Below are 144,179 nucleotides of genomic sequence, written 5' to 3' on the forward strand. Positions count from 1 at the left end.
TTTTTCCTTCAAAAAGGACAGTTTGTTTGTGAGGATTCAGGTACATTTCTAAAGTACAATGTGAAATCAACATGGTACACCAACACCAAACAATCTCCTTGAGTTTAAATAATATAAGATATCAATGGTGTGTGGTAACTTGACACACAAAACACACACAAAAATATTATGGAGTAAAACTAAAAATAAAATAAAACAAAGATCAGCCTTGAAAAAAATACAAACCTAAAAAAACCCCAAAAAACCCAAAAAAACAGCCCCTTTAAAAAAAAAAAGAAAACAACCCAAAAATAATTTTGTCAGATGTGACAAATCCAAATATATTGAGGGAGTCCCGATAAATAATAAAGAAAGAAGTTTGTGAGAAGTCTGTGTGAATATGAGCAGCAAAACTACTTCATTATTCTCACATTATAAAGAAGAAGAGAGTGCGCTGTATTAAACCATTTTTTACATTGCACCGTGACGAAAGTGCTGTATCCATTGCGAACGCTAATTTTACCAGACCGAGCTGTTCTGTCTCAGAATTTCTTCTGAGCATGCGTGGCACTTTGTGCGTCGGAACTGGCCACACACGGTCGGAATTGACGCGTTCGGATTTTGTTGTCGGAAAATTTTATAGCCTGCTCTCAAACTTTGTGTGTCGGAAAATCCGATGGAAAATGTCCGATGGAGCACACACACGGTCGGAATGTCCGACAACACGCTCCGATCGGACATTCTCCATCGGAAAATCCGACCGTGTGTACGGGACATAAGAGTTAATATGGGAAAAACGTGTCTCCTCTTCACTGATGCTTTATCACCAATCCCTGTTTCACTAAAAACCCAAAATTTTCAAAAAACATTTGTCATTGGGACAGAAAGTGAGGTGAAATCTTCTGAAGAGGTGCACAGACAGCAAAACAAATGTTACAGGGGTAATAACCCTTCCCTATGTTTTCCAAAAAGCTTAAAAATAGATTTTTTGGCTGGAGCTACACTTTAAAAATGTACCAGTTCAAAATTACAAACAGATTCTACTTAACAACAAACCTACAGTCCCTGTCTTGTTTGCACTGCCTGTATACTGCTGTTCAGAGTATATAGGGCCTGGGGGCCCCACGTCTTTCCTTTTTTTAATTTGGGTGCGGGGTTCCCCTTAATGACCATACAAGACCCAAAGGGTCTGGTAATGTACTGGGGGGGGGGATACCCATGCCGTTTGTCTCACGGATTTTCATCCATATTGCCGGGACCTGACATTACATTAAAGCCGCAAGCAGTTTTAAATGACTTTTATTCCTTTAAAAATGTCATTTTGTGCAGGGACTGTTCTAAGCACAGGAAACACATGCCACTTTTGAACGTTCGAATCCCATAGACTTTAATGGGGTTCTAAATAGGGATGAGCTTCGAGTTCGAGTCAAACTCATGTTCGACTCGAACATCGGCTGTTCGCCAGTTCGCCGAACAGCGAACAATTTGGGGTGTTCGCGGCAAATTCGAACTTTAAAAGTCTATGGGAGAAATGAAAAGTGCTAATTTTAAAGGCTTATATTCATGGTATTGTCATTAAAAAAGTGTTTGGGGACCTGGGTCCTGCCCCAGGGGACATGGATCAATGCAAAAAAAGTTTTAAAAACGGACGTTTTTTGGGAGCAGTGATTTTAATAATGCTTAAAGTGAAACAATAAAAGTGTAATATCCCTTTAAATTTCATACCTGGGGTGTGTATAGTATGCCTGTAAAGGGGCGCATGTTTCCCGTGTTTAGAACTGTCTGACAGCAAAATGACATTTCAAAGGAAAAAAGTCATTTAAACTACTCGCGGCTATTAATGAATTGCCGGTCCGACAATACACATAAAAGTTCATTGATAAAAATGGCATGGGATTTCCCCACAGGGGAACCCTGAACCAAAATGTAAAAAAAAAAATGACGTGGGGGGTCCCCCTAAATTTCATACCAGGCCTTCAGGTCTGGTATGGATATTAAGGGGAACACCGGCCAAATTTAAAAAAAAAAATGGCGTGGGGTCTCCCCAAAAATCCATACCAGACCCTTATCCGAGCATCCAACCTGGCAGGCCACAGGAAAAGAGGGGGGACGAGAGAGCGCCCCCCCTCCTGAACCGTACCAGGCCACATGCCCTCAACATTGGGAGGGTGCTTTGGGGTAGCCCCCCAAAACACCTTGCCCCCATGTTGATGGGGACAAGGGCCTCATCCCCACAACCCTTGGTTGTGGGGGTCTGTGGGCGGGGGGCTTATCGGAATCTGGAAGCCCCCTTTAACAAGGGGACCCCCAGATCCCGGCCCTCCCCCCTGTGTGAAATGGTAAGGGGGTACAAAAGTACACTAAAAAAGTGTCAAAAATGTTAAAAATGAGACAGTTTTTGACAATTCCTTTATTTAAATGCTTCTTCTTTCTTCTATCTTCTTTCTTCTTTCTTCTATCTTCTATCTTCCTTCGCTTTCTTCCTCCATCTTCTTCTGGTTCTTCTGGTTCTTCCTCCGGTGTTCTCATCCGGCATCTTCCTCCGCGGCGTCGGCGTCTTCTTATCTTCTTCTCCTTGGGCCGCTCCGCATCCATGATTAATAGCCGCGAGTAGTTTTAAATGACTTTTTTCTTTTGAAATGTCATTTTGCTGTCAGACTGTTCTAAAAATGGGAAACATGCGCCCCTTTCCATTCATACTATAGACCCCCCCAGGTACGAAATTTAAAGGGAATATTACACTTTTATTGTTTCACTTTAAGCATTATTAAAATCACTGCTCCCGAAAAAACGTCCGTTTTTAAAACTTTTTTTTGCATTGATCCATGTCCCCTGGGGCAGGACCCAGGTCCCCAAACACTTTTTATGACAATAACTTGCATATAAGCCTTTGAAATTAGCAATTTTGATTATTCATGTTCGTGTCCCATAGACTTTAACGGTGTTCGCATGTTCGAACAAATTTTTTGCCTGTTCGCAAGTTCTGGTGTGAACCGAACAGGGGGGTGTTCGGCTCATCCCTAGACAGGAGTAGTTGTTGGGTCGGCCGCAAGTTCCTGCTGGAAAAACAACATAATGTTGAAACGGGACAGCGCATCAGCTGTGCTTTTGCATTTGCCTGGAATATGTCTACAGAAGATATTAAACTGGAGACGGAGTGACAGCTGCATGAGCCTGCGCAGGAAAGACATGATGGAGAGTGACTTGGATCTACCTTTATTGATAATGTTGGCCATGGCCTGATTGTCCGTCATGAAGAGCACCATCTGTCCCGTCCAAGTGTAGCCCCAGACCTGGGCAGCTGCCACGATGGGATACAGCTCGAAGAGTGATGAAAACTGGGTGAAAGCAGAAATTTAAGATAATTTCTGGGGGCCAAGATTAGGCGAACCAGTGGAGGCCAAAAAATGGGCGCGAAGCCTGTGGAGGCTGTGGCATCGGTGACCACCCATGTTGGCTTGGCTGACACTGCTGGAATGAACATTGAAATGCCATTCCAGCTGGTGAGGAACTTGTCCCACATAGCTAAGTCTGCTACTGCTGCTTGGTCTAGTTTGAGAACTTGGTCTGGATCTTGCACTGGTGTGAGAAAGACTAAAAGCTGTGATATAAGGGACATTCCTTGAGGAATAATCCTCATCGAGAAGTTCAGCATCCCTAGTAAGGATTGGAACTGCCTCATGGTGCATCCTTTTGACCGGGTGGAGTCGTGGATAACTGTCCTGCTATGGGCTAGTTTGTCGGGGGGCAGGTTAACACCAATCTCAACCTGTCCAGATCTGCCAGTGGCGTGCCAGGTTGTTCGATGAGTAGGAAGTCATCGAGGTGGTGGATAACCGTCTGACGGTGGGCCTGGTGTGACTTTACCTGAAATTAACTGGCTCACCCCTGTCATGTGATTCACCCTGGTGAAGATGCAAACTGTACATTCTTCCCCTCCTATTTTTTTCTTTCTGGGGAGATAAAGTCTAATCTGGTGCCGGATTGAAACCTGAACTAACCTCAGGGAGAAAGACAGAGAAAAGATGAGGGGCCCACCTGTCACTGGAGATGAGTGGCAAACTGGGTTCCGCTGCGTGTTTGTGTGGTTGATTGTTTGCCACTGAGGTGAGTTTGGAAGTTAGTTTGTATCCAAGTTTGCATGTAGGTGTGTGTTGCAAAGTGTTTTATACTACTGGAGACGACATTGCATGGTTGCAAGGGTGTCAGTGAGTGTCAGGTTGCGGGGACAATATTGCGTGGTTGCAGAGTATAGGAGAAAACTATCACCGCTCCAGGAGCGTTTAGCAGACCAAAAGTGAATCGATCTTGGTTCGGAGGTCGTAGGTGCTTGCTAATGCTGATAGTGTTGGACATGAATGAATTTCTGGACAGCCGCACTCATAGATAGCCTTGTTTATTTAGAAGGTGCACATCAAATACAAAAATCACAGCAGACGGGGAAGAGCTGACGTTTCGCACTAGCGTTAGTGCTTATTCATAGCTGTTTTATACTACTGGAGATGGCATTGCATGGATGCAAGGGTGTCAGTGAGTGTCAGGTTGCGGGGTCTATATTGTGTGGTTCAGGGGTCTCGATGAGTATGAAGGTTTGTTTTTGAGATGACATTGCGTGGTTGCAAGGGTCTCAGTCTGGTTTGCTGAGACAATTTTGCATGGTCGCAATGGTCTCAGGTATCAGGTTGCTGGGCTGAGATTGCGTGGTGGCAAAGGATTTTCTTTTTGTTTTTTTGATGAGTGAGGGGTAGCTGAGATGATATTGCATTTTGCAGGGGTCTCAACAAGAGTGACAGGCTGCTGAGACGGTTTTGCATGGCTGCAAGGGTCTCAACGAATGAGAATTGGCTTACCATACCCTTAAGCGAGCAGTATAAGGGATATGGACAACTTCCATTTATATTATAGGTTCCGTAGGGGGAACTAACAAATGATATGGGAGACAACGAATGGTAATGAATTGATAGGACATAAAGAATGTGGTAAAAAATCTTACTTGTGACAGTGAGCCATGAGAGTGAGTTTGTGGCGAAGTGTGGCTGGAGTGCAACATATCGGGAAGGTGTGGCGTGATGCCGTACATGGGGCAAATCAAACAAGGTTTGGTGTAAAAAATAGAACGCGAGAAGTGCTTACAAATGGTTCATTAGTTCTACTGCGGGAACCAAACACATGGTACGGGCGACACAGCGAGTTTCCACAAATTTTGACATGACAAAACATGGTAACGAATCCTACCTGCAACACTGACCATGTGGCTGGGTTCGCATTGGACTGGAGCGGGTGTGCAATACATCTGAAGTGTGTGGTGCGGCACCCTGCTTTACGCACAGAAAATAACTTTGGTTTGGTAAATAAATGAGAGAAGAACGTGTACAAATGATTTGTAAGTTCCGCTGCAGGAACTAAAGCACACGGTATGGGGGATACAACGAATGGCAATGGTAGAAAGTATGCAATGAATCTGATAGGAATCGGTAGTAAGGAGTATTAAATTAATCTAATACGAATTTGTGGTAGAGTGTTGGCCACCCCTTAGGCTCGATTCACATCTATGCGTGTGGCTTTTGAGCGTTTCTGCAGTGCTTTTTGTGGTGCTTGCCGCGTTTTTGAACATGCGTTTTTGCCACGATTTTGCCTTGATTTGCGTTTTGCGGTTTTCATTTTGCGTTTTTTAAAGGACCAATTGGAAAACATCACTGTTTTTTTATCACAGAATGTCAGGTGACATTTGTACTTCCTGCTTCCTCCCTAGTCTTGGTGTGTTTTGGTACTTCGATTATCCTGGCTTCAATGTCCTTTTTTTAGCAGTAGCCACAGCTACTGCTGAAGTTTTGCTTGAAGAGGAAGCCAAAGAAGAGGAACAAAGGAGAAAACGTAGATTTTGGGTGCATCCAGTGATTGCCAATAGGGAGCAGAGAGGGCAATTCTGGATAATTTACAATGACCTCCGAGCCCATGAAGACAAGTTTATAGATTACACATGGATGTCTATTAAAAGGTGAGTTCTTGATTTTGTACCATTACCTACCCCTACTCTGGTTTAGAGTTAGATTAGGGTTAAAAGTCGGGTTAGGGTTAAAAGTCGGGTTAGGTTTAAAAGTCGGTTTAGGTTTAAAAGTCGGGTAAGGGTTAAAAGTCGGGTTAGGTTTAAAAGTTAGGTTAGGGTTCAAAGTCGGGTTAGGGTAAGGGTTAAAAGTCGGGTTAGGTTTAAAAGTTGGGTTAGGGTTAAAAGTCGAGTTAGGGTTAAAAGTCGGGTTATGTTTAAAAGTCAGGTTAGGGTTAGGGTTAAAATTGGGGTTAGGGTTAGGGTTAAAAGTCGGGTTGGGTTTAAAAGTTGGGTTAGGGTTAAAAGCCGGGTTAGGTTTAAAAGTTGGGTTAGGGTTAAAAGTCGGGTTAGGTTTAAAAGTTGGGTTAGGGTTAGGGTTAAAAGTCAGGTTAGGGTTAAAAGTCAGATTAGGGTTATACTATTCAATACCACTACTCCCGACTGTCACCGTAGATACCCCGCCAACAGTCGAATGTCTAGCTGCATGGAGACAGTCCGAGGAGGATTCAGCTGTCCTGCATGGTTTGAGACGGTCTGAGAAGGACCAAAGTGTCCTGTATGCCTGCTACATACCGGAGTCTGCGGAGTGGTGAGACTGTATCTGCCTATTGCCCTCAAGGGACTGTTGTATCTATACCTAACAAGTGTATGTCTCCCTCCCCGAACTAGCATGTATGCTGTGACTGACCTTAAGGATACACTCAGGCACACTCCTGTCTCTAACCACCAACAGCTCTCCATATAGGACATTAACCCCACACCATCGGCCACCTTATTGCATCTTTTGCTGTCAATTATTACTGTGACCTCGGCTGTGGGACATTGGTTCACTCTGATGCTAGCATTCCACGGGCAGACCCCCAATACTTATGGCTGAACACACCTACCCCAGTGTCAAAATACAGCAATTATTTGCATTCACTGAGAAGATTGGTTTCTTTATCTCCAATTAGTAGCAGTGTGTATGTGTGTGTCAGTGGTGGCCATCTGTGTTCTGTTTTTAGACAACGTTCGACAGACGCACCCTGCGGCTACCCATCGGTACTGGCAGGACTGGCTCTCCTGGTTGTATTGCTGACATCCCTTTTATAGATTCTTGCCTTGCAACTGTGCGGTCCAGTTCTCCTGTTGGCATTATCCTGTTGGGACCTGGCACCCATGGGTACTATGCTCCAGTTGGTACATTAGATGACGTTTGGCAATGGTGGTGGTTGCTCTGCTCTTTAGACCTGTACTAGTAGTTAAAATGAATTAGTGATGTTGTTTATGCCCTGATGAAGCGAAAACTTTTTGCGAAACATGTTGGCTGACTAATCACAAACAAATTCTGTATATACTACTTGATGGTCATATTGATGTTCTTACATGTTATGTCTGTAATGCATATACATATATTTTTAATTATTCCTTAATAAAATGTATATATTTTTTATTAACCCGTGTGGTACTGGCCTACTACTAACTGACGCACCATCTCCCTTCAAAAATCCCACTTTCCCTGAAAGATTAACATCTTTCTTTTTATTCTAATGTAAAACTGACATATAATCACACACATAGGTTGGACTTGATGAACTTGTGTCTTTTTTCAACCTCACCTACTATGTAACTATGTAACTCTTCTGGGAAGGCTCTCCATAAGGTTTAGCAGTGTGTCTATGGGAATGTTTGATCATTCTTCCAGAAGCTCATTTGTGAGGTCAGGCACTGATGTTGGACAAGAAGACCTGGCTCGCATTCTTCATTTGAATTGATACCAAAGGTGTTCTATCGGGTTGAGGTCAGGACTCTGTGCAGGCCAGCCAAGTTCCTACACCTTCCAATTTCCTCCTTGCTTTGTGCACTGGTGCGCAGTCATGTGGGAACAGGAAGAGACCATTCCAAACTGTTCCCACAAAGTAGGGAGCATGAAATTGTCCAAAATGTCTTGGTATGCTGACGCCTTAAAGGGGTTATAAAGGTTTTTTTAAGTAACAAATATGGTATACTTACCTGCTCTGTGTAAGGGGTTTGCACAGAGCACCCCCGATCCTCCTCTTCTGGGGTGCCCCGTCAGAGCTCCTGGCTCCGCCCCTTCATCGGGTGCCCCCATGGAGACCCATGGGGGCAAATGTGCGGGCACTTTTACCGAGTCTTGCTGCTGTGTCCATTGACATGCCCCACCCACCATTCCCATGTCACTGGATTTGATGGAAAGAGACAGGGGCTGGAGCCACTGGGCTTATGCACATCACTGGAATGGATGGGCTCAGGTAAGAAAAGGGGGGGTGCTCTGGGGGCAGCTGCAGCAAAGAAGGATTTTCACCTTAATGCACAGAATGCAATAAGGTGAAAAACCATTAGACTCTACAATCCCTTTGAGAATTCCCTTTCACTGGAACTAAGGGGCCAAGCCCAACCCCTGAAAAACAACCATACACCAGGATCCCCCCCTCTATCAAAATGATTTGGATCCACAGGGCTGTTGTTTACAGTGATGAGGATCCTGTCATTTAGTGACAGTAGTGTGGTGGGAGGTTTTACTGTCCCCTTTTTTACAAGGTACCACCACAATGCTAAAAAGCATCTGGCCTTATAGGGGTTGAATGCTCATTGTCCTCTGTCAGGTCACCTTGAGGCTAGGGGACAGATGCACACCATTGGGATCAGGAGTGCACCGCAAGGCAGTGGACCCTACGGCTGACTGCTGCGGATGGGAGTCTGGGTATAAGGAAGGCAGGGCCGCTGGAACACCAACACGGATCCAACCGGGGTTAGAGCGTAGGATTCCCTGGGGCGCGGAGTCTAAGAGCCAGCAGATGTTCACCAGAGCCTCTAGTGGTGAGGATGGACTAGGCTGCAACTGGCTCCAGGTCGCGACCCCCAGGGTCCCCCAGCTCACACCCACAGTAGGCAACAGAAGGATAGGCATAGTAAAGAAATAAGCCAAGGTCAGGGCCACAAGCAGACAAGGACAACAGAGTACACACCAAGGTTCAGGGTCACAGGCAAACAGGGATAGTCGGGGACACGCTAAAGGTCAGGGTCATGAGCAGACAAGAATAGTATAGAACATGCCAAGGTCGGTAACAGAAATAAACGTAGAGCACACGGCAGGCAGGAACAGGAAGCCAAACACACAAAGGTTGATCAGCAGGGCTGACCTGCAGTGCAGAGGTTAATATAGAGTTCTCTGATAGGAGCTGGGGTGGAGCCATGCTAGAGGAGAGTTAATAAAAGCAGTCAGGTGAGAGACAGCTGGTCTTTGGAGATGAACACATGGAGACAGGTAAGCTGACAAACAAACTCTATTGCATAACCATGACAGTACCCCCCTCTTACGAGGCCTCCCCCTTCCCCACCTGGGACCTGGTTTAGAGGGGTACTTCAGATGAAACTTCCTCAACAGACGAGGTGCAAAGACCTCAGAAGCCTTGATCCACGACCTCTCCTCAGGACCAAACCCCTTCCAATGCACGAGGTACTGGAGAATGCCTCTACAGAGTCGGGAATCCAAAATTTGGCTAACCTTGTACTCCTGATTATCCTCAGAGACTGACGCTGCGGTAGAGAGAGGACGAGAGAACTTATTGAGGACTAAAGGCTTCAGAAGGGCAACATGGAAGGAGTTAGAGATTTTGAGGCTTTTGGGAATCTGGCGCTTGAAACAAACCGGATTCAGTTTAGAAGTTATGGTGTACGGACCAATGAATCTTGGGGCAAATTTGAGAAAACCCAGAGTTCGATGTTCCTGGTGGAGAGCCAGATTTTGTCTCCTGGCTGAAGAGAAGGCAGCTTACGCCTGCGACGGTCGGCAAAACTCTTGAAATTGTTGGCAGCTTTCTGGAGGGAATCATGAACGTCAGTCCACATGGAATTGAATGATTCCTGAACAGTAGCCAAGGCTGGAATGTCGGAAGAACAGGTCATAGAAAGAGGGAGTTGAGGATGTCTTCCACAAACAGTGATAAAGGGTGTTTTCTGAGAACTGACGTTGACATGATTATTGTGGGAGAACTCTGCCCACGGAAGTAGTGATGCCCAATCATCGTGATGAGCCGAGACCAAGGTACGGAGAAAGACCTCCAACTCCTGATTAACCCTCTCAGTCTGGCCATTGGATTGGGGATGGTAAGAAGAGGTAAAATCCAAAGTAATGTTGAGGGATTTGCAAAAGGCTCTTCAAAAACGGGACGTAAACTGTACACCCCTGTCCAAAATGACATGGGATGGAACACCATGAAGGCGGAAAATCTCTCGTACAAAAATGGGAACCAAGGCAGAGGCAGAAGGGAGACCAGGAAGAGGAACAAAATGAGCCATCTTGGAGAACCGATCGAAGAGACTCCACCTGGCCTGTCTGGGGTTCAGACGTTTAGCATTCTGTAGGTATTGTAAATTCTTGTGATCAGTAAAGATCGTAATGGAGTGAGGGGAACCCTCCAAGAGATGACGCCACTCTTCCAACGCCAATTTAATTGCGAGAAGTTCCCGATCACCAATGGAATAATTTCTCTCTGCCTGAGAAAATATTTTGGAGAAGAACGCACATGGTTGACGTCTCTTCTCAAAGAACTGAAGAAGCACAGCTCCCACCCCCATCAAAGAAGCGTCTACTTCAATAAAAAATAGGTCCCCAGGATTTGGTCTCCTCAAGAGAGGTCCAGAAACGAAGGCCTATTTCAGATCGTGAAACGCAGAGACAGCCTCGGGAGGCCAGTCTTTGGCATTCGCACCCTTCTTGGTTAAAGCGATAATAGGCGCGGCAATGGAAGAGTTATTCCTTATGAACTGCCTATAATAATTTGTGAAGCCAAGAAAGCGCTGTGTGGCCTTGAGGCTAGCAGGAAGGGGCCAGTTGGAAATGGCCGAGGCCTTTCCGGGATCCATGCGAAGACCCAAAATAGAAACAAAACATCCCAGAAACAGGACCTCAGGACATTCAAAGGAACATTTCTCCAGCTTGGAATAGAGATTATTCTCTCTAAGGCGCTGAAGAATGGTGCGGACATGGTTTCTGTGAGCAACCAGATCTTCGGAAAAGAGGAGAATGTCATCCAGATAGATGACAACAAACTGGTACAGTAGATCCCTGAAGATTTCATTGACAAAGTTCTGGAACACAGCTGGAGCATTACATAAACCAAAAGGCATAACCAGGTATTCGTAATGCCCATCCCTAGTGCTAAACGCAGTCTTCCATTCATCACCTTCCCGTATTCTAATGAGATTGTATGCACCTCTGAGATCCAACTTGGTGAAAATGGAAGCCCCCTTCAACCTGTCGAATAGCTCAGATATTAGAGGTAAGGGGTATCGGTTTTTGATGGTCACTGTATTTAACCCTCGATAGTCGATACAGGGTCTGAGGGTACCATTTTTTAGCAATGAAAAAGAACCCTGCTCCTGCAGGCGACAGGGATTTCCGGATGAAACCTCTCTCCAGATTCTCTGCGACATACTCAGACATGGCCTGGGTCTCTGGAATGGACAGAGGGTAGGTACGACCCCTGGGCAGAGTTGCTCCAGGGACAAGGTCAATGGCACAGTCAAAAGATCTGTGGGGAGGAAGCACCTCAGCAGACTTCTTACAGAACACATCCCAGTACTCGCTGTATGCCGCGGGAAGATCAGAAGATATTGATGTGGTAGCAATGGGAAGTCTCTCCTTGGGGACCACCTTGAGAAGACAGGACCAGAAACACGAAGGACCCCAAGCCAGGATCTGCCCAGAGACCCAGTCCACATGTGGAGAGTGGAGCTGTAGCCAAGGAAGGCCCAAAACAATGGGGGTAGAGGCCTTGGGTAAAATGAGGAAGGAAATCCACTCCTGGTGGAGTATCCCTACCGACACCTTAATAGGTAGCGTCTGGAAATGTATAGAACCCCCTGGGAGCACAGTGCCATCAATTGCCAAGACTACCAGTGGTGTAGCGAGGGGAGAAAGGGTAAGCTTCTTAGAAGAAGCAGTTCTCCAGTCCATAAAATTGCCGGCAGCCCCGGAGTCCAGATATGCTAGGACCGATTGGGGAGAAGGGCCTACATGGAGAAGGTGATGTTTCTGGGTCCAATACTCCACCTTCCAAATATATTAGACCCGAGCGTTTCCCGGACGAAGTGAACAGGAGTCATGAAAATGACCCTTGCCCCCACAATAAAGACACAAGCCTAGAATTCTGCATCTAGCACGTTCTTCGTGGGTTAGTCTAGTCCGGCCCAGCTGCATAGGTTCCTCAGCAGGCAGAGGATGCTCCACAGAGCAACGGGGGACGAGTTCTGGCTGACTAGGACCTAGAAGGTGCTGGTGTCTTTTTTCTAGGGACCTCTCCTGGAAACGAATGTCAACCTTATTGCACAAGGAAATGACATCGTCCAGACCAGCGGGGATGGCTCTTCCTGCTAATTTGTTCTTCACTCGGTCAGAGAGGCCATGTAAAAAGGTTGCGACCAGGGCCTCATTGTTCCAGCTCAATTCAGCTGTGAGGATACGGAACTGAAGCGCATATTGTCCCACTGAACAAGATTCTTGGCAAAGGCATAAAAGGGCACTAGCCACTGAAGAAACCCGAGCTGGCTCCTCGAAGATATTACGAAAAAGCTTCAAGAAGTCGGATAGGCTGGAAACCACCGGGTCATTCTTCTCCCACAGGGGGGAAGCCCAAGCTAAAGCTTCACCAGAGAGGAGGGAAATTATATAGGCTACCTTAGCCCGGTCAGACAGAAAGTTTTGAGGCTGGAGCTCAAAATGAATGGTACATTGGCTAAGGAAGCCCCTGCAGGCCTTGGAGTCCCCAGAGAAACGGGACGGAACTGGCAGTAAATATGAATTTGTGGCTGCGACTGGTGCAATAGGTGCAGCTGCTAATTGTACTTGAGGCTTTAGGTTCGGGTTTCCCAAGTAGGCCTGGAGCTGCTCGAAGCGGGAAGCCAGATCCTTAAGGAATAGCATCACCTGAGTCTGATTAGATTCCTGGGTCTCGAGTCTGCGAACTATGCCCTGCAATGGATCGGCTGCAGGAAGCGGCACGTCAGCCGGGTCCATGGCTGATCAAACTGACAGGTCACCTTGAGGCTAGGTGACAGATGCACACTGTTGGGATCGGGAGTGCACCGCAAGGCAGTGGACCCTACGGCTGACTGCTGCGGATGGGAGTCTGGGTATAAGGAAGGCAGGGCCGCTGGAACACCAACACGGATCCAACCGGGGTAAGAGCGTAGGATTCCCTGGGGCGCGGAGTCTAAGAGCCAGCAAGTGTTCACCAGAGCCTCTAGTGGTGAGGATGGACTGGGCTGCAACTGGCTCCAGGTCGCGATCCCCAGGGTCCCCCAGCTCAAACCCACAGTAGGCAACAGAAGGATAGGGATAGTAAAGAAATAAACCAAGGTCAGAGCCACAAGCAGACAAGGACAACAAAGTACACGCCAAGGTTCAGGGTCACAGGCAAACAGGGATAGTCGGGGACACACCAAAGGTCAGGGTCATGAGCAGACAAGAATAGTATAGAACACGCCAAGGTCGGTAACAGAAATAACTGTAGAGCACACGGCAGGCAGGAACAGGAAGCCAAACACACAAAGGTTGATCAGCAGGGCTGACCTGCAGTGCAGAGGTTAATATAGAGTTCTCTGATAGGAGCTGGGGTGGAGCCATGCTAGAGGAGAGTTAATAAAAGCAGTCAGGTGAGAGACAGCTGGTCTTTGGAGATGAACACATGGAGACAGGTAAGCTGACAAACAAACTCTATTGCATAACCATGACATCCTCCCTGTAATGACCACCCAGCCTGCTTAAGTATTTGGTTTAAACTTTTTTCTTTTAAATATCATTTTAAAGGACTACATCATAATATTTTTCAAATTCACTTGCAGCTTTAAGTCATTCCCCAAGCATGTTATCTAAAAGATTTGCGTATTTTCAATGTTTACCTTTAAGCTACATGAAAATAGACTCTTTTCCTTCTAAGTGTTTTTTTTTCCTTTTTTTTTCCATGTTATTTTCCCCCATGGCAGTGCCCAGTTTCCCTTACCATTTTTTTTAAAAATAGCTTGCAAATTAGCCTTGAAAAAGCCCAGAAAATATATAGCAAGATTAGGCTATATAGGTTTTGGCGTTATGTTCAGGGTTATTGGACTTCCCACTGGGTTTGCTGAACCTCCTGCAAATAGAATATTTCATGGTTTGCTTATCTCTATTAGGTGCCAGTATGACTTTCAAAAATGTCAATAACTTAGGTTCACATTATATAAAGATATCTAAAAACAGAGCAGCAGAAAGAACATCATAAGAATTTTACAATATTTATTTATATAAAACTGCAAAACACTAGCTACAGCTAGTGAGATTTTTGCTGCTGTTTTGTAAAATCAAAACATAGAATCGAAGTACAGTTACTGAAAGTGTAACTAGCATGTCATCTGACACATTAACTTCAATTTTCTACCTTGATTTCAGGTTTAATAACCAAAGAGATCCTGTCTCAATTTCTTTTTTCATATTCAGAGATCCAATCCCAAATCCTTAACCGCTCACATACCCTCACCTTAGGTAAGAAGTCCTGCACTAAAACAAAGATTCACCACACACACACGGTCAATCACAAGCATCCTTGTTTATTGTAAAAAATGTCCATGCACATGGCAGTTACAGTCCTGCTCTAGGACCACTCCTGCTAACATGTTTCACATAATCAGGGTTTAGTCATAGAGATTCTCTATGACTAAGCCTTGGTTTGGTGAAACCCATCAGAGTGTAGACACTTCTATGTTTGTGGACAGTTTGTACAATAAACAAGGATGCTTGTGATCAACCCCATGTGTGGTGGGTCTGCTTTTTACTCCTGCATGGCTTTGTCTGCCCCATATACAGTACCTGGTGTTCAGCTGTTAAATGTATTTAACAACAAAGTCATTGTTAGGATGGGGTAAATTCAGTATTTATATCTGCTGTATGGGAGTATGGAACGTGAATGAGAAAATATATTACGCTGATTTAGAGAGCTTGTACTATCAACTGTCTAACTGTCAAAACAGATAGAATAATTCCTCCAGAGAGGGTCTAAATGTCCACCGTGGTAGTCATCATGGTATGATAACACCAGCAGTTGGGCAGGTAGTCCTCCAAAGTGGTATCAATTGATAGAGAAGCTCTAGCCTCAGACAGCCAAGGTACATACCAGCATAGAATGCATGAGCATAAATGCATTACCAGGCTGTCACATAGAGGAAAGTAGCACAAACATGTGCATATCAATAATACAAATATAAAGTATATACCTCTTTATGGGAGGCTATAACCATTAAATATATATCAAACAAAACAGTCCCATAAATGTGCACATAAAAGCTAATAACAGCAGCTATGCAAAAGGTAGTGACTGCATACTAACCTTTTATAGATTAAAAAGATATCCGGCGGGGCCCCACAATACAAGACCGTTTTTCCCATCATATAGGTAGAAGCAGAGTGGGGGCATGGGGATTCCTTCCTTTATTTCTACAAAGACGCACGCACATGCGCACTGATTTGTGCATCAATCATTGTACAGCGTGGTGTGTGACGTCGGCTGGAGGCGTGGTTACCCCCGGGTCATATGATGCAGGGATCGGGAGGCAGCAAATGCGATGGAGGAGATGGAACGACACCTCCACCTGGCCAATAGCCCCACAGCCACCCACTTGCGCCAGACACTCACCCCCAGTGTACGCAAACTCGCAGAGCGGAAGGGAAGGGGCTGTAAGGTGGCAGACAAATGGGGGCCGCACCTAACGACGGTCTCTAAGTCAGAATGCACACATAGGCCTCCCATATTGCTCAGCTCCTCCCTCCAAACCCACAAAGGGAGAGAGGGAAAGCCCACAGGACCAGCATTCAGAGAAACAGAGTCTGCGATCCGAAAAAGGGACCAGATGCGCAGATAACCATCAGATAATCACACATAAGGAAGAGAGGCATCATTGAAGCCAACATAACCACCTCCTGTGAAAAATGGATTGAATTAAAGATAATCCAGGTGCTTGAGTCACACGCTGTGCTAAGTGTTCCCTAAATGATAGGGGACAGAATTAAACCATACAGTTGTGAATAGTGGTAAGCTGGGAGGGAATGAATAGCAACTGTGCACTAAGACACAGACTTGCTGGGATGGCCACAGAGATCAAGGGGCACAATATAAGATATAAGACACCCGATAGTATGTGATATCCATAGATTTAAAGGAGGTGATCATAACAGTTCCTACAGCATAGTAGTACCTAGAGAAGGAGACCTATGCAGAAAAGTAATAAAGAAAGATTGGTCGTCTGTTTCCAGGCTTTGCTTCAAGGGATTATAAGACGACCACATAAGCAGACAGAAAGCAATTTTCATATAAACAGAGTTACAGCTGTTGAATAAAAAGGTCTAGAAGGCAAAAATACGTAACAGATATATTAAATTCAAATGTAAAAAATAGGCAACATAGTAGGATCTAATGTAATGAATAACGATCATGCCTAACCCGAGACCCCTCAATCAGAGATCCTTTTCACAAACCCCTGATTCGAACCCTTCCAAAAATGGCCTATAGCTAAGTTGGGTTTTGAAACCAGGTAAGTGGGTAGCATTAAGATCCATGATCCTGCGGGCTTCCCACTGCAGGAGGAGTTTGTTCCAATCTCTTCCTCCTTGTATTGGGGTGAATATGATCAAGAATTAGCAATTGAAAATTGGGACATATTCCAGCATGATAACAACCAACATGCCTCCCTAAGGGGAGCTCAGGGTTGGCTGTCATCATGCTGATAACATGGCGTCTTGCACGTTTGCGAAATTCCTACTTGGTCTTGCCAATGTAAAAACTCCCACACTGACAGGTAAGTAAATATACCACCCCCACCGTTTTGCAATTCATAAAATGTTGAGGTTTGAACTATAAGCCGTTGGGAAGTATAGTGTCTGATTGGGTATTCATATATCGGCAGATGGTATAACCACCACATGTGAATGTGCCTAAGTAGACATGTGCAGTATGAAAAAATTTGTTTTGTTTCGATTCGCTATTCAACTAAATTCGTTTAGTTAAATTTGTTGCATTCGTTACATTCGTTTTCGGGATTCGTTTAGTTTCGTATTCGAATTAGAAAAAATTCGACTGCATTAGAAAAAAACCCTATCAGATTCGAAAAAATTCTACAGCATTTGAAAAAAACTATCAAATTCCAAAAAAATCGACCGAATTTGAAAAAGTAAACTATATATAACCATTTTGCGAAATTCGTATAGAATGAAACTGAATTTGAATAGAAAAGATTAGAATAGAATAGAAAATAATAGAAAAGAATAGCATAGATAAACAATAGAACAGAATAGAAAAAAATATAATATATTCTATTCTAATCTTTTCTATTCAAATTCGAATTCATTCTGTACCAAATTCCAATATCTATATATATATATATAATATTTTTTTCTATTCTGTTCTATTGTTTTTTTCTATTCTAGTCTTTTCTATTAGAATTCCATTTCATTCTATTTCTATATAACTATTTTCTGAAATTCGAATTTGAATGAATTCACATTCAAATAGAAAAGATTAGAATAGAAAATAATGGAAAAGAATAGAATAGGAAAACAATAGACCAGCATAGAAAAAATTATATATATATATATATATATATATATATATATATATATATATATATATATATATATATATTCGAACTCAAATAGAAAAGATTGGAATATAAAATAATATAAAAACAATGGAACAGAATAGAAAAAAATATAATTAATAATTGGAATAATAATTGGAATAGAATAGAAAAAAATAGCACAGACAAATAGAATAGAAAATAATAGCACAGAATAGCATAGAGAAACAATAGAACAGAATAGAATAAAATACAATATATATATATTATATTTTATTCTATTCTGTTCTATTGTTTTTCTAGTCTATTCTTTTTTTATTCTTTTCTATTCAAATTCAAATTCATTATATACGAAATTCGAATTTCAGAAGCCATATTCCGAAATTCGAATTTCGTATAGAAAGAATTCAAAATGGAGTAGAAAAGTTTAGAATAGAATAGAAAAGAATAGCATAGAAAAACAATGGAACAGAATAGAAAAAAATATAGAAAACACACATATATATATATATATATATATATATATAAAATATTTTTTCTATTCTGTTTTGAAAAGAAAAGAATAGACTAGAAAAACAATAGAACAGAATAGAATAAAATATAATATATATATTATATTTTATTCTATTCTGTTCTATTGTTTTCCTATGTTATTCTGTTCTATTATTTTCTATTCTATTCTAATCTTTTCTATTCAAATTTGATTTCAGTCTACATGAAATTCGAATTTCGGAAGATGTTTTATATATATATATATATATATATATATATATATATATATATATATATATATGTGTGTATAATATTTTTTTCTATTCTGTTCCATTGTTTTTCTATGTTATTCTTTTCTATTCTATTCTAAACGTTTCTACTCGAATTTGAATTCATTCTATACGAAATTCGAATTTCGGAAGATGGCTTCTGAAATTCAAATTTCGTATAGAATTAATTTGAATAGAAAAGATTAGAATAGAAAATAATAGAAAAGAATAGACTAGAAAAACAATAGAACAGAATAAAATATAATATATATATTATATTTTATTCTGTTCTATTGTTTTTCTAGTCTATTCTTCTCTACTCTATTCTAATCTTTTCTATTCAAATTCAAATTCATTTTATACTATGAAATTCAAATTTTGGAAGATGGTTTTATGTATATATTATATATATTCTATTCTGTTCTATTGTTTTTCTATTCTATTCTTATTATTTTCTACTTTATTCTAATCTTTTCTATTTGAATGCAAATTCATTCTATATGAAATTCGAATTTCGGAAAATGGTTATATAGAAATAGAATGAAATAGAATTCTAATAGAAAAGACTAGAATAGAAAAAAACAATAGAACAGAATAGAAAAAAATATATATAATATATTGGAAAATAATAGGAAATTGGAATTTGGTACAGAATGATTTCGAATTCAAATAGTAAAGCTTAGAATATATATAGATCTATATATATATAGATCTATATATATATAGATCTATATATATAGATATAGATCTATATATATAGATCTATATCTATATATATCTATATAAATATAGATATAGATATATATATATAGATATATATATATATATATATATCTATATATATAGATATATAGATAGATATACATCTATCTATATATCTATATATATAGATATATAGATAGCTATATATCTATATATATATATTTTTTCTATTCTGTTCTATTGTTTTTTTCTATTCTAGTCTTCTTTTAGAATTCTATTTTATTCTATTTCATTCTATTTCTATATAACCATTTCCCGAAATTCGAATTTCGTATAGAATGAATTTGCATTCAAATAGAAAATAATAGAAAAGAATAGAAAAGTATAGCATAGAAAAACAATAGACCATCATAGAAAAAATATTATATATATATATATATATATATATATATATATATATATATATATATATATATATATATATATATATATATAGAAACATCCTCCAAAATTTGAATTTCGTATAGAATGAATTTGAATTCAAATAGAAAAGATTAGAATAAAATAGAAAAACAATAGAACAGAAAAAAATATTTTTTCTATTCTAATCTTTTCTATTCAAATTCAAATTCATTCTATACGAAATTCGCATGAATTCAAATTCATTTCAAAAATCAAATTAGAAAAGTTTAGAATAGAATAGAAAAGAATAGCATAGAAAAATAATGGAACAGAATAGAAAAAAATTTCCAAGTGTCCCCGAGATACGGGGGCCCAAAGTCGGTTCGGAAAATATCAAGCACTTTTCTGCAGCAGAGAATGACATTTTCCGAACCGATTTTGGGGCCCCGTATCTCGGGACCACTTGGTGATATGATGTTGTAGTGCTAGTCCCACTGGGTTTGCACACCAATTTTGGGGTTCCTAGTATGAGATACGGGGCCCCAAAGTCGGTTCGGAAAATGTAATTCTCTGCTACAGAAAAGTGCTTGACTCGAGGGGGGTCATTTTCAGCACAAAAAAATGTGCTGAAAAACTCAGCTTATACTCGAGTATATATGGTATTTTCTATTCTAATCTTTTCTATTCAAATTAAAATTCATTCTATACGAAATTCGAATAGAAAAGCCATCTTCTGAAATTCGAATTTCGTATAGGATGAATTCAAATTCGAATAGAAAAGTTTAGAATAGAATTGAAAATATAGATATTCTATTCTAATGTTTTCTATTCAAATTCATTCTGTACCAAATTTTAATTTCAGAAGGTGGTTTTATATATCTATATATTATATATTTTTTTCTATTCTGTTCTATTGTTTTTTCTATTCTAGTCTTTTCTTTTAGAATTCAATTTCATTCTATTTCTATATAACCATTTTCCGAAATTCGAATTTCGTATAGAATGAATTTGCATTCAAATAGAAAAGATTAGAATAAAATAGAAAATAATAGAGAATAATAGCATAGAAAAACAATAGACCAGCATAGAAAAAATATAATACATATATATGTAACATCTTCCAAAATTCGAATTTTGAATAGAATGGAATTCAAATAGAAAAGATTAGAATAGAATAGAAAAACAATAGAACAGAAAAAAAAAAATATATATACATATAAATATATATATATATATATATATATATATATATATATATATATATATAAATACACACACATCTTCCAAAATTTGAATTTCATATAAAATGAATTCGAATTTGAATAGAAAACTTTAGAATAGTGTAGAAAAGATTAGACTAGAAAAACAATAGAACAGAATAGAATAATATATATATATTATTCTATTCTGTTCTATTGTTTTTCTAGTATATTCTTTTCTATTATTTTCTATTCTAATCTTTTCTATTCAAATTCGAATTCATTCTATACGTTTAGAATAGAATAGAAAAGAATAGCGTAGAAAAACAATGGAACAGAATAGAAAAAAAATATTATATATATATTATATTTTATTCTGTTCTATTGTTTTTCTAGTCTATTATTTTCTATTCTAATTTTTTCTATTCAAATTCAAATTCATTCTATATGAAATTCGAACTTCAGAAGCCATGTTCCGAAATTCGAATTTCATATAGAATGAATTCGAATTTGAATAGAAAAGACTTATAGAATAGAAAATAGAAAATAAAAACATAGAAAAACAATAGAACAGAATAATAAAAAAAAAAAAAAAATATATATATATATATATATATATATATATATATATATATATATATATATATATATATATATATAGACTGAATATATATTCTATTGCTTTATTATTTTATATTCTACTATAAAAACGTTTTTTATTTTTTTCGAATTCGATTAGAATTTGTTTTCGAATTCGAATGGAATTTGTTTTCGAATTCGAATGGAATTTGTTTTCGAATTCGTTCATTTTTTTCGGATTCGTTTAAATTCATTACTTTTGTATTTCGGAAATTCGGATGCATACGAATTTCCGAATAATGAAAAATTCGTCCGAATTTCGATTCGGAAGTAAACTAAATGCACATGTCTATGCCTAAGCTTTTACCATTTTAAATGGCCTACGAACTCACTTTGAACTAGCTGGTCTTTAATGGATTTTGTTCTACGGAAGGTGATGAACCACACTATTTATACTAATAAATATATTTCTATTTTCTGATATTGTGTTACTGTTTAGTTGCCCTTAAAGTCACACAGTATTCTTTTGGGGGATTCTCTCTTTACATGATTCTATATATTGGGATGTTGGCAACCCTTGGGTCTACTTGGGTGGATTTGTACAATTATATTGGTAGTTGAGGTCCCTAACAGATCTAATATGCTGGGCTTGGCGTTGGAGTTGCATAACCTAACAAGATTTAGTTGAAGTCACGTTTAAACCATAAAAACAATTAGTGCGTCGCTGAAAACAACCAGTGAATAAATAAATAAAATATACTAAGTAGATGACCCTTAATTAAATATGCAAAGTGTGATATCCTTATACACAAATACTATAATTAAAAAATATCCACTCTTGTGCAAATGATCTGAAACGTGCAAATAGCATTCAAAATATATAACATCCCCAATATAAGGTTCAAGTGCTGCGTGTTCTGCACACTGTCCTTAATATATCCAATAAATAACATAACATGACAGTCTATCATATGTGGATGGGTAAATATAATGCCGGTGTCTTCATGCAATGTGCACAAAATCTTGGTGATATATATATATATATATATATATATATATATATATATATATATATATATATATATATATATATGCTTAGATATTCCTCCTGTGGTTCCTCCTTCCTGTAGTAAACCTCTAGCACAGATGCCCGGTCAGAAATTACTCCTTCCTGATGGTTATCAGTAACCTCCACTCACATAAGCCACATGTAGAAAAAACAGAAGCTTGCAATAGTATAATATCCTTTTTAAAGATGTATTTATTCCAAACCTCACACTGCATAAATGCACTCATATTTCATAACATCAAACAAGCCTTGGTGAACTCATATGTGCTAGGGTGATGGTGTCACCTCAAACCGGATCTGCAGCCCCGGTCAGCGGTGTTCCCTCTGTCCGTAGCTTTAATCCAAAGCACTTCCTTGTTCCTTGTACGTCAGCCTCTCAAGCTACTCCTATCGGTTTCGTGACTTCCTCGTGACTTCCTTGGGGAATTGTGATTGGCTGACGTACTTCCCATGTTATTCATAGCGGCGATTTTCCTGTAGCTGGCGGTCACATATGGATAGTGCCCATTTTCTAGTAGTTTGTTTATGCTCATATTAATCATAGTGCAGTAACTGTCTTTATCCTAGCACAATTTCTACACTTATTTATAAACTCCTTAATAATATATACAAATAATGGTTTCTAAATTCCTACCCTACTGTGTAAGCCTATTTTGCCAAAGTTCCTGACAGACTTGAACAGTGGCCAATATGTCATTCATTAATCGTCACAATTTTCTTTTAGCCCACAGTAAAACATGAATAGTAGCGGTTTTCTTGTAGTTTTATTTGTGCTCATATTATCCCTGTGCAGTGCCTGTCTATTCATATACTCTTTAGTAATGTATACAACTTGTGGTTCCTAGATTGCTATCCTAGTTGTGTGCCTATTTTACCATAGAACCAGAGCCACCAGATCAGTGACTGGCATCAATCTGATATGATAGTGTACTTAAATGGAGTAAATAATATATTATTAAATCCGTATACTACTATATTCATTAAACACTACATTCATTTTGAGTAAGCCAGACCCACATTTATTTTAAATAAGGAATACATAGGATTAATAATCATATTTAAATATAATTGTAAAAGTTTAAAATAAAATAGATATAATAAAATTATTAAAAATAGTATTTAAGTTTAAAAATTAGCCAAAAAACAGTTACGGTCAAATTCCTTATTTAAACCTTGAGGCGCTAATAAACCCAATTCATATACCCACCAGGATTCCCTTTGACTGAGGGTCCTAATAAAATGGCTGCCCCTCCAATGTTTTTTTATATTTTTCTAATCCACAAAACTTCATCCCTGATACTTTTCTATTATGTTGTGTTCTTAAATGTTGGTACAGGTAATGCTCCTTTTTTCCTTTAGTTATTTGGTATATATGTTCCTTTATTCTTATATGCATAGCCCTCTTGGCTCTCCCTATATAAATCATACCACATGGGCATTCCAAAGCATACACTACCCCCTCTGTGTTGCACGATATAAAGTCCTTAAGTGTATATTGTTTCCCAATTTGACTATTGGTGAATTTATCAAGTTTTTTGATATTACTCATAGCTGCCTTGCAACTATAGCATCTGCCGCAGGCAGATCCTTTTCCATCGAATATAGTGATGGTATTGTATTGTATGTATCCACTACATTTTTAACCAATCGGTCCCTTAGATTGGTGGCTCTTTTGTATATGAACCTTGGTTTTTCTGGGATGAGGGATTTTAGAATATCATCATGTTTTAATATATCCCAATATTTTTCAATATCCTCTCTACTTGTTTATGTTGGAGATTATAATCCATTACCAATGCTAGAGGCAATTCCTGCCTTTCCTGTACAGGTTTGTTTTTTTATTGTACATTTCTTTCTATTTTACCCACATCCTGCCTTTTCTTTTCAATAAAAGCTTGATCATAACCTTTCCTGATAAATTATCTAACTCCGTTGACTGTTCCTCACAGTCACTTACATTAGTGCAATTTCTCTTAATCCTGAAGAACTGTCCTCTTGGTACATTAACCAGCCAAGATTTATAGTGACAACAATTTTGGGGTATATACAAATTCCTATCTGTGACTTTAAAGTGGGTTTTTGTAATTATCTAGTTATCTTCATTAGTGATTTCCAAATCCAGGAAATGGATTTTCGTACGACTGGATTCCCATGAAAGTACAATGTTTTTCCTTTTTTTATTCATTCCCATCAGAAATGTGTTTAACTCCTCCTCATTGCTATCCAAGAAAATAATCAAATCATCTATAAACCTACTGTATAATCTCAAATTATAAGGTGAGTTATACAGTACCTCTTCTTCTTCCCATTTGACCATATACAAATTCGCTATGCTCGGGGAAAACCTAGCCCTGATAGCAACCCCCTTGATTTGTAAATAATATTGATCCTGGTACCAAAAATAATTATGCTTTAGGCAGAAATCAAGGCAATCCACTATAAACTTTTTTTGTTGTCTATCCATATCTCTGTTTTTCACCAAGGCCCATTTGGCCGCATTGATAGCCCCTTTGTGGTTGATATTAGTATATAAGGATGCCACGTCCGCAGTGGCCATGATGGTCTTTCAGAAATCCTGGTATCTTTCATGATTTGCAGTATGAGTTTTGTGTCCTTCAAATACGCCTTATGCCGTGTACACACGATAGGATTTTCCAATGGAAAATGTGTGATAGGACCTTGTTGTCTGAAATTCCGACCGTGTGTAGGTTCCATCACACATTTTCCATAGGAATTTCCGACACACAAAGTTTGAGAGCTTACCATAAAATTTTCTGACAACAAAATCTGTTGTCGGAAATTCTGATCGTGTGTACACGAATCCGACGCACAAAGTGCCACGCATGGTCAGAATAAATTAAGAGATGAAAGCTATTGGCTACTGCCCCATTTATAGTCCTGACGTACGTGTTTTACGTCACCGCGTTCAGAACGATCAGATTTTCTGACAACTTTGTGTGACCGTGTGTATGCAAGACAAGTTTGAGCCAACATCCGTCGGAAAAAGTCCATGGATTTTGTTGTTGGAATGTCTGATCAATGTACGACCGTGTGTACAGGGCATTAGTGTTTTGGACTAGAGGCTGGAGGTAGCAATCCATGTACTGTCCCAATCTTGAAGATAGAGTGTCAATTCCATTTATAATTGGACAACTCGATGCGTTTGTGCTATTCTTGTGAATCTTGGGGATTGCGTATATAATAGGGATCCTACAGGTTTCAGGTATGACGTACCTTTCCTCTTTCTCATTGATTATGCCTTTACTTTTTTCTTCTTTTACCACCATGCTTGACTGTAGGCAAGACATACTTATACTCCTCACCTGGATGCCGCCACACACGCTTCACACCATCTGAACCAAATACGCTTATCTTGGTCTCATCAGACCACAGGACATGGTTCCAGTAATCCATGTCCTTAGTCTGCTTGTCTTCAGCAAACTGTTTGCGGGCTTTCTTGTGCATCATCTTTAGAAGAGGCTCCCTTCTGGGATGACAGCCATGCAGACCAATTTGATGCAGTGTGCGGCAAATGGTCTGAGCACTGACAGGCTGACCCCCCCCCTTCAACCTCTGCAGCAATGCTGGCAGCACTCATACATCTATTTCCCAAAGATAACCTCTGGATATGACGCTGAGCACGTGCACTCAGCCTCTTTGGTCGACCATGGCGAGGCCTGTTCTGAGTGGAACCCAGGCATGTACTGGCCATCAGGACTACCGGGAGTTTCCCAGGTGGCCGATGGCTCAGTTGGCCAGTTTCAGTAACAGCCTGTCAAAGTAATTTGAGCACTGCCAGGGATCAGGAAGGTGTCTGTACATGGACACTGGTGTCCGTGAGCAGTCCTTGCAGTGTCCGCAGCCAATCCAAGTGCAGACTGCAGAGTCCTTCCTGAGTCCTCTCCCTCCTCCTCCTCCTCTTGTGTATGACACAGACATGTCATGGAGTTTGCATTTGAATTCTTTGGTGGCACTGTAACAGAGTCCCCCCTCCTACACCAGCTCCTCCTGTAATAGAAGAAAGTTCCGTCTATCACAGGAGGAGACGGTGTAGGGGCGGGACCCTGTTACAGCGCCGCCAAAGAATTCAGACGCAAGCTCCATGACACAGCGGGAGATACCCACTGTGTGAACCAGGCACTGGTGAGGCTGCATTGTGCACAGACTGAGGGGCTTAGTGTCAACACTGATGGGCACAGACTGAGGGGCTCAGGGTCCGCATTGATGGGCACAGACTGAGGATGCATTTGATGGGCACTGATGAGGCTGCATTTGATGGGCACAGTGAGGCTGCGTTGATGGACACTGACTGATGGACTGCATTTTGTGGGCACATATATATATATATATATATATATATATATATATATATATATATATATATATATATATATATATATATATATACAGTATCTCACAAAAGTGAGTACACTCCTCACATTTTTGTAAATATTTATTATAGCTTTTTCATGTGACAACACTGAAGAAATGACACTTTGCTACAATGTATAGTGAGTGTACAGCTTGTATAACAGTGTAAATTTTGCTTTCCTACAAAATAACTCAACACACAGCCATTAATGTCTAAACAGCTGGCAAAAAAGTGAGTACACCCTAAGTAAAAATGTCTAAATTGGGCCCAATTAGCCATTTTCCCTCCCCGGTGTCATGTGACTCGTTAGTGTTACAAGGTCTCGAGTTTAAATAGGGAGCAGGTGTGTTAAATCTGGTGTTATCGCTCTCCCTCTCTCATACTGGTAACTGGAAGTTCAACATGGCACCTCATGGTAAAGAACTCTCTGAGGATCTGAAAAAAGAATTCTTGCTCTACATAAAGATGGCCTAGGCTATAAGAAGATTGCCAAGACTCTGAAACTGAGCTGCAGCATGGTGGCCATACAGTGGTTTAACAGGACAGGTTCCACTCAGAACAGGGATCGCCATGGTCAACCAAAGATGTTGAGTGCACATGCTCAGCTATATATCCAGAGGTTGTCTTTGGGAAACAGATGTATGCCAGCAATGATACAGAGGTTGAAGGGGTGGGGGTCAGCCTGTCAGTGCTCAGAGCATACGCTGCACACTGCATCTAAATTGGTCTGCATGGCTTTCATCCCAGAAGGAAGCCTCTTCTAAAGACGATGCACAAGAAAGCCCGCAAACAGTTTGCTGAAGACAAGCAGACTAAGGACGTGGATACTGGAATCATGTCCTGTGGTCTGATGAGACCAAGATAAACGTATTTGGTTCAGATGGTGTGAAGCGTGTGTGGTGGCATCCAGGTGAAGAGTACAAAGACAAGTGTGTCTTGCCTACAGTCAAGCATAGTGGTGAAAGAAGGGAAAAGTAAAGGCATAATCAATGAGAAAGAGGAAAGGTACTTCATACAGCCAAGCATGGTGGTGGGAGTGTCATGGTCTGGGGCTGCATGAGTGCTGCCGGCACTGGGGAGCTACAGTACATTGAAGGAACCATGAATGCCAACATGTACTGTGACAAACTGAAGCAGAGGATGATCCCCTCTCTTCAGAGACAGGGCTGCAGGGCAGTGTTCCAACATGATAATGACCTCAAACACAACTCCAAGATGACCACTGCCTTGCTAAATAAGCTGAGGGTAAAGGTGATGGACTGGCCAAGCATGTCTCCAGACCTAAACCCTATTGAGTATCTGTGGAGCATCCTCAAACGGAAGGTGGAGGAGCGCAAGGTCTCTAACATCCACCAGCTCTGTCGTCATGGAGGAGTGGAAGAGAACTCCAGTGGCAACCTGTGAAGCTCTGGTGAACTCCATGCCCAAGAGGGTTAGGGCAGTGCTGAAAATTAATGGTGGCCACACAAAATATTGACACTTTGGGGATTATTTACTAAAGGCAAATCCACTTTGCACTGCAAGTGCACTTGAAAGTGCACTGAAAGTGCACTTGGAAGTAAAGTCACTGTAGATCCGAGGGGGATATGCAAGGAAAATAAAAAACAGCATTTAGCTTGCACATGATTGGATGATAAAATCAGCAGAGCTTCCACTCATTTCAGATCTACCCCTTAGATTTAGAGCGACTGCACTTCCAAGTGCACTTTCAGTGAACTTGAAAGTGCACTTGCACTGCAAAGTGGATTTACCTTTCCTAAATAACCTCTTTTGGGCCCAATATGGATATTTTCACTTAGGAGAGTACTGACTTTTGTTGCCAGCGGTTTAGACATTAATGGCTGTATGTTGAGTTACTTTGAGGGGACAGCAAATTTACACTGTTATACAAGCTATACACTCACTACTTTACATTGTAGCAAAGTGTCATTTCTTCAGTGTTGTCACATGAAAAGGTATAATAAAATATTTACAAAAATGTAAGGGGTGTACTCACTTTTGTGAGATATTGTATATATATATATATATATATATATATATGTATATATATATATATATATATATATATATATATATATAATATAATATATATATATATATATATATATATATATATATATATATATACATACCACAAGCAGTCTTTATATAAATATTTATATTATTTGTACTTGTAGAACAAGGCCAGAGAGTAGACAAAGTGTTTTTTAAAGGTTTTAATTTGAAATGTACCTTGGTATCCTTCACTAAGGTCTGTACTTTGGAAATTGTCCACCACAGCATTGGTGCGTGCCTATCCCTGAGCACACTGTACTGCCTATAAGAGAAATAAAGTAGAACGGCTAGTGGCCAGTAAAGGGGGGGCTTGGGTGGCCACTGGGGTTGGCCAGCCGGGGGGGGCGGGTTTGTCCAGCCAGCCGGTATGTGAGAGACCCATCATCCGCACTGCCCATCACCTCTCTTCATAGTACACAACCAGACTCAGCCTCAGTGCCACTGCATTGCTGAAAGGCAGCCAGTGGCTGTGCAGCAATACTGGTTTCTGAAATTCCAGCCAATGAGGTAGCAATGTTCCCGTACGACGTTAGCCCTCCTACTTCACGCAGTGATGTGAGAAGGAAGTAGGAGAAATAAGTGAATAAGTGAAATAATAAAAGAGGTGAGTGAGGACGGAGTTAGAGTATATTTTCAGTTAACATATTTTCATACGGAAAAATAAATGTTGTAAAACTTGGAGGAAAGATATATGTTCTGTCCTATACCCAATACCTTTTATACAACTTACACATGTCATTATAAAGGCATCTGTAATGTTGGAATGCATATTTTTCTTTTTTTTTTTTTTTTTTTTTTTAAAAGCCGTTTATACTTACAGTGGAATGTTTTTACTTATTTTTTTTTTTTTTTGCACAATTGCATATAATTTAAATACTATTTTTGTGCATGTTTGCAAAATGAAAGCGGGCCGGTCTGGATGAAGTCCAGGGCCAAATTTTTGTCCCAGTCCAGCCCTGATGGAACCTGTCCTGTAAAACCACTGTATGGTCTTGACCACTGTGCTGCAGCTCAGTTTCAGGGTCTTGGCAATCCTCTTATAGCCTAGGCCATTTTTATGTAGCGCAACAATTCTTTTTTTAGATCCTCAGAGAGTTCTTTGCCATGAGGTCCCATGCTGAACTTCCATTGACCAGTATGAGAGAGTGAGAGCAATAACACCAAATTAAACATACCTGCTCCCCATTCACACCTGAGACCTTGTAACACTAATGAGTCACATGGCACCGGGGTGGGAAAATGGCTAATTGGACCCAATTTGGACATTTTCACTTAGAGGTTTACTCGCTTTTGTTGCCAGCAGTTTAGACATCAATGGCTGTGTGTTGAGTTATTTTGAGGGGACAGGAAATGTACACTGTTATACAAGCTGTACACTCACTAGTTTACTTTGTAGCAAAGTGAAATTTCTTCAGTGTTGTTACATGAAAAGATATAATAAAATATTTACAAAAATGTGAGCTGTGTACTTACTTTTGTGAGATACTGTATATATATATATATATATATATATATATATATATATATATATATATATATATATATATACACTTGATTTATTATGTACAGTATATCTGAACATTTTCTTCTCTCTTCACAGGTAAACCTGCGTTTATACCTCCACATACCTTTTAAAGTGAACATTGACTGACTGCCCAAATGCATATTTGGTAAACCTGCGTTTATACCTCCACATACCTTTTAAAGTGAACATTGACTGACTGCTCAAATGCATATTTGGTAAACCTGCGTTTATACCTCCACATACCTTTTAAACTGAACATTGACTGACTGCTCAAATGCATATTTGGTAAACCTGCATTTAAACCTCCACATACCTTTTAAACTGACAATTGACTGACTGCTCAAATGCATATTTGGTAAATCTGTTTGTCACCACTGTTTCAACTCCATCTGTAGCCATGCTCACATTATTTCAATGTTTATTTAGCCATTAAGTCTTACCTAAATTATGGGTTCCCTTATCTTTACAATTTTGGCCTTTTAGTCCCCTTGCAGTTTGATTGTGGTGTGAAAGTTATGCCCTGCTAGCTGTGTTCCTAATATGCCATTTTAATTGATTAATTGCCAGATTCTATCCACACCCAACACACAGTATAAAAACAAGGCCTTCTTTACGGGGGAACACATACAGGGGGCTGCACATACAGGGGTTCTTTAAATAAATGGCACTTCTGCTCTTGCACTTCAGCGATTTGCACAAAGCAAACTACTACAGACAGCAGATGATCTTTATTCCAAATTATCTCACCTTCCTCTCTGAAACATGCTCTCTTTACCTCTCCTGCTTTTCACAATTGCTGCCTCTCTCCTCAAACTCTCTTTTCTTCACCCCCTCTGCTCCACCCCACAATTTGTACATATCACCCTCACTTCTCCCCTCCCCCTATTACTGCACTCATCACCTCCTTCTAACTCTAAGCCCACTTGCTAACAAACCCCCCAGGATATTGAAGCATGTCCCCTCATACAAATCATATTCTCATATTACCTCCCTCACTCTTCTGCTTCTCCTAACCGCTGGAGCTATTTCCCCAAACCCTGGGCCTCCCTCATTTAACTGTGCCCAACACACCCATCACCCTACACCCTCTGGCAGTAGTCGCGATCTACACAATTTAGTCTCCATTCCTCTTCTTCCCAACACCAGCCTCCCTCTCTCCTGCTCCCTCTGTAACGCCCGCTCTGTCTGCAACAAACTCACTGCTGTTCATGACCTCTTTGTCACTAATTCCTTCAGTCTACTTGCTCTCACCGAAACCTGGCTCCACGAACATGACACCCCTTCTCCTGCTTCCCTATCCCAGGGTGGCCTTCACTGGACTCACTCCCCTAGGCCTAATGGATGCAAGGGAGGTGGAGTGGGATTCCTCCTATCCCCCAATGCACCTTCCAGGTTATTCACTCTCCTCCCTCTTTTTCTCTCTCATCATTTGAAGCCCACTGTATATGTCTATTCTCTCCTACTTCCCTAAGAATTGCTGTGATCTACCGGCCCCCTGGGCCATTATCAGCTTTCCTTGATGAGTTTTCTGCCTGGCTACCCTACTTCCTCTCTTCAGAAATTCCCACAATCCTTCTTGGTGATTTCAACATCCCTGCTAATACAAACAATCCTGCTACTTCTAAACTTCTTAGTCTAACCTCTTCATTTGACCTAAAACAATGGGTACAGGCTTCTACTCACTCTGATGGCAACACCCTTGACCTTATATTCTCCTACCTATGCACTCCATGCAACTTCTCAAACAATCATTTTCCTCTCTCCGACAATCGCCTAACCATCACCCGTAGAAATTTTCGCAACTTCAACTCCTCTCTCCTCTATTCTGCTACTGACCACCTCTATGACAAAATCTCTCCTCTGTCCTGCCCCAACCAAGCCACGTCCATCTACAATAAATCCCTGTCCTCCACCCTGGTCAAGCTCGCTCCCCTCACTACACACAGAATCAGGCCTTGACCCCTACAACCCTGGCAAACAGATGACACTAAAATTCTCAAAAAACGTAGTCACGCTCTTGAGCATCTGTGGCACAAGACTAAGTCTCTCAAAGACTTCAACCAATACAAATCTGCCCTCCAAAAATACTATTCTTTCCTCCACACTGCCAAGCAAACCTATTTTACAGCTCTTATTAACACCTTCTCATCTAGTCCCCGTAAACTCTTCTTTACCTTCAACTCTCTACTTTGTCCTCCACCGCCTCCACCCACTGACTCACTCACTGCCCAGGAGATCGCTAATCACTTCAAAAACAAGATTGATACAATCCGCGATGAAATCTCCGCTCTACAGGTATCTCCCCCAGCTAAGACCCTATGTCAACAGGTACAACTGACACTCCCCCTATTCAAATCTGCTACTACAGACGAAGTTGCTAAACTCCTTTCTATCGCCCACCTAACCACCTGTCCCATGGACCCTATTCCCTTTCACATGCTACGGTCGCCCTCTGACTCCATCCTACACTCTCTAACCAACATCTTCAATCTCTCCCTCACCTCTGGCGTCTTCCCCAATGCTCTAAAACATGCACTGGTCACCCCCATACTTAAAAAGCCATCCTTGGACCCTACCAATCTTAACAACCTATGCCCTATCTCCTTGCTCCCCTTTTCCTCTAAACTCCTTGAACGCCTGGTTTACAACCAACTGAGTGACCACCTCATTAAAAACAACCTTCTTGATCCCCTTCAATCTGGATTTCGCCCTCAACACTTCACAGAAACTGCTCTTTTAAAACTCACAAATGACCTACTAACTGCAAAAACCAACGGACACTATTCTGTACTCCTACTTCTGGATCTTTCAGCTGCCTTTGACACGGATGACCACCCCCTCCTCCTCAAAAAACTTTACTCCCTCGGTCTCCGTGACTGTGCTCTTCAGTGGCTCCCATCCTACCTATCCCAACGCAAATTCAGTGTCACTTACAATTCTACTTCCTCCACTCCTCATTCCCTTCTCTGTCTGGGTCCCCCAAGGTTCTGTTCTTGGACCTCTTTTATTTTCAATCTACACCTCTTCCCTGGGTCAGCTGATAGCCTCTCACGGCTTTCAATATCATTTCTACGCTGAGGACACACAAATCTATCTCTCCACCCCTCAACTCACTCCATCAGTCTCCTCACGCATCACTAACTTACTAACTGACATATCTGTATGGATGTCACACCACTTCCTCAAACTCAACTTGTCCAAAACCGAGCTTATAATATTTCCTCCCTCATGTGCCTCTTCCCCTGACTTGTCTGTCAAGAGCAATGGCACAACCATCCACCCGTCCCCACATGTCAGGGTACTAGGTGTGATCCTGGATTCTGAACTCTCCTTTCGGCCCCACATCCAATCACTTTCCAAAGCTTGCCGCCTCAACCTCCGCAACATCTCTAAACTACATCCCTTTCTAACCAACAAAACCACAAAGCTCCTGATTCACTCCCTGGTTATCTCTCGCCTCGACTACTGCAACTCCCTCCTCATTGGCTTACCTTTAAATAGACTATCCCCTTTCAGTCCTTCATGAATGCTGCTGCCAGACTCATCCACCTTACAAATCGCTCAGTGTCTGCTACCCCCCTCTGCTAATCCCCCCATTGGCTGTCACTCGCCCAACAAATTAAATTCAAAATACTAACAATAAGTTACAAAGCCATCCACAACTCTGCCCCCAGCTATATCACTAGCCTAGTCTCAAAATACCAACCTAATCGCCCTCTCCGTTCCTCCCAGGACCTCCTGCTCTCTAGCTCCCTCATCACCTCCTCCCATATCCGCCTCCAGGACTTCTCCAGAGCCTCGCCCATCCTCTGGAATTCCCTACCCCAATCTGTCAGACTGTCTCCAAATTTATCCACATTTAGGCGATCCCTGAAAACTTTCCTCTTCAGAGAAGCCTTTCCTGCCTTCATCTAACAACTGCACTATTTTCTCCATTAGCTCATCCCCCACAGCTATTACCCTTTTGTATAACTTGACCCTCCCTCCTAGATTGTAAGCTTTAACGAGCAGGGCCCTCTGATTCCTCCTGTATTGAATTGTATTGTACTTGTACTGTCCTCCCTAATGTTGTAAAGCGCTGCGTAAACTGTTGGCGCTATATAAATCCTGTATAATAATATAATAATAATAACATATTTGTTTTACAAACAAAGATTAATTACAGTGCACACTCATAACATATGATTCATACTGTTACAGTACAGGTTTTTGAAAGAGAGATGACAACTATTTTCTTTCAGACTTTGTCTAAAGCTGTCCATGTACTGATCAAAGCTTGGCTGGTTCAGCAGTAATCGGCTAAAATTTGACTGGTGTGTGGTAGTACCTGCTTGAGACCCCTTTCACACTGGAGGCATTTTTCAGGCGCTAAAGGGCCAAAAAATAGCATCTGTAAAGCACCTAAATAATGCCTCCTGAGTGCTTTCGCACTGGGGCGCTGCGCTGGCAGGACGTTAAAAAAAGTCCTGCAAGCAGCATCTTTGGGGCGGTGGAGGAGCAGTGTATATACCGCTCCTTCATCACCTCTGCCCATTGAAATCAATGGGCACTGCTGCCAAAGCGCCTGCAAAGCACTTTGGCAGCAGGGATTTTAGGACGCATTTAACCCTTTCTTCAGCCGCAAGCGGGGGTTAAAAGCGCCCCCGCTAATGGCCGAACAGCGCCGCTAAAACTAGCGGCACTATAGTGCTAACGTGGCCCGTGGCTCAGTGTGAAAGGGCTCTGACAGAAATAATTGATAGTTTGATTGAATTCCGTGGAAGGGACATGCTTGAATTTTTTTCTTGATTAGCAGATGTAGCATACCGGTCAGCACAGCTGGTGTCGCTGTCCGAATAGAATGTCCCTATTAGGTGGATGCAGGAATCTGTTAGTATTTTTTTCACTCAGCCTGCTGGCTGTATGAAGAAAAAAAAACTAACAGCGTATGGCCAGCTTTATGTGGAATTCCAGCTTAACCCTAACTACTCCTAGTCCTTATGCTACTAACCTGTGTAAGAAAGATGTATATACTTATCTATTTTCAGCTTGCTTTAATCAGTCACACGATCTGCCATGTGTCAGCCAGCAGTGCTGCTGCAGGGGAGAGGAGAGTGTTCTGACAATGACTAGTGAAGCCTGTAACAGTGACACTATCCATAGGCTTCAATGGCCCATCTGTTGTCGACATTCCCTCCTCTTGCAACCACGCTGGCTAACATAAGCGGGATCACGTGAATTAATCAGAGCATCCTGAAAATAGGTAAGTACAATATATACGTCTTTCTTACACAGGCTACTAAGCATAGGTGTTAGGAGGGGTGTGGGAGACAGTTTTAGGAGTAGTTAAGGTTAAAGCTGGAATTCCACTTTAAGTGAAATCTTCTGAAAAAACAGGCAAACATGGGAAGGGAAGAGTCATAAGTTACCATTTTACCTTACTTCGCTTTTAGAATAAACTAGAATATGAGTTATTGATCTCTTTAAGCAAAAAGCTTTTTATTTAAAGTGTTACTAAACCCACAACAGTATATGCAGTAAAGCATGCTTATTATACTCACTGTGGAACCTACGGTGTCCCCAGTCTATCTCCTGATAAGACTTTGGAGGCTTTGGAGTCACTCTGCACATGCTTACTTTGGTGTGTAATGCTAGAGAGGTTTTTTTTCTTGGGAGGGTGCATGTGATCGGCACAGGGCCAATCAGCACTCTCCATACAGAGGGTCAGGGGTCCTGCAGCCTCATAGGACAGTTAGAGTAGAATGAAATGGAAGTAAAAAAGTATATAGGGCGCACAGGACTAACGTAGTCCAGATAATGTCTCTATTTAAAGGTCGGCAGTCCACAATAAAAAGAAGAATGTTGGTAAAGATGATGAGGATGAAGGGATGGTAATCTTCAGCAAAAAGGGCAGCGACTTTTAAAAGACTGAAGCAAGGTCTATAATGACATAAAAAACAAACAAAGGCGCCTCTAAGTGCAGAAGATAAATAATTTTAATGCCCCAACTGGGTTAAAAACACTTACAAAATAGGAGTTGTAAACAGGCACATCGTGGGTATGGCTGCATTGGAAGGGGTCACGGTCAGAGGAAGCCTTCAGAGGGGATGGATGTGGTCACTAACAGCAGCAGTGTGGAACGCAGGGAGCTGCTGTGAAGCCGGCGTCATCAGCGTGTGGAGACGGCGGACCCGGAAGTGATATCATCCGCTGAGCGGCTCTGTAACCAGCTTGAACCGCAAACAAACAGCCAAAGAAGGGATGTGATGTCATCAATGATGTCATCCACTGAGCGGCTCTGTAACCAGCTTGAACCGCAAACAAACAGCCAAAGAAGGGATGTGATGTCATCAATCACATCCCTTCTTTGGCTGTTTGTTTGCGGTTCAAGCTGGTTACAGAGCCGCTCAGCGGATGACATCACTTCCGGGTCCGCCGTCTCCACACACTGACGACGCCGGCTTCACAGCAGCTCCCTGCGTTCCACACTGCCGCTGTTAGTGACCACATCCATCCCCTCTGAAGGCTTCCTCTGACCGTGACCCCTTCCAATGCAGCCATACCCACGATGTGCCTGTTTACAACTCCTATTTTGTAAGTGTTTTTAACCCAGTTGGGGCATTAAAATTATTTATCTTCTGCACTTAGAGGCGCCTTTGTTTGTTTTTTAGAGTAGAATGAAAACTCCTCCTACAACCTTTGCCAGGAACTGATAGAAGTCACAAGACTGCTATATATTGTTGATGAGAAAAGGTATCTAGCAGTTTATATTTACTAAAACAATTGCATTTCCATGTTCTGTGTACTGTGAGAGACCAGGTATAGTGAATGCAGGCTCCTGGGTTTAATTACAGTTTAAATAAAGCAGCAAATAATAGCCTGGACAATGTGTGAGAAGGAACCTAGAAGTACACCAACTGGCCTACATAAATATGAAACATTAATGTGCAATATTTCATATTTACCTAACCTATTTATATATTTTTTATTTTTTAGTTGCAAATACATTAAAACAATTGTAAAGGCAGAAGGTTTTTTTATCTTAATGCACTTTATGCATTAAGATAAAAAACCTTCAATGTGCAGCAGCCCCCCTCAGCCCCCCTAATACTTACCTGAGCCCTGTCTCAATACATCGATGTGCATGAGTGCCTCTGCCACCTGGGACTCTCCCTCCTTATTGGCTGAGACACAGCAGAGGCACCACTGGTTCCTGCTGCTGTCAATCACAGTCAGTTAGCCAATCACGAGACAGAGGGGCATGGCCAAACCACGGCTCCTTGTCTGAATGGACACACAGAGCTGCGGCTCGGCTTGGGTGCCCCCATAGCAAGCTGCTTGCTGTGGGGGCACTCAACAGGAAGGAGGGGCCAAGAGAGTCAGCGAGGGACTCGAGAAGAGGAGGATCCAGGCTGCTCTGTGCAAAACTACTGCACAGAGCAGGTAAGTACTACATGTTTGTTATTTTTAAAGAAAAAAAAGAGACTTTAGAATTACTTTAAATCAAGAGAGGCAAATATGGACAAAAAGTATACATTCTCTTTAAACACTTGCTAACAGAGTATACAAGATGACTGTATGAGCCTGTTGAGATATGCTCTCTAGCCTATTCTGCTAACACCAAGGCATCACCTTCTGATATTATCCTGTAGTTCGTAGTCCTTCGAGTCTAGTAACAAAAAGCAAGAAGCATGGTTAGAAGGAAGTCTTTTTAAAAGATCTCCATTGGTTTTATATGCAGTCCACTTGGGAAAAATGATGATAGTAGGAGGGTCAAAGGGCTCTGAATAGTGTCTACTAAGGCTTATGAGGTTCAGATTCTGATGCTACCAATGTATTTCACAGAAAACCTCAGATGAGCAGAGGTCCAGAAAAGTCCCAGTTGTGTCACTTAATGTGCATGCTGAGATCAGTGTAAAGAAAAGTTCATCCCATGGCTTGCAAAAAAGACACATAAAAGGTTATATGTGGCCCCAGTTGTCTTGTTGGAAATTAAATGCCTTCACAAAGTTCACTCCCTTTCATCATGTGTGAATTTTCTGGTGCACAGCTATATTGATGTATATCACAACAATACCCTATATATAAAATACAGAAGTATATAAGAGAAGGAAGAGAGGGATACAGTGGAAGATGCTTTTTATGTAGCAAGAACATTGGCTATCTGCAATTATTTCTAGGTACCAAAATCCTGGTTCCAATATATTTATCAAAAAGATACATTATACATCACGATCATAAATATTGCTTTCTTCTGACATATAAAATGCTGAGCAGCATACAACAACAGGGAGATAGCACGTTATTTATGAAGAAGTGCTAGTTATCTTAATAAATAACCTCAATAAATTAGGCTGTATTAAAGGCACACAGCCTTACAACTGCCATCATTTTTCATTCAGGGGCTCAACGGAGAGATAACAGAATATGTGAAATCTGAGATACTGAAAGAGAAATATCAGGACAATTCAGAAGTCTCTTTTGGTAACGTGTGGAAAATATCTGTAATTGAAAGTAATAACATAACACAATACTGAAAATAAATCATGGACAGTAAGATTTTGGAAAAGATATAACAGACTAAGAGAAACCTGAACACATTTTATCTTAAACGAGAAGTATCATTTTTCTGTACTTTGCATTCTAATGGTTAGCTAGCGTAGTTTCCAAAATGCAATCCTTTGACTTTTGCATTGTCAGGTAATGATACAGACAGTATAAAAACACCTTTAGTAACATATGCTGTGGCACAAGAGATCACCCTGTATTGGACAACACATTTTTTTTGGTCTGAAAAGCAAGTCTCCCTAGTACTAACATTGCATTGAATTGAAAGGATTTATTGTTGTGCGGTTTTGTGATATTTTATTAAAGATGAACTCCATGCAGATATAAAATACAAACAGATAAATGCTTCTCTGAATAAAGCTTTAAATGTTTTTTTTTTCTTAAATGCACGCATTGTATATATTAAACTGAAATCTAAAAATGTAGTATATTGCAGCTTACCAATCAGTGGATGCGGTAGCTGCATTCATTTTCACTTTTCAAGCTTTCTTCATGTTTTCACCAGGTGATCTGGCCAGTAACACACCTCCTGTATTAGGGCTCAAGCGCACTGCAGCTCAAAGGCTACAGGCTTTTGAGCTCTTATTTTTTCTGCCTGGAAACTCCCCTCCATGTTAGCCATTGGGATTTATTTACTAAAGGCAAATCCACTGTGCGCTTCCAAGTACACCTGGAAGTGCACTGCAAGTGCACTTGGAAGTGCATTCACCGTAGATCTGAGGGGAAGATCTGAAATGAGGGGAAGCTCTGCTGATTTTATCATCCAATCATGTGCAAGCAAAATGCTTTTTGTTTTATTTCCTTGCATGTCCCCCTCAGATCTACAGCAACTGCACTTTCAAGTGCACTTGCAGTGCACTTCCAGGTGCACTTGTAGTGCACAGTGGATTTGCCTGTAGTAAATTAACCCCAATGTGTTCATGCACACTATGGGCTTGATTTACTAAAGGCAACTAGGCTGTGCACTTTTCAAAGTACAGTTGCACTCTGCAAGAGCAGTAGTCCCAGAGCTTAGTAAATGAGGTAAAGATTCACTTTGTAAAGAATACCCAATCATGTTCAAGGAAAATTAAAAAAAACAGCATTTTTGCTGGCACATTAATGGATGATGGACAGACATGTGCAATCTGTTACATATATAGTTACATATAAAGTAGGTGGGGTTGAAAAAAGACACAAATCCATCAAGTTCAACAATGTGTGTGATTATATGTCAATATTACATTGTATATCCCTGTATGTTATGGTAATTCAGGTGCTTATCTAATCGTTTTTTGAAACTATTGATGCCCCCGCTGAAACCACCGCCTGTGGAAGGGAATTTCACATCCTTGACGCTCTTACAGTAAAGAACCCTCTACACCGTTTAAGATTAAATCTCATTTCTTCTCATTTTAATGAGTGGCCACGTGTCTTATTAAAAAGTTTTATCCCTATTGTGGGGTCTCCAGTACGGTATTTAAAAATTTAAATCATATCCCCTCTCAAGCGTCTCTTCTCCAGAGAGAATAAGTTCAGTGCTCGCAACCTTTCTTCATAACTAATACCCTCCAGTCCCTTTATTAGCTTTGTTGCCCTTCTTTGTACTCGCTCCATTTCCAGTACATCCTTCCTGAGGACTGGAGCCCAGAACTGGACAGCATACTCCAGGTGAGGCCGGACCAGAGTCTTGCAGAGTGGGAGAATTACCGCTTTATCTCTTGCGTTAATCCCCTTTTTAATACATGCCAATATTCTGTTTGCTTTGTTAGCATTTTCGTTTCATTCCTTTTTTTTTACCATTTTTCGGGTCATTCGTTATTCAAAAATTCTAAAATCTGGAAATTCGTAAATTCAAAAAATTTTAAAAATTCGATAATTCAAAAATCCGAAAATAGGAAAGAAAATCTGAAAATTTGAAAGAACGAAAAACCAAAAATTCGAAATAATAACTAACTAACTAATAATAGCTACTAAATTATAGGTATTGGAATTTCCTTTCAAATTTGGCTGTTAGTCAACGTAATGAATACAAATTTATCCAAAGTTACAAATGATCCGGAATAACGAATGCCGCATCTAAACAAATGGAACGTAATGAATTATTAAAAATAATAATAATAATAATAATAAAACGTTTTTATAACTATCATTATTGTTATTTATTATTATTAAGTCAATACGTTCCATTCATTTAGATACAGCATTAGCTATTTCGGATGATTTGTAACTTCGGATACATTCGTATTTGTTACGTTCAACAGCCAAAGTTGAAAGGAAATTCCAATACCTATAATTTAATAGTTAGTATTAGTTAAGTTATAACTGAAGACAACTACAACAACTGAAAACAACTACAACAACTAGTGAAACAACAACAACAACTGAAACAACAACTGAAAACATCAACAACTGAAAACAACAATTACACCTGAAACAACAACAACTGAGAACAACTACTGAAACAACAGCTACTTAAACAACAACAGAAACAACAGAAACAACAACAACAAGTGAAAACAACAACAACAGTTTATTTGCATTTAGTAAATCAACCCATATGGCTTTTTCAGGTGTTTTCAGGCATATGCTTGCTTCTACAGGCAGAAAACCCCCACCAAACTCATGTTTTTGAGAGGAGCCACTGACCCAAAGTGCCTCCAAAAGCTCAAAATCGCTAAAAAAAAGCTCAAAGAAGCTTAAAAAGTCACAAAAACGTTTGTTCCAGCCTTTTGTTTTGTTTATACAGTGGTTAAGAAAATACTATCTAGGAGTGTTTGTGGAAAAAAAAAACACTTATGCTCAAAAAAGCTCAAATAAGCTCAAAGGAGCTTGAAGAAGCCTGAAGAAGCCCAATAAAAACATGTACAAGAGTACAAAAAAGCACAAGCTTCTTCAAGCTGAAATAAAAGTTAAAATGCCTGTAAAAGCAGCTTTTTTTTCAGCTGCAGTGTGCACGAACCCTTAGAGTGCCCCCACTCTGAATGAAGAGGCAACAGAGATGCCTATTGACAGCATCAGTGTCAGTCTGGGGGGAGGGAAGAGTTAGATGTACTAGCAGATTTAGATGCACTAACAAATTGAAGCCAAATTCAGCTAACATTTTTTTAGCAGCTACAACAACAATCTTGTTCCTTTTGGATTAAAGGTTTTACATAAATAATGTATAGGCGGGTCTCACTATGATAATGTAGATTGTGGTAGATATATTCAGGAATAGAGAGACACGTAATTAAAGACTATGTGAAAAACTGCATCTGTGTTAATATTAAAGCAAAACTCCAATAAAAAAAAAAAAAGGTTTTACAAAAATAAAAGCTGACCTTTGTAAGCACCCCTGTCAGTGTTAAATGACTTGTCTCAACTCTCTAACGGCTACTTCTACAGGACAGGTTGCTCTGTTGAAAAACAGACTCACTGGCTGGTTCACCAGTTGGGAAAAAAAAGAAAGAAAGCATAAAAAAAAAATGAATGCAGCCACCACAACTAGGAATTTGTAAGCTGCAGGATCATACATGTTTGCTTTTGGATTTAATACCCCTTTAAAATGTACTCCAAGGCAGCCTATGCAGCATATCTCAGACTGGGTGTGGGAGATGCAGCAAATAGCCAATTCACTGCGCCACAGGAAAGAGTAGAGTGACAGAGAGGTAAGCCCATCGGTGTGCTTCGGTTCCTTTCACTGTCCAGTCACAAACTGTGGGTGGAGAGAAGATCAATATGTGTTACCGAACTCTAGAAAAGAGAACTGGAGTGACAAAACTTAATTGACAGGAATACAAATTCTTCTTCAAACATCTCCCATCAATATATATTATCAGCATATTCAGCTGTTTCCCTGGAATTCAGGTTTGAGCAGAAAAAGCAGATCATGTTTTATTTTTTAAAGGGTAACTCCACTTTCGTGAGAAAAAAATTAGCAAATAAAAAAAAAATAATAATAATAAAACAATATAGCTTATACAATTGTGACATAAGTGATATTGTAAATGAATGTTAAAAATTACCTTTCTTTTTCTATCTGCAGCGCTGTAGTTTTCTGTAAAACACAATGTGATATGGCTACCTGGGGGTTTCTTTTACACAGTTTGTGTACAGAACACATACACTAGGTATACAAACATGTGTGTTCACATGCACAATGTAGATTAGCATTCTTTAGTGCCACATCTACTTTAGTTCACATCTACATGGCTTCAAAGTCGCGTGACTTTGACATTCGACATCCTGTGCAACTTTATTGCGATTCGCTTGCGACTTTATTAAAAGAAGTCAATGCAAGTCCTGATGAAGTCAACCAAAAGTAGTGCATGAACCTTCTAGAACGATTCCATTGCCGTTAATGGGGTGAGACTTGTCATGTGACTTGGAACTCTCAAATCACATGACAAGTCACTGCAGTGTGAACTGGCACTTAAAGCCTCGTACACGCTAGTAGTTTTCTTCCGTTCAACCTAGCAGGGCTGAACGAAAAATAAACCTGACAGCTCAGGAGGAGCCGCTGTACTAACTATCCAACGTTAGTAAAGCGATATCCCCTACTGTTCTATTTTGTTCTGACAGGGGGAAGGCCCTCCGCCAGAACACTGCAGTCAGCACTGTCAGCTATTGGCTAAGAGCGCTGGTCAGGAGCCGATCAGCAGACCTTTTTCGATAATGCCCCTTTGACAGAAGCCAGACAAATGGTCAGCTTCTATCTGATCAACTCCAGTACACACGGGCCGAATGACAGCCATTTTCTGACATTCAGCCCGTGTGTACTAGGCTTAAGCATGGGAGACTGTGTCTGTAAAGGTTAACCTGCAGACTGTGGTTGGCAAAGGGTTAATGGTGAACTCTGCTTTCTAAAACCTCTTTACATAATTGCTACACGTCACTTTCATTTTTAATCATATCAAAGATTACTTATTAAATCAGTCTGCAACCATCTTTGTTTTTTTAAATCTCCCAAAAAACCTTGTTCCTTTGCAAGCATGGCAACCATATTTTATCCAGCAGACTTTAAAGCCTGGTCCACACTATATTTTTTTTTTTTCAGTTCAACCCAGCGGGTTTGACCAAAAAAAAAATTGTCAGCTCTGGTCAGAGCTGCTGTACTCACTATGCAAATACTCCCATGTAAAATATATCTGCTAGTGAAGAATAGTGTATATGTATAGTGTTGTGGCTGGCACTAGAAAAGTATTCTCACCTACACCTGTGTATCTAAATAATATTATAGGGAAGTGCCGCACAATACATAAGCCCACTGCAATATCCACTTATTTCATGAACACCATAATTTGAGAAAATGAATCTCCTATAATGCCTATATATTAAATAAATGCATGGACATCAATAAAGTGGTTGCATAGAAATCAATAAAAAATCCCTAATTGTGCAAATAGATCTCCTATAAAACGAATGTATCAAATAAACGCATGAAAATCAAAAGCAGTGCAAATCAATAAAATATATAATCCATCAATTAGGTGCTTGCATTTATACCAAGATAACGTCTAGACTAATATCAAATAAGTGCATCATGCAAACATAAAAATAAATAATGCAAGGAAAATTTTAGTTCACGTTAAGTGTCCATCCACTGTGTTGCACTTAGTTATATTAACTTACTTCCCATCAAGTGTGGATATATTTTCTTCAATAATGCAAAAAATGGCTCTCTGGTGTGTTTAAGTACTGCGTTTATATTCACTGTGCTCCCACCACCAGTACAATACCACTCTCACCTTCTTGATTGGACCCAATATCAATTAGGTCACTAGCGCTTTTCCCCTTTTAAATATAGGGTTTATATATTCCTCCGGGTGCCTCCTTTCTCATCACTGGAAATTCTGGAAAGTGCACTGCCACCCACTGCCATCCTGGCGAATATTCTCATGTGGTACCCAAAAAAGAATAGTACTAATAGTGCTCACTGTATACTAAGCTTTATTTGGGGTAAATATGATAATCCACTCGCATTGTATTTAAAGTAAAACTGCCTGTAAATATCTTTTTAAGAATGCAGCCTTTGTGTACCTCTCCAAAATGGTATTCTGCCCACTTCCTGTTGAGGGGTGACTTCACTGTCTCCTCCTCACTACACGTTATGTCATCACATCACATGACTTTGTTAGGGAATGAGCTGCCATGATGCCAGGCCGCTTATATAGGGATCTTAATACAGTCCCATGCTAACCAAATGTGTACTGCTTAATGGGCGCCATCTTATTATAGACCAATGAAGATACCTAGTGGTTGCAATTTTATTGTGGCCTGATTATGATATTGATGATGCTAGAGAATGTTATTGCACCTTTTACACCATTTTTACCATCCTGTCGTTTACTTCAGGGAGCTATTATCTATTAATATAGACAAACATATCATACCAGCGCTAATGTCCAAAAGATCTTTGGGGGGCAAGTAAAGTCACAAACAAAAAAGTCCCACTGAAGGGTAACTCCTTTGAGCCTAATTGTCCCTAGAATCCACCAAAGGAAGGGGTTAACACAGTGAGATGCGCACCACACCATGCAGCTCCATATACCAGCGGTAAACTGCAAAAACAAAAGAAAAAACAGAGCTCACCGGCTCCTAGTGCAACACTGTTTAATAAAACAATTAAAAGATACAAAGTAACACTATGCACTCACATGCCAGTGTGTACAAGAATCGTCAAGCTGTAGTTCCGCTTCAGTGGTCTAATGCTCTTGGCTGGATCCCGGGGAGACTGGGGGATGGATGTTCTGCCAGTCAGGTCTGAAGAAGGAGGCCACGCACTCTGAAATGCATTGTCTTGGCAACCCACAGCGCTCTTTGTCAGCTGTTACTGTTCGAGCATCACGTGATCGCAAACGCGAGCCGGGCTCCCTGTCATCGGAAGATCTATGTTGAGAGCGGGTGGCTCACATCCACCTTGTCGGCAGCTACACGCTGACACACTGGGAACATCCACCGCTCCTGGGATACAGCCAGGAGCCTAGACCACTGAAGCGAAACTACAGCATGCTCAGATACACATTTTTATTCAGCCCCCATTACTCTGATGCCCCTAACTAAAATCTAGTGGAACCAATTGCCTTCAGAAGTCACTTAATTAGTAAATGGAGTCCACCTGTGTTTAATTTAATCTCAATATAAATATAGCTGTTCTGTGAAGCCCTCAGAGGTTTGTTGGAGAACCTTAGTTAACAAACAGAATCACGAAGGCCAAGGAACACACCAGAAAGGTCAGAGATAAAGTTGTGGAGAAGTTTAAAGCAGGGTTAGGTTATAGATAAATATCCCAAGCTTTGAACATCTCACGGAGCACTGTTCAATCCATCATCCGAAAATGGAAAGAGTATGGCACAACTGCAAACCTACCAAGACATGACCATCCATCTAAACTGACAGGCCGGGCAAGGAGAGCATTAATCAGAGAAGCAGCCAAGAGGCCCATGATAACTCTGGAGGAGCTGCAAAGATCCACATCTCAGGTGGAAAAATCTGTCCACAGGACAAGTATTAGTCATGCATTCCACAAATCTGGCCCTTACAGAAGAGTGGTAAGAAGAAAGTCATTGAAAGAAAGCCATAAGAAGTCCCATTTGCAGTTTGTGAGAAGCCATGTGGGGGATACAGAAAACAGTTGGATGAAGGTGCTCAGGTCAGATGAGACCAAAAGTGAACTTTTGGCCTAAAAGCAAAACGCTATGTGTGGCGGAAAACTAACATTGCACATACCCTGAACACACCATCCCCACTGTGAAACATTGTGGTGGCAGCATCATGTTGTGGGGATGCTTTTCTTTAGCAGGGACAGGGAAGCTAGTCAGAGTTGGTGTGAAGATGAATGGAGCCAAATACAGGGCAATATTAGAAGAAAACCCATCCACAAGGTTTAGGAGTGTGTCTATGGGAATGTTTGACTATTGATGCGCATTTGTGAGGTCAGTCACTGATGTTGGATGAGAAAGTCTGGCTCGCAGTCTCCGGTCTAATTCATCCCAAAGGTGTTTAAAGAGGTCAGGACTCTGTGCAGGCCAGTCAAGTTCCTCCACCCCAAACTCACTCATCCATGTTTTTATGGACCTTGCTTTGTGCACTGGTCCAAATCAGAACACCTATGGAATGAATTAAAGCAGGGACTGCAAGCCAGGCTTTCTCATCCACATCAGTGTCTGACCTCACAAATGTGCTTCTAGAAGAATGGTCAAACATTCCCATAGACACACTCTTAAACCTTGTGGACAGCCTTCTCTGAAGAGTTGAAGCTGTTATAGCTGCAAAGGGTGGGCCAACTCAATATTGAACCCTATGGACTAAGACTGGGATGCCATTAAAGTTCATGTGCGTGTAAAGGCAGGCGTCACAATACTTTTGACAATACAGTATATCTTAAAACACTTTAAAGAGGAGTTTATGTAATGCCTTTCGAGACTCTGGTAGGTTACAGTCTCATGGAAAAACTAGCTTTGAGGCTTCTGTTGGTCAAAGGATGAGCGGTGGAGAAGGGGTTGCCTCAGTGATGCATTTCAAAATGTTATTAGTCCTCCACGCCCAGGGCTGTCAGCTTCCACTTCCTATGGCAGCATCTGTGTGATATGGTGGAAGATTATTTAGGGGCAAAAACAGATAAGTCGACGATCCACTGAGTTACTGGGCCATGAGAATAGACCACAGGCCAGAACTTGCCCAGTATGCAATTGAGCTGCTGGGCTGCCTTGCATCCAGCGTGCTTTCCAAACAGGCATTCAGTGTTACCAGAGGTTTTGTGACAGATAAAAGAGCACGTCTGTCCACAGAGTCTGTTGACTGGCTTACATTTATCAAAACAGATCATTCCTTGATTAGCAGCAGCTATCATGCCCCTGATCCGGATTTTGACGATTAAGTGTTTTTGGGATGTGGAATCTCTGCATAACTGTCTAGGCTGCCTAGCTTTTTGGGTGTTGATTTTATCTGGAAACATTTTTTTTGTATATGTTTCATGGGCACAATTACCGTATGCGTGGAACTTTGTGCGTTGGAATTGTGTACACACGATCAGAATTTACTACAACGGATTTTGTTGTTGTAAAATTTGAGATCTAGTTCTCAAATTTAGTGTGACAGAAATTACGATGGAAAATGTCCGATGGAGCCTACACGCGGTAGGAATTTCCGAAAACAAGCTACCATCGAACATTTTCCGTCGGAAAATCCGACCGTGTGTATGGGGCATTACTCTGCAAAATTCAAACTGAATGTAATCAGCTATGCAAAAGAGCATGGAAATAAAGCCGCAGAGAGACAGTTTGGACCTGCTCCCACTGAGTGATCAGCAATGCCATGGATGGAACTGAGGATAATCTCACATATATAGACAATGACTCAGAAGACAGCAGTGATGCAATAGAAGTTGAAGAAATTGTTACTAATAGTGATGAAGAAGAGAGCAGTGATGCAATAGAGGCTGAATAAAGTGATATGCTGAAAAATCATAGTACTGGTACGTAAATGTTACCTGCGGTAATTACTAATTAAAAATGTGTCCTGTTTTATGTTTAAAATATTGATTTCCTAATTTTGGGTTGGAAAAGTGGGGGTTGTCTTATACATGGGGGCATCTTATATATGGAAAATACGGTAACACCCAAGGACCAAATTTCATTTTTTTCTTGATAAATGTCATTTTTGCTTCAGCAGGTTCCATACATGGTACAGATGCGCCATTTTACAGGCAGACTAAGGAGACCCTCTAGGGACTACATTTAAAGAAATTTTTGTTGTTGTCAGAGCTGACAGATGATCTCTGCCTTTGCCTTGGTCACATCTCTAGAGATGCTTTCCTTTGTTCCTGTTAAAGACTTGTTTGGCTGACATTCCTTCTGGCTCCAGATCCTGCTTGCTGTTCTACTTTGCTCATCTCTGGATCCCTGACGTTTTGGCTTGTCTGACTATCCATTCCGGTTCCTGAACTCTGGCTATGTTTTGACTACGTTTACTCTGTTTACCTTTTTTTATTATTATTAAATAAGTGAGATTTAACTGTACTTCTGTTTCAGTCTGATTAATGGTTTCTGACAGTTGTTTCACTTAAAGCATCATTAAATCACTGCTCATTTAAAAATTATCTTTTGAAAAAATTATATGCATTGATAAATGTCCCCCAGGGCAGTACCCGCACCCCTGTACCCTTTGCATGCCCACTAACTTGCATATAAGCCTTCAAAATGGGCACTTTTGATTTTTCCAGATCGGGTCCCATAGACTTTAATGGGGTTCGCTGTATGGGTCCGAACTTTTGCGATGTTTGAAAGTTCTGGCGTGAACCAAACCGGGGGTGTGTTCGGCCCATCTTTACTAGTGACTATACCATATATATATTTTATAACTATAGGAACATCATTTTCCTGTTATGGCCATATCAGGAATGAGTGTCTTTTACTATGAACTAAACGAGACGAAGTCTTGGACATTAAGTTTGGTGACTAACTCACTCTTTGGGATGACCCCCTGGCACTTTCTCTATATTCCAGGAACGATGGCGCTTTCTCCTCTCCCCCCCTTCTTCCTTTTTCCTCACCCCCCCCTCCCCCCCCCTTTCCCTCCCCCTTCCTCTCCCCCTTCCTCTTTTCCTCCTCTTGCTATACATTCTGCTATACATTTTTTTAATTTTAGCTGTTGTGCGGTGTACTGATCCACACGCTTGCTACATGCCCCCATGTCTGTCGTGGGGGGGGACTTTTTGATGCACCTGCCTTGACCCCCCTCCAGTGTTGGTCCTTCTTTGTAAGCAACTTTGTAACCATTACCCCATTCTTACCTTGTCATTATATGCATCGTTATTTGTGCACTTTCAATTTACTGTCATCTTGTACTAGGTTTTTGTTACAGATGTTATCAAATATTAGTCCTCCAGAATCAGCAGTGTTGTCCGCAAAACATATAGAGGAGCCTTCTATACACTAAGTAGAGTTGGGCGAATGGTTCGGACCAAGCAAAAGTTCAGCTCGATTATTGCATGTTCGCCCATACGGTGAACACCAAAATTTGCAGGGCGCTTGGCGGGATGTTCACTCGCCGAGTGCCCCACAAGGCACTTCTCACTGCACAGTGCATTCTAAGCCCTAATTGGGCAAAGCTTTGCAGAAGCAAGGCATAGTGAATAGCTGGTTGTTACAGAGCTGACAGCTGAATGAAAAAAAGAATACATTGCTGGGAATAGAAAAATGTGAAAAAAACAGTGTGGGGGTCCCCACCTATCCAAACCAGGCCCTGTAGGTCTGATATGGATTTTAAGGGGAACCCCACACCAAAATTTTAAAATAAACCATGTGGAGACCCCCCAAATTCCATACCAGATCCTTATAGGAAAGGGGGGGAGCAAGCAGCCCCCCCTGAACCATACCAGGCCACATGCCCTCAACATATACAGGGGTGCTTTGGGGCAGGGGCCCTGACCCCCCACCCTAATGCACCGTGTCCCCATGTAAAAAATTACAGTAGGCAGTTTTTGACAAGTCCTTTATTAAAAAAACAAAAAAACAATGTCCCCCGATCCATCGTCAATCACGATACCTGCCGCCACTGCCGACCCAAAAAAAGAAAGGAAGAAAAAAAACGTCCACTCCCACTAAAGGCTCTCGCCGTCTGCCAGCTCTGCCTTCTGAAAGTTCTTAAATAACTAAGGGGCAGGGTCACCAGCTGACGTCACTGGGTGGACCTGCCCCCTTGTGTCATCGCCGGCTAGGGGCAAGAGGAAATTTTTCTTGAATCCATCAACTTTTCGTATCAGCTTTCTTTTTTCTCCTTTTCACATCTTGACTCTTCCCTGCCTAATCTGGCAGGCTGTGTGTGTATTAATGTGTTTATCAAGCCATGTAATAAAAAAAAACATGCAATGAAGCTGGCAGAAAAATCGCAAATTGGCACATTTTTATTTTGCTTTGTTTTCCTGCTCTCTATTTGTGGCAAACAGCCTGATGCCTAGGTCAGGAATTATAGCTGGTGAGTGTTTCTTCTGCCTTTAGCAGCCCCCATCATCTTAAGGCATGCAGACCTTCTGGTACTTGGTTGGTCTTAGAACACATTGCTATGGTTCCTGGCCAGACATTACCAGAATTGAAAAAATGAAATAGGGAACAGTATCTGTAGTCTTCCATCTTGTCAGGCAAAAGACAGTGGCTGGAAGCAAAGACAGTCCAAGGTCAGAACGAGCAGTGGGCAAGCCCAATCTGGTATACAATTAGGTCAGGGAAGGTAGTGGGCAAATGTAATCCAGTAAACAATTTGAGGTCAAGTCAGAAGTCAGGCAGCAATCCAAATGAGAAGTACAAGTTTAAGGCAGGGGGCAGCAATGAAGAATTCAAGTGACAAGTAATACAACAGGCAAGGTACAATAAGAAGGGAGCTAGGTAGCAGACACTACCACAAAACCAGGGCCTGGGCTTATGATACTTAAATGCATTTCCTGCATTCCTGCATTAAAGTAAAAAATATCCCGGTAGTAGTAATGCCTCCCTCCCCTATGTCTATGCACACATAGGCATTTAGGTATAAGAAGAGGATCCTTTACAAGCGGAAAAAATCCCACCAAAAGTGCATTCAAGCAGCTTAAGAACAAAATGCTAAGCATGTATAAATGCGTCTAAATGCTAGACGCATGAAGCATATCTGTGTTAATGCTTTCCAATGGCGTATAGGTAAATGATGGACAGGTGGGAGCCTGTCTTCCCATTCTTGCCACGCATACGCGACCAGCTATCTGTGGTGCGTTGTGTCCCTCAGACATAGCGCATCACTGATCATGGTAAAGAGCCTATGATGTAGGCTACCAGTGCTGCCGATCAGTGTCTATCCGTGCCTCCTCATCAGTGCCACCTATCAGTATGATCTATCAGTGCCCATCAGTGCTAACTATTAGTTGCCCATCGGTTCCGCTTATCTGTGCCACCTATCAGTGCCCATCAGTGCCGTTGCCTATCAGTGCCCATCGGTGCCATCTATCAGTTGCCCATCAGTGCTGCATATCAGTTCAACCTATCAGTGCCCATCAGTGCTGCATGTTAGTGCCTCCTCATCAGTACCCATCAGTGCTGCATATCAGTGCAACCTATCAGTGCCCAACAATAATGCATATTAGTGCCTCCTCATTAGTAGCCATCAGTGCCACCTCATCAGTGCCGCCTTATTAGTGCAGCCTCGTCAGTACCCATCTGTGCACACTCATCAGCGCACATCAGTAAAGGAGAAAAATTACTTATTTACAACATTTTATAACAGAAGCTAAGAAAAGCTTTTTTTCCCAACATTTTAGTCTTTTTTCGTTTGTATAGAAAAAAATAAAAAAAACCTAGTGGTGATTAAATACCACCCAAAGAAAACACTATCTGTCTCAAAAAAATTAATAAAAAATTGTTTGGCTACAGTGTTACATGACCACGCAATTTTCATTCAAAGGGTGATAGCTCTGAGAACTGAAAATTGGTCTGGAAAGGAAGGGGGTGAAAGTGCTCTGTAGGCAAGTGGTTAAACAGATGCCCTGTGTGCGTGAGGTCTTAATGACTGTTATAATGCTGCATTCTGCTTTCCAAAAACACAAAAGTTTGCATGGATTCTGGTGACCCTATAGTTTCTTTATCAGTGGTTGTCCACCTATTTCGTTTGGATCACTAGAATGAGTAGTTTATATAACCCAGGCCTTTAGAAAACTTTTTTCATGGGGTAAAAAAATATCTAAAAAAAATTAACGTTTTAGAATATTATAATCGCATACATTTAAGAAATACTCTTAAAAAGAAAATGGATTCTGTTTTACTGGAATGAAAAAAAAAAACATCACAGCAGTTTACTGTTCTGCAAAGGTCAGTAGCTATAATGGAATGTAAACTTTTAAAAATATTATGGTTTGATTTTATACTTACAAATAAATAAATATATAAATGCAGAAAACACAGGGCAGAGGGGACTACATTTTTAGTTAAAAATAGAAGCAACTGCCTTTAGCAGCTGAGAAGGATTCATTATTTCAGGTGGCTTACTCTAGGCAAGCAGTGAAGGAAAGCAGTGGGAGACATCAGCATGGTACAATGTTGGACTTGTACAGTGAGAGTTATTAGTAGCAGAGTGATAGTGTTAGTAGGGCAAGATTAAAAAGCAATAAAGCCTCACTTAGTGTGGCGCACACATCACAATAAGCACTCAGCATCCCTTGAGGCAGAATAAAGAAAAAAGCTGCCACAATGTTCCATAGGAGTTTATGTATATATATTTGGGATAATGTACCCTGTATTGAAAAGTATAGGGATATCAGAAGCCACATAGCACTTTTATGATCCCGTAAAACTAAAAGCAAACAGGTTACCGCTATAAGTCTGTTCTGATGTTGGCAGTAGATTATTCCTCAGAACTAACAAATTTAATTCTACCAATTCAGTTTCACAATGAAACAGGCATGCATCTAGGGATGAGCCGAACACCCCCGGTTTGGTTTGCAGCAGAACATGCAAACAGGCAAAAAATGTGTTCGAGCACGCAAACATCGTTAAAGTTTATGGGACACGAACATGAAAAATCTAAAGTGCTTAATTTATAGGGCTTATATGCCATTAAAAATTGTTTGGGTGGGGGGGAGAGGGGCGGGTCCTGCCCCAGGGGACATGTATTGATGCAAAAAAAGTTTTAAAAACTGAAGTTTTTTTTCGGGAGCAGTGATTTTAATAATGCTTATAGTGAAACAATAAAAATGAAATATTCTTTTAAATGTCGTGCCTGGGGGGTGTCCTTTGTATGCCTGTAAAGTAGCACATCTTTCCCATGTTTATAACAGTGCCACAGCAAAATGATATTTCTTGTTCATATATCATGGGACACAGAGCTCTATTCATTACATCATGGGTTAGATAGCCACCTTCAGGTGTTGGACACTGGCAACCCTAATTGTAAGGAGAGTTCCTCCCCTATATAACCCCCTCCATATGGAGAGTACCTCAGTTTTTCGCCAGTGTCTGAAGGTGTTTGGTCACAATGCAAGATGTGCTTAGAAGAAAGCTCTGTTTGAAGGTCCCTGCGGGGTTCTAGGAGCTACATAACCAGATCCATACCTCGGGCCAATTTATATTGCCTAAGATGGATGGTACTCGGGCCTCCTAAAAGAGGAAACAAGGTTTGCCTGTAATGTCTTTCTCTGAGGACTGGGCTCTGGGATCCAGTACTTTTGAGCATATATATTAAATGCGCAAAGTTTTTTCTGGCAGAGCCTTCTACATATTCAGGTAAGAGGCTCCTGTAAGTAGGAACCCAGATCCCTGAAGGTTGGCACAACACAATACTACCCGCTGTGATGGGTGAAGGTTGGGTCTGTTCTCAGCAGTATCCTGCGGTGGGGATAAGGTAAGTAAAGTAATCCTAGGTAAATACCTTAAGGATTAGCTTTTTTGAGTTGTTGCATGTCTTACCTGTTTTCTGCCACTAGAGGGAGTAAAAGGCATACCTGGTGTTACTTACATGCTTCCAGGAAATACAGCTCAGTGAAGCCGCTCTGTCAGTCGCTCACCTCCTCCGCTTTTATGGCGAAAACGGCGGGGAAGGAGGGGGAGCGTGGTTGCGAGCGCCATGCACGTGTGGCGAGAGCAGCAATTCATTGTGCAGGCACGAGGCACTTGTTTTAAAAAGCCCAGGTTGCCAGGGGTCTGTAAGCGGCAGGACACAGAGCTGGGACACATAAGCATCTTATGTGGTTCGGATACAGGCACACCTAGACACCTACTCAGCATCAGGTTATGCAATCTAAGCAAAACATTACTATTGTAAGCTAGGCACAACAGTGTATGCAATTGATTTTAGTACCTCTGCTTTGTTAGCTTAGGACTATGTCTCCCTGCAAAAGGGTTTCAGGGGCAGGTAAAAAGAGCACCAAGAAGTCACCATCGGGGTTGGGGGACTCTAGACATGCCTGAAGGGTAACTTCCCCCCTGAGAGACTGGAGGCAGCCATGCAGGGTGAGCCATCGCCGCTGTCAGGCATTGCTGCCTCTCCCAATATTGCAGCCCCTGCATATGTCACTGAAGACGCTATGGAGGCAGAATTGGGTGGTTTAGAACAAAGGATTACTGCTTTTATAACAGCATCCTTAGCAAACAGCAGAAAACAGGGGTAGATCTCCTTCCTCTGTTCTGGGTTCCCATCAGATGATCAGCAGTCTGATGATGATACAACATTGTTGGGGGACAAGGATCATGAGCAGTCAGACGAATCAGGGGATGAGGAGAAGCTCTCTTCTACCTCGCAGGCTCTCAGGCTACAGGTGCAATACTATACAGAGGTGGTGCGTACCACATACAATTTGCCCTGTACTGAACCAGCTGTGTCCCCTGTTTCATCCCTGGGATCTCATAAGTCTCCACAGGCTGCTTTTTCCTTTCCCATCCATCCATTAATGGAAAAACTGTTGTATGATGGTTGGGCTCACCCGGATAGATTTTTTTCCCATTTTAGAATACAATATTTACAAGTTAATGTAGTGCATCCTCTGCACAGTGTGCACAGTGTGCACCTAAAGCTACCTGGAGACAATTGCTGTTGTTCTGCTCCTATTAATACCACAGGCAGGCAGCTACAGTATTTACAGTAAATGTACTGCGTCCTCTGCACAGTGTGCACCTAAAGCCACCTGAAGAAAATTAGTGATGTTCTTCTGATCCTATTAGTACAGTACCGCAGGCAGCTGCAGTATTTACAGTTAGTGTAGTGCGTCCTCTGCACAGTGTGCACCTAAAGCTACCTGAAGAAAATTGGTGGTGTTCTTCTGATCCTATTAGTATCGCAGGCAGCTGTAGTATTTACAAGTTAGTGTAGTTCGTCCTCTGCACAGTGTGCTCCTAAAGCTACCTGACGAAAATTAGTGGTGTTCTTCTGATCCTATTAGTACAGTACCGCAGGCAGCTGCAGTATTTACAAGTTAGTGTAGTGCGTCCTCTGCACAGTGTGCACCTAAAGCTACCTGAAGAAAATTGGTGGTGTTCTTCTGATCCTATTAGTACAGTACCGCAGGCAGCTGCAGTATTTACAAGTCAGTGTAGTGCGTCCTCTGCACAGTGTGCACCTAAAGCTACCTGAATAAAATTGGTGGTGTTCTTCTGATCCTATTAATACCACAGGCAGGCAGCTACAGTATTTACAGTTAGTGTACTGCGTCCTCTGCACAGTGCGCACCTAAAGCTACCTGAAGAAAATTGCTGATGTTCTACTCCTATTAATACCACAGGAAGGCAGCTACAGTATTTACAGTTAGTGTACTGTGTCCTCTGCAGAGTGTGCACCTAAAGCTACCTGAATAAAATTGGTGGCGTTCTTCTGATCCTATATTAATACCACAGGCAGGCAGCTACAGTATTTACAGTTAGTGTACTCTGTCCTCTGCACAGTGTGCACCTAAAGCTACCTGAAGAAAATTGGTGGTGTTCTTCTGATCCTATTAGTACAGTACCGCAGGCAGCTGCAGTATTTACAAGTCAGTGTAGTGCATCCTCTGCATAGTGTGCACCTAAAGCTACCTGAAGAAAATTAGTGCTGTTCTTCTGATCCTATTAGTACAGTACCGCAGGCAGCTACAGTATTTACAAATTAGTGTAGTGTGTCCTCTGCAGAGTGTGCACCTAAAGCTACCTGAATAAAATTGGTGGTGTTCTTCTGATCCTATATTAATACCACAGGCAGGCAGCTACAGTATTTACAAGTTAGTGTAGTGCGTCCTCTGCACAGTGTGCACCTAAAGCTACCTAGAGACAATTGCTGTTGTTCTGATCCTATTAATACCACAGGCAGGCAGTTACAGTATTTATAGTTAGTGTACTGTGTCCTCTGCACAGTGTGCACCTAAAGCTACCTAAATAAAATTGGTGGTGTTCTTCTGCTCCTATTAATACCACTGGCAGGCAGCTACAGTATTTACAGTTAGTGCACTGTGTCCTCTGCACAGTGTGCACCTAAAGCTACCTGAAGACAATTGCTGTTGTTCTGCTCCTATTAATACCACAGGCAGCTGCAGTTACAGTATTTACAGTTAGTGTACTGCGTCCTCTGCATAGTGTGCACCTAAAGGTACCTGAAGACAATTGCTGGTGTTCTCATACTAACAATACTACAGGCAGGCAGTTCATTCTGCTAGCTGCAGTATCAGTATATATATATACATCCCAGCTTTGTGCAGCTACATCTCACTGCAGGCCATTAGTATGTCTGGAAGGCCAACAAGGAGAGGCAGACAGTCACAAGCCAATAAAAGAGGGCAAGCAGGCTCTGTATCTAGAGGCAACAGTGCTGGTCGTTGAGACGGTGCATCCTCATCAGCACGTGGCCGTGGGACACGCTTGTCCTTTTTTTCAGCAGCTGGCCGTGTTGAGCCGCAACATGCGGAAGACTTGGTAGAGTGGATGACCAAGCCGTCGTCATCCTCCTCATCCTCTCTCACCCATGCTCAGGGTACTTTGTCTGGCAAAGCAGCTGCCAACGCGGCCTCTTCCCTCAGCTCAATGGCATCAGTCACTCCTTCCCTAGCCCCACCATGTCCTCCTGAGGAGTCCCCCGAACTGTTTGACCACATTGTTGAGTACATGCTCCAGGAGGATGCCCAGCATTTTGAAGGCTCTGATGATGGTACCCAGCTAAAGGAAGGCAGTAATATGAGTCCAGAGAGAGGGGGTGCCCAAGAAGGACAGCAATCTGGCAGTCATGTTCCCCCAGCTGCAGCATACTGCCAGTTTTGCTCCAGTGATGAGGAGGGAGGGGATGATGAGGTCACTGACTCCACGTGGGTGCCTGATAGGAGAGAGGAAGAGGAGGAGGAGGCACATCACCAATGAGGCAGGATGCAGCACACCGACTGCATCACACCGCAGAGCTCCGCATGTGCAGGGTGCTGCTGTCTCTGTTATTCCAAAAGTTCTTTGGTGTGGGCAACATATGTCTCAAGCGTATCTCGCGTGGCCAAAACATTTCACGCTTGGGCACCACATGCTTGAGCAGACATATGTTGACCTGCCATGCAGTTCGTTGGCAAGCGTACCTAAAAGACGCACACCAAAGAACAAAGAGGACCTCTCCTTGCTCCTCATCAGCTGGGATCTCCAACCCCACTATACCTTCAGTCCTCTCTGAGACTTGCACTGAGAGGAATGAAGGTGTAGAATTAGGTGTGTCACAGCCAAGTACTTGGGGGCAATCTGCTATTGGTACACCGACATCAGATTGTACCAGGCAAATTTCCCTGCCCCAGCTGCTGCACCGTCGAAAGAAGTTCGCTCCCACCCATCTACATGCCCAACGGTTGAATGCTAGCTTGGCTAAATTGCTAGCACTTCAACTGCTGCCTTTTCAGTTGGTAGACTCTGCCCCCTTACGTGAGCTTGTGGAATGTGCAGTTCCTCAGTGGCAGGTTCCCAAATGCCACTTTTTCTCAACGAAGGCGATTCCGGCTCTCTACCGGCATGTGGAAGGCAATGTCTTAGCCTCGCTGGACAGGGCGGTCAGTGGTAAGGTGCATATTACCGCTGACTCATGGACCAGCAGGCATGGACAGGGATGTTACCTATCTTTCACCGTGCACTGGGTGACTCTTCTGGCAGCTGGGAAGGATGCAGGACAGGGTGCAGTAGTGTTGGAGGTTGTTCCACCACCATGCCTCCAAAATACTACTAGTGGTGATTCACCACAACTCTCTCCTCCAACCCCTTCTCTTCTTCTTCCTCCATGACCTCTTCCTGTGCTGATTTGACTTCGGAACCAGCAGTGTTCCGTAGGCGTTCAAGGGGCTACGCAAGCACGTAGGCCAAAAGATGCCAGTGCTTGAGATAGTGAACTTGGGGGACAGGAGCCACACTGGGGCAGAGATTCTGTCAGCTCTGCAGGGGCAGGTTCAGAGGTGGTTGACACCATGCCAGCTTAAGGCAGGTATGGTGGTTTGCAATAATGGCACCAACCTCCTCTAAGCCCTCCGACAGTGGCAACTGACCCATGTGCCCTGTTTGGCTCACGTCCTTAACTTGGTGATGCAGTGGTTCTTGGGTAGGTACCCAGGCTTACAGGATGTCCTGAGGCAGGCGAGGAAAGTCTGTGTGCATTTCTGCAGGTCATATAATGCCAGTGCTCGGCTTGCTGACCTCCAAAATGAATTTAACCTGCCCAAGAACCGCCTAATCTGTGACATGCCCACCAGGTGGAACTCAACTTTGGCCATGCTGCAGCGGCTGCACATGCAGGAGAGGGCCATCAATGAGTACCTGTGTGACTATGGCACCATGTGGGCCATGATCAGGGATGCATGCACTGTCCTGTCACCATTTAAGGATGCCACGAGGATGGTAAGCAGTGACAGTGCATGCATCAGTGACACTGTCCCCCTTGTCCACCTGTTGGAGCACACTCTGCATGGAATAATGGACAGGACACTTGAGGCAGAACAGAGGCAGGAAGAGGAGGACTTCCTTAGCTGTCAAGGCCCCCTTTATCCAGTCAGTGTTCCTGCGTGTCCACCGATCACACAGGAAGAGGATGAGGAGGAGGAGGAGGAAGAGGAGGATTGTGTCAGCATGGAGGTGGAGCCTGGCACTCAGCATCAGCAGCAGTATTTAAGGGATCATTTACAGTCCCAAGAAACCCATGGACTTGTACGTTGCTGGGAGGAGGTGGCTGCAGATCATGTCGTTCTTAGTGACCCAGAGGACTCCGGACCGAATGCCTCAGCAAACCTATGCTGCATGGCCTCCCTGATCCTGCAAAGCCTGCGGAAGGATCCTCGTATTCGTGGTATCAAGGAGAGGGATCAATACTGGCTGGCAACCCTCCTTGATCCACGTTACAAGGGTAAGGTTGCGGACCTTATCTTGCCATCGCAGAGGGATCAGAGGATGAAACATCTTTGGGAGGCCTTGTAGAAAGGTCTTTGCAACGGGTTCCCAGAGACTGGGAGGTTACAAACTCCTGTTCCTGGACAACATGTTGCTGAGGCTTCAGTCAGTCAAAGAAGGAGTGGTGGAGAAGGTGGCTGTCTAACCAATGGGTTCAGACAATTTTTTAGTCCGCAGCCCCAAGGTATGATCGGTTCCAGCAACCATTGCCAGCGTCTGTTTTACATGGTGCAGGAATGCCTAGGGGCAAGATCTGACTTGGACACCTTTCCCACTGAAAATCCTCTGGGTTACTGGGTCTTGAGGATGGATCACTGGCCAGAGCTTGCACAGTATGCAATTGAACTACTGGCCTGTCCTGCATCCAGCGTTCTTTCGGAACGCACATTCAGTGCTGCTAGAGGCTTTGTAACCGATCACAGGGTGCGCCTGTCCACCGACTCGGTCGATCGACTGACCTTCATAAAAATGAATCAGTCTTGGATCACCACCAGCAACCAAGCACCTGATGCTGATGTAACCGAATAATTTTTTTTGAAATGTCAGATCCCTTCAAGACTGCCTATTCTGATGCTGATTGACTATCCTGTTATGCTGAGTGACCATACTCTTCCTTCGCAATGATCATGCTGATAGCTTGTAAGAATATTTTTGCTTCTGGGCGCCACCAGCAGTGGCTAAGGCCCAATTTTTCAGCCCCTGTTTAACTGGGGCGTGTAATTACAATTCTTGATGCAATATTTTGCAAGGAGGGTTCGTTGCTGCGCTCAACTAGACTATTTGTGAGGGGTTGCAGTGTTGTGGCACCAGCACCAGTGCCTAAGGCCCAATTTTTCAGCCCCTGTTTAACAGGGGCGTGTAATTACAATTTTTGATGCAATACTTTGCAGGAGGGCTCATTCCTACACTCCAACTAGAGTATCTGTGAGGGGTTGCAGTGCTGTGGCACCAGTGCCTAAGGTCCAATTTTTCTGCCCCTGTTCAACAGGGACATGTAATTACAATTCTTGATCTAATATTTCACAGCAGGGCCTGTTCCAGCTCCCACCAAGAGTAACTATGAGGACTTACAGTGTTGCGGCAACACCACCACCACCAAAGGCCCGATTTTTCTGCCCCTGTTTAACAGGTGCATGTAATTACAATTCTTGATCTTATATTTCACAGCAAGGGCCCGTTTCTGCGCCCACCAAGAGTAACTGTGAGGGCTTACAGTGTTGTGGCAACACCAACACCTAAGGCCGTAATTTATGCAGAGTAAATAGGGCAGGCCCCTACTTTCAAACATCCAACTTACAACTGACTCCTACTTGCAAACGGAAGGAGACAACAGAAAGTGAGATGAAATCTACCCCAGGAAGGGAATTTCTCTCCTGTAAGAGTTAATATGGGAAAAACGTGTCTCCTCTTCACTGATGCTTTATCACCAATCCTTGTTTCACTAAAAACCCCAAATTGTCAAAAAACATTTGTCTTTGGGACAGAAAGTAGGGTGAAATCTTCTGAAGAGGTGCACAGACAGCAAAACAAATGTCAAAGGGGTGATAACCCTTCCCTGTGTTTTCCAAAAAGCTTAAAAATAGATTTATTGGCTGGAGCTACACTTTAAAAATGTACCAGTTCAAAATTACAAACAGATTCTACTTACCAACAAATCTACAGTCCCTGTCTTGTTTGCACCGCCTGTATACTGCTGTTCAGAGTATATAGGGCCTGGGGGCCCCACGCCTTTACTTTTTTAATTTGGCTGCGGGGTTCCCCTTAATATCCATACAAGACTCAAAGGGCCTGGTAATGGACTGGGGCGGGTACCCATGCCGTTTGTCTCACTGATTTTCATCCATATTGCCGGGACCCGACATTACATTAAAGCCGCAAGCAGTTTTAAATGATTTTTATTCCTTTAAAAATGTCATTTTCTGCAGGGCCTCTTCTAAGCACGGGAAACACGTGCCACTTTACAGGCATACTATAAACACCCCCCAGGTATTTAAAGGAATATTTCACTTTTTTTTCACTTTAAGCATCATTAAAATCACTGCTCCCGAAAAAACAGCCGCTTTTAAAACTTTTTTTTGCATTGATACATGTCCCCTGAGGCAGGACCCGGGTCCCCAAACCCTTTTTAGGACAATACCATGCAAATTAGCCTTTAAATTTAGCACTTTTTATTTTGAATGTTCAAGTCCCATAGACTTCAATGGGGTTCTAAAGTTTGTGTAAATTTTCGGTCCGTTAGCAGGTTCTGGTGCGAACCGAACCGGGGGGTGTTCAGCTCATCCCTAGTCAGCGGTAATATGAACCTTACTGCTGACCACCCTGTCCAACGAGGCCAAAACATTCCCTTCCACATCCCGGTAGGGAGCCGGAATGGCCTTCCGTGAAAAGAAATGACGTTTTGGAACCTGCCACTGAGGTACAGCACATTACACAAATTCACGAAAGGGGGCAGAGCCTACAAGCTGAAAAGGCAGCAGTTACAGTGCTAGCAATTTGGCCAAGCTAGCATTTAGACGCAGAGCATGTGGATGGCTGGGACTGAATTTTTTTTTACGCTTCAACAACTGGGGTAGGAAAATTTGCCTGCTAAAATCAATTGGTGATGTACTGCTAGCAGATTGGCTGCAAGTACTTGGGACACCTATTGCTTTACCTTCATTCCTCTCAGTGCAGGTTTTTGAGAGGACTGGAGGTATAGTAGGGTTGGAAGTGCCAGATCAGGAGCAAGGAGAAGTCTGTCTTTTTCCTTGATGTGAGTCTTTCAAGTGCTGTTGCCAATGGTCTGCATGGCAGGTCATCATATGTCTGGTCAAGCATGTGGTGCCCAAGCGGCTACTGTTCTGGCCACGCTTGATCCACTTCAGACATAGGTCCCAAACAGCAACAGTGCAATCTGTTGCACACGTGTCGAAAAAGGCCCACACCAAGGAACTTTTAAAAGTCAGCGGGGAGTCAGCAGCGCCCCCTGCACCTGTGGAGCTCTGTGGTGTGATGCAATAGGGTGGCTGCCCTTAAACTGCCCCCTAGTGTACATCCTGCCTCATTGGAGTTGTGCCTCCTCCTCCTCTCTTCTCTCAGGCACCCAAGTACAGTCAGTGACCTCATCATCCCCTCCCTCCTCCTCACTGGAGCAAACTTGGCAGTATGCTGCAACTAGGGGAACATGATTGCCAGTTTCTTGTCCTTCTTTGGCACCCCCTCTCTCTAGGCTCACATTACTCCATTCCTCAATCTGGGAACCAACATCGGAGCCTTCAAATCACTGCGCATCCTCCAGCAGCATGTACCCGACATTGTGGTCGAATAATTCTGGGGACTCCTCCATGCATGATGGTGGGGCTACAGAAGGAGTGACTGCGGACAAGGAGCCGGTTAAATAGGCCACTTTGGCAGCTGCGTTGGAAGGCAAACTACCCTGAGCCTGAGTGACAGAGGATGAGAAGGATGAGGACGGCTTTGTTATCCACTCCACCAACTCTTCTGCATGTTGTGGCACAATAACACAGCCAGCAGCAGAAAAAAAGGACAAGCATGCCCAACGGCCACCTGCAGAGGATGCACCATGTCCATGACCACCACTGTTGAGTGTAGACACAGAGGCTGCTTGCCCTCTTTTAGTGGCCTGTGAGCGTCTGCTTCTCCTTGGTGGCCTTCCAGACATGATGTTTTTTTTATGTTTTGCAACACCACACAACACTGTATTAGATACTGTTTACACCACCTGAAGTGTATTAGAAACTGTACACACTGTATTAGATACTGTGTACACCGCCTGCACTGTATTAGAAACTATACAACAACTGCACTGTATTTTATACTGTGTACACCACCAGAAGTGTAGTAAAAACTGTACACACTGTATTAGATACTGTGTACACCGCCTGCACTGTATTAGAAACTATACAACAACTGCACTGTATTTTATACTGTGTATACCACCAGAAGTGTAGTAGAAACTGTACACACTGTATTAGGGATGAGCCGAACATGCCCCCCCGGTTCGGTTCGCAGCAGAACATGCGAACAGGCAAAAAATTAGTTCAAACACACGAACACCATTAAAGTCTATAGGACAGGATCATGAATAATCAAAAGTGCTAATTCTAAAGGCTTATATGCAAGTTGTTGTCATAAAAAGTGTTTTGGGGACCTGGGTCCTGCCCCAAGGGACATGTATCAATGAATACTGTGTACACCACTAGAAGTGTAGTAGAAACTGTGCACACTGTAGTCGGAGGTTGCGAGACGACAGCAAGACTCTGTCCCCAACCTGGTAGGAAGGTGCAAGCAGACGTCTGCGGTCAGCATGGAGTCTTTACCTATCGTTTGCATGTCGCAAAGCCTCCTGGACTTGTGCCCAAGTGGAACAAAGGCCACGGAGATGCTCCTCTAATGCAGGAATACTCTACGGAACAAACGAGGCAGGCAATACGGAAGGTTGGAAACCATAGTTCACCATAAATGGGGACAAACGGGAAGCTGAATTCAAGGCACTATTGTGAGCAAACTCCGCCCATGGTAAGAGGTCTGACCAGTTGTTATGATGGTCAGAAATATAGCAATGTAGGAATTGCTCCAAGGACTGATTGGCTCGTTCTGTGGCCCCATTAGACTGTGGGTGATATGCAGAGGAGAAAGCAAGCTGAATACCCAACTGTGCACAAAAGGCTCGCCAGAACCAGGACACAAACTGACTACCCCTGTCTGAGACACCTTGGGTAGCCCATGTAAGCGGAAGATCTCCCGAGCAAAAATAGAAGCCAGTTCCTTAGAAGTAGGCAACTTCTTGAGTGGAATACAATGCAACATTTTCGAGAACTGGTCAACCACCATAAGGATAACTGTGTTGCCCTGGGAGTTGGGTAACTCCACAATGAAATCCATAGACAGGTGGGTCCAGGGCCTCTCTCCATTGGGTATGGGTGGTAGGAGGCCCACTGGAAGGTGTCGTGGAGTCTTACTCTGAGCACACACGGAACAGACAGCTACAAAGGTGGTTACATTTGCACCTAGACTAAGCCACCAGAATTGTTGGGAAATGGCCCAAAAGAGTTGATTCTTCCTAGGGTGGCCAGCAGCCTTTGGAGAATGGTAAGTCTGGAGCACAGCAGTATGGAGACTCTCGTGAACAAAGCAGCGGTCACAAGGTTTCTCAGGAGGAGCATCGACCTGAGCAGCAAGAATTTTGTCACCCAAAGGCACCCAAAGGCTGGTGCGAACCGTAGCCAGAATACGATCAGGAGGAATCACAGGAAGCGGAACTGACTCCATCTTGGAAGTGGAGGAAAATTGTCGTGACAAGGCGTCAGCCCTTCCATTCTTAGTACCGGGTAAGAATGAGACAATGTAATTGAAACTCTACAAGAAAAGAGCCCATCGCGCACTTCTGGGAGAGAGGCGCTTAGCCTCAGACAAGAGTATGAGATTCTTATGGTCAGTAAGAATGAGAACCGGCACAGTGGTATCTTCAAGGAGATGTCTCCATTCTTTCAGGGCTAAAATGATCGCCAACAGCTCTCCTTCACCAATCTCGTAATTGCACTCTGTGACAATTTCTTGGAAAAGTAGCCACACGGATGCATAGCACACTCAGGGTTAGGACGTTGAGACAGAAGGGCATCAACTCCAGTCTCAGAAGCATCAACTTCTAGAATAAAAGGCAACGTAGGATCAGGGTGTGCCAACACAGGAGCAGAAACAAAGGCAGCCTTGAGACTCTCAAAGGCCTTAATGGACTCCAGAGACCAACTCTGTGGGTTGCCGTCTTTCCTGGCCATATCAGTCAGGGGCTTGACCAGAGACGAAAAGTTACGAATAAACTTCCGATAATAGTTAGCAAAGCCAAGAAAACGCTGTAGAGGATGTAAACCCACGGGTCGAGGCCACTGTAGGACCGCTGAAAGTTTCTCTGGGTCCATCGAAAAACCAGCAGTGGAAATGACATAGCCCAGGAATTTAACCTGTTCACAATGGAATTCGCCCTTTCCCAATTTACAATAGGGATTGTTCTCTCTTCGTCTCTGAAGCACATGACAGACATCTGTGTGTTGGCTCTCCAAGGACTTGGAAAATATGAGTATATTGTCGAGATAAAGCACCACACATAACTGCAACAAATCTCGGAGGACATCGTTAATGAACTCCTCGAAAACTGCCGGAGCATTACAAAGGCCAAAAGGCATTACAAGATACTCATAATGTCGCCCTCCTTAATCCTGATGAGATTGTATGCCCCTCTCAAATCAAGCTTTGTGAAAACCATTGCTCCCTTGAGGCGGTCAAAGAACTCCGTAATCAACAGAATGGGATAGGCATTCTTAATCGTGAAACGATTGAGACCCCTATAATCGATACAAGGTCTCAGCTCACCACTCTTCTTCTTCACAAAAAAGAAGCCAGCACCAGCAGGAGACTAGGATTTGTGAATGAAACCTCGAGAAAGTGCTTCAGCAACATACCCCTCCATGGCTTTATCCTCCAAGACAGACAGAGGGTAAACCCGGGCATGAGGGGGTATGGCACCAGGTTAAAGGTCAATTGCGCAATTATATGACCGGTGTGGAGGCAAAGTACCGGCTTGACCTTTGTCAAAGACATCGCTAAAATCGCAGTAATCCTCTGGCAGCGAGGAGAGTGAAGAGGTGCACAGGACCTTGGCTACCTTCTGGAAGCATCTCTCACTGCACTGTGGTGACCAGGACAGAACCTCAGCACAGAGCCAATCAAAAGAAGGTTTGTGCCTCTGTAACCAAGGATAACCAATAACCAGCGGAAACTTAGGTGAGGAAATAACTTGGAATTGGATTATCTCATGGTGAAGGGCCCCTATGGCCATGGACAATGGAACAGTCTCATGAGTCACATGGGCAGGCTGTAAAGGTCTCCCGTCAAGAGCCTCAGTGGCAAGTGGAGTATCACGCAGCTGCAGCAGGATCGAGTGCTTCGAAACAAAGGCAGCATCAATGAACAGGCCTGCAGCCCCAGAGTCGATCAGAGCCTGTATCTCGATGGATGACTCAACCCAAGACAGGGTAACCGAAACCAGGGGCTTATCTTTCTGGGAAACTGGAGACGAAACAACGCCACCTAAGGTCTGTCCGTGACAGGACCTCAAGGTTCAGGCGTTCCCTGGACGGGTAGGACAAGACTTCAAAAAGTGACCAGCCTGGCCACAATAAAGGCACAATCTCTCCCTCCTCCTAAGGGCTCTCTCATCCGCAGAGAGACGCGTGAAGCCCAAGTGCATGGGTTCATCTTCACTAGGGATGAGCCGAACACCCCCCTGTTCAGTTCGCACCAGAACATGCAAACAGGAAAAAAGTTTGTTTGAACACGCGAACACCGTTAAAGTCTATGGGACACGAACATGAATAATCAAAAGTGCTAATTTTAAAGGCTTATATGCAAGTTATTGTCATAAAAAGTGTTTGGGGACCTGGGTCCTGCCCCAGGGTACATGGATCAATGCAAAAAAAAAGTTTTAAAAACGGCCGTTTTTTCAGGAGCAGTGATTTTAATAATGCTTAAAGTCAAACAATAAAAGTGTAATATCCCTTTAAATTTCATAGCTGCGGGGTGTCTATAGTATGCCTGTAAAGGGGTGCATGTTTTCCGTGTTTAGAACAGTCTGACAGCAAAATGACATTTCAAAGAAAAAAAGTAATTTAAAACTACTCGCGGCTATTGCATTGGCGGTCCGACAATACACATAAAAGTTCATTGATAAAAACGGCATGTTTTTTTAAAAAAATTTTAAATTTAAAAAAAAAATGACGTGGGGGTCCCCCTAAATTCCATACCAGACCCTTCAGGTCTGGTATGGATTTTAAGGGGAACCCCGCGCCAAAAATTAAAAAAAAACCGGCGTGGGGTCCCCCCAAAAATCCATACCAGACCCTTATCCGAGCACACAACCTGGCAGGCCGCAGGAAAAGAGGGGGGGATGAGAGAGCGCCCCCCCTGAACCGTACCAGGCCACATGCCCTCAACATTGGGAGGGTGCTTTGGGGTAGCCCCCCAAAACACCTTGTCCCCATGTTGATGAGGACAAGGGCCTCATCCCCACAACCCTGGTCGGTGGTTGTGGGGGTCTGCAGGCGGGGGGCTTATCGGAATCTGGAAGCCCCCTTTAACAAGGGGACCCCCAGATCCCCCCCCTGTGTGAAATGGAAAGGGGGTACAAAAGTACCCCTACCATTTCACTAAAAAACTGTCAAAAATGTTAAAAATTACAAGAGACAGTTTTTGACAATTCCTTTATTTAAATGCTTCTTCTTTCTCCGCACCCATGGCATGGGGGGAGGCTCCCGCTCTTCTCTTCATCTTCTTCTCTTCTTCATCTTCCTCTCTTCTTCTCTTCTTCTCTTCTTCATCTTCTTCTCCGGGCCGCTCCGCATCCATGCTGGCATGGAGGGAGGCTCCTGCTGTGTGAAGCGTCTCCTCTTCTGACGGTTCTTAAATAACGGGGGGCGGGGCCACCCGGTGACCCCGCCCCCTCTGACGCACGGTGACTTGACGGGACTTCCCTGTGACGTCACGGGGAATGCCACAGGGAAGTCCCGTCATGTCACGTGCGTCAGAGGGGGGGTCACCGGGTGGCCCCGCCCCCCCCCGTTATTTAAGAACCGTCAGAAGAGGAGACGCGTCACACAGCGGGAGCCTCCCACCGTGCCAGCATGGATGCAGAGCAGCCTGGAGAAGAAGATGAAGAAGAGAAGAAGAGAAGAAGATGAAGAAGAGAAGAAGAGAAGAAGATGAAGAGAAGAGCGGGAGCCTCCCCCCATGCCATGGGTGCAGAGCGGCCCGAGGAGAAGAAGATAGAAGACGCCACGGAGGAGATGCTGGACGAGAACACCGGAGGAAGAACCAGAAGAGCCAAAAGAACCAGAAGAAGAAGAAGATGAAGGAAGAAAGAAGAAAGAAGAAGCATTTAAATAAAGTCATTTTTAACATTCTTGACAGTTTTTTAGTGAAATGGTACTTACCATTTCACACAGGGGGGGTGGGATCTGGGGGTCCCCTTGTTAAAGGGGGCTTCCAGATTCCGATCCCTGCCCGCAGACCCCCACAACCACCGGCCAGGGTTTTGGGGATGAGGCCCTTGTCCTCATCAACATGGGGACAAGGTGTTTTGGGGGGCTACCCCAAAGCACCCTCCCAATGTTGAGGGCATGTGGCCTGGTACGGTTCAAGAGGGGGGGCGCTCTTTCATTCCCCCCCTCTTTTCCTGTGGCCTGCCAGGTTGCGTGCTCGGATAAGGGCCTGGTATGGATTCTTGGGGGGACCCCACGCCGTTTTTTTTTTAATTTTGGCACGGGGTTCCCCTTAATATCCATACCAGACCTGAAGGGCCTGGTATGGAATTTAGGGGGACCCCCACGTCATTTTTTTTTAAATTTTGGTTTGGGGTTCCCCTGTGGGGAATTCCAATGCCGTTTTTATCAATGAACTTTTGTGTGTATTGTCGGACCGGCAATGCAATAGCCGCGAGTAGTTTTAAATTACTTTTTTTCCTTTGAAATGTCATTTTGCTGTCAGACTGTTCTAAACATGGGAAACATGCGCCCCTTTACAGGCATACTATAGACACCCCCCAGCTACGAAATTTAAAGGGATATTACACTTTTATTGTTTGACTTTAAGCATTATTAAAATCACTGCTCCTGAAAAAACGGCCGTTTTTAAAACTTTTTTTTGCATTGATCCATGTCCCCTGGGGCAGGACCCAGGTCCCCAAATACTTTTTATGACAATAACTTGCATATAAGCCTTTAAAATTAGCACTTTTAATTTCTCCCATAGACTTTTAAAGGGTGTTCCGCTGCATTCGAATTTGCCGCGAACACCCCAAATTGTTCGCTGTTCGGCGAACTTGCGAACAGCCGATGTTCGAGTCGAACATGAGTTTGACTCGAACTCGAAGCTCATCCCTAATCTTCACAGACCGACTCGGTACCAGGAGGCATGGGAGGGGAGGGAGGCAAGGGTGGGACTGCAAAGCTCGGAAACAAATGTACAGGAGGCTTGCGCCAGCACTCCTTAAAAGAGTCTTTCTCTGAGTCTGGAGTCAATGAGGATGGCAAATGTGATCAACCTCTCCAGCTCAGTGGGTATATCTCAGGCTGCTATCTCATCCTTGATGTTATCTGAGAGACCATGAGAGAAGGCAGCCACGAGGGCCTCATTGTTCCAAGTAACCTCTGCTGCCAGAGTACAGAATTCAATGGCAAAATCGGCAACAGTTCTCGTACTCTGTTTGATGGACATGAGGCTCTTGGCAGCAGAAGCGGACATGCTGGAAAGTAAAATACCCTTTTGAAGGAAGCCACAAATTCTGAGTAACTCAGGACCATGGGTTTTTGCGTCTCCCAAAGCAAAGATATCATGAAACCTACTTTGCTTCTGTCCGTGGGAAACGCCTGGGGCAGCATCTCAAAGTATATCTCAACCTGGTTGAGAAACCCTCTGCATTGAACTGGATCGCCCCTAAATCACTGGGGAAGTGGAGTGGAACCAGACATGCCTCTTATAGAGGTAATACTCAAGGCGGGTGCCTGCACAGAGACTGGAGCAGCAGCAGGGACGGCCTGCAACACAGGTTGTATCAGAACAGCCATAGTGGAAGATTCGAGGTGAGCCATGCGACTCAGGAGTGTTTGTAACGCCAAGTCAAACTGATCCATGCGGTGATCCTGGTCATCCAATCTGGAAAAAATATTACCAACAAGAGGACTGACTGCATCTTCTGAATTCATGGTCTTCGCCTACTTTCAGAAACCATGAATCAGACCGAGACAGAAGTACAGTTAATCACACTTGTTTAATAATAATAAAAAGGTAAACAGAGTAAGCGTAGTCAATACATAGCCAGAGTTCAGTAACCAGATCGGGTAGTCAGCCAATGCCAATGTCAGAGAGCCAGAGATCAACGTAGTAGTACAGCAAGTAGGATCAGGAGCCAGAAGGGACGTCAGCCGAGCAAGTCTTCAACAGGAACGCAGGAGCAAGTCTCTGAGATGTGACCAAAGGCAAAGGCAGAGATGAAGTGAGCTGGACAGCTTTAAGTAGCCAGGACTGATGAGCGGATCATCAACAGCTGAGTCACTGTGGAGAGAAAGGAGCTGGCAATTAGCCAACAGCTGAGCGGCCAGCTCAGAGAAGGAAGGGCTGAGCCCAGCCCTGACAATTAGATACTGTGTACACCACTAGAAAAGCAATAGAAACTGTACTACGGCTGCACTGTATTGTGTACTGTATACACCACCAGATGTGTAGTAGAAACTGTACACACTGTTTTAAATACTGTGTACACCACCTGCACCGTATTAGAAACTGTGCTACGGCTGTACTGTACTGTGTACTGTGTATACCACCAGAAGTGTAGTAGAAACCGTACACACTGTACTAGATACTGTGTACACCACCAGAAGTGTAGTAGAAGCTGTACACACTGTATTAGATAGCGTGTACACCGTCTGCACTGTGTTAGAAACTGTACTACAGCTGCACTGTATTGTGTACTGTGTACACCACCAGAAGTGTAGTAGAAACTGTACACACTGTATTAGATACTGTGTACACCACCAGAAAAGTAGTAGAAACTGTACTACGGCGGCACTGTATTGTGTATTGTGTACACCACCAGAAGTGTAGTAGAAACTGTACACACTGTATCAGATACTGTGTACACCACCAGAAAAGCAGTAGAAACTGTACTACGGCTGCACTGTATTGTGTACTGTATACACCACCAGATGTGTAGTAGAAACTGTACACACTGTATTAGATACTGTGTACACCGCCTGCACTGTATTATAAACTGTACTATGGCTGCACTGTATTGTGTACTGTGTACACCACCAGAAGTGTAGTAGAAACTGTACACACGGTATTAGATACTGTGTACACCACCAGAAATGTAGTAGAAACTGTATACACTGTTTTAGATACTGTGTACACCTCCTGCACTGTATTAGAAACTTTAATCAAATATGGCTTAAAGCCATTGAGATAATAGAAAACTCCTCCAAACAAAAAATTACTCCCACTCCTCAGATATGCTTGCTATATGCTAACATACCAAACATTCCCTCTCCTTGTATGAGATTACTTCACTCCTTGTGCAGCTCCATACAATGGACGATAGCCTATAATTGTAAATCTAACAATTTACCTTTTGCAACAAGTAATTAGCAGAATGGAATTGCTTAAACTCTCTGAATGGATACATAAAACTCTTAATGATACAATCCATATTCACAAAAGAAAATGATCTTATTGGAATCCAACTTAAAAATTTCAATATGATATTACCCCATATAACCCTTTATACTCATAGTTACATAGTTACATAGTTAGTCAGGTTGAAAAAAGACACAAGTCCATCCAGGTCAACCATAAAAAAAAAAAAAATATATATTGTACAATCCAATATACCCAATACTATACCCACAGTTGATCCAGAGGAAGGCAAAAAACCCCAGCAGAGCATGCTCCAATTTGCTACAGCAGGGGAAAAAATTCCTTCCTGATCCCCCAAGAGGCAATCGGATTTTCCCTGGATCAACTTTACCTATAAATGTCAGTACCCAGTTATATTATGTACATTTAGGAAAGTATCCAGGCCTTTCTTAAAGCAATCTACTGAGCTGGCCAGTAACTCATTATACTGCATATCATTCCTGTAAAAGCTTATCTTTAAAAATGTTACTACTATGTTAGTAACTCGATGTTATATACCTTTATAAAAATACATTTTGTATTATTGTTATATGCCTTTTACAATTATACTCATTGTTTGTTTACTTGAACTTCCAAATAAAACTTTTGTAAAAAAAAAAAAAAAAAAAAAGAAACTCTACATTGGCTGCACTGTATTTTATATTGTCTACACTACCAGAAGTGTAGTAGAAACTGTAAACACTGTATTAGATACTGTGTACACCACCTGAAGTGTATTATAAACTGTACTATGGCAGAAACAAACACCAGGCAGGCTGTATATAAGTTTAAACAGGAATCTCACGTTTATTGGATGCACACGACACACTTTTATACATAGTAGTTTGAACACCCCGCCCAAACAACCACTTTTCTATTGGTCAATTGTAAAGTACACTCTAGTCTTCACTTGGGTCCTCTTGACCATGCAAATGAGGACTTGAAACAGGGTCAGCAGGGATTGGTCCGATATCTTGAATAGGAGGGCTGATATGTGTAAAGACACAAAGAAGTCCCAGGAGATAATAAAAGTACATAAACAAACAGTCAAACACAGAACAATGCCTTCCTTCTTTACCACAGAGCCCTTTGAAGGGGTTTAGCTTTAAGATAGGGCAGAGGACCCACCACAGTGTAATAAAATCAAGGAGAAATACATATATATATATATATATATATATATATATATATATACTATATTGTATATATATATTAATATACCGCCTGAAGTGTATTAGAAACAGTACACCCAAGGCTGATGCAAGGATTTTTGACACCCTAGGCGAAACCTTATTTTGCCGCCCCTCATTGGCTCCACCCCTGACACCACCCCCTTTGCCCTGTCCATGTATACCCCACCTTTTTAATGAAGCGCCCATCAAATGCAGCCTCACCAGCACCCATTAATGCAGCCTCACCAGTGCCCAATAATGCAGCCTCATCAGCGCCATTCAATGCAGCCTACCAGTGCCCATCAATGCAGCCTTCCAGTGCCCATCAATGAATGTTTGCTTGTTTCCATTCATTCAGGAGTCGGGACACAGACACATTCCTCCGCCACCGCTGCACCTCTGACACTATGTGCAATTGGAGCGGCTGCTGCCTGCTGATGATGAGAATAGAGTAGGAACACCAGTGGCTGGGTGCCCTAGGCCGCAGTGCGCCCTAGGCAGCTGCCTAGTTTGCCTAGTGGTAGCACTGGCCCTGAGTACACCACAGAATGCACTGTAGATATAGGCTACAATGGATGCAGAGTATATATATATATATATATATTGTGACGGTATGCAAGGTGAGATACACGATAATAGGTACATTTAACCTCGCATTCATTCCATTGTAAGGGACTGAACTGGAATCCGGCCAAGGTTTTTCCAGCCTCTGTGGCAGGCTGGATTCCAGTCCGGATGTTCGGGTCCACTGGAGTCCACAGTCAGCTGGACTTTAAATAACCAGGAAGAGAGTACAGCAGGTCGCTCTGGTTTTGAGACTCAGGAAGGAACCTGAGTGAGAGGAGCTCTGGGTGTTGGACTAAAAGGTTTGCTTTTTCTGCATGTTTTTGTCGGTGACGGGGACCAGCCCCGCACTGTATAGAGAGGAGAATATTTGTTTTAGTTAGCGCCAGATGGCAAGGATTTAATTTACTGTTTGTTTTTTTTGCAAACCTCCTGCAAATAAACCTGGCATCCGCCAGATTTTGAAGAAAGTGCCCGTTTGCTGACTGCCATTCAGGAAAGGTGATCCCCACGAGCTAATTTCCCCACACGTGGTGGAGAATGCGGGCACTTTTCTGAAGATGGAGGAAATGATAAAGGCCCTACTACAGGCCAATGCAGCTCAGTGGGAAACCAACTGCCAAGTCGCAGAGGCTGCCACAGCATAACGGGTGGCCCAGCAGGAGACGCACCACCAAGTCGCAGAGGCCGCTGCAGCACAACAGTCGGCCCAGCAGGAGATGAACCGACAGTTTGCAGAGGCTCTGGTGGAACTGAAAAAGGGGTCCGCACCTCCTGTGTCAGCGGAACCAAAGATGGTACGGGCCTCCTACCACCTGCAAAAGATGACACCTGTGGATGATGTTGAGGCATACATTGTAACTTTCGAGAGAGTCGCTGTCCGTAAGGGATGGCCAAAAGAGCAGTGAGCGGGTCTGTTGGCCCCATTTCTAACAGGAGAACCCCAAAAGGCCTATTTTGATCTAGAACCAGATAAGGCCCAGGATTATGAGACTCTAAAGACATAGATACTGGCATGCTTGGGTGTCACCATGACAGTCTGAGCTCAGCGCGTGCATCAGTGGTCCTACTCCAGCAACAAGCCACCCCGTTCACAAATGTTTGACCTGGTCCACCTCACCAGGAAGTGGTTGCAGCCAGAGACCTTGACAAGCCCTCAGATCATGGAGCATGTGGTATTGAACCGGTACCTGCCTGCGCTCCCTGCTGCCCTGAGGAAGTGGGTCGGACAGGGGGACCCCAAAACTGCGGCCCAACTGGTGGACCTAGTGGAGAGGTACAGTGCTACCGAGGACTGTGAACCCATCTACTCCCCACTCTGGTGTGTCTAGGGGATGCTGTTGGTGGGATCGAGGAAGCCAGAGATCCTCTTCCTTTCCTTGTCATGGCTGGGGAGCCGGAGGACCTAGAAGCTAGCTCTCAGCCTGAGGGTAACGAACAGAAGACCCCCTCTGAACCTGACATTGAGAATAGCCAAAATGTCGTACCTGACTTAGAGGTCAGGAGAGAGGATTTCTGTACTGAGCAACTGCTAGAGACCACCCTCATGAGAGCCAGGGAAAACTTTAAGATGTTGGAAGGGGAACCGATGGATCCTGATTGGGTGGTGTCTTTCCCCTACATGGCCGTTAAAAACTATTTATTGTATCGAGTGATAAAACATGGAGAGGATGAGGTAGAACAGCTACTGTTTCCCAAACCCTTCTATAGGGTGGTGCTAGACCTGGCCCATGGTCATGTAATGGGGGGACATCTCGGTATCAAAAAACCAGGGAGAGAATCGCCAGAGGTTTTTCTGGCCCGGGTTGCATGCAGATGTCAAGAAGTGCTGCGAATCGTGCCCCGAGTGCCAAATGTCAGCACCATTTTCACAGCCCTCTTGTCCCTCTACCAATAATCAAGGTCCCCTTTGAGAAGATTGGCATGGACCTGGTGGGGTCGGTTGTGAAAACTGGCCGGGGTCACCAGCATATTCTGGTGATCCTAGACTATGCAACGCGCTATCCTGAAGCCATACCCTTGTGCAACACCTCCGCTAAGGCTATCGCCAAGCAATTGGTTCAGGTGTTTAGTTGAGTGGGGATCCCAAAAGAAATCTTAACCAATCAGGGCACCCCATTTATATCTAGGGTTACCAATGAACTGTGTAGACTATAAAAAAGCTCCCATCTCCGTACCTCTGTCTACCACCCCCAAACGGATGGTCTGGTTGAAAGATTTAATTGAACTTTGAAAAGTATGCTGAAAATGGTGGTCGACAAAGATGGGAGAAACTGGGATTTTTTGCTGCCATATCTCATGTTTGCCATACGTGAGTTTCCGCAGGCATCCACAGGCTATTCTCCCTTTGAGCTTTTGTATGGTAGACATCCCGGGGGGCTGCTTTATGTCACCAAAGAAACGTGGGAAGGGGAGGCCACCCCATATAGAAGCATCATAGAGCATGTCTCCTTGATGCAGGATCGAATCGCAGCTGTCCTGCCCCTGGTGCGAGAACATATGGAGCGAGCCCAGGAAGCCCAGAGGAGGGTCTATGACCGGGGTGCCAAGGTCCATACTTTCAGCCCCGGGGACAGAGTGTTAGTACTGGTTCCCATGGTGGAAAGTAAGTTCCTAGCCAAGTGTCAGGGTCCCTTTGAGGTTGTTGAAAGGGTGGGGGAGGTAAACTACAAAGTCTACCAGCCAGGGAAAAGGAAACCATACCAAATTTGCCATGTGAATCTCTTAAAGCCCTGGAAGGACAGAGCGACTTTAATGGCCATATCCACGCCTCTAACAGATCGGGCACCGGTGACACCTGATGTCCCCATAACAGATACCATGTCCGTGGCACAACAAAGTGACGTTAGGGCATTTATGCATAAAAATAGACACTTTTTCTCCCCCATACCCGGACTGACCAACATGATCCAACATGACATAGTGACGGAACCAGGGGTTCGCGTAAATGTGAAACCATATAGAATCCCAGAGGCCAGACGACAGGCAGTCGCAACAGGAGACCCCCTGGGCCATAGACTCCCTAAGGTATTACCTACTGGGGAGGTAGTTTAAACTGGTCACTGACCATGCTCCCCTAAAGTGGATGTGTGACAACAGGGAGAAAAATGGCCGTGTGACAAGGTGGTTCCTGGCTTTTCAGCCCTTTTGGTTTACGGTGGAGCACAGGCGGGAAAATTCCAAAATAACGCATATACCCTCTCTCGCATGCACTGTATGGTTGGGTCAAGTGCTCAGCCACAGCGGCTTGAGCAGAGGGGTAGGATATGTGACGGTATGCGAGGTGAGATACACGATAATAGGTACATTTCACCTCGCATTCGTTCCATTGTAAGGGACTGAACCGCAATCTGGCCTGGTTTTTCCAGCCTCTGTGGCAGGCTGGATTCTGGCCCGGATGTTCGGGTCCACTGGAGTCCACAGTCAGCTGGACTTTAAATATCCAGGAAGAGAGCACAGCAGGTCGCTCTGGTTTTGAGAGTCAGGAAGGAACCTGAGTGAGAGGAGCTTTGGGTGTTGGACTAAAAGGTTTGCTTTTTCTGCATGTTGTTGTGGGTAATGGGGACCAGCCCCGCACTGTATAGAGAGGAGAATATTTGTTTAGTTAGCGCCAGATGGCAAGGATTTAATTTACTGTTTGTTTTTATTTTGAAAACCTCCTGCAAATAAATCTGGCATCCACCAGATTTTGAAGAAAGTGCCCGTTTGCTGACTGTCATTCAGAAAAGGTGATCCCCATGAGCTAATTTCCCCACACGTGGTGGAGAATGTGGGCACTTTTCTGAAGATGGAGGAAATGATAAAGGCCCTACTACAGGCCAATGCAGCTCAGTGGGAAACCAACTATATATATTTACTGCCTTTCTAAGTGTATTAGAAACAGTACACCACAAAATGCACTGTAGATATAGGCTACACTGGATGCAGATTTTTATATATATATATATATATATATATATATATATATATATATATATATATATATATATATTAACACACGGCCTGAAGTGTATTAGAAACAGCAGTACGCCCCATAATGTTTGTTGTTCGGTGAACAGCCTAACACCCGATGTTCGAGTCGAACTTATGTATGCAATTTTTTATAATTGTGGGAATTGTATGTCTTTAATCATATGTCTATGCTCAACCTACATGTCTGTAAGCCTATCTAAAACATTTAATTATTTTCTGATGATTTCTGTGCATTACTTGTAACTTCACAAATACATTTTAAAGCTTAACTCCAGGTACTGTATTAAAGACACATATTATGGCAATCCTGTATCCATTAATACATCATTATTGCTGCTGTTTCATTCAAGCAGTATAACAACCTGAATTTGACATCAGTATTTTGCAGTCTCTGAAAAGCAGATTTCAGACTGTGGAAAGGAGCAGATTAGCACCACAAGAAGCCAGTCAGGTGTGCTCCAGTGCAAGGGACATGCTGATAGGAGGAGACAGCAGAATGACAGAGGAATTAGCTTACCAGTCCGCTGCTTCTTTTTTCTCTGTCGAGTCACAGGATGAGGAAGGGACAAGACCTATAAGTATTACCTAACCGCAGCACAGAAAAATTAGGTATCTCAGGGTCGTAACTTGGACAGCCTTGAGGATGGATGTCTGCATCTTTGTTCCAGACCTGCTGATTTATCACTTGCATCTGCCTACAAATATCCTACTAGCTGCCTGCAATGTGAAAATAAAAAGAGATGCCAAGACCCCAAAAAACATTCCCAGTCCTTTCACTAGCTGACTAATTTGCCTCCATTGATAATTGACCCAGTGTTACCTGCTGAATCTTTCTCAAAGATGGCTCCAGCTACCTCCCCCGCAGTTCTCATGCTGGTGACTTAACTTCGGAACTGAGACCTAGAAATACCCTAGATAGACCTCTTCTCTTCATACCTCTCTGCCATTTGAGTCAAGGTCTTATTCAGTGCCCCCATTCCCTGGGAATTGGGGTACCTGTGACACCCTCACTGCACCAGGCAATGTGTGTACTCTGATCATCTATTATGCCTACCAACCATCTCCTCTTTGGGACTCACAGCAAGAGGAATTATAGTCTCAGCAGCCACTTCCGCAGAGCCAACAAGCACTAGACAACAATCTTCATCCACTAAACCACCAATGGAAAGATTTAGGGAAAGGCCAGCTACTTCAAAGGATACATCCACAGCTGAAGTAAGGATCTCCTTCTGCCCCTGTGAATTGCCATATAGTAATAAAAAAGTCAGAAATATTTTATAGTAAGAAAAAGGTAGTCCATCCAGTCCTGTTGCTTTATTAGCTGGGCATTTTCTAATTGTGGCAGTTATTTTCTCATCCTCATTTGGCAAAAGGCAGAACAGTGGCTTATGCCGCGTACACACGAGCGGAATGTCCAACAGAAAAAGTCAGACGGAAGTTTTTCATTGTATATTCTGATTGTGTGTATGCCTCATCTGACTTTTTTTTTAGAAAATTCTGATGGACCTAGAAAAGAACATGTTCTATATATTTCCAACGGAACCAATTCCTATCGGGAAAACCGCTTGTCTGTATGCTGTTCCGACGGACCAAAAACTACGCATGCTCTGAAGCAAGTACGAGATGGAAGCTATTGGCTACTGGCTATTGAACTTCCTTTTTCTAGTCTCGTCACATGTGTTGCACGTCACCGAGTTCTTGACAGTTGGACTTTGGTTTGACCGTGTGTAGCCAAGACCGCTTGAATAGAATTCTGTTGTGGTTCCGTCGGAGAAACCTTTGGAGTTTATTCAGACGGCAAAACCGGTCGTGTGTACAGGGTATTATTGGTAAGCAGTTCTGCCTAGTAGTGCTAGAGTTCTCAGTTCAAATCCCAGCCAAAATGCTATCTGTAGTGTGTGTGCATGTCCTTCCTGTGCTTGCAAGGCTTTCCTACCACCATAAACATGCTAGTAGGTTTATTGACTCAACTAAGTTTGCCCATGCTAGCAATTTCACCTCCTAAGAATGCTGAGTCACCATGGAAAAAAGTGTTATAAAATATGAATTAAACATATGGTAATTTACTCAACCACCTCAATACCGCTGTATGTATATATATACCGCTTTGAATTGAGGTGGTTATACTGGGATTGTGATTGCAGCTACAACCATAATCTTAGCATTGTTTTTTACAGCCAGCGATTCTGCATAATGTAAAAGTAATTCAGGCAGCTATAGAGCCACTCAAACACTTTTATGGGTGGAGGAATGGGGTCTTTACTGGGCTCTTTCATCCAATCAGGGAGCCTGGGACCAATGCAACCAGTCCAGTCAAATATACTGAGAAGAGAAGAAGGAGCAGATATTCTCCCCCCCCGACATCAGAAACTGGAAGCGATGAAGATTTTGTCACTTCGGTTTGCTTGTACAGCATCTATCTAAACTGATCTCAGTTTCATCAGATGATTTGAAGGCCAGAGGATAGATTTGGGGTCTAATAGACCCCAGATCTCATCAAAAAGAGGACCTGTAATGGCCCATACTATCAATAGGGATGTTGTTCATCCCTTGTAATAGGAAAAAAAGTTGATCCAAAAAAAAGTTACAGTGTAAAAAAAAAAAAAAAAAAAAAAAAACAATTCATATAAATAATAAAAATAAATGTAAAGCACCTTTATCCTCCTGTGCCCACATTCACTAGTGTACTGTATTTTGCTTGCATAGGCTACCTGTACTCTCCATTCATATGCTGTTAAATAGGTACTTGAATGGACACACAGTGGAGGGAGACTGGAGCCAGATTTGGACCAACACGACCAGAAGTTCAGGCCAAGTTTGATGCTGAAGGTGAATTACAGATTTCTTTTTCACCGATATCTGGTCTGCTCACATATATCCCACATGATTGCAACTTGTTATCACCTGTTTTTTTGTGGTTGTCAAATAGAGGGCTCATTTAGGCATATCCGATGGGAGTGCCTAAAAGTGAGATATTTCTGGATTAGAGTTTATCAAATTACCTATATGGTCACAGGCAGGTTTTTTTTTTTTGCAAACACCCCTTATGAAAAAACAGCCTGCAGAGTGTATCAACACTCAACTCACACTCCTCATACACATTTTTTTTGCAGTGACAAAATTAGTAATTGTTCATATGTGGAAAACCCAGACTGGGGGTCATTTACTATAGCGCTGCAGCACTAATTAGCGATAATTACCGCAAATTAGCGCTAATCATGCTAATTAGCGCTAAAACGGTATTCACTATAGCGCTGGTAAAAAAATACTAACAAAATCTAATTTACTATAGTTCCCTGAAACCAAATAGCGCCCAAACCCTTACTCTGCCAAAACCTAGAGTGTTGCACATGAAAATAATGTTTAGAGCATGATATAATTGTCTAAATACTACTGAAATATGTGGTATATTATTTAAAGATAATCTGCTTTTAAACTGTGTGAAAAAGTGATTTCTACACTGAAATATCTTTAAAAGTCTGAGAGATAAATTCCCCATTTTTGTACAACTAGGTGCCAACACAACTGAGCATGCTCAGACCTGCAAATAGCTCTCATTTTAGCTCTGGTGTCTTTTTTACAGGGCACTATAGTAAATACCAAAATGAGCTCTGTATTAAAGAGCATTTTTTTAGGAGTGAGAATCTGCACTATTACAGTCCAATGCGAGTTTTAGCCATTAATTCTAATGGTACAATTGTAACTTCCCCAAATAAATCCTTTTAACATTAAGATGAAATGTATCTTTCGCTGAAATAAATTTTCCTTTGCAACATTGTTGCTTCTACTTAATATATTTTGTTTTTAAGAATGCTAGAATGTGGAATATTTTGATGTTTTGGTAAAATATATTTTTCTCTCTCACTTTCACTTGTTACTCTCCATCTCACAACAATCTTTACCCAAACTCACACAGGTGTCTTTACAAAGCCCAAAAAATACCATTGCTGATGCAAATTTAAAATGAGTCACAATTTTTTGTGCTTTTTATTACTTCCAAATAATCATAATTTGAGCCCCAAAAAAAGTGATATGTGTACCAACATCAGAAATCAAAATGTAATTCCCCAAAATGTGAGGGTATTATCACTATTCTATACTCACCCACAAAGAACCAGCAAATATCACAGAATAAATCAAGAAGAAAAACTCTTGAGTAATGTAATTCCATCACCTGTATGTCCAAAGAAATGCAGTATTTTTTGTGTAGGAGGCTTTTGCATGTGGCAGCTATGTGGCTTAGAGGTTAGAACTTCTGCTTAGCATCCCTGAACGTCTGGGTTTGAATCCCAAACATGCCGCTTCATGTAGAGACATTGTCTCAGATCCTAAAACTATGTCTAAATGTAGTTTTTATGTGTAGGAGGGTTCCACCAGATGTAAATCTTGCCAGATACATTATTTAGCCAAAAGTATTGGGACACCTTCCTTTAAACACATGAACTTTAATGGCAGCCCAGTCTTAGTCCATCGCTTTAAAATTTGGCCACCTTTTGCAGCTAGAACAGACCAGTCTTTCAGAAGTGCATTGGTGAGACCAGGCACTGATGTTGGATGAGAAGGCATTGCTCGCAGTCTATGCTCTTATTCAGCCAAAAGGTGTTCTATTGGGTTGAGGTCAGGACTCTGTGCAGGCCAGTCAAGTTCCTCCACCCCAAACTTGCTCATCCATGACTTTATGGACCTTGCTTTGTGTACTGGTGTGCAGTCATGTTGGAACAGGAAGGGGCCATCCCCAAACTGTTCCCACAAAGTTGGGAGCATGAAATTGTCCACAATGCCTTGGTATGCTGATGTCTTAAGAGTTCCTTTCACTGGAACTAAGAGGCCAAGCCCAAACCCTGAAAAACAACCCCACATCATAATCCCCCTCCAGCAAATGATTTGGACCAGTGCACAAAGCAAGGTCCATAAAGATATTGATTAGTGAGTTTGGGGTGGAGGAACTTGACTGGCCTGCACAGAATCCTGACCTCAACACAACAGAACAGCTTGGGGATGAATTAGAGTGGAGACTGTAAGCCAGGCCTTCTTATCCAACATCAGTGCGTGACCTCACAAATGCACTTGGAAGAATAGCCAAACATTTCCATAGACACACTCCTAAACCTTGTGGACAGCCTTCCCAAAAGAGTTGAAATGGTTATAGCTGCAAAGGATGGGCCGAATTAATTTTGAACCCTATGGACTTAAGCCTCGTACACACGATTGGATTTTTGGGGAATTGTGTTTTGACAGACTGTTGGCCTAAAATCCGACCATTTGTATGCTCCATCTGACAATTTTTGTCGGATTTTCCGCGGACAAATATTGGATGGCAGGCTTTTAAATTTTCTGCGGACAACAGTCTGTTGTCAGATTTTCAGATCGTGTGTACACAAGTCTGTCAGACAAAAGTCCAAAGTACAAACACGCATGCTCAGAATCAATGCTCACCAAACACAACATTAGCAGAAGGTGCCCAAAGGGTGGAGCTAAAGAGCTGAAAAGCCACATAGTACGTCACTACGTTCGTGTTTGTTGGCCGATAATTGTGTGCTGTTTGTATGCAAGACAAGTTCCTGGTCAACGCCCTTCGGACAAAAGTCTGACGTTTTGTCTGCGTAAAATCCAATCGTGTGTATGAGGCTTAAGACTAGGATGCCATTACAGTTCATGTGCGTTTAAAGGCAGGTGTCCCGATACTTAGGCCAATGTATTATATATTGCTTGTGACACTGAGCATGGCTATGGACTTAGGGCTGGTTCACACCACAGAGATGCAGACAAGATGGGTGAGGCTGCCTGCTGGATAAGTGGGTAGCAATTCTGTATAGCAGTATTGGGGTTACTGGTTCTAATTCCCCAACATCCTAATACTTGTGTTGCAGTTTATATGTTCTCCCTGTGTGGGTTTCTCACCACAATCCAAAAACATGCTGGCATCTTATTTGTCTCCTGTCAAAATAGTCTCTAATGTAAGAAAGTTAGTTTTGGACTTTAGATTGGAAGCTCATTGCAGCCAGGGACTGATGTTAATGTTTGTTAGCACTAATCATGCCCAGGGACTTGAACATTTAAAATTGTAGGGTTTACACTGCACGGGTACATATGCTTAGAAAACTGTTGCTTTATGTGCATCCAAATGGACTTCGATCTTTGGCCAGTAGAGATTTGATGCAAATAGTATTGTCTTCCTGCTCATCAGGTGCAATCACTTTAGACATACATGAAGAGACAGATTGAAAGATACTGGTGAGCGTGTACTTCTATTGGGCGTGTGTCAGTGTGCTAACAATACAACCTATATTTTATAAAGGGCTGCAGTAGGGGTTGTTAGTTTGGCCTGAGAAGGCCAGGTTTTTTGCTGTGATTTGTGGGGGAGAAAAAAATGATAGTGTGCATATTGACAAACGCCCAACTAGGGCTGTTTGTTTGCTGAAATTTGTGTGCATTCTTTCCATCAAAAGTGGGTTTATGTGGCCATGCTCTCAATGTTGTGTGTATTGTTCCTGTCTGACCATGCAAACATGGTTTGGAAGCATGTGCTGACCTTCTACTCTTTGATCTCATTGCTTAATCATGTACACAGAAATGCAGCTTCCGGCAGAACATACTCACTAGTGTATGTATGTGTGTGGAATGTGCGTCATATTTTGAATATGTGCCTTTTTTATTATTATGTTGGAATGCTTTGTAAGAATAATGATTGTTAAGTATGATTCTATAATCTTACAGATAAAAATGTGATGTGTTGCCCGTTATACACTGAAAGTAAAGCTGTGTCCACTCTAAAGCCCCTAGACATGATAGGACTTTGTACAAACTTTCCCTTGGATTTTTGTACAAAGGGCATTGGCCAGAAGTTTGTCTTGCATACAGACGATAGGACTTTTACAGCCAACTTTCACCAAATCACGTGGTTTTTCAGCTCTTTACCACCACCCTTTGGACAACTTCTGTATTGTTGTCTGATATTGTGTCAATCTCGCCACTTTTATTGGTGAGATTGACACCTTGCGAGCCGGGTTCACACTGGCGCGGGGATCCGACTTGGATCCCCGCCAATGCCAGGCACTGTGTTTGGTATGAATCTTGAGGGGGAACTCCACGCCAAATTTTAAATAAAAAACCGGCATGGGTTCCCCTTCAGGGGCATACCAGGCCCTTAGGTCTGGTATGGATTTTAAGGGGAACCCCCTACGCCAAAAAAAACGGCGTGGGGGTCCCCCCAAAATCCATACCAGACCCTTATCTGAGCACGGTCAAGAAAGGGGGTGGGGACGAGCGAGCGCCCCCCCTCCTGAGCCATACCAGGCCGCATGCCCTCAACATGGGGGGTGGGTGCTTTGGAGAAGGGGGCGCCCTGCACCCCCCCACCCCAAAGCACCTTGTCCCCATGTTGATGAGGACAAGGGCCTCTTCCCGACAACCCTGGCCGTTAGTTGTCGGGGTCTGCAGGCGGGGGGGCTTATCGGAATCCGGGAGCCCCCTTTAATAAGGGGGCCCCCAGATCCCGGCCCCCACCCTTTGTGAATGAGTATGGGGTACATGGTACCCCTACCCATTAACCTAGGGAAAAAAGTGTCAAGAAAAAAACACAGTACTAAGGTTTTTAAAGTAATTTATTAGGCCACTCCGGGGGTCTTCTTCCGACTCCGGGGGTCTCTCCGGCGTCTTCTCCCTCTCTCCGGTGTTGTCTCCACGCTCTCTGGTTCTTTTCCGGTGCCTTCTTCCTTCTGCCGGGCTCCTCCGCTATCTTCTGCTCTTTTGCCGCTCTTTTGCTAGCGGAGGAGCCCAGATATCTGGATCGTCTTCTTCCCTCTTCTCTTCCAGAGATGTTGACACAACGCTCTCTCCGGCTGTAATGCTGTCTGTGCGCTCTGCTATGACTTCTATAGGCGGTGACCCCGCCCCCTATGACATCACAGTCCCGGGGCATGCTGGGACTGTGAGGTCATAAGGGGGCGTGGTCATAGGATGACATGGCATAGGCGGGGTGACCGCCTATATAAGTCATAGCAGAGTGCACAGACAGCATTACAGCCGGAGAGAGCATCGTGTCAACATCTCTGGAAGAGAAGAGGGAAGAAGACGATCCAGATGTCCGGGCTCCTCCGTTAGTAAAATAGCGGCAAAAGAGCAGAAGATAGCGGAGGAGCCTGGCAGAAGAACCAGAGAGCGTGGAGACAACACCGGAGAGAGGGAGAAGACGCCGGAGAGACCCCCGGAGTCGGAAAAAGACCCCCAAAGTCGGAAGAGGACCCGGGAGCTGCCTAATAAATTAATTTTAAAACCTGTGTAGTGTGTTTTATTTATTGTGTGCTTACATAGATATACCATATATATTAATTTGGTTTTAAGTTTGGTTTGCAGATAAACTATAAACCCTATAAATAAAATCCCTGTGTGTTTCTCTGTGCCTCTGTTCTTACACACAGGGATTTCTTCATAACAAAAGGAGTGAGTCTCCCTCCTGACGCTGAAGCATTGGAAACATCTCCCATTGTGTGCGGTGCTTACAAGTGGACCTAAGCACCGGTATCCATCTGTCCCCACAGAGGGCTATATCTGCAGGCCTGTATGACCTTGCTATATAGGAGGTCCAACGCGTCCGGTAAAAGTACATCTCTAACAACTTTTCGGAACTATTGGTGGTTTGGAAGTGTCCTCTAATCCTCCCACTTTCTCTCTTCATTTTTATGGGATGCACCAAAGGAACTGTTCAATGTCTTTTTCTTTTTGTGATTTTCTTTTGTGATTTTGATTCCCATGAACTGATGAATGCGCTTTTCATGCGATTTGGATTTCAACTGGAAACTCATATCCTATTTGTATTTTTTGATTGAACTATTCTACACTCTTTATTTGCACTTTCCTTCACGGAGATATATTGTACATGTTATTAGTTGTATAATCACCCTGCACTATTGCTGTCACAATTTTATACACTGTGGTTTATAGTGTTTTTTGAGAAGTTTATCTGCAAACCAAACTTAAAACCAAATTAATATATATGGTATATCTATGCAAGTGTACACTTTTTGGTATATATATGTTATTTACACTTCACCAATATTTGAGGTAATTTGTTGCAGCTGCAGCCCTATGTTCCTTTTTTTTGCTCATTAGCGCAGGTTTTTTCCTGTTTTTCCTTTCTTTGTTTTATTTATTGACACTTTTTTCCCTAGGTGAATGGGTAGGGGTACGCTGTACCCCATACTCATTCACATAGGGTGGGGGGCCGGGATCTGGGTGCCCCCTTATTAAAGGGGGCTCCCAGATTCCGATAAGCCCCCCGCCCGCAGACCCCAACAACCAACGGCCAGGGTTGTCGGAAAGAGACCCTTGTCCTCATCAATATGGAGACAAGGTGCTTTGGGGTGGGGGGGCCGCAGGGCGCCCCCCTCCCCCAAAGCACCCACCCCCCATGTTGAGGGCATTCAGCCTGGTACGGCTTAGGAGGGGGGGGGGGCGCTCGCTCGTCCCCACCCCCTTTCCTGACCAGCCGGGCTGCATGCTCGGATAAGGGTCTGGTATGGATTTTGGGGGGACCCCCACAACGTTTTTTTGGCGTAGGGGTTCCCCTTGAAATCCATACCAGACCTAAGGGCCTGGCATGCTCCCAGAGGGGAATTCCCTCTCGCGCTCGCCGCAGTAGGAAAATTTGTTTTTCCTATAGCAGCCAGCGCGAGAAGTACAGTACCCTGTCGCCGAGAACCAGCGCGATGGGTTCGCGCTGGAAACATTCTCACGGCCACGTACTGTAGTTTGTACAAAAGTCCAATGCTTTTGTGTACACATGATCGGACTTTGCTCCATCGGACTTTTGTTGCCGGAAAGTTTGTCCGTTCGCACAGCCAAAAAAAGTCCGATGGAAACAGAAAAAGTTTGTCCGATGGAGCATACACACGGTCGGATGTTGCTCCAAAACAGCTAATTTGCATGTTTGTTGTCAAAAAATCCGATCGTGTGTATTGGCCTTAAGGTTTAGACACATTTTAGATTGTAAGCTCCTATAAGCAGGGCCCTTAAAACCCAATTGCTAACTGTTTTGCTAAATGTAGCACCATATATCATGTAGAAATGTTTTTGAAGCTAGTAAATGAATGCACATAATTTTGTTTCTGCTGGCAAAATAAAAGTACATTATTGAACTTGTTTGTTATGTGTTTTTTTTTCTCTTTTCTTTCTTCTTTAATTAGTTTTGCAGGTGGTGGAGAAGTGCAATATCTTTCTTTTATATCTTATAATTTCTATATGTATTTGTGCACCAAAAAACTAATCTCTTCAGCACACCTGCAAGTAAATGATAAAGGTGGAATCTTTATATATATATAACAGCTGTGGAGAATTGCAGGTAATAAATTCAGCTGGTGGATAGGCAGTGTTGTATGTGTCAGCCCTGGTTCACATTGGTGCGATTTGACATGTCAAATCAGTGGCAATTGCACCATTCTAATTGGTGCAGTGCTGCAATTTCCAAAAGTAGTTTCTGTACTACTTTTTTGGTGACTTCGGGGTGCCATTTTTATTGACATCAGTGCAGAAACCTGCACAGATGTCACTGAAATTCCCCCCCGCAGTTGGGACTGACATGCGGGAATGAAATCGTGTGAGTTCAGCTGAACTAGCACGATTTCCTCCCACTGTCGGTGTGAACCAGGGCTCAAACTGTGCCTTTGTAATTCAGCTTCTGCTATCCCAGGGACACCATGTCTTATCAAACTCCTTTAAGTTTACCTTCAAATATCATTATAAGTAGAAATACAGATTTGCATATCTGCAACTAAACAAAAATAAAAAAATTCTAATCGTGGTTGCGATCAAATATTCGCAGCTGTGATCAAAAGAGCGTGGTTTCCCCTTCTGACCTGGAAGTTCCTGTGCAGGTCAGGATCTCCATCGAGGTGGACATGGTGAGTCCCTCTTTAGCAAAGAGGAGGTGCTGTTTATTTGCCGGGTAAGTGTAGGATATGTACTTGTGCTTACTCAATGTGGGGGTGGATGTGGTAATTAGATTTGGTGTGGTGAGGTTCATTGATTTGTTTGGCATCACCACACATTTGCTTCTGGCCCATGTGCACACATCACTTCCTGCATTTGTTCTGCTGATGTTAACCAGTAAGGACTATGCAACTATAAATGAGAACTCCTTTCTATTAAAATATATATATATGACTTAACAGTTGAGTGACTTCTCCAGCAAATTTGAACCTCCGAGTTGCATGCAAGTTGTACTCCATGATTCTCAATGATACACATTCATATCTGTGCTACTTCAAGTTGCAACAACTTCAAAGTAGTCCCTGTATTACTTTGGTGTAACTTTCATGTGACTTAGTTACATAGTTACATAGTAGGTGAGGTTGAAAAAAGACACAAGTCCATCAAGTCCAACCTATGTGTGTGATTATGTGTCAGTATTACATTACATATCCCTGTATATTGCGGTCATTCAGGTGATTATCTAATAGTTTCTTGAAGCTATCAATGCTCCCCGCTGAGACCACCGCCTGTGGAAGGGAATTCCACATCCTTGCCGCTCTTACAGTAAAGAACCCTCTACGTAGTTTAAGGTTAAACCTCTTTTCTTCTAATTGTAATGAGTGGCCACGAGTCTTATTAAATTCTCTTCTGCGAAAAAGTTTTATCCCTATTGTGGGGTCACCAGTACAGTATTTGTAAATTGAAATCATATCCCCTCTCAAGCGTCTCTTCTCCAGAGAGAATAAGTTCAGTGCTCGCAACCTTTCCTCATAACTAAGATCCTCCAGACCCTTTATTAGCTTTGTTGCCCTTCTTTGTACTCGCTCCATTTCCAGTACATCCTTCCTGAGGACTGGTGCCCAGAACTGGACAGCATACTCCAGGTGCGGCCGGACCAGAGTCTTGTAGAGCGGGAGAATTATCGTTTTATCTCTGCATTTGATCCCCCTTTTAATGCATGCCAATATTCTGTTTGCTTTATTAGCAGCAGCTTGGCATTGCATGCCATTGCTGAGCCTATCATCTACTAGCACCCCCAGGTCCATTTCCATCCTAGATTCCCCCAGAGGTTCTCCCCCCAGTGTATAGATTGCATTCATATTTTTGCCACCCAAATGCATTATTTTACATTTTTCTACATTGAACCTCATTTGCCATGTAGTCGCCCACCCCATTAATTTGTTCAGGTCTTTTTGCAAGATTTCCACATCCTGCGGAGAAGTTATTGCCCTGCTTAGCTTAGTATCGTCTGCAAATACAGAGATTGAACTGTTTATCCCATCCTCCAGGTCATTTATGAACAAATTAAATAGGATTGGTCCCAGCACAGAACCCTGGGGAACCCCACTACCCACCCCTGACCATTCTGAGTACTCCCCATTTATCACCACCCTCTGAACACGCCCTTGTAGCCAGTTTTCAATCCATGTACTCACCCTATGGTCCATGCCAACGCACCTTATTTTGTACAGTAAACGTTTATGGGGAACTGTGTCAAATGCTTTCGCAAAATCCAGATACACCACGTCTACAGGCCTTCCTTTATCTAGATGGCAACTCACCTCCTCATAGAAGGTTAATAGATTGGTTTGGCAAGAACGAATCTTCATGAATCCATGCTGATTACTGCTAATGATATCATTCTTATTACTAAAATCTTGTATATAGTCCCTTATCATCCCCTCCAAGAGTTTACATACTATTGATGTTAGGCTAACTGGTCTTTAATTCCCAGGGATGTTTTTTGGGCCCTTTTTAAATATTGGTGCTACATTGGCTTTTCTCCAATCAGCTGGTACCATTCCAGTCAATAGACTGTCTGTAAAAATTAGGAACAACGGTCTGGCAATCACCTGACTGAGTTCCCTAAGTACCCTCGGATGCAAGCCATCCGGTCCCAGTGATTTATTAATGTTAAGTTTCTCAAGTCTAATTTTAATTCCATCCTCTGTTAACCATGTAGGTGCTTCCTGTGTTGTGTCATGAGGATAAACACTGCAGTTTTGGTTACTGAAGTACCCCGATTCACTCGTGAAGACTGAGGAGAAGAATAAATTCAATACCTTTGCCATCTCCTCATCCTTTGTAACCAGATGTCCTTCCTCATTCTTTATGGGGCCAATATGGTCTGTCCTCCCTTTTTTACTGTTTACATACTTAAAGAATTTTTGGGGATTTTTTTTGCTCTCCTCCGCTATGTGTCTTTCATGTTCTATCTTAGCCATCCTAATTGCACCCTTACATTTCTTATTGCATTCTTTATAAATTCTGAATGCTGAGGATGATCCCTCAACCTTGTATTTTTTGAAGGCCTTCTCCTTTGCTTTTATATGCATTTTTACATTGGAGTTAAGCCATCCAGGATGTTTGTTCGCTCTTTTAAATTTATTACCCAATGGGATACATTGGCTAATGCTCTTATTTAATATGCTCTTAAAGCAAACCCATCTCTCCTCCGTATTCTTTGTTCCTAATATTTTTCCTTGTCAAAAGAAGTTTATTGAGTATACAATGTTATAAACATACATAAAGATACATAAAGTAAGTTTACAAGGATCTATAAAGTAAGCTCATTGTTTTACAGTAGGGTTTATATAGGTAAATATCATGAAATTTCAAATATTAAACATTGGGTTCACGTAAACCTAAATTAAAGATATATATCATTTCCTTAGTTACTTTTGTAGGTATTTAAATGATTTATACCTACTATACATATTGTTTACAAGTAGAGTGTATATAGGTCAAATAAATTCTGATAATGAGCTTTAATCGTAAGGTGGAGAAAAGGAAAGAGAAAGAAGAAAAAGGGTTGAAAGGTAGAGGTATGGTCCACAAGGTTGTCCCGCTCGTCAGTTTATTATTCTTTTTAGTTCTCTTTGAAGCCTTAGAATGGGTGTCTCTGTAAGTCATTTAATCTGTTACCATGGCAACAGGACAGAGTCATTGAAATTTGACAGGAACTGTTGTTTTATCCAAGGATGCCAAAGTTTTTCAAATTTTGGAATTTGATTTTGATCGATGGCTACCATCTTAGCATGGGACATTGTATTATTCATTCTGTGAATTGTTTCTGCTAGTACCAATGTAGGAGATTTCCATGCCTTGGCCACTGTTTGTTTTGCAGCCGTTATTAGTTGGATCATAAGTTTGAATTGAGAGAGTGTTAACCATTCCGGTTTTAGATTAAGTAAAGTTAAATATGGATCTGGTTGTATTATTTTTTTAAATATTTTAGATGCAATCACGAAGACTTCCTTCCAGAAGGTTTGGATTACTGGGCATGTCCACCATATGTGTAAATATGTGCTTATTTCTGGGCATCCTCGAAAACAAAGAGCTGAGGTATTAGGTGAATATTTTGCCACTCTAGCGGGTACAAGGTACCAGCGAGTTAGGACTTTATAATTTGTCTCCAGTGCCAAGATGTTGGGTGAAGATGACTTAGATGTGAGCCATATATTAGACCAGTCCGTGTCTTCTAAAGTTCGTCCCAGGTCCTCCTCCCACCTCTGAACGTAAGAGGGTCTATTAAGATTTGCTACTCCATATAATTGATTATAAAGTGATGAAATTGTACCTTTAGCAAATGGATCTTTTGTACAGATTGATTCAAAAATAGATAATTGGGATAATAGTGTATCGCCGTTTAGGAATGGTGTATAGAAATTTTTGATTTGGAGATATCTAAATATCTCAGAGTTTGGTAGATCATATTTTTCTCTAAGCGATGGGAATGAAAGGAATGATTTAAATGCTATGAAGTCATTTAGTGTCTGAATGCCTGATGTTGTCCAAGCTTTAAAAGAATTTGGGTAGATCCATGCCGGATAAAAGGCCGGATTTCTGATAAAAGAAAGGAGAGGATTGTGTGGAGATTGTAACTGATATTTGGTTTTTAGTTTATCCCAGAGAGATAAGAAGTGTTTAGTTATGGGATTATGAATTTTAAAGCGGTCTTTAGGATCAAGCCATAATAAATTTGATATTAATAGAGGGTCATTTTCTGAAGCCTCTATAAATACCCATAATGGGATTTCCTGTTTTGCATGGTATTTGGACAGACTGGCCAAATGTGCTGCTCTGTAGTAGTTAGTAAAATTAGGGTATCCCAGGCCTCCTTTATTTTTGGGAAGATGTAGTGTGTGTATAGGTATACGTGGTTTAGAAGATCCCCATATAAACGAAGTTGCTCTTTTTTGTACTATTCTCAAAAAATAGGAAGGAATTGGAATAGGGAGGACTCTGAATAGATAAAGCAATTTGGGTAGAATAGTCATTTTGATTGCATTAATCTTCCCTATCCAGGATAAAGGAAGTTGCGACCATTGTTTTATTAGATTTGTGATCTGTCTTAATACAGGAGGATAATTGGTTGAGAATAAGTCAGAATGAGATGCTGTTAAATGAATTCCAAGATATGGGATTGATTTTTCTGCCCATGTGAATGGGAGTGCAGCCCTAGCCGGGATCAATTCCATGTTTGTGAGTGAAATATTAAGCACTAGGCATTTCTTAGGATTAATCATAAGGCCGGATAGGGCTGCAAATCCATCAAGAGCTGGTATTAAGTTAGGACCAGAGACCTGTGGTGATGATAGAAAAAGTAATATATTGTCTGCAAATATACATAATTTGTGTGTAATACCTCCTACTTCAATGCCAGTTATAGTTTGGTTTGTTCTGATGTATTGGGCCATGGGTTCGAGTATAAGGGCAAATAATAAGGGAGATAATGGGCAACCCTGTCGGGTACCTCTTTCGATATTAAAGGCTTCAGATTTGTATCCAGCATATTTTATATAGGCTTTGGGTTTATTATATAATGCTTTGATCCATGTTAAAAAGTGGGGTCCAAAACCCCATTTTTGTAATGAATATTGCATATATTGCCAGGATACTGTGTCAAATGCCCTCTTAATATCGAGAGATAGAAAACATAAAGGGATTTTCCGTTTTTTAGCAATATGTGCCAATAACACTGCCCTGCGTATATTATCGCCTGCCTGTCTATTTGGCATGAAGCCTACTTGATCTCTATGTATTAATTTTCCTATAATGCTATTGAGGCGTTTTGCTATTATTTTTGCTAATAATTTAATATCGAGGTTTAACAGAGAGATAGGCCGATAATTCACACAGGAAGTATCATCAGAAAGGGGTTTTGGGATCATACAAACAATTGCCATTAGTGTTTCTTGCCGAAAAGAATGTCCATCTAGAAGTTTGTTAAAAGTTTCAGTGAGAATGGGAGAGAGTATTTCTGAGAATGTTTTATAGTATAAAGCCGAGTAGCCATCTGGGCCTGGTCTTTTGTTAAGTTTTAGGTCTTTTATGGCGTTAGCAACTTCATCTATAGTTATAGGCTCATCCAAACTGCTTTTTTGATTCTGAGATAACTCAGGTAAGGTTATTTTTGAGAAGAAGGATTCAGCTTCTGTAGGATTAAATTCATTGTTTGTCTTGTATAAAGTTGCGAGATGTGAGTGATATTTATGGACTATTTTAACTGGATTACAAGTGTAAACATTTTTTGATAATTTCAAACGTATTGGTTTGAAAGATTTGTTAGTTGAATGTAATGCCCGAGCCAAATATGTACCTGGTTTGTTTGTATTCATGTAGAAATTGTGTTTGGAGCGTTTGAGGGATTTATCAACTGACTCAGTGAGAAATAGATCGTATTCCAATCTAGATTTTTCCAGATGAGATTTTGTACTCTGAGATGGATTATCTTGAAATGATATGTAGGCTGCATTAAAATTGAGCTCTAGTTTTTTTGCTAGATTTTTGCGTTCCCGTTTAAATAGTGCCATTTGTCTTTGTATTGTACCACGCAAGACAGGCTTATGAGCTTCCCACAGTGTTATTGGGGAGATGTCTGTTGTATTATTAATTGATATGTATTCCTTTAAAGCTTGTTCAATGGCCATCTGATGTAGTGGGTGTTTGAGCATTAAGTCCGGTAAGTACCACGTTGGGTCATGCGCTTTTGGTATGGCTGAGGCTATAGTAGTGTATACTGCATTATGGTCAGACCACGGAATCGGAATTATATCTGATGCAATAATTTCTGGTATCATTCCTATTGTTAGAAAAATATGATCTATTCTGGTGAAGGTTTGATGAGGGTGCGAGAAATAAGTGAATTTCTTTTTCATTGGGTTACTTTCTCTCCATGAATCTACCAGATTGTATTTGGAAAGAAGTTGAGAAAAAGGTAATCTAGAGGTTATTTTGGATGGTGTAAAAGGTGATTTATCTAGAAATGGGAGGAGGACCTGGTTCGAATCCCCACACATTATCACTGTTCCTATTTTGTGTGTATTAATCACTTGTAATATATGTGAGAGGAATGGTGTAGGTTGTTTGTTAGGAGCGTAGTAGGAAATCACTGTGATTGCTGTATCCATTATATAACCCATGAGTATCAGGTATCTACCTTCTGGGTCTTTAATTTCTGATGATAAGGTGAATGGTGTGGATCGGTGAAATGCAATTAGAGTTCCCCTTTGCTTGGTACAGGCAGAAGCCGTGTAAATTTGTTGATAAAAAGGAGAAATATATTTTGGAGTAGAATCTTTGGTGAAGTGTGTTTCTTGGAGGCATACTATGTGAGCCTTCTTGTTATGGAAAGTACGGAAGGCTTTGGTCCTTTTTTGAGGGACATTTATTCCCTGAACATTCAGGGAAAGTATATTCAGTGGTGCCATGGCAATAGATCAAATAGTTTTGACTTACTTTTTGTTATGCAGAGCTGACTGCGCAGATCAACCTGTGTGGACTGAAGAGATGAATAGATAGAAAAGAAACCAGTGAATTCTGGAGTAAAGAGTAAACAAAAAACATATGAGATTAGATGATACATTGTATAAATTATTTTTTGCAAGTAATCACAATTTACCCGTGAAAGAGAATAAATATCTCTCTCAGGGGAATAAGTGCCTTCGTCACACTCCCACATAATATGGTTGGGAGAATGAGGAGGGCTAATGGGGGTACACGGATCTTCCGCTTACAGGAGAGAAGTGCTATGTCAAAAGACATCAAAATGATGTTTCATTAATTGGAGTGCAGAATATAGTTTTTGTTGAAATTATTTATTCCAGGGTGGTTGTATATGGTTAGTCTTGCCCTAGGCTAAATAATTCAGTTAGAAAGGTACTGTTAATAACTTTGGTATTGATGAAGATAGTTTGAATTATTTTGGGATTTTAACCCTTTTAGAGTAAACAATTACATATTTTATTCATATGTAACTGTTTAGATATGTTAACTCATAAAATTGAGGTTGTATTGCTTCAGATTAGAATAAACAAAAACATAATTCTAGGAACTAGTTAGGTAATAATATATTTGTTTTAAGAAAAGAAAGAAAAAGCTTCCATTACTTCTGGATTATTGAACATATTTGTCCTAAAAAGTAATAAATCTATTGTTATTACCTGATAATATATAACTGAACAAGAATTTCCTTATTTCACTTATATATTCTAAGGCTATATGAATCAGAAGTAATAAGAAATATAACTGGAATGTAACTTGATCCCATACAGTGTGTGACTATCAGAATGCAGTTACATTCAGTTATAAATATAGTTTTTTTATAGAGAACCATCTCTTAGTATAATATATGAAGAGATATCAGGAATTAGGATGTCAGTCCATTGAATCTTCTTGGTCCATGGATGATGTGGCATAACGGCCTCTTTTGTGAGAATGATGATTCCCATTTTGTTCTGAAATTTTCTGGGTGCTGCCTGAAGGTGAAGATGACGCTATTCTTCTGCGTGTGGGAGTGTTGCTGCTTGTGGGTTCTGTCAGATTTAATTTTAAAAGGGTTTGTTGTAGTTCATCTGCTGATCTGCTTCTGTAAATTGTACCTTGGTAGTTAAATCTGACTGAAAAGGGGAAGCCCCATTGATACATAATGTTGTGGCATTGCAGTTCCAATAGTTGGGGTTTCATGGATCGTCTTTTAGTAATAGTAAGTTGGGATAGGTCAGCAAAAATTTGATAATTGTGTCCTTGAAAATTAAGTTCCTTTTTTTCTCTTGCAGCAATTAGTATTTGTTCTTTCGTTCTGTAATAATGAAATTTTGTGATTATATCACGTGGGGGTCCATCTTTCTTTTTGGCTGTGAGGGCTCTGTGTACTCTGTCCAGTTCTAAACGTTCAATAGGGATATCTGGCTTTAGTTCTTGTAATAGAGCAGTAATAGTAGATTGCAGGTCTGTCACAGTTTCAGGTATTCCCCTTATGCGCAAGTTTGAACGTCTGGCTCTATTTTCGTAATCTTCGAGCTTAGTTTGAAGTATTAAATTCTCTTTTTTTAATTGTTCCAATTCTGTTATATTTTCTTGGGTCGTAATTTCAATTTCATCCATTTTTATTTCTAAGGCTGCGGTGCGGTTTCCCAGCTCTCTTATTTCTTTGGTTAGGCTTTTTGTTATTTGGTCTGAGGTTTGTTTTAAAGCCTTATGAAGCATCTTTTCAAATTGTAATAATATTACTGGGGATACTGAGGAGGCTTGTGGAGAAGTTTGTGAGAGGATTTGTTCTGTATCTGACTCAAATGGAGAGTCTTGCTGTGACATTTTCTGCCTGTGAGAGCGCCCTGATGCTGTATCTTGTGAGGTGACTGGAGCTGCTTCAGCTGCAGTGAGTGCCTGTGAGCTCTTTGTGAGGTGATTTTTATTTCTGCCACGGTTTCCTCCCAGTACCATATTTCCTGCCCAAACTTTCACAGTTTGTTCCCTGGGGCAAAAAGGTTCAAATGGATACCTTTTGAGCCTGCAGGCTCCGCTTTGTCCTTCTCTTCTCTCCTCAGCGGTGTGGAGCTCTAACAATGCATGTCTGCTCTGCTAGGCTCCGCCTCCTGCCCTCCCCTGTTCCTAATATTTTATCCCAATTTATGCCTTTTAGCAAGGTTTGTAGTTTAGGGAAGTTGGCTCTTTTGAAATTCAGTGTCTTTGTGTTCCCTTCATGTTTCCTATTTGTGTGATTTATACTGAAACTAATTGACCTGTGATCGCTGTTACCTAAATTGCCCCGTATTTCCACATCTGTTATCAGGTCTGTATTGTTGGTAATCAGTAGATCTAGTAATGTTTTATTTCTAGTTGGTGCGTCTACCATCTGACCTATAAAATTGTCCTGCAAAACACTAAGGAACTGGCGAGCCTTAAATGAATGCGCGGTTCCCTCCGCCCAGTCTATATCTGGATAATTAAAATCCCCCATTATGATAACACTTCCCATCCTTGCTGCTAATCCAATTTGTGATAGGAGATCCGTCTCCACTTCCTCCCTCAGGTTAGGGGGCCTATAGCATACTCCCAGTATTATTTTCCCCTTAGCTTCATCCCTTTGGAGCTCTACCCATAAAGATTCCACCTCCTCCCTAGCCCCCTCAGTGATGTCATCTATCACATTCACTTGTACATTATTCTTGATATATAGGCATACCCCTCCCCCTTTTTTACCCTCTCTATCCTTGCGGTATAGGGTATACCCTTGAATGTTTGCCAGCCAATCATGAGAGCTGTTGAACCAGGTCTCTGAAATTCCCACAAAATCCAAATCCTCCTTGTACAACAGTATCTCTAGTTCACCCATCTTGTCCGCCATGCTCCTGGCATTGGTGAACATGCCACATAGTTTAGACCGGTCGCATATTGTCCTCGTATTGGGTGTTTCAAGATTGCAACTAGGACTTGCTACTATACTCACCTTGTGTTTTTGTGCTTTGGTTAACCTACCACTAATGCCCCCAATACTACCCTCTGGAATATCTTCCGCGCTGGCTATCACTGTCTCTGGACCCTCCCCCCCATCGCCTAGTTTAAAAACCCCTCTAACTTTTTGGCCATCTTCATTCCCAGCAGATCTGCACCCTCCTCATTTAGGTGCAGTCCGTCCCTTCTATAGTACCGGTTACCGACTGAGAAGTCGGCCCAGTCCTCCAGGAACCCAAACTCCTCCTTACTACACCAGCTCTTCAGCCACTTGTTTACTTCCCTAATCTCCCTCTGCCTTTCTGGTGTGGCTCGATGTACCGGTAGTATTCCTGAGAACACTACCTTGGAGGTCCTTTTCCTCAATTTAGCTCCTAAGTCCCTAAAATCGTTCTTTAGGACACTCCATCTGCCTCTGACTTTGTCATTGGTGCCAACGTGCCGGGTCTTCCCCAGCCCCTCCCAGTAATCTGTCCACAAGATCCGTGATGTGCCGACTTGAGGTACATAGGGCGCAATATTACAAAGGCATTCCCAGAAGTTGGGGCCAAGTTGCAGCAGCAAAGTGGCAGCAAAATAGTGTTTCAGGTCGCAGCAGTGTGAATGAGATTCATGGATAATACCTTTGAATTAGACCCTATTCTCACTTGTGCATCCTGCAAGTGGGTCAAATTCATCCCTGTACTACTTTGGTTTGACTTTGATGTGACCTGAGGTCCATATACCGCAAGATTACACAGGCATTGGTCGCACAAGTGTAAATGGGGCCTAATTCAAAGTTGTTGTCAATGCATCTCATTAGGTTTCTTTCACATCCAGCTGACTTTTCATACAACTTGAGGTCCATAAGGTCCCTTTCACACATGTGCAACCTGAAAGTCCTGCAATTTTACAGCACTTTTTGCCTTAAATTTGATGTGATTTGAAGCAATGCCAGTGTAATTTTGAAGTCTATGGACACGGGAGTCGCAGGACAAGTCGCACAAGTGTGAAAGGGGCCTTAGGGCCAGTTCACACTGCTGTGCTGTCCGACATTGGATGTGATTTGCCTCGCACTGCAAATCACATGCGATGTCTGTTTGATGCAAACTCAGCCATACAGATTGTATTCGGACCAAACTCGTACAGGACCCTTTTTTGGTCCACAGCAGAATCGAATCACCTGGGTGCACAGTCTGCATATCGCAGAGCGAACTGAAAATTCAAACTGATTTGGGGGTGTCATTAGCTTTCTACTGACATGCCCAGCAGTTCACATATGGCAGTGTAAACTGTCCACGCATTGTTTGTGATGCGGGAACCCGCACTGGATTCGCAGGGTTCCCGTATTGCTCCATTGTGAACTGGCCCTGACCCTAGGTTCACGCCTATGCATTTTTTAGTGCATTTTGCAGTTTGCAGAAACACTCTACAGACCATTTAACATGGTTTCCTATGGTACTAGTTCACATCTATGCATTTTGCGGCTAGTGCGTTTTTGGAAATGGTCAGGGACTTTTTTCACACGATTTGCAGGTAGTAGATTTCAATGACCACACCCCAGAAATGCAACTGTTTAGTTTGTGATGCGATTTTTGATGTGTTTTGCAGTTATTATTTTTACACTGTATATAGCTGGTTGCTAACCAGGGGGCCGGGAAGCCAGCTGCCATGTCCTTAACAACCAATGAGTCATCAGCTGTCAGCGGCTCCCCACTGAAAGTAAAAAAAAAAGCCAGCCCAAAAAAATGCAAAAAACTCCATGGGCCCCCCTGTCTATACCAGGCCCTTCGGGTCTAGTATGGATTTGGAGGGAACCCCCCATGCCAAAATTTAACAAAAATGCCGTGAGTTTTCCCCCAGGTCTATACCAGGTGCTTTGGGTCTATAATGGACCCGGAGGGCCCCCCCTACACGCCAAAAGTAAAAAAAATGGCTTGGGTCCCCCAGGTCTATACCAGGCGCTTCGGGTCTAGTATGGACCCGGAGGGCCCCCCCCATACCCCAAAAGTAAAAAAAATGGTGTGGGTCCCCCAAAATCCATACCAGACCCTTATCCGAGCACACAACCTGGCAGGCCAAAGGAAAAGAGGGGGGACGAGACAGCACCAGGAGAAGTTAACGGCGAGGGACACGGCTCGGGGGAGAAGATCACTCAGAGCTTTTTTACAATAAAGGAATTGTCAAAAAATGGCTATTGTTTTTTGTCACATTTCACTGCTTTTTTTGGTGAATGGGTAGGGGTACAATGTACTCGCTACCCATTCACATGGGGGGATGGGATCCTGGGGCCCTCTTGTTAAAGGGGGCTTTCAGATTCTGATAAGCCCCCCGCCCACAGACCTCCACAACCACCGGGCAAGAGTTGTGGGGATAGGCCCTTGTCCTGATCAACATAAGGACAAGGTGTTTTGGGGGGGACCCCAAAGCACCCTCCCCATGTTGAGGGCATGTGGCCTGATATAGTTCGAGAGGGGGGAGCGCTCTTTCACCCCCCTCTTTTCCTGCGGCCTGCCAGGTTGCATGCTCAGATCTCAGATGAGGGTCTGGTATGGATTTTGGGGGGCCCCACACAAATTTTTTTAATTTTGGCACAGTGTTCCCTTTAATATTCATACCAGACCCGAAGGGCCTGGTGATGGACTGGGGGGGACTCACGCCATTTTTTTCAATGATTTTTTTAAGAACCGTTGGTCTGGAACTCGTCTGTATAAGACTCACTGCGCAGTACCTGGGACTCAGGTCGCGTACCCACCTGGAGACCGTGAGAAGGAGCCAGCCATCCAGCCCAGGAGCCATCCAGCACCCCACCCCTTTGGGAACTCTATGTGGGAGTGTCCGGTCTCCCCCAGGCCAGCGCCTTACCCCCTCCCACGCTCCCCCTGTGGTCTGTTAGCAGCACCAGGCCCATGATTACAGTATTTTGTAATGTGTCACTGGCCAACAAGGTGGACTGGCAGGACTACCACTTTATCTACCACTACATGCTAGTCTAAGTACTACTTCTTCTGCTCCACTAGAGGGGAGTGTAGAAAGTCCCTGTCGCTAAATTAGAAGGTGGGAGCAGAGCGTCCCAAAGAGTAAAATAAAGGGAAGGAAAGGCCAAGGGAGAAATCCAGGTTCGTCCAGGATTCAGTTATGTGCCCGGGCACAGAGCAATGTTGCAGTAAGAGGCCCAAGGCTCCCAGACAGCGTTAAATCTTTTCAAACTGTCATGTAGGTTTGCTACAATATTTTCTTGTGCAATTATCCATAAAACTTTCCTCTTGAATCCCCTAAAGTGTACAGTAGGGGTTTTCCACGCTTTTGTGATTGTTATCTTGGCTTCTAAAAGAATATAGAATGTGATAGCCTGTAAGTGTTTGGGTAACCCGGGGATGGGTTGGTTCAAGAGGGCAACGGTACGATCAGGGTTTATAGTGGAGTCTGTTATTATCCTCATGCCGCGCACACATGGTCGGACTTTTCGTCTACAAAAGTCCGACAGCCTGTCTGACAGACTTTCGACGGACTTTTGTCGGACTTTTGGCGGACTTGCGGCAGACTTTCTTACGAACGGACTTGCCTACATACGATCACACAAAAGTCCGACGGATTCGTACGTGATGACGTACACCGGACTAAGATAAGGAAGTTGATAGCCAGTAGCCAATAGCTGCCCTAGCGTGGGTTTTTGTCCGTCGGACTAGCACACAGACGAGCGGATTTCTGGGTCCGGCGTAGTTACGACGTAAAGATTTGAAGCATGTTTCAAATATAAAGTCCGTCAGATTTGAGGCTGGAAAAGTCCGCTGAAAGTCCGGGGAAGCCCACACACGATCGGATTGTCAGCCAGCTTTAATCCGTCGGTGTCCGTCGGACTTTTGTAGACGAAAAGTCCGACCGTGTGTACGCGGCATCAGAGTGTGAAAGACCTTGTTCCAATAGGATCTAATGCAGGGCAGGACCACCAGATGTGGAACATAGTGCCCTCCAGGTCATACCCACGGTAACATAAAGGCGATGACCCTGGGTAGATCATTGCCAGCCTGGAGGGGACATAGTACCACCTAGTTAGGACCGTTCTTCCATTTTTTTTTCCACTTTAAAAAATATCTCCCTAGTACAAATCAACTTCATCTGGATGAAACTTCCAACATGACAGATAGATTTGCCTATCTCTAGTTTCAACTTATTCAATACTTTCACCCACAATTGACTGTTCTAATTTCCCCCTATCCCTATATCAAACAATATGTGATGGAAACATTTGCTTGTCTAATTCAAACACAGGTAAGCAATAAAAAAAGAACAAGAGCAGATGAAAGGGAAAAAGTTAAAAATATCAACTGAGTCAATTCCAAGCGCTTTCTTTCTCTCGTCATTATTTTTTTACTCTGCAGTTATTCAATTTATATTTGCATTGCTTCAGTGCACCATTTTAAAAGCACATCTTCCTGATGCACTTATTCTTTTTACTTCAGAGCTTCAAGTCAGTGTGTCGGAGAGGATGAGTTTGTACTCATAACTGCGTGCCTCTCTTGAGCTTTCTGTATTTAGTAGTGTGTCAGTCTGCACAATTGTGACATCGAATATTTGTAAATTTTAAGTTATGCAATCATGTGTGTGACAGATTATTAATGGGTCTTTTTTTCCTAATTCCTATCATATGGCAGCTTATACACTGGTGACTAATAGTAAATTAGAGAAGGCTTGAAATCTCATTTAAGGAACATCTGGTTGGCTACACATTAAGGTGTCAGTACTGGTATGGAATTACAAGATCTAAGATGTGGTACTTAAGTCTTGTAAAAAAAAATACATGGTTTAAGTGCCACCACAGGAAGCGCATAAAATTTACAAATCTATTATCTGACAAACAATTTCCAGTAGCTAATTACAGGGCATTAGTGATAGGGTTCAAGGCAAATTCTGTGGGTTCGAGATACGCTGTCCCTGCAAATTTATACAGTATGTAGATTCACCTGGGAGAACCAGCAGAAAACTGTACTTTAAGTGTTTGTAAAGGCATTTTTTTAATTAAAAAAATAAACATGTTATATACACCTGCTCTATGCAGTGGTATTGCACAGAGCAGCCCCAGACCTCCTCTTTTGGGGTCTCCCGCAGGTGATCTTGACTGACAACATCAGGAGCCAATGGCTTCCACCGCTCTCAGGTAAGCTTGTGAAAGCAGGAGGGGAGAGGAGAACTGAAGCTGGGCACAGCACTGGATCAATACAGGGCTCAGTATTTGGGGGAGTGAGGGAGGGCAAAGCAAATGGCAAAACTTTTTTTTACTTTACGGCAGGGAATGCATTAAGGTAAAAAAATGTTTTACCCTTAGAACCCCTTTAATTCTGATTGTTAGTTCCTATTAATCAATCAACCTCTTTGTCATTTATATTCCTATTCGAGGCTTTTTTGTCTTTAAAGAGGAACTGCAGTCTGCTCACATAATTTGTAATAAAAACATCTTTGCCATTCTGAAGCTTCCCTCCAACCAGTTTGCATATTATTTTATATATACTGTAATTCTGTACTTGCCAAATATGCTGCAGAAATCTTTCTCCACTAACCCCTGGTTCACACCTATGCATTTTTAGTGCTTTTTGCATTTTGCAGATTTGTGCTACAGGTCATTTAACAAGGTTTTCTATGAAACACGTTCTGCAGTGAAAATCTGCAAAATGCAAAAAGCACTTAAGAATGCATAGGTGTGAACCAGGCCTTAATCTGGCTGCATCCATTTTAACTGTGGACAGCTGAAGCTGCTGCCTGTTAACTTCCTGGATTTACACAGACACACAGAGGCACACCTCCAGCTCTGCAGCCCTGCAGCACTAATTGGCCCTCTTATGACTCATTCCCCCTCCCTTCCTGGCAAACTCTCATGAGAGTGAGAGAGCTGTGCATGATGTCATAAGTCTAGGCTTTTTAGAAGACAAGAAATAGAAAGTGGGCTGTATAAGGTTATTACTGGCAGAAAAAAAAGTTTTACTATCCAAAGTTAAAACAAGGGCAGAAGATTTAATAGATGGAAAGATTAAAAAATACCTGAAGGTCCGCTTTAAGTTTATTTAGTGGTTGATTTGAGGTAAGTAGTCACTTTTAATGGCTCTATCATCCATTTTGCTGCAAGACTTTATCTTGTTTTTTATCTGTTTTTTTTTTTCAGCATGTATGTCTTTAAAAAAAAAAATAAAAAAAAGCTGACTTTCATTTTAGGGGTATTATTTTGGGGTTATATTATTTTTAATTATATGTTGATAAGGCCATTTTTTTGATAAAACTGCTTTTTTTACTTGAAGGTTTCTCTTTAGGGATGAGCCGAACACCCCCCTGTTCGGTTCGCACTAGAACATGCAAACAGGAAAAAAGTTTGTTCGAACATGCGAACATCGTTAAAGTCTATGGGACACTAACATGAATAATCAAAAGTGCTAATTTTAAAGGCTTATATGCAAGTTATTGTCATAAAAAGTGTTTGGGGACCTGGGTCCTGCCCCAGGGGACATGGATCAATGCAAAAAAAAACTTTTTAAAAGGGCCGTTTTTTCAGGAGCAGTGATTTTAATAATGCTTAAAGTCAAACAATAAAAGTGTAATATCCCTTTAAATTTCGTAGCTGGGGGGTGTCTATAGTATGCCTGTAAAGGGGCGCATGTTTCCCGTGTTTAGAACAGTCTGACAGCAAAATGACATTTCAAAGGAAAAAAGTCATTTAAAACTACTCGCAGCTATTGCATTGCCGGTCCGACAATACACATAGAAGTTCATTGATAAAAACGGCATGGAAATTCCCCACAGGTGAACCCCGAACCAAAATAAAAAAAAAAAAATGACGTGGGGGTCCCCCTAAATTCCATACCAGGCCCTTCAGGTCTGGTATGGATATTAAGGGGAACCCCGGCCAAAATTTAAAAAAAAAAACTGCGTGGGGTCCCCCCAAAAATCCATACCAGACCCTTATCCGAGCAGGCAACCTGGCAGGCCGCAGGAAAAGAGGGGGGATGAGAGAGCGCCCCCCCTCCTGAACCGTACCAGGCCACATGCCCTCAACATTGGGAGGGTGCTTTGGGGTAGCCCCCCAAAACACCTTGTCCCCGTGTTGATGAGGACAAGGGCCTCATCCCCACAACCCTGGCCGGTGGTTGTGGGGGTCTGCGGGTGGGGGGCTTATTGGAATCTGGAAGCCCCCTTTAACAAGGGGACCCCCAGATCCCAGCCCCCCCATGTGAAATGGTAAGGGGGTACCCCTACCATTTCGCTAAAAAACTGTCAAAAATGTTAAAAATGACAAGAGACAGTTTTTGACAATTCCTTTATTTAAATGCTTCTTCTTTCTTCTTTCTTCTATCTTCCTTCATCTTCTTCTTCTTCTGGTTCTTCTGGCTCTTCTGGTTCTTCCTCCGGCGTTCTCGTCCAGCATCTCCTCCGTGGCATCTTCTATCTTCTTCTCCTCGGGCTGCTCCGCACCCATGGCATGGGGGGAGGCTCCCGCTCTTCTCTTCATCTTCTCTTCTTCTCTTCTTCATTTTCTTCTCCGGGCCGCTCCGCATCCATGTTGGCATGGAGGGAGGCTCCCGCTGTGTGATGGCGTCTCCTCTTCTGACGGTTCTTAAATAACGGGGGGCGGGGTCACCCGGTGACCCCGCCCCCCTCTGACGCACGGTGACTTGACGGGACTTCCCTGTGACGTCATGGGGAATGCCACAGGGAAGTCCTGTCATGTCACCGGGTGGCCCCGCCCCCCGTTATTTAAGAACCATCAGAAGAGGAGACGCCGTCACACAGCAGGAGCCTCCCTCCATGCCAGCATGGATTAACAATTTTGACAGTTTTTTAGTGAAATGGTAGGGGTACTTTTGTACCCCCTTACCATTTCACACGGGGGGCGGGATCTGGGGGTCCCCTTGTTAAAGGGGGCTTCCAAATTCCGATAAGCCCCTCGCCCGCAGACCCCCACAACCACCGGCCAGGGTTGTGGGGATGAGGCCCTTGTCCTCATCAACATGGGGACAAGGTGTTTTGGGGGGCTACCCCAAAGCACCCTCCCAATGTTGAGGGCATGTGGCCTGGTATGGTTCAAGAGGGGGGCCTCTTTTCCTGCGGCCTGCCAGGTTGCGTGATCACATAAGGGTCTGATATGGATTTTTAGGGGGACCGCACGGCGTTTTTTTTTTTTTATTTTGGCGCGGGGTTCCCCTTAAAATCCATACCAGACCTGAAGGGCCTGGTATGGAATTTAGGGGGACCCCCACGTCATTTTTTTTTAAATTTTGGTTCGGGGTTCCCTTGTGGGGAATTCCCATGCCGTTTTTATCAATGAACTTCTATGTGTATTGTCGGACCGGCAATGCAATAGCCGCGAGTAGTTTTAAATGACTTTTTTCCTTTGAAATGTCATTTTGCTGTCAGACTGTTCTAAACACAGGAAACATGCGCCCCTTTACAAGCATACTATAGACACCCCCCAGCTACGAAATTTAAAGGGATATTACACTTTTATTGTTTGACTTTAAGCATTATTAAAATCACTGCTCCTGAAAAAACGGCTGTTTTTAAAACTTTTTTTTGCATTGATCCATGGGCAGGACCCAGGTCCTCAAACACTTTTTATGACAATAACTTGCATATAAGCCTTTAAAATTAGCACTTTTGATTTCTCCCATAGACTTTTAAAGGGTGTTCTGCGGCATTCGAATTTTGCCCAAATTGTTCGCTGTTCGGCGAACTTGCGAACAGCCAATGTTCGAGTCGAACATGAGTTTGACTCGAACTCGAAGCTCATTCCTATTTCTCTTTAAAAAATTGGCCTTTTTATGAGTGAATTTTATTTTCTTTTGAGGATTTATTTATTCTTATTTCATGTTGATAGGGCCTATTAGACCCATGATGTCTCCCCTACCCTTCAAGGCAGATGATCAAACACATATCATGATTGATCAGCTTCTTTCCTAACAGCAAGGAAATTACAGCTCTGAAACTGGAAGTGACAAAATCCTTGTTGCTTCTGGGATCATTCATCATGGAGGAGATAGAGAAAGAATGTTCCCCCAACTCCTCTGTGGGCAGTCATCCAGACTACTTGCTGTGGTCTCGGGCTCCCTGTGGAAGAGGAGAGCCAGGGAAACACTGCATGTAGCAGCAGGAGGTGGGCTTCCAAGCTCCGTGGATCACTTTTACATGAAATAGCTGGCTGGTATAACCACTTGCTATCCAAGACATTTATATGTATGCTGAATGGCAAGTGGTTAAAGGATAAGTTCACCTTTGGTAACATGTTACACCTATATTCAGAGTGTAACATCTTACAGTTAAACACCCCCCCATGATAGTGGAGTTCAGTGAATGAATGAACTACAAAACAAAACTAGAGAAAATTCCCAGCTCAACTCACCAACCAGTCTGTTTACCAACCGAATCAAAGTGGAGTTACACTCGTTTTTCAGTTTATTAAAAGTCAGCAGCTACAAAAAGTGTATTTGCTGACTTTTAATAAACAGACACTCACCTATCCCATGGTCCAGTGATGCGGCCACCCAAAGCCTCTCTCCTTTCCCCCTCCTCTCCACGGCGCTGTCATGACAAGTTTGGACACTCAGCTGTGACAGCTTGCGGCTTCACAGCCGAGTACGCACTGCGTATGCGTGAGTGATGCTGTGCTCTCCTAGTGGCCAGGCAATCTTCTGGGACCCGTGACATGTCCCAGAAGATTGCAGAGAGGGAGGGGCCACCTAGGCAGAGAGGAGGAGTCGCCTAGGCGGCGACAGGACGGAAGCAGGAAGTGGGACAAATGTGGCATGTAAGGGGGCGAGGAGTGCTTAAAGCAGAAGTTCCACTTTTGGGTGGAACTCCGCTTTAACTTGTCTAACAGTATGCGTTAAAAATAGGGGTTTAGTTAGCACACATTGGCAAATGCATGCGTAAGCTGTAGGGCCCCTTCATGGCACCCCAGTATTATCCGCAGTTCTAACCCTTTTAAATGGATGAGAGTCTCCAACAATGGGAGCATATGCATTCTAATGGATAGATAGGGGGCAGGTGGGCCTGGACGTAGCCCAGTCCTCCTTAAAGGCACAGGGGCACACTGGACACCCGACCCTTTCCAAAAATGCACTGGCTGAAAAGCGTGTACCATACGTGTTTCCACAAAATCCAAAACGCAGCAAAAAGCACATAGGTGTGAACGCAGGGTAACACTGTAATCCATTGGAGTGTTTTAATCCATATTGTAAAACCCCTGCCTGTAACCTCTGTCTCAAGTACACACAGCCCATTCTCCTGCTGTCCTGCTGCTGACCAATTTTACATTGCTGCAGTATCTTTATTCTTAATGGAAGTTTGATAAAAATTGGTCAGTAGCAGGAACGTTTTGTATCAGTGATAACAGGGACAGCTTCAGCAAACTACTGGCCAATTTCTATCTGCCAGTCAAACCGGGCCTATTACCACCTGGTAAAAAAGCATGTGTCTGTATAATTCCCCAATTTGGATAAATAGGCAATGGTTTCAGAAGATTGACACTATAGTTAGAGAGTTGATCTGGAAAAAAAAACAGTCAAGGATACGGTTACGCACTTTACAATTGCCAAAGGATAGGGAGGGCTTGGCAGTCGCGCACCCATGGTGATATTTTTTGGCATCACAGTTGGATCTGAAATGATGTAACAATCTGTCTGAACAAATCCAGGTAGGGAAATGCTGCTATTGGGCACGAGCCATAATAGATTGACGGAGGCAAGCTCTGGAGGCTGACTCCTTCTCATTTAAATTCCCTACACTTTTATTGATAAAGAAACTCTGGAAAGTGGTTAAAGAAATATTACAGTGTCAGGGATTTACAGAATTTTCACCATTGTGGAATAATACATATTTGCAGGAACTATCTAATGTAGGGAAGAGTAGGGACTGGGAGAGATGCGGTTTTGACTATCTCTCTCAGTTATATAGGATGGGTGTATTTAAATCATTCCTGGAACTTAAGGAGGAATATGGCATACCAAATCAATCCTTCTTTAAATATCTGCAAGTCAGACATGCTCTGAAGACACAATTCAAAGAGAGGCCATCGGAGTGGAGAAAGGTAAACATTCTCCGCAAAATAATTTTTTTTTGTTGTTGTTTTTTTGTTTGTTTTTTTTTTGTTTACAAACTTTTATTAAGTGTAAAAAACATTGGTAAAAAAAAGTTGTTTACATATGCCATGAAAATATAATATAGATAATTACAAATATGTAATATTGTCATAGTGTATTCAATACTTGAGAGACATTTTTAGTAAATGTTAATTAGTATTATAGCTGTAGTATCGTAAAATATCATCTTTATTGTCTTTTCTGAAAGGTATCACTATTCTGAATTGAAGAAGCGATTGAAGTGATTAAACCATGGGTTCCATTTTTTATCATATAAATGATACGTATTGTGTACTGTGTGAAATATTTTTTCCATGAAATTTATATTATTAATTCTAGTTTTCAAATGTGTTAGACGTATCGATGGTGATTTCCATTGATATGCAATCAACCAGTGTATTGCTACACATATTGTATGGATAAGTCTCATTTGATAAATATGTAGCCCAGGGATTGAGAAGAATAATAAGCAGTTTTGGGGAGTGAGTCGTATGATGTTATCTGAGATTTTAGATGCAAATTTTTCTAGTTGCTTCCATATATTTGAAACTTTCTCACAATCCCAAAAGATGTGAGAGAATGACCCTGTGGATAAGCAACCTCTAAAACAAGAAGGGGATGTTGTGAGGAAAATGGCGTGGATTATAACTGGAGTATAATACTATCTTGTGAGTAGTTTAATTGCCGTCTCTCTGATTGTAAGAGATCTTGTGCATTTATGCATGTTGATACATCCAAGGGGTTGATTTAATTTATATAAGATAGTATATGTGGCAGGGTGATAAGGGGAAATGATGAGCTTCCCTGCAGGAGGGGATGGGAGGAAGACCTGGGGGACATATCAAACAAACAATGGAAGCATATCCTAGAAATAGGTCCCTTAAGTACTCTGTCACCATCACAATCAGTGTCACATTTAATGTTACTGCATAGATCATTTAAGAAACCTCAGAAATTATTTTTATATGGGTGGAGGATGTATGCCAAATGCTGGGACCCAAAGGGGGATCTAATTCATATGATATGGAGGTGCCCCAAGCTAAATAGATACTGGAGTGAAGTTATTGGAAAAATAAATAAGGTATTTGGAACAAATTTTGACCTAGGCCCTAAGATATGTTTACTGGGTTGTATAGCGAAGGATAATAGCGCGTGGGGGGAAAAATAGCAATTGATAGCAAGGAGGTGGCTGCAATTAAATTTACCAACCCGTGTAGAATGGGAAGATGAGGTCAATAAAACAATAAGAAAGGAAAGATTTGTGTATAATAAAAGGGGTAATGGCAAAATGTTTTAAAATAATTGGGAATGCTGGATTAGTAGATAAGTGAAGGGTGCGATGTAGAGCCAAGGATAACGGGGCTTTCCCTCTCGCGGATACCAGGAATTTGCTTTTGTTTTTCTCTTCTGCTCTTTGGAATTATGCATAGTGAATAAATAGAAATGGCATGCTATTTTTGATAAATAGGGGAAAAATGAACTGTAGTGCATCATTTAAATACAGGTATGTATGTAAAATGTTGGGGTGGTGGGTTGAAAGAGAAAGTGAAGGATGTATAATGTGTATTTGTTCTTTATCTTTTTTATACAAATAAAAAATTACTTGATTAAAAAGTTATGACCACTTCTGGACCCAAAACCTTTCAAATTCTGAAGGAGGAATTTTCCCTCCCTAATCATCTTCTATTTAGATACAGTATCTACAGCTTCGCCATGCTCTGCAAACCCAGTTCAGTAATACAAATCTTTCCTTAACTACCCCCCCCCATATTGGACACTATATTTGGAACGGAACCCACCAAACTAACTTCCATTCTGTGTTTCACCATTGGTCTCCCTCAAGCCACAACGCTGGCTTATAAATCTAAAACTAGCTGGGAGTCTGATGTTAAGGCTATAGAACATACCGATTGGGAGGAAATTTTAGATAATACTAAGTCAGTATCCCCTAAATGATCAGATAGACTAACACAATTATATATACTGCACTGGGCATACCTCACGCCACTAAGAATTGCTCGCTACCAATCCACACGTAGTCCATTTTGGCCAATGTGTGCCTCCGCACCTGGCCCTTTTTATTTGATATGTAGTTGCCCGATTATCAATGCCTTCTGACTCAAAGTGATTCATTTTTTACATGATGTGATGGGCTCACCAGCGGTCCTAGACCCTAAATTGGGCTTGTTTTGCCTAATCACAGATTTAGCTCAAATTTGGCCTACAGGCTATTGTTAATCCATATGTTAATCTGTGAAGAACTTTATGATGACCCTCTTTCTTGTTCATTGACAACTGTCATTTATATGTTTTTTTTTTCTCTTTTTTGATTTTGCTTGATTATTGTACCATGTATCTTTTCTTAATAAAGTTGGTGTTTTCCAATTAAAAAAAAAAAGAGCATGTGTCACTGCTAAGGATGACTGATAAGGACCCTGCGACAAATTTTAAAAAAATGGCGTAGGGCCCCCCAAAATCCATACCAGACCCTTCAGCCCCCTTTAACAAGGAGACCCCCAGATCCTGGGTCCCCCTATGTGAATTGGTAAGGGGATGGCCCCACCCTCAGCTATAAAACAGCTGTCACTAAGAAGAAGCGTCACTTGGCGTTACATCGCTGGACATTTTTATTTTTTTATTTTTTAATAAAGGACTTGTCCCAAGCTTTCTCTTGTCTTTTTTACCATTTTTGACGGGTTTTTTTGTAAAATGGTAGGGGTACAATGTACCCCTTTACCAATTCACATAAGGCGGGCCAGGATCTGGGGGTCTCCTTGTTAAGGGTTGTGGGAATGAGGCCCTTTCCCCATCAACATGGGAACAAGGTGCTTTGGGGTCAGACCCCAAAGCACCCTCCCCATGTTGAGGGCATGTGGCCTGGTACGGTTCAGGAGGGGGGCGCTCTCTCATCCCCCCTCTTTTCCTGCAGCCTGCCAGGTTGCGTGCTCAGATAAGGGTCTGGTATGGATTTTGGGGGGGAACCCCACACCATTTTTTTTTTAATTTTGGTGCAGGGTTCCCCTTAAAATCCATACCAGACCTGCTGGGTCTGGTATGGATTTTGGGGGGGACCCCTATGCCATTTAAAAAAAAAAATTGGCGCAGGGTTCCCCTTAATTTCCATACCAGACCTGAAGGGCCTGGTATGGATTTTGGGGGGACCCCACGCAATTTAAAAAAAAAAAATTGGTTCGGGGTTCCCCTTAATATTCATACCAGACCCAAAGGGCCTGGTAATGGACTGGAGGGGGAACCCCAGCCGTTTTGTTCAATGAGTTTTATTTATATTGCCGAGACCCGACAATTCATCACAGCCGCAATCGGTTTTTAATGACCATTTTTCATTTAGAAATGTCATTTTACTGTGGTACTGTTCTAAACATGGGAAAAATGTGCCTCTTTACAGGTATGCTATAGACACCCCCTAGGCATGATATTTAAAGGAATATTTAATTTTTATTGTTTCACTTTAAGCTTTAAAAAAATCACTGCTCCCAAAAAAACGGGCGTTTAAAAAAAAAAATTTGCATTGATACATGTCCCCTGGGGCAGGACCCGGGTCCCCAGACACTTTTTATGACAATAACTTGCATATAAGCCTTTAAAATGAGCACTTTTGTTTTTTCAAACGGTGTTCCATGGCTTTTGAATGTGCTGCGAACACCGCATGATGTTCGTTGTTTGCCAAACGGCCGAACAACTGAACAACCAAAATTCGGCCCGAACTTATGCTCGGGCCGAACCATTCGTCCATCCCTAGTCACTGCTAAAATTGCCTAAAAAAACATTTATCAAACTGAAATGGAACATATTGGGGTGCCCCTGCTGTATGTTATTTTTAAAAGAACTATATGGACTGCACATGCGTGCGAGCTCCAAGATGGACGCCTGATCCTGGAGCTCCGCAGCACCTCTACCCTACAAGCCTCTCAGCAGCTGCAGCACCAGGGGAAACTAACCCCCTTTAGCCCATCCGAACTCGGGACTCCTCCGGGACCCCCCCTGGATGTTTATTCCGGCCGCCAGGCGTGATCTGGGGCCGGAATTCGACCGAGCAGGCCGCGGAGGGTGTACCAAGATGGCCGCCGGCATCTCCTCAGCACAGCAACACGCGGCCTATGGGGAGAAACACCAGCAATTCAGGCAAGTGATTGCTCCAGGGACCAGGGATTGCTCCAGGGACCTTCTCCCAAGTGGTCCAGGGAGCCTCTCAATGTTGTCCAGCTCCCTCCCCAGCTTCCACAGAGTACCTTATTAATAGAACACTGGAGGATTACAACCTATCCCCTGCAGGGCCTGTTCCTTCACCATACCAGGCTGACTTATCTCCCTGCCAGCAGGACCATGATCTTTCATGGTCCCTGGAGAGGGGTCTAGCTAACACAGCTACCCAGATCACCAGAGGCATTAAATCTGACTTTGCCAACCTCGGCTCCAGAATGGAAGTTATAGAAACCAAACTGGATATCACTGTATCCCACACCAACCAGAATGCGGCCCACATACAGGTCCTCCAGGACCAACTGGACACAGCCCTGGCCAGGATAGATGACCTTGAGAACAGGTCGAGAAGATATAATTTCCGAGTCAGAGGCTTGCCCGAAACTATCACGGATATTCCCCCAGCAATTCAAGATCTCATCAAGGAGCTGATCCCAAACAAGCCCCCCCATCATCTTGAACTAGATAGGGCCCATAGAGCCCTTGGTCCACCCAGAAGGGACGGATCCCCAAGGGACATCATCGTCAAACCCCACTTTTATGCAATAAAGGAGGAGGTGATGAGGCAATCTCGCCTCAAACAGCAAGTTTTATGCAGAGGTCACCAGATTCAAATTTTCGCGGACTTGGCCCCCTCGACCATCCAAAAGAGACGGTCCCTTAAACTGCTCTTTTTGGTTTTGTCCCAACGCGACATAAAATACTGTTGGAACTTCCCCTTCAGAGTTAAGTTTTCCATCCAAGACTGTCAGAGGAGGTCTCGGAATGGACCCGCTATTGGGCACTCTGGTGTGCACCGGTTCGCGCGCCGTTCCACGCCCGTTCGTGCCGTTGTGCGGGTGCGCGCGGGTGATTGCCGCCAGTCACCCTATTTAGCTTGCTGGAACCTTCTGCTCGGTGCTGTCCAATCTGCAGCTCCCAGTTCCTGAGTTCCTGTTTGCTTGTTTGATCTCCTTGTGACCCCGGCCTGTCTTTGGACTCCTCTCTGTTATCTGCCTCCACCCCAGCTTTCCTTGACCACGAATCTGCCTGCTCCTTTGTACCATGTTGCCTGCCTGCTGCCAACCCTGCCTGTGACCCAGACTTTGAGCCTGCCTGTTCCTCTGTACCTTGCTGACCGTTTGTTGCCAACTCTGCCTGTGACCGGACCTGCCCTCTAAGCTCCTGCTCTGCACCGGCTGCCTATGCCCCTGCCTACTAAGGACTTCCAGACCATTCGCATCAGGATCTTGGGCCTTACCTCCGCAAGTCACCCGCCAGGCTCTCTTACCACTCTGTGCTCCTGTGCCTTCTGTTTACATTACCAGGGGCAGGGAGCCAGATACGTATGGGAGGCCTTCCCCTGCTATATCGGGTTCGTCAGTCAGGTACATGCAAGTCTGGCAGTATCGGACAGCCATGTCCAAGCCCGAGCAGGGATCCTCTCCCATGGAGGAACTATGCAGACACCTGGCGGGTCTCACGCAAGCTGTAAAGAGCCTTCAGGAAGGCTATACTAGGCTGGAAGAATGAGTCCAGGTGCTGTCCACACCTGCTAACCCTCAAGCTGCTTCTGCTGCCAGACTCTCATCTCCTCCCTCCATGGTTATGCTTCCTCCTGAGCCAAGGGTTCCTACACCCGACAGATTTTCCGGTGAGCGTAGCAAGTACCGATCTTTCCGCAATGCCTGTGGACTTTACTTTGCTCTGCTACCACGAACCTTCTCCTTGGAAGCAACTAAGGTGGGCTTCGTGATTTCTCTTCTGTCCGGTGACCCACAGACCTGGGCCCACCGTCTCCTGGAACAAAAGTCAGCATCTCTAGACAACCTGGATGCATTCTTTGCCGCCATATCTCAACTATATGAGGACCCCCAGTTGAAAGCCACCGCTGAATCCACCTTGCACGCCCTACAACAAGGGTGTAGACTAACAGAAGATTATGTCCTGGAATTCAGGCGTTGGAGTTCGGACACGGATTGGAACGACGCGGCCCTGCGTTACCAATTTCGCATGGGTCTTTCCGATTCGCTTAAAGATGAGTTGGCGCGGGTTGATTTACCACAAACGTTGGAGGACCATATCAATCTGTCCGTTCAGATAGACCAGCGCCTCAGAAAGAGCGCCTCTCCGAAAGATCCACCAACCAGTTCCGTCCCGCCTGGGTCCTCCAATAGGTCCCTAGTGTTACCAGCTCTGTCGGCCCAAGCCCTCATGTACCGCCTACCTCGGTCCTTGATTCCCCTGAGCCAATGCAGCTTGGCCTTCTCTGACCATCTCTTACGCCTGAAGAAGGGTCAACAATCTATGTATGTACTGCGGTGAGTCAGGTCACTACATGAGATCTTGCCCTAACAAGACATGTAAGTCTCTTTCAACCTCTACTAAGTGTGCGCCTGCCTTGCGTAATCCTGCTAATCTTCTTGCTCTCCCCATTGTTCTACAGCTTCTAGGACAGGATCTTACAGTCTCAGTCATAATTGACTCCGGAGCTTGCAGCTGCTTCATAGACCTAACCTTTGCCGCTAATCACCGCATTCCTCTCCAAGCAAAATCACAGGGACTTGCGGTCCATCTCGCTGATGGTTCCACCCTTAGTTCTGGTCCTGTCACCCAGGAAACTATTCCTCTGTTGGCCATTATGAACACTCATCACCGAGAATTCCTTCGTTTGGATGCCATCTCTTCTCCATTTTTTCCTATTATTTTGGGAATGCCATGGCTACAAGCCCATAATCCTAGTATTGATTGGGTTTCCGGAGAAATTAAGTTTTGCTCCAATTATTGTCAACAGTGCTGTTTGCACAGTACCTCTGCAGATTCCTCCCAACTCATGTGTCTGGACATGGACACCGAATCGCAGCAGGCGATTCCCACACTGTATCGGGATTTTCTTGAGGTCTTCAGTAAAAAGGGGGCGGAAACCCTTCCTCCTCACAGACCTTATGATTGTCCGATAGAACTTTTGCCTGGGTCTGAAGTTCCCTTTGGATGAATCTTCCCGTTAACAGAGCAGGAGCTGGGTACTCTCAAAACCTATATTGATAAGAACCTAAAGAGAGGATTCATCCGTCCATCCACTTCACCGGCCGGGGCTGGCATTTTCTTTGCGGAGAAGAAGGACCACTCTCTTCGGCCTTGTATCGACTATAGAGAACTGAATAAAATAACTATCAAGATTCGCTATCCCTCACCTCTTGTGCCCGGACTCTTCCAAAGACTAGGTTCTGCAATAATCTTTACTAAACTTGATCTCCGTGGGGCCTATAACCTAATCCGCATCAGAGAGGGAGATGAATGGAAAACTGCCTTCCGTACCCGGTTCGGGCACTTTGAATATCTTGTCATGCCCTTTGGTCTGTGCAATGCGCCTGCAACGTTTCAACACTTTGTTAACAATATTTTCCATGACCTCCTGGACCTATACGTTATAGTATATCTAGACGACATTTTGATCTTCTCCTCCTCAGTCATTGAACATCGCAGGCATGTCCGAAATGTACTAACCCGGCTCAGGCAGCATGGACTTTATGCCAAATTAGAAAAATGTGAATTTGAACGTCAATGCATCCAGTTCCTCGGCCTAATCATTGCTAGTGATGGCATTAAAATGGATCCGCAAAAAGTGGCAGCTATCCTAGACTGGCCCGCTCCCTCCGATAAGAAAGGGGTCCAACGCTTCATTGGCTTCGCCAACTTTTACTGCAAATTCATTAAAGGCTTTTCTGCAATTATTACTCCATTCACTGAACTAACCAAGCAAGGGAACTGATTTTGTTGGTCTACCGAGGCGCAATCTGCTTTTGAAAAACTTAAAGAGTTATTTACCTCCACTTCCATCCTGAAACATCCAAACCCTGCCTTACCTTCAGAGGTTGCGGTAGGGGCAGTACTCTCTCAGCGGCAAGATACCAAGTCCCTACTCTATCCAGTGGCCTTTTTCTCTCGGAAGCTTTCCACTGCTGAAAAAAAACTATGACGTTGGAGATCGAGAGCTTCTAGCCATTAAGGCCGCATTGGAAGAGTGGCGTAATCTCTTAGAGGGTGCTGCACACCCCATTTTGGTCTATACCGACCACAAAAATCTTGAGTACTTGAGAACAGCCAAGAGACTGAGACCTCGGCAGGCAAGATGGGCTCTGTTCTTCTCTAGATTCCAGTTTCACATCACGTACAGACCTGGCTCCAAGAGTATTAAATTGGACGCATTATCTCGCATGTTCCAGGCTTCCGAGGAACCTGTACCTTCAGACACCATCCTTCCTGCTGGAAATTTTCTGCTGCTACAGGGGGATATCATATCCCAAATTAAACAAGCCTCCAGGAATCTGTCCCCACCTACGGGAGTCGACGTAAGTTCGCAAAATGGTTTGTTCCGGTACAAAGACAAGATCATGGTCCCAGAGAGTCTAAGAGTGGCAGTACTGGAACTCTGCCATGACCATAAATTGGCTGGGCATTTTGGCGTACTGAAGACGACAGAGCTGGTGCAACGTACATTTTGGTGGCCTCAATTGGTAAAAGATTGCAAGAACTATGTGGAATCCTGCACCACCTGTGCTTGGAACAAGAATAGTCGGACAAAGGCCTGGGGTCTACTAAAACCCTTATCTGCCCCAGAAAGACCCTGGAAGATGATTGCGATGGACTTCATCGTAGAACTCCCTCTGGCAGAAGGTTTTTTCACCATCTTCGTCATTGTGGATAGGTTGTCTAAGATGGCTCATTTTCTACCTATGAAAGGCACACCTTCTGCCGTGGAAACTGCAAAAATTTTCGTCAAAGAAATCGTGAGACTACATGGAGTATCATCAAGTATAGTCTCCGATAGAGGTGTGCAGTTCACTTCCAGGTTTTGGAAGGCTCTCTGTGGGTCACTTGAAATTGAATTGTCATTCTCATCTGCCTACCATCCCCAGACAAATGGGCAGACAGAGAGGACTAATCAAACTCTGGAGCAATACCTCCAATGCTTTTCCACCTTCTCACAGGACGATTGGGTCTCCCTTCTGCCTATTGCTGAGTTTGCATATAACAGCTCTGTGCACTCAGCTATTAAACAAACACCATTCTTCGCCAATTATGGCTTTCACCCGTCATTCCTGCCTGAATCCTTACCCGAGTGCCCTATTCCCGCAGCTTCCGAAACAATGGACTTCTTCTTCACCAACAATAAACTACTACGTGAAACAATGGCTCAAACCCAAGAATATAATAAAAGGAAGTTTGATAGGAAGAAGCATGGAGAACTCATTCTGGAACCTGGCAACCAGGTTTGGCTGTCTACCCTGAACTTAAAGATGACCTGTCCCTCAAAGAAGTTGGGTCCCAAATTCATGGGTCCCTTTTCGATCAAGAGGAAGATTAATGATGTGACCTATGAGCTGGACTTACCCAATACATTAAAGGTTCACCCTGTTTTCCAACGTATCCTTGCTGAAACCCGTTATTCCCAATTCCTTTTCGTGTCTTAATACCGGCCCACCTGAACCTGTAATCGTGGACAACGAGACAGAATTTGAGGTGGAAGCAATCCTGGACTGCAGGAAGAGACACAATCAAGTCCAATACTTGATCAAATGGAGGGGGTATGGACCAGAAGATAAATCCTGGGAACCAGAAAGCAATCTGCACACCAAGGAACTTTTAAGAGATTTTTGGAGTACCCACGCTGATAGACTGGCCCAGATGGACATCCGGAAGCTGCCCTTTAGGAGGGGGCACTGTCAGAGGAGGTCTCGGAATGGACCCGCTATTGGGCACTCTGGTGTGCGCCGGTTCGCGCTGGCCTGCGCTGGCATGCGCTGGCATGCGGCGTTGTGCGGGCGCCCGTTTGCGCCATTGTGCGGGTGCGGCGAGTGCTTGGCGCCAATCACCCGTAGCTTGCTGGAACCTTCTGCTCGGTGCTGTCCGATCTGCAGCTCCCAGTTCCTGAGTTCCTGTTTCCTGTTTGCTTGTTTGATCTCCTTGTGACCCCAGCCTGTCTTTGGACTCCTCTCTGTTATCTGCCTGCACCTGACCCCGGTGACCCAGACTTTGAGCCTGCCTGTTCCTCTGTACCTTGCTGACCGTTTGTTGCCAACTCTGCCTGAGACCGGACCTGCCCTCTCAGCTCCTGCTCTGCACCGGCTGCCTATGCCTCTGCCTACTAAGGACTTCCGGACCATTCACATCAGGATCTTGGGCCTTACCTCCGCAAGTCACCAGCCAGGCTCTCTTACCACTCTGCGCTCCTGTGCCTTCTGTTTACACTACCAGGGGCCGGGAACCAGATACGTATGGGAGGCCTTCCCCTGCTATATCGGGTTCGTCAGTCAGGTACGTACAAGTCTGACAAAGACAAAGCTTACTCCTTCTCCTCCCTTCCAGAAGGAGAGAAACTTCACCTTAAGTTGATTTCCCAGGAAGCACCCATGGACCTCACCGCAGCTCCAGGAGGATCCACCAAACGACAGACACCGGTGAGCCTGGTATCCCCTCTCTGTAACAAAGGAAAATCCAAGAAATCAAAAGAAGGCCAACCACCATAAGACGCTCTTGGTGACTCTTTCATCCTTCTAGCCCTCAATAGGGACTCCCACTTAGGGAAACATACCCCCCTGTCGCTGGAGCCCAGGGCTCCATTCCACTCCTGTGTTGCCAATCGTTGGCCTATTGAAGTTTCATATTTTTTGTTCTCCGTTTTTCACAAGTCCTCCCACATCACTGCCAGTCTGTTTTCTGGCCTAAAGGCTAATTATCAAAGCCCCAACCCCAAGTTGGATCAGAGAGAAAAGACGGAATGTGACTTTGTGGCTTTCAACAGACTCTCCCTTAAACGGTTCCTCCCTGGTCAACCTACCGTCACATGAAAGATAATCCTACAGAGCGGACAATCAGGGAAACTATCGATCTTAGGAATCTTTGTCAGATTACATCACTGGTCTTCAAACCTGGAGACAGCACCGCCATCAAAATGATGACATCACTTGTGGGACCCCCCGTGTTCCCTACCTCCCTGAATTGGAGGGATAGGGCTCCAGACATTGATCCCTGCAGCAGAACACCCAACAAACCGGGCCCCAAATCCTGAGAGAGCCTTTTATATTCCTTATGTTGGTAGGACAAGTTAGTAATTTGCTGAGTTAGATTACTGTTCTAAATTTATCTTATGTGTAAGGGCCAGGGGTGCCACCCCTGCGCATTCACTCATTCCACAGATGAGGTTTTTTCACTCCTCTGTGGCATGAGTCTTCGGGACCCTCTCAGAGCCTTCCAAAGCCATATTGTGGACACCAGATGGGGTTTTGCCCCAACACCCATCCTCAGTCTTTTTAGAAGACGCTGTTTTTTATTTTCTATATTATTCTTCTTCTCCTCTCTCCTCTCTAACCTCTTCTTTCCTTTGAGCCACTCGGCAGGTCTCATGAAGCTTCTAACAACAACTCTGATCCCTTCGAAGTTATCCCAATGGCCAGAGCCCTGGCCGAACAGTCTTCCACGGGTAAGTGATGTACTCCGCAGCAACATCCCATCCCTCTGATTCAATGGCAGTAAACCACACAACATTTAAAGACCTTAGAGTGGCCTCTCATAATGCTCAGGGTTTGAACTCTCCTAAGAAATGCAGAATGGCTTTCGAAAACTACAAAACCCTGAAGATAGATATAGTATTAGTACAAGAGACTCATTTCCTGATTCGATACAGCCCCAAATTCCTCCACGCACATTATCCCACATTCTACTTAGCAAATGCCGCTAATAAAACCAAAGGAGTAGCTGCGCTATTCTCTAAAAACAGTAAGTTCTCTTACATTTCAGACCATAAAGACCCTGAAGGTAGCTATATCCTTGTGAAATGTACGATTGAGGGAAATATTTACTCCATAGTTTCCTATTATGCTCCCAATAAAGGACAATCTGGATTCTTCCAATCTCTCCTCAAAACCCTTATGCCCCTAGTGGAAGGCAAGGTAATCTTTGGAGGTGACTCAAATATAGCCTTCGATCAGGGGCTTAACAAAACTAGGCCCCCCAAAGCCCAACTGATGCGCCCCACCAAAGCTAGCTTGAACATAGCGAAAGCCCTTCACGCGCATGGACTAACATATGGAGGGAACTGAATCCCTCGAAAAGGGACTATACCCACTTTTCGGCTCCTCATCAGTCATATGCAAAAATAGACCATATTCTGGTTCCCTCCTCCCTCATCCATCTACATATAAGGTGAACATAATTGACTCGGCGTGGTCAGACCACTCCATAGTTCTACTTTATATGCAGAATGCCCTCTCCAAGCCTTCAGGCTCCCATTGGCGCCTGAACGAATCCATTCTGAGTGACCCTATTAAAACCTCTGAATTAGAAAAGTCACTAAAGGAATACTTCCTTATCAACAACACAGAAGATATCTCTCCCGAAACCCTCTGGGCGGCCCACAAAGCCACCATCAGGGGTAAAATTATTAGTATGGCCACTCAAATAAAGAGAGAGAGACTAATAGATATCCAAAAACTAGAAAAGAGCTTTGCCGCTGTAAAACTCAGACACAAGAAAAACCCCTCTAAAACCCTTCTAGCCCAACTGGACGCAACTAGGCTTGAATTGAATTTAGCTCTCACGGTAAAAGCGGAGAAGCATATCCGCTGGAGTGGAGCTAAATTCTACCATCAAAAAGACAAAATTGGTATGATGTTGGCTTCTAAATTGTCTCCACGCCCACGGTCTCACTGTATTCCCAGAATTAGAATACCAAGACATCCCCCTATGGCTGACCCCATCAAGGTATTGGAGGCTTTTAGGGACTTCTACACCAACCTGTATGCCAAACACACCAAGAATAAGGATTCTTTGATACCCAGATTTCTTCATGATCTTTCAGAGGATCATAGGGAGATTATGGAGGCAAGCATATCAGTTGAGGAAATAAAGGAGGTAGTTAAAAATCTAAAAACAGGCTTCGCCCCTGGTCCCGATGGTTTATCAGTGCCATACTACAAGGCCTTCATGGACACGCTATCTTCCCACATGGCTAAATTCTTTAACATGAAAGCTCTAGGATCCCCCTTAGACCCTCATCTTAATGCGGCCTACGTTTCTATAATTCCCAAATCCAATAAAAATCCCGAAGCAGTTGAAAATTATAGACCAATCTCCCTCATAAATAATGACCTCAAAATATTAACAAAAATAATGGCCAACCGTCTCTCTTCCTTTATTAGCCACTACGTCCATAAGGACCAGGTTGGGTTCATACCAGGGAGGCAGGGGCCTGATCAAATTAGAAGGGCCATCAATTTAGTCTCCCTTCTACAATCAGGATGGGACGCCGGCCCCAAACAGGAAGGGATGTTGTTATCTTTAGACCTGCACAAAGCCTTCGACACAGTCGAGTGGCCTTATCTGTATGGGTTACTAGAGAGATGGGGTTTTGGCAACCGCTTTCTGGGCATTCTCCACTCCTTTTATTCCAACCCTTCGGCACAGATTTGAATCTGCGGGCATCACTCCAGACCCTTTAACATTGCACGGGGCACCAGACAGGGCTGTCCGCTATCCCCATTCATTTTTGCCATGGCTATTGAGACACTTGCGGTGGCGATTCGTTCCAACCCCAATATTCAAGGAATTTCCTGTGGATCCCAAATTCATAAATGCGGCCTATTTGCTGATGATATGCTAATATTTATCACTTCACCTATCACTTCCCTCCCCAATCTATGTAACCTGCTAAACGTCTTTGCTAAGGTGTCAGGTCTAAGGGTTAACTATGACAAGTCCCATGCCCTGAACGTCTCTCTCAAACCAGCCATAGTAGAATCGTTAAAAAAGTCATTTAAGTTTAAATGGAATGAATCGTCACTAGAGTATCTAGGGATTCATCTCACCGCCAAAATTGACCAACTATACTCAGTCAACTTCCCGCCTACATATAAGAAACTGGAATCAGAGCTAAAGGGCCAGTAAGGAGCTTTTCTGGCTAGGGAAGATCCATTCAGTTAAAATGACACTCCTCCCCAGACTATTATATATATTTAGAGCTTTACCGATTATCCTTAAGAAAGATCACTTACAATCTCTACAAAGGAATATCAACAAGTTTATCTGGGGAGGAAAGGGTCATAGACTTCCAAATAACACTCTTTACAGGTTGCTGACACAAGGGGGCCTGGGGTTACCAAGACTTTTCTGGTATTACCAGGCAGCAAGAATCTCCCAACTTTCAACTGTTTTTCCCAGGACAGAAAAACCAGATTGGATCCGAATTGAAAGACAATCAGTCCCTAATCATACTCTTGACTATTTACTATGGATCTCCTCCAAAGACAGACCCCCCATATTCTCACCAATCCTCTCACAATCCATGTCCCTTTGGGACAAAATAATGACTCAACCTTCATTAACCTCTAAATATTATCCTCTGGCACATATCTTTAATAATCCGGACTTCACTCTAGGTCTAAACATACTTTCCTTCAAATGGTGGTTGGACAAGGGGCTGTATCAGATTGGTCACTTCTTTACAGCGACAGGCCCATTAACTTTAAAATTTTGTCAGAAACAATTAGACATCCCCAGGGAGGAACACTTTAGGCTTCTTTAAATCCAACACTTCCTACACAAAATATGGGTAGAGAAACCCATCCCGCCTAGGTTCACACCTTACGAATCATGGATAGGTCAAGCCACGAATCATAGGGGTGGAATTTCTGTCATATACCAATCTGTGGCGCAAACGGTAGACAATATATATATATATATATATATATATATATATATATATATATATATATATATATGTCCGTTTGGGAGAGAGATCTCCAAATCCAATGGGACCTGGACAAATGGCGGATATCCTTCTCCAGAGCCTATAAGGGGATTAAAAATATTTCCCTAATAGAAGCAAATATTAAAGTGATGACCAGGTGGTATCTCACACCTTCTAAATTAACCCACACATTCCCCTCTGTGGATCCACTGTGTTTCAGGGGTTGTGAACTGAATGGCTCTATGGCCCACATATGGTGGGAATGCCCTAAAATTAGGTCTTTCTGGAGGAGGATATTCGCTCTGATTCATAAAGTAACAGGGCAACAGATCCCCATAAATCCCGCAATGGCCCTCTTGAATGCCAATATCCCAGGCGTTTCTAAGGATCACGCAAATTAACCCATTTCCTTCTCCTAGGCGCCAAACTAACGATTGCTAAGGCCTGGAAACAGCCCAAGGTCTCTTTTATTGCCGCCAAGCAGAAAATCTCCTGGATGATGCCTCAGGAGAAATTGACCAGTATTCTGTTAAACTCCAGGGCACAGTTTGAATCAACCTGGGAACCCTGGGCTAACCACATAGGTCTCTCCCTCATCTCTGGGATACAAATTAACCAAGATAATGTCAACAACATTGCTCCTTCGTGAGGCTTGCTGAGTGGCTCTCAGACGCCTTCCCTCCCCCCCCCCCTTCTATTTGCTTTTTGTTCCTTTTCTCCTGTTTTGGTTTGCTGGATTTTCCTAATGTAATTTGTCTGCAAACAGATATCTCGCCTAATCTGTTACTGCAATTCAAAGGCGCCCATTTCCAAAGGTCAGAACCTCCCTCAGGAGCCTATGGTACAACCGAAGATACTACACTTATTTTCTGGGGTACTCTTTATCGTCAATAGTCCTTGACGTGCTTCAGGGGCCTTAGGAGGGCTTCCCCGGCACAGATTGATCCCAGTAGGGGTTCCGGGGGATCTACTAGGGCAACTTTAGCGTGGCTTAGCATAGACCGAGTACCAAGGGGCTTCCCATGGAGTCCATTGGTTCATTGGATCTTAATAATTTTGGAGGTGCCATAATCCTTAGTCATTGCATGTGCCCATTTTATGCATATTAGAAAAGTCCTTTGTTAAGATAGGTATTGTCGCATTATTGTTTCTTATTTTTCTTCTTTTGTTGTCTCTATGCAATATATGTACTTGATACCGCATTGTTAAAAATTCAATAAAAACTTTGAAAGAAAAAGAACTATATGGGCCTATATGGGCCTGTGTTTTAGTATAAAGGAATTATTGCTTTTTTTCTTTATAATTTGCATGCCACCATTGATTTCTACAGAATTACAAAGGGACAAAAATGCACATTGTAAAAGGAAAGCTCATCAAAAGAGAAAAAAATGCAAACAAGGGTAAAAAACACAGGGATTTACCTGATTAACCCATTGTTTTAACTTGACCTCCAGAAGTTTTATCTGACCAAGCCATTTTTTGAGATACGACACTAATACTTGTTAATTTAACTGACAATTGTGCGGTCATGCGACGCTGTACTCAAACAAAATATATTTCCTTTTTTTCACAAATAGAGCTTTCTTTTGGTGGTATTTGATCGCCTCTGTGTTTTTGTATTTTTTGCGCTATAAACAAAAAAAGAGTGACAATTAAAAAGAAAAAAAGGATTTTTTACTTTCTGCTATAAACGTATCCAATAAAAAAATGTGAAAAAATCACATTTCTTCATAAATTTAGGTCAATGTTTATGTATTCTGCTACACATTTCTGCTAAAAAAAAAAAAAATCCCAATAGGCATATATTGATTAGTTTGCACAAAATCTATCTTTTCATGTGACAACACTGAAGAAATGGCACTTTGCTACAATGTAAAGTAGTGAGTGTACAGCTTGTATAACAGTGTAAATTTGCTGTAAATTTCCTCTCAAAATACCTCAACACACAACCATTAATGTCTAAACCACTGACAACAAAAGTGAGTACACCCCTAAGTGAAAATGTCCAAATTGGGCCCAATTAGCCATTTTCCCTCCTCGATGTCATGTGACTCATTAGTGTTACAAGGTTTCAGGTGTGAATGGAAAGCAGGTGTGTTAAATTTGGTGTTATCACTCTCACTCTCTCATACTGGTCACTGGAGGTTCAACATGGCACCTCATGGCAAAGAACTCTCTGAGGATCTGAAAAAAAGAACTGTTGCTCTACATAAAGATGGCCTCAGCTATAAGAAGATTGTCAAGACCCTGAAACTGAGCTGCAGTATGGTGGCCAAGACCGTACAGCACTTTAACAGAACAGGGTCCACTCAGACCAGGCCTGGTCATGGTCAACCAAAGAAGTTGAGTGCACATGCTCAGCGTCATATCCAGTATGTAAGAAAGGAGTTTTGAGATTATTCTGTGATATTGGTCAACATCCCTGAATCACAATTTTATCAAGGGTTGAAATCCCCCACTGAATGGGACTTTGAAGACTCAAAACAACATTGTCATAAAATATATACATTTAATTACAATTCCATTAAAAGAGAAGGTCGTACAAATAATATTAAGAGTAATAAAGCAAGTGCAAAAATCATACATTACAATACTCTGTTATGATTATTTGTAATTTATACATGTAGAGAAAATATCTAACTCATTTCAGGGCTAAGGTAGCCTTGTTCAGGGAAAACTCTACAAGTAGTGTAGTATGATCTATGGTAAAGAATTACAACATCTTAGAACATTCAACAATGGCATATTGACAGGTAAGAATTGCAGATACATGTATTATGTACTTACAAGGTACTCCTAATTTATATGGTGAAAGTCAAATTTGTAAAAATCAATAAAATCAAGCCATAGCCTGAAGCCATCCCCGTCAGCGAGTGTGAGCAGCTCCCAGGAAAATCGAAGGGGAGGTAAATGAAAGAGGGGGGCTTGTTGAGAAAGCCCCCCAGGTCTGCTCTGTAGATAAGGGGGCTGACTCGGGTGAGGGTGTCCTTTCCTAAACAGTTATCCCCACTGAGAGGCTGCCTTGTTGTTGGAGGTGGATTTTTCAGATGGTTTCCGCATCCCTTGATCCCTTTTTTCATTCCCCGTATGGCATCGAATTTACAGAATCTGACTGTGGTTTCTAAGAAACTAAAGGAGGAAGTGACCATGGGTCACATGGGCAGCCCATCTGCGACTTTGCCGTTAAGGGATCTGGACATCTCTCCCGTGGGGGTGATGACCAAAAAGGAGCCAAATAAATTCCATTTGATTCACCACTTTTCCTTTCCGAAGGGTGTGTCAGTCAATGATTATCTGAATTGGTTTTCCACCTATTGCCTGTACACCCAGACTGCTTTCACTTACTATGTTGATCAATTCCTGCTCATGGACTGTTCTTTATTTTGTGTGTTGTTCAAAATGTTCAGTTCCTTTGTCGAATGGGTTGTGCAGGATGTTTCAGAAGTGAACTAATTCATTCACTATTTGGATGACTTCCTATGTGCGGGTCCACCTTCTTCTAACCTATGTGCCATATTGCGTGCAATGTTGCAACATATTGCTGAATGTTTTAGGATTCAATTAGCTCCTAAGAAGATGGAGAGCCCTGTTTTATCCATTAGCTTCTTTGGGCATCATTTTGGATTCCTGGGCCATGGATAATCACTTGCTGGAGGACAAACTTATGGCCCTCAAAATGGAAATTTATGAGACCATTGGAAAACGCAAGATTAAGCTCTGCTATTTACAGTTATTACTTGGTAAGTTAAATTTTGCTGAATGCATCATGCCCATGGGTAGAGTATTTTTCCAACTGCTGTCAGCAGCCACCGAGGGGGCAAAATCGCCAATCATTTTATAAGGCTGACCAAGAAACATAGGGATGACTTACAGGTGTGGCACAGGTTCCTAGAATCACTCAATGGCCACTCTTTATGGCTAGCTGGACCCATTAGTAATTTTGGTTTAGAGCTTTACACAAAAGCTGCTGGTTTGACTGGGTATGGGGCCTTTTGCATGGGTCAATGGAGTGCAGCGCATAGACATCATGATTGGAGGGAGACTGTATTTCTTAAAAGTCCGGTGCTTCTGGAGCTCTTTCTGGTCAATCTCGCAGTTGAAGTTTGACCCCTCCTGGAACATGAAAGTGTAATTTACAGTGCCTTGCAAAAGTATTCACCCCCTTGGCTTTTTACCTATTTTGTTACATTACAGCCTTTAGTTCAATGTTTTTTTAATCTGAATTATATGTGATGGATCAGAACACAATAGTCTAAGTTGGTGAAGTAAAATTAGAAAAAATATATACATAAATCTATTTTTCAGAAATAAAAAAATGATAATTGGCATGTGCGTATGTATTCACCCCCTTTGTTATGAAGCCCATAAAAAGCTCTGGTGCAAGCAATTACCTTCAGAAGTCACATAATTAGTGAAATGATGTCCACCTGTGTGAAATCTAAGTGTCACATGATCTTTCATTACATATACACATCTTTTTGAAAGGCTCCAGAGGCTGCAACACCTAAGAAAGAGGCACCTCTAACCAAACACTGCCATGAAGACCAAGGAACTCTACAAACAAGTAAGGGATAATGTTGTTGAGAAGTACAAGTCAGGGTTAGGTTATAAAAAAATATCCAAATCTTTGATGATCCCTAGGAGCACCATCAAATCTATCATAACCAAATGGAAAGAACATGGCACAACAGCAAACCTGCCAAGAGTCGGCCACACACCAAAACTCATGGACCGGGCAAGGAGGGCATCAGAGAGGCAGCACAGAGACCTAAGGTAACCCTGGAGGAGCTGCAGAGTTCCACAGCAGAGACGGAGTATTTGTACATAGGACAACAGTAAGCCATACGCTCCATAGAGTTGGGCTTTATGACAGAGTGGCCAGAAGAAAGCCATTACTTTCAGCAAAAAACAAAATGGCACATTTTGAGTTTGCAAAAAGGCATGTGGAAGACTCCCAAAATATATGGAAGAAGGTGCTCTGGTCTGATGAGACTAAAATTGAACTTTTTGGCCATCAAAGAAAACCATCAAAGAAAACGCTATGTCTGGCGCAAACCCAACACATCACATCACCCAAAGAATACCATCCCCACAGTGAAACATGGTGGTGGCAGCATTATGCTGTGGGGATGTTTTTCAGCAGTCGGGACTGGGAAACTGGTCAGGGTTGAGGGAAAGATGAATGGTGCTAAATACAGGGATATTCTTGAGTAGGGATGAGCTTCGAGTTCGAGTCGAACTTATGTTCGACTCGAACATCGGCTGTTCGCCAGTTTGCTGAACAGCGAACAATTTGGGGTGTTCGTGGCAAATTCGAAAGCCGCGGAACACTGATTAAAAGTCTATGGGAGAAATCAAAAGTGCTAATTTTAAAGGCTTATATGCATGGTATTGTCATAAAAAGTGTTTGGGGACCTGGGTCCTGCCCCAGGGGACAAGGATCAATGCAAAATAAAGTTTTCAAAACAGCCGTTTTTTCGGGAGCAGTGATATAATAATGCTTAAAGTGAAACAATAAAAGTGTAATTCCTTTAAATTTCGTACCTGGGGGGTGTCTATAGTATGCCTGTGAAGGGGGGCATGTTTCCCATGTTTAGAACAGTCTGACAGCAAAATGACATTTCAAAGGAAAAAAAGTCATTTAAAACTACTCGCGGCTATTAATGAATTGCCGGTCCGACAATACACATAAAAGTTCATTGATAAAAACAGCATGGGAATTTCACACAGGGGAACCCCGAACCAAAATTAAAAAAAAAATGATGTGGGGGGTCCCCCTAAATTCCATACCAGGCCGTTCAGAGCCCCCCCAAAACACCTTGTCCCCATGTTGATGGGGACAAGGGCCTCATCCCCACAACCCTTGCCCGGTGGTTGTGGGGGTCTGCGGGCGGGGGGCTTATCGGAATCTGGAAGCCCCCTTTAACAAGGGGACCCCCAGATCCTGGCCCTCCCCCCTGTGTGAAATGGTAAGGGGTACCCCTACCATTTCACAAAAAAAAGTGTCAAAAATGTTAAAAATGACAAGAGACAGTTTTTGACAATGCCTTTATTTAAATGCTTCTTCTTTCTTCTATCTACTTTCTTCTATCTTCTATCTTCCTTCGGACGAGAACACCGGAGGAAGAACCAGAAGAACCAGAAGAAGAAGAAGATGGAGGAAGAAACCGAGGGAAAATAGAAGATAGAAGAAAGAAGATAGAAGAAAGAAGAAGCATTTAAATAAAGGAATTGTCAAAAACTGTCTCTTGTCATTTTTAACATTTTGACACTTTTTTTGTGAAATGGTAGGGATACTTTTGTACCCCCTTACCATTTCACACAGAGGGGAGGGCCGGGATCTGGGGGTCCCCTTGTTAAAGAGGGCTTCCAGATTCCGATAAGCCCCCTGCCCGCAGACCCCCAAAACCACCAGGCAAGGGTTGTGGGGATGAGGCCCTTGTCCCCATCAACATGGGGACAAGGTGTTTTGGGGGGCTACCCCAAAGCACCCTCCCAATGTTGAGGGCATGAGGCCTGGTACGGTTCAGGAGGGGGGGCGCTCTCTCATCACCCCCTCTCTTTTCCTGCGGCCTGCCAGATTGCGTGCTCAGATAAGGGTCTGGTATAGATTTTTGGGGGGACCCCACGCCATTTTTAAAAAAAATTTTGGCGAGGGGTTCCCCTTTAAAACCATACCAGACCTGAAGGGTCTGGTATAGATTTTGAGGGGGACACCACGCCAATTTTTAAAAAAAATTTTGGCCAGGGTTTCCCTTAATATCCATACCAGACCTGAAGGGCCTGGTATGGAATTTAGGGGGACCCCCCACGTCATTTTTTTAAAAATTTTGGTTCGGGGTTCCCCTGTGGGGAATTCCCATGCCGTTTTTATCAATGAACTTTTATGTGTATTGTCGGACCGGCAATTCATTAATAGCCGCCAGTAGTTTTAAATGACTTTTTTTCCTTTGAAATGTCATTTTGCTGTCAGACTGTTCTAAACACGGGAAACATGCACCCCTTTACAGGCATACTATAGACACCCCCCAGGTACGAAATTTAAAGGGATATTACACTTTTTTGTTTCACTTTAAGCATTATTAAAATCACTGCTCCCGAAAAAACATCCATTTTTAAAACTTTTTTTTGCATTGATCCATGTCCCCTGGGGCAGGACCCAGGTCCCCAAACACTTTATATGACAATAACTTGCATATAAGCCTTTAAAATTAGCACTTTTGATTATTCATGTTTGTGTCCCATTGACTTTAACGGTGTTCGCGTGTTCGAACAAATTTTTTGCCTGTTCGCAAGTTCTGGTGCGAACCGAACAGGGGGGTGTTCGGCTCATCCCTATTCTTGAGCAAAACCTGTACCACTCTGTGTGTGATTTAAGGCTAGGACGGAGGTTCACCTTCCAGTAGGACAATGACCCCAAACACACTGCTAAAGCAACACTTGAGTGGTTTAAGGGGAAACAGGTAAATGTGTTGGAATGGCCTAGTCAAAGCCCAGACCTCAATCCAATAGAAAATCTGTGGTCAGACTTAAAGATTACTGTTCATAAGCACAAACCATCCAACTTGAAGGAGCTGGAGCAGTTTTGCAAGGAGGAATGGGCAAAAATCCCAGTGGTAAGATGTGGCAAGCTCATAGAGACTTATCCAAAGTGACTTGAAGCTGTGATAGCCACAAAAGGTGGCACTACAAAGTATTGACTTTGGGGGGGTGAATAGTTATGCACATTGACTTTTTCTGTTATTTTGTCCTATTTGTTTGCTTCACAATAAATAAATTAAAAAAAAAAAAAAAACATCTTCAAAGTTGTGGGCATGTTCTGTAAATTAAATGATGCAAATCCTCAAACAATCCATGTTAATTCCAGGTTGTGAGGCAACAAAACAGGAAAAATGCCAAATGGGGTGAATACTTTTGCAAGGCACTGTACCTGTGATAACATTGGTGTACTACAGGCTATTAACCTATCACTGCCTCTTTGCAGCTGGTGGTATGGCATCAATGTCATTTAGTTTTGTGTGGCTTACAGTTGAATACTTTCATTTCTGCTGTACACCTCCCTGGGGTTGATAACACTTTTGCTGATGCTTTGTCTTGCTTTCAGTGGGACAGGCCCTTGGAGTTGGCAAGGAAGTGGAGCAACACAGGGTTCCTTGTCCCAACTGGCTGTGGGGAATTACCTTGGAGTCACCGCAGGATGGATTTGATGTTCAGTAAGTGAGGCGCCGTGGTATGCTTATCCCAAGGTATAGCAGGACTGGCTGGAGTTATTGCTTCAAACGGGGTCATTCCATGAGGCCCAAAAATCAGTTATGCTGTCCTTTATTCCATCACTCTGAGCTTTCAAAAAAGAGGTGTCGATGTCGGCTGTTAATCGCAAGTTGGCTGGTCTACTCTTTTTTCTTCATACTTCAGGGCTGCCAAGACTACGAGGGATGCGAGGGGTTATAGGAGGGCTTGTAGGAGTAAGGACACCACCGTCTATTCAGTTCATCAGGTTACAAGGTTTGTTTAAAAAACAAGAAGAAAAAGAAGGCGCAGCAGCCTTGTGCATTATCCTTTAAAAGTATTTTTTATTAAAAATAAGGTAAAAATACTACTCACAAACATATGGTAAAAAGTTTGTAAATACAAACGATCTCCAGATGACGACAATTAGTAGACTGACAAACAGACTCCAGATGGTACACAGGAGACATCAAGGAGTACTTTCTTCCTTAGAGCCTAGCCTCTTCCTCAAAGCCTGGGCTAGGCTCTGAGGAAGAAGGTACCCCTTCGAAACGCATCAGTGGCAGTGGCCCTTGATGTCTCTTGTGTACCATCTGGAGTCTGTTTGTTTAAAAATACTTTTAAAGGATAATGCACAAGGCTGGTGCGCCCTCTTTTTCTTTTTGTTTTTCTGACCACTAGGACTTCCCTATCCTTGAGGGCAGCAAGGTCAAAGCATTTTCCAGCATGAACTTTTAGTCCACTGGTAACTCACTTGTGCGCAGGAGGGTTTGTGTTTCTGTTACAAGGTTTGTTTGTTTAAGACAGCATTTGCAAATGCCTTTTTCGATGCTCTTCATTAGCCCTTCAAAAAGCATTCAAGGGGTCTGTTGGCTTGGGAGGTATCCTGTAAGGCGGATTCAGTTAGCTTATGGATCAGGCAGTCAAAAACTGATCAGTCAGGTAGAGGTATGCAGATTCAAATTTTTAGCATTCAGGGCTCCTCCATTTGCCTGGTCAATGCAGTGCAGTCCGGGCACTTCTTGCAGTACACCCAGCCTTGGAAAGGTCGTTCCTTGTGCATGTGGAAGGGTTGGCATTGTCTAAGTTCCAGTACATTTTTGTTTTTAGGAAATGCCTTGTGGCAGATCATTTTTTCAGCGTTTTGCCTCTCACTCCTTTCACATTGGGATTGTGTTCTGTCTACTTCTTTTTTTTTTCTGGTTTATTACTTGTTTGTTTTTTGTTATTTTTCTTTACAGGTGGCGATGTGTTCCCTGTTTGGATTCTGGGACATTCATACATTTTCTGGGGGGCTAGGCTAACAGATGTTAGGCCTATTGGTAGGCACTAGGCAGCTGGGTATCTTGCAGTATTTAGCACATGTTCATTGGATAGGGGTTCTAGACAGACTGCCTGATACTGCTGCATGTTGGTGGGGATGATTTGAGAGTTAGGCCCATTTGTGAGCTGATTTGTGATATTAAGTTCAGCTTTTTGAGGCACCGCACAATTTTTCCAGACATGCCTATTGTATGGCCAGATATCATTGGCCGTACAACACAGCATTTGGCCAGATCTGTGGAGAAGATTAACCAGGCTTTTATCAAAGTAAATAAGGAGGTGGGTAGGGTTGTGATTTGCAACAGGGGTTTAGTGATCGGGCATTTAGAGGTTGAAACTTTACAGTACCTTTGGGATGATGGCATCCACCTCAACGCCATAGGCACTGACGTGGTTCTTAGGGTTACAGGATGGGGGTGCAATGAGGCTTGAGGGTGTTGAGGGACACGCAAGGGTAAGGGCTTACTCTTGTGTGCTGTGGTGGTTGTTGGCCTTTGGAAGTGGTAAAATTCATGGCTAATAGAATTTGTTAAACTCATCGGTAGTATGGTGTCCTTGTGTGCATTACTGTTAATGATGAGTTAACTCAGAATATGGAAAGTAGAAATCACTGTGCATAGTTAAGATTGTCTCTGAGCTAGTGTGTTGTAGCTGGGGCCTATTATAATTAGAGGTTTTCTGCAGTAAAATATTAAAATGTGTTTGGTGCCTTTAAAGACCAGCAAGATTTGTTTGTTATTGTTTTACGGAATGTTGTGTTATTTAATAGTATTTGTTAATAAAACGATGCAATGGCCATTTTTTATTTGGTGTGGTCTCTTTTATTCATTTGAGAAACTGGGTTTTGAGAGATGGCCTAGCAGGTTATTGTTAAAGTTGTGGACATCTATTCTACACTACTCATGTTGGTATATTTCTGCTTGATCAGCGCCACAGTTAATAGGCTGCAGTGCTGATCTGTGAATTGGGGTAGTCCCCCCACTGTCCGAATATAATGGCACAGCGGGGAGGATTCCTGCATCCACATTGAATGTGTGGATGGGGGAATCTGTTCAGTTTCTTTTTGTGTGTACTATTTCAGATGGTGGTCAGGCTACCTATCAAGTCTATTAGATAAAGAGCATTGCTAATATTTTGTAAAGATCAGGACAGAACACTTTTTTTCCCAACATAGCACAACACAGCACACAGAGTATCCTCATCTGTGCATGGTAATGAGCTAAATTCACAGGCACTGGGGTTCCACTGAAAATGATGGCAGCACAATGCGCTCAGACAAATGCCCTAACATTTGTCATTCTACCACCCAATAAAACACACATTTTACTGTGCGTTACTACAACAGATAGCTTTGAATCCATTCTAAGGGTTTTTAGCAGTTCAATCATGTCACTAAAATCATCTGTGAATTATTAATCAGTAGCGAGTGCTAAATGGTTGAACAAATTGCTCCCTATGGTGTAATCTACATGTTAACATGTTGTGCAACGAATCCTATATGATTACACAACGTTGCAATTTTATGTGCTACACCATTACTTCATGCTACTATGCAGTTCTAACTATATGGCTGGGTTTACAAAGACAATTTTCAGTTAATCGCTCTGCTAAAATCGCAATGCGTAGCAACTGATTGCTAACAAGATGAAACATACGAGTCCCTTTAGTGTAAGCTGCACAAGTAGCATGTAGTAAAAATTTATCATGCATTATTATACAGTGCTCTAACTGCATTTGATTGATCACTACTACAATTTGCTTGTGTAGGTTACACTATAGGGACCAATTAGTTACATCAGGTAATGGTCGATTTCTACTCTTTAGCTATTCATCACAGGAATTTTTAGCAGCAAGGCTGAGCGATCAAAAATTATCTTTCCAACTTAGACCAATGTATGGTGAGACAGCAGGCAAACTTCACCCACCAATAGTGCTCTATTGCATGCATTCAGTTTTTACAAAAAAAGTGTATGCAAAATCAAAACTTTTTTTTTAAATTTTGTTTTACATAGTTACATAGTAGGTGAGGTTGAAAAAAGACACAAGTCCATCAAGTCCAACCTATGTGTGTGATTATGTGTCAGTATTACATTACATATCCCTGTATTCAGTCATTCAGGTGATTATCTAATAGTTTCTTGAAGCTATCAATGCTCCCCGCTGAGACCACCGCCTGTGGAAGGGAATTCCACATCCTTGCCGCTCTTACAGTAAAGAACCCTCTACGTAGTTTAAGGTTAAACCTCTTTTCTTCTAATTGTAATGAGTGGCCACGAGTCTTATTAAACTCTCTTCTGCGAAAAAGTTTTATCCCTATTGTGGGGTCACCAGTACAGTATTTGTAAATTGAAATCATATCCCCTCTCAAGCGTCTCTTCTCCAGAGAGAATAAGTTCAGTGCTCGCAACCTTTCCTCATAACTAAGATCCTCCAGACCCTTTATTAGCTTTGTTGCCCTTCTTTGTACTAGCTCCATTTCCAGTACGTCCCTCCTGAGGACTGGTGCCCAGAACTGGACAGCATACTCCAGGTGCGGGCGGACCAGAGTCTTGTAGAGCGGGAGAATTATCGTTTTATCTCTGCAGTTGATCCCCCTTTTAATGCATGCCAATATTCTGTTTGCTTTATTAGCAGCAGCTTGGCATTGCATGCCATTGCTGAGCCTATCATCCACTAGGACCCCCAGGTCCTTTTCCATCCTAGATTCCCCCAGAGGTTCTCCCCCCAGTGTATAGATTGCATTCATATTTTTGCCACCCAAATGCATTATTTTACATTTTTCTACATTGAACCTCATTTGCCATGTAGTCGCCCACCCCATTAATTTGTTCAGCTTTTTGCAAGATTTCCACATCCTGCGGAGAAGTTATTGCCCTGCTTAGCTTAGTATCGTCTGCAAATACAGAGATTGAACTGTTTATCCCATCCTCCAGGTCGTTTATGAACAAATTAAATAGGATTGGTCCCAGCACAGAACCCTGGGGAACCCTACTACCCACCCCTGACCATTCTGAGTACTCCCCATTTATCACCACCCTCTGAACACGCCCTTGTAGCCAGTTTTCAATCCATGTACTCACCCTATGGTCCATGCCAACGCACCTTATTTTGTACAGTAAACGTTTATGGGGAACTGTGTCAAATGCTTTTGCAAAATCCAGATACACCACGTCTACGGGCCTTCCTTTATCTAGATGGCAACTCACCTCCTCATAGAAGGTTAATAGATTGGTTTGGCAAGAACGATTCTTCATGAATCCATGCTGATTACTGCTAATGATATCATTCTTATTACTAAAATCTTGTATATAGTCCCTTATCATCCCCTCCAAGAGTTTACATACTATTGATGTTAGGCTAACTGGTCTTTAATTCCCAGGGATGTTTTTTGGGCCCTTTTTAAATATTGGTGCTACATTGGCTTTTCTCCAATCAGCTGGTACCATTCCAGTCAATAGACTGTCTGTAAAAATTAGGAACAATGGTCTGGCAATCACCTGACTGAGTTCCCTAAGTACCCTCGGATGCAAGCCATCTGGTCCCAGTGATTTATTAATGTTAAGTTTCTCAAGTCTAATTTTAATTCCGTCCTCTGTTAACCATGTAGGTGCTTCCTGTGTTGTGTCATGAGGATAAACACTGCAGTTTTGGTTACTGAAGCCCCCCGATTCACTAGTGAAGACTGAGGAGAAGAATAAATTCAATACCTTTGCCATCTCCCCATCCTTTGTAACCAGATGTCCTTCCTCATTCTTTATGGGGCCAATATGGTCTGTCCTCCCTTTTTTACTGTTTACATACTTAAAGAATTTCTTGGGATTTTTTTTTGCTCTCCTCCGCTATGTGTCTTTCATGTTCTATCTTAGCTATCCTAATTGCACCCTTACATTTCTTATTGCATTCTTTATAAATTCTGAATGCTGTGGATGATCCCTCAACCTTGTATTTTTTGAAGGCCTTCTCCTTTGCTTTTATATGCATTTTTACATTGGAGTTAAGCCATCCAGGATGTTTGTTCGCTCTTTTAAATTTATTACCCAATGGGATACATTGGCTAATGCCCTTATTTAATATGCTCTTAAAGCAAACCCATCTCTCCTCCGTATTCTTTGTTCCTAATATTTTATCCCAATTTATGCCTTTTAGCAAGGTTTGTAGTTTAGGGAAGTTGGCTCTTTTGAAATTCAGTGTCTTTGTGTTCCCTTCATGTCTCCTATTTGTGTGATTTATACTGAAACTAATTGACCTGTGATCGCTGTTACCTAAATTGCCCCGTATTTCCACATCTGTTATCAGGTCTGTATTGTTGGTAATCAGTAGATCTAGTAATGTTTTATTTCTAGTTGGTGCGTCTACCATCTGACCCATAAAATTGTCCTGCAAGACACTAAGGAACTGGCGAGCCTTAAATGAATGCGCGGTTCCCTCCGCCCAGTCTATGTCTGGATAATTAAAATCCCCCATTATGATAACACTTCCCATCCTTGCTGCTAATCCAATTTGTGATAGGAGATCCGTCTCCACTTCCTCCCTCAGGTTAGGGGGCCTATAGCATACTCCCAGTATTATTTTCCCCTTAGCTTCATCCCTTTGGAGCTCTACCCATAAAGATTCTACCTCCTCCCTAGCCCCCTCAGTGATATCATCTCTCACATTCACTTGTACATTATTCTTGATATATAGGCATACCCCTCCCCCTTTTTTACCCTCTCTGTCCTTGCGGTATAGGGTATACCCTTGAATGTTTGCCAGCCAATCATGAGAGCTGTTGAACCAGGTCTCTGAAATTCCCACAAAATCCAAATCCTCCTTGTACAACAGTATCTCTAGTTCACCCATCTTGTCCGCCAGGCTCCTGGCATTGGTGAACATGCCACATAGTTTAGACCGGTCGCATATTGTCCTCGTATTGGGTGTTTCAAGATTGCAACTTGGACTACTATACTCACCTTGTGTTTTTGTAAAACGGTAAAGTGGTACCTTACTGTGTCTTAGCACCACAAACAGAAAATACCATTCAATACATTTTTAATATTCAAAGCAAACTCGCCCATCCATACATGTCTCAAAAACCACCCCCTAACATTTCTAACCACAGTCATCTTGAGTAATGAGTAATTCATGTAGTATGTACTTCAGTGGCAGCCCGTGCACTGTGGGCGCACAAGCGCTGCCCCCCATCAACACGCCCGGCTCCGTTCAGGACACCTGATGCATGGATTCCCATGGTGGGGGTGGGAGGGGGTGGTACTTTTTGAAACAACTGATTAGAGCCAGAGGCTCCAATAGGCTTTAAAATAGGGTGGGCTCAGGGCGCAGAGAGTGCGCCCTGAGCCCACCCAGTTGTGTGATGATAGAGAATATATTTTTGCTATTTTCACACTAACCTTCCTCCCCGCCATTCAGGAGGCAGGGCGTCAGACCTGTTTCCTGATTGCCCAAAGCACCAGGCCACCCTATTGGATGCCTGGCGTTTAGGAAGAGGAGCAGAGGAGACATGCTGCCGCCTCTCTGGTGTATTGGAGAGGAGCTGCTGCGGTAAGTCCCCTCTGTCAGAGCCACGCATGTGGGGGGGGGGGTTGGGGGTGCTGCCAGAGCTGCGAGCCTGTGAGTGGGGGGGGTCGGGGGGAACAGTAGCTGCATATGATGGGCACAAGTGGCTGCATATACTGGGCACAAGTGGCTGCATTTGACGGGCACAAGTGGCTGGATTTATTGGGCACAAGTGGCTGCATCTGATGGGCACAGGTGGCTGCATTTGACGGGCACAAGTGGCTGCATATGATGGGTATGAGTGGCTGCATATGATGGGCATGAGTGGCTGCATTTGATGGGCACAGTGGCTGTGTTTGATGGGCACAATGGCTGCAATTGATGGGCACAGTGGCTGCATTTGATGGGCACAATGGCTGCATTTGATGGGCACAGTGAGGCTGCAATTGAGGGGGGGTTCAGTATTTTTCAGTTTTTTTGCGCCCCTTCCAAAAAATTTTGAGCACCAGCCGCCACTGATGTGCTTCCTGGTATCCATCTGCTATTTGCACAGTAATGCAAGCAGGAGGGCGAGGCTGAAGCTACATGCACTGCATACAGTGGGTAGAGACACTGCAGCGTTTAGTAAAGGAAATAGTTTGTTTGGACCAGCTTGGTCCAAACAAACTATTTAAAGTGACAGGAGACATGGAAATAAGCTTTAAGATCAATGGGGCTGCGACGCAACTGCAAACCAAAAGCTAGGCTCGCAGTTTCCGTGCAGGAGCACAATGTAAAATTGTCTTCTGCCAATTTTTTAAAAAGTAGAAAAAAGGAAAAAAAAAAAAAGGCATCAGGATATCGCAGTGGCAAATCTTGAACTCTCGTCGGGCACTGCTGTACTGTCCTTTGAATAGCAATCCAACGCAGATCGGTTTTTAAGAGGGAGGTAAACATTACCGCCTGTCTGAAAGAGACCTTAAAAAACCTCAATGATTATTGCAGAGAGTCATTGCTTTGCATTCCAAGACACTTTATGGTTAACAAATAGGAAAGAGGGGGAAGTGCCAGGGAGGCCGATCCTGGGCTAGAGCATCCCAATAAGTACTCTCCATTGAGTGACATTGGTGAAACCGGTCAGAGACCAGCACTGCTGGAGCTGAGGGACTCTCCTAGCTGCCAGGGGAAGAACTACTCCAGTGAGAGTGGGGGGGAAGCGAAGGGAAAGGATAGACAGATTCTGGTGGTAGGGGACTCAATTCTTTGAAGGACAGAGAGGGCAATCTGTGACAAAGACCTGAAGCGCCGAACTGTATGCTGTCTTTCGGGCGCTCGGGTTCGGCACAGCCGGAAAACCTGGCTGTCATGGTGCACGTTGGCACCAATGACAAAGTCAGAGGTGGATGGAGTGTACAAAAGAATGATTTTAGGGACTTGGGAGCTAAATTGAGGAAAAGGACCTCCAAGGTAGTATACTTCTGGTACCTCGAGCCACACCAGAAAGGCACAGGGAGATTAGGGAAGTAAACTAGGAGGACTAGGAACTAGGAGGAGCTGGTGTAGTAAGGAGGGATTTGGGTTCCTGGAAAACTGGGCCGACTTCTCAGTCGGTCACCAGTTCTATAGAAGGAATGATAAAAAATAAATAAAGTGCGCTAATTATATGAAAATACACGCATAGATGTGAATACATGTGAGTAGTAGTAAAAACCACAATCTACTGAGAGCAAGTAAATGACTCCATGAGTGGTAAAAATATATAAGTGCAAAACATAAAAACTCAAATAAAAAGAAGAAACAAAAAATGTGTACATGTGAAATACAATGATATTAATAGCGTGAAAATCTGAAAATCAAACAAACTCAGTCCATGGGTTCAAATATAAAAAGTTCATCAGTGAAAAAAAGCTTCCATCCACTATACAGCTCAGCAGCAACTAATCCCCCTATGAGTGGATTGACAAAGGAGAGAGATGTGCAGGATGGTGCAAATCCACTGGCGGTGACTCCAATAAGTGAGAAAGTGATAAAGGTGGACTCTTACCCTCCGTGTTGGACCCCCTCCTTGGCAGGGTCTATCAGGCATGCAGATTTTTGCCCTCTGCAGGGACCATGTAATGAGAAGATCTCCCCAGCAGCTGTTAGGAATGTTGTCTCCGATCCGGGCTGGTCCAAGTGAAACGCCTGGAGAGGGGGGAAGGAAAGCCTGATAGATGCCTGATAGACCCTGCCAAGGAGGGGGTCCAACACGGAGGGTAAGAGTCCACCTTTATCACTTTCTCACTTATTGGAGTCACCGCCAGTGGATTTCCACCATCCTGCACATCTCTCTCCTTTGTCAATCCACTCATAGGGGGATTAGTTGCTGCTGAGCTGTATAGTGGATGGAAGCTTTTTTTCACTGATGAACTTTTTATATTTGAACCCATGGACTGAGTTTGTTTGATTTTCAGATTTTCACGCTATTAATATCATTGTATTTCACATTTTTTGTTTCTTCTTTTTATTTGAGTTTTTATGTTTTGCACTTATATATTTTTACCACTCATGGAGTCATTTACTTGCTCTCAGTAGATTGTGGTTTTTACTACTACCCACATGTATTCACATCTATGTGTGTATTTTCATATAATTAGCGCACTTTATTTATTTTTTATTTTTCATGGTATACACAGATATTGGTGTATTTTGTGTGCAGCTTTTACCTTTGACCTTTTTTGCTCTGCAGCGCAGTTTTTCTTTTTACTATAGAAGGAATGGACTGCCCCTAAATGAGGAGGGTGCAGATCTTCTGGGAGTGAAGATGGCCAAAAAGTTAGAGGTGTTTTTAAACTAGGCAATGGGGGGAAGATCCAGAGGTAGAGGGAGTCAGCAATGAACATATTCCAGAGGATAGTATTGGGGGCATTAGTGGTAGGTTGACCAAAGCACATAAACCCGAGGTAAGTAAAGTAACAAGTCCTATTTGCAATCTCGGAACACCCAATAAGAGGACAGTATGCAACTGGTCTAAACTACGTGGCATGTGGACAAGATGGGTGTACTAGAGATACTGTTGAACGAGGAGGATTTCGATTTTGTGGGAATTTTAGATTGGCTGGCAACCATTCAAGGGGGTTCCCTTTATCGCAGGGATAGAGAGGGTGAAAAGGGGTGAGGGGTATGCCTATATATCAAGAATAATGTACAAGTGAAAGTGAGAGATGACATCATTAAGGGAGCTAGGGAGGAGGAGGAATCCTTATGGGTAGAGCTCCAAAGGGATGAAGCTAAGGGGAAAATAATACTGGGAGTATGCTATATGCCCCCTAACCTGAAGGGGGAGGGGAAGGCAGACCTCCTATCATAATTTGGATTAGCAGCAAGGATGGGAAGTGTTATCATAATGGGGGATTTTAATTATCCAGACATAGACTTGGCGGAGGGAGCCACGCATTCGTCTAAGGCTCGTCAGTTCCTAAATGTCTTGCAGGACAATTTTATGGGTAAGATGGTAGATGCACCAACTAGAAACAAGGCGTTACTAGATCTATTGATTACCAACAATACAGACCTGATCACGGATGTGGAAATATGGGGCAATTTAGGAAACAGCAATCACAGGTCAATTGGCTTTAGTATATATCACACAAATAGGAAACACAAGGGGAACACAAAGACACTGAATTTTAAAAGAGCCAACTTCCCTAAACTACGAACCTTGCTAGAAGATATAATTTGGGATAAAATCCATTAAAAAGGGGATTAACTCCAGGAATAAAGCGATAATTCTTCTACTCTACAAGACTTTGGTCCAGCCTCACCTGGACTATGCTATCCAGTTCTGGGCACCAGTCCTCAGGAAGGGTGAACTGGAAATCGAGTGAGTACAAAGCTACATAAAGGGTCTAGAGGATATTAGTTGTGAAGAAAGGTTGTGAGCACTGAACTTATTCTCTCTGGGGAAGAGATGGTTGAGAGGAAATATGATTTAAATTTACAAATACCATACTGTTGACCCCACAATAGGGATAAAACTTTTTTGCGGAAGGGAGTTTAATAAGACATGCAGCCACTCACTAAAATTAGAAGAGAAGAGGTTTAACCTTAAACTACATGGAGGCGGCTCTTTACTGTAAGAGTGGCAAGGATGTGGAATTCCCATCCACAGGCGGTGGTTTCAGCGGGGGGGCATAGATAGTTTAAAAAAACTATTAGATAAGCACCTGAATTCCTGCAACATACAGGGATATACAATGTAATACTGGCATATAATCACACACATAGGTTGGACTTGATGGACTTGTGTCTTTTTTCAGCCTCACCTACTATGCAACTATGTAACTATGTAACAAATGTGTCAGCAATGGCCTGGTGATGGTAGCAGGGTGATCCTTAGGCTGGGTTCACATATATGCAAATCGGATGTATTTTAAACTGCATCCAATTCGCATGACATGTGACTGTGACTGACTCTCAATGGAGCCGGTTCACACATGTCGAGGGCAGCCGTGGCGCATTTTCAAAAAGGGTCCTGTGCATTTTTGGGTCTGGTTCAGGTGTGAATTCAGGCAAAAATTTGCACCTGAATCGCACATGGACCGTTGAACAGAAATGCACCGGACCCCAGACTGCAAACCGAAGCCACACATAAGTGAACCCGGCCCTAAAGCGGGATTCCGGCCGTAAAAAAAATAAATAAAAAGTCAGCAGCTACAAACACTGTAGCTGCTGACTTTAAATAATTACTTACCTGTCCTGGGTGCCCGCAATGTCGGCCACCCGAGGCCGACCCGTCCCTCGGCTCTCGGGTCCTGGCA

Source organism: Aquarana catesbeiana, linkage group LG10 (genome assembly GCF_042186555.1).
Source record: "Aquarana catesbeiana isolate 2022-GZ linkage group LG10, ASM4218655v1, whole genome shotgun sequence".
Lineage (NCBI taxonomy): Eukaryota > Metazoa > Chordata > Amphibia > Anura > Ranidae > Aquarana > Aquarana catesbeiana.